The sequence below is a fragment of the Sarcophilus harrisii genome, chromosome 1 (assembly GCF_902635505.1).
Source record: "Sarcophilus harrisii chromosome 1, mSarHar1.11, whole genome shotgun sequence".
Lineage (NCBI taxonomy): Eukaryota > Metazoa > Chordata > Mammalia > Dasyuromorphia > Dasyuridae > Sarcophilus > Sarcophilus harrisii.
The window spans coordinates 654,588,323-654,707,083 of NC_045426.1; the positions used below are offsets into that span (position 1 = coordinate 654,588,323).

The 118,761-nt window shown below is 37.0% G+C and overlaps 2 protein-coding genes across 7 annotated transcripts; one reads left to right on the plus strand and one right to left on the minus strand.

Annotated features, from left to right (window-relative positions):
- Window positions 1-16,614: 16,614 nt before the first annotated feature.
- On the plus strand, window positions 16,615-32,204 carry UBXN6 (UBX domain protein 6). Of its 4 annotated transcripts, XM_031947822.1 has the most exons (12): window positions 16,616-16,930; window positions 17,219-17,283; window positions 21,196-21,359; window positions 24,547-24,608; window positions 26,445-26,573; window positions 27,641-27,738; window positions 28,730-28,805; window positions 29,337-29,421; window positions 29,557-29,776; window positions 29,880-30,010; window positions 30,218-30,363; window positions 31,414-32,204. In XM_031947822.1, exons 1-12 carry the CDS (start codon window positions 16,922-16,924, stop codon window positions 31,540-31,542), a joined length of 1,314 nt encoding a protein of 437 aa, XP_031803682.1. In that variant the 5' UTR covers window positions 16,616-16,921; the 3' UTR covers window positions 31,543-32,204. The 4 variants fall into 4 exon arrangements, with proteins under 4 accessions (XP_031803683.1, XP_031803682.1, XP_031803681.1 ...); XM_031947823.1 differs by lacking the exon at window positions 17,219-17,283 and having other exon boundaries at window positions 16,615-16,930; XM_031947821.1 differs by lacking the exon at window positions 16,616-16,930 and having other exon boundaries at window positions 16,951-17,283.
- Window positions 32,205-44,531: 12,327 nt separating this feature from the next.
- Window positions 44,532-93,989, minus strand: CHAF1A (chromatin assembly factor 1 subunit A). Of its 3 annotated transcripts, none has more exons than XM_031947826.1 (15): window positions 93,006-93,989; window positions 90,248-90,298; window positions 86,657-87,480; window positions 61,183-61,239; window positions 57,912-58,141; window positions 57,469-57,529; window positions 56,343-56,411; window positions 55,450-55,676; window positions 53,977-54,148; window positions 53,566-53,646; window positions 53,272-53,364; window positions 51,925-52,183; window positions 49,934-50,424; window positions 47,941-48,037; window positions 44,532-45,221 (listed from the first exon to the last, which is right to left on the minus strand). In XM_031947826.1, exons 1-15 carry the CDS (start codon window positions 93,244-93,246, stop codon window positions 45,118-45,120), a joined length of 3,057 nt encoding a protein of 1,018 aa, XP_031803686.1. In that variant the 5' UTR covers window positions 93,247-93,989; the 3' UTR covers window positions 44,532-45,117. The 3 variants fall into 3 exon arrangements, with proteins under 3 accessions (XP_031803686.1, XP_031803685.1, XP_031803687.1); XM_031947825.1 differs by having other exon boundaries at window positions 53,977-54,160; XM_031947827.1 differs by having other exon boundaries at window positions 53,977-54,145; window positions 93,006-93,988.
- Between the last annotated feature and the right edge of the window lie 24,772 nt (window positions 93,990-118,761).

Here is a 118,761-nt window from a genome sequence, read left to right on the forward strand (position 1 = left end):
ACTTTTTAGCATAATGTTTTCAGCCATGATGTAAAATGCCTTCAATGAGGACAAACAAGGAATCAAAATCAGCTACTGCACTGATGTTAAACTTTTCAATGTGAAAATGGAATGCTGGTGCATGATTTTTTTGTTTGCAGATGATTGTGTATTCAATGAAGCCTCCAAAACTGAGATCCCACAAAAGTATGGATCAATTTTCTGTTGCTTGTGCTAATTTTGGCCTAACAATTAACACCAAAAAAAACTCCACAGGTGTTCCATCAGCCAGCACGACATCATCCATATGTGGAACCATCAGTTATAGCAAATGAAGTTTGGAATACTGTGGATAAGTTCATTTACTGCATTAACATACCTTGATGATGATGTTGATACACACATTGCCAGAGCTAACTCAGTGTTTGGGAGATTCCAAAGGAAAGTATAAGTGAGAAAATAAATTAAACTGACTCCCAAACTAAAGGACCACAGAATTTTTGTGCTGACTTTATTGTTATGTGTCTGTGAAATCTGGACAGTGTACCAGTATCATGCCTGTTGCAAAACACAAAAACAAACTAAAAACTAAAAGCAAGGTGGTCAGAAAAAGCCATCCAAGGACTCTTAAGAATTTTATAAGTCTTGGCTGGGTTGATTTTGTTTGTTTAAAAACTTTTTAATTTACTGTAATCAAAGTTGTCCATTTTGCATTTCTTAATTTTCTCTAGTTTTTCTTTAGCCATACATTCCTCCCTTCTTTAGAAATCTAATAGGCAGACAATCCTTTGCTCTCATAATCTGCTTATAGTATCGCCCTTTTCTGATAAAGGCCTCATTTATAAAATATATAAAGAATGGAGTCAAATTTAGAAGAAGACAACTGATTCCCCAGTTGCTAAGTGGTCAAAGAATATGAACAGACAATTTTCAGATGAAGAAATTAAAGTCATCTATAGTCATAAGAAAAAATGCTCTAAATCACTATTGATTAGAGAAATACAAATTAAAACAATTTTGAAGTACCATCTCACACCTCTCAGATTGACTAAGATGACAGGAAAAAATAATCATAAATGTTGGAGGGGATATAGGAAAACTGGAACACTAATGCATATTGGTGGAGTTATAAACCGATCCAACCATTCTGGAGTACAATTTGGAACTGTGCCCAAAGGGCTATAAGGCTATGCATACCCTTTGATCCAGCAATATCTCTACTGGATCTGTATCCCAAAGAGATCATAAAAGAGGAAAAAAGGGAGTAGCTAGGTGGTGCAGAGGATAGAGCACCAGACCTGAAGTTCAAATCTGGTCTCAGACACTTAACACTTCCTGGCTGTGACCTTAGGCAAGTCACTTAAGCCCAATTGCTTGAGGGGGAATAAAGGGAAAAGGACCCACATGTGCAAAAATGTTTGTAGCAGCCCTTTTTGTGGTGGCAAAGAATTATAAAATTGGAAAATGTCCCATCAACTGGAGAATAGCTGAATGAGTTATGGTGTTAGGAAGTAAGTTTGGAAGGTTATTCAATAAAAAATGATAAACAAGCTGATTTTAGAAAAGCCTTAAAAAATGATCTAATGCTGAGTGAAACCAGCAGAACCAGGAAAAACATTGTACATGAGCAAAGCAAGATTAAGGGATGATCAACTGTGACAAACTTGTTTCTTCTCAGTGGTTCTCAGCAAAGCAGAATTGAATTAGCTCAGAAGAAACATAAGACGCCCAAAGTTAGAGAGTCCACTCTAAATGTTCATAGGGACTATTTGTGTCTGATCTGTGTTAGAGCATTCTTAGTTGATCAGCCACAGTCAGACACACTATAACTCAATTCTAACATTGTGATGTCATTTTGGTCCTCTTCCAGAACAAAGCACACAACTAATCAACCTTTTGAGTCCAGTCATTTGACTAATTCTGATCCACTTGAATATGTAAATCTAGTTCACATCCTTCCATCTTATTCATAAGAACAAAAGACATTGTCAAATGATTTGCTCAAATCTAGCTAAAGGAAGTGCTGATCTACCAGTGTACTGACAGGGTAGGAATGGAGTCACATCAGTCCCTTCTAGGCATTCACATATTATTGCAATGGCAATTATTGCAATTATTCCAAATTGTTGCAATGGCCTCTCTCTCTCCTTTTTTAATGTTTTTGTTTTGTTTTTGTTTAAGGAAATCAGGGTTAAGTGACTTCCCCAGGATCACACATCAGGTGTCTGAGGTCATACTTGAACTCAGGTGCTCCTGACTCCAGGGCAGCACCACTGCTATCCCACAATGACCTCTTAATTGATTTCTTGCTTCTACTCTCTTTTCTTCATTCCATACTACACACAGCCGTCAAATTGATATTCCTAAAATAGAGATCTGATCATGTCACTCCCTTACTCAAAAATCCCTTACGCAAAAATCTTTTGCCTTTAGAATAAAATATAAACTCCTCAGTCTAGCATTGAGACTCCCAACAATCTGCCTCTTACCTATCTTTTTAGTTTTGTTTCATGTTACTCCTCTACTCTGTATACTAGTCAAATCTGACCTTTTAACTGTTCCCCCTTCAGAACATTTTATCCTACCTCTTTGTGATTTGTGTTCCCCAGGGCATTTCTTTTCTCAAAAGGCATTTTTTTCTCATTTTTTTTCCTTTTGATCTGATTTTTCTTGTGCAGCATGATAAATGTGGAAATATGTTTAGAGGAATTGCACACATTTAACCTATTTTGAATTACTTGTTGTCTAGGGAAGAAGGGTAGAAGGGAAAAAAATTGGAACACAAGATTTTGCAAGGATGAATGTTAAAAACTTTTTTGAAAAAAAAAAGCTATTAAAATTTTTTCAAAAACATACACAAAAAGAGAAAAAAAAAAAAAAAAAAGAAGTGGGAGCATACCTTTAGCAGGCAGACTAAATCCTTTTTTTTTTTTTTTTGTGATGAATCTCCGATTTGTATTTTTTTTTTTTTTTGTTTTTTTTTTTATTTAATAGCCTTTAATTTACAGGATATATACATGGGTAACTTTACAGCATTAACAATTGCCAAACCTCTTGTTCAATTTTCACCTCTTACCCCCACCCCTCCCTAAATGGCAGGATGACCAGTAGATGTTAAATATATTAAATATAACTTAGATACACAATAAGTATACATGACCAAAACATTATTTTGCTATACAAAAAGAATCAGACTCTGAATTATTGTACAATTAGCTTGTGAAGGAAATCAAAGATGCAGGTGTGCATAAATATAGGGACTGGGAATTCAATGTAATGGTTTTTACAGACTAAATCCTGAAAGGGATTTAGTACCCTGTAAGAATTAGTTAGCTAGGAGGAGACAGACACCATAAGGTATAGGGAGGTTTGAAAGGAGAGACACCAGGAAGCATAGTGGAGGGAAGAAAGGAGAAACACCTCATGACACTGGGGAGGGAAAGGTAAAGACAGCACAAAGTAGAGTGTCCTGGCAGACTGATCCAAGGGAGTTCAGCAAAGGAGTCATGGGCCATAAACAGATTTCTAGGGGAAATTTAACTTCAGGGACATGACTAAGATTTCTTGGCTAGACACAGCAAGGTGGGAAGGGAGTGGAGGAAGGAGGAAACTTCACAGAAGGTGAACCTCAGGAATTTGACATGACATGGATTTCTTTATTGGACACAGCATGTAGCACTAAGATTAAATTGATAGCCATCAGTCCCCTTCCCTGTTTGCCTCAGGACAATAATTCAGTCTCTCTCTGCCAACTGCATCTCACCATCTAGGACCTCATCATAAACACTTATGATTCCTATCTTAGTCCTATCTCTCTTTTGAAATCACTTTATAATTATTTATCTGAGTATGTGTTTGTTTTCTCTATTATAAAATATAAGGATTTTGAGGAGAGAGACTATTTTGGCAGCTAGGTGGCACAATAGAGAGACCTAAATTCAAATTTGGCCTCAGTCATTTATGATATGTGATTTTGGGCAAGTCCCTTAATCTCTGTTTGCCTCAATTTCCTCATCTGTCAAATGGAGATAATAATAGCACCTGACTCACAGAATTGATAGGAAGACCAAATAAAATAATTGCAAAGTGTTTAGCATAGTGATATAATATACATAGTAAATAATATACAAATGCTAGCTATTTTTAAAATCTGCATTCCCAGTGCTTATTATAATAATCCCATTCTAATTAATCATTGAAAAAGAAATTAGGTTAGTCTGCTATGCCTATTTTTTTATTAAAACTTTTTATTTTCTACCCAGAAAAAGAACTCTGGGAGATGACTAAAAACCATTACATTGAATTCCCAATCCCTATATTTATGCACACCTGCATTTTTGATTTCCTTCACAAGCTAATTGTACAATAATTCAGAGTCTGATTCTTTTTGTACAGCAAAATAATGTTTTGGTCATGTATACTTATTATGTATCTAAGTTATATTTTAATATATTTAACATCTACTGGTCATCCTGCCATCTGGGGGGGGGGGTAAGAGGTGAAAAATTGGAACAAGAGGTTTGGCAATTGTTAATGCTGTAAAGTTACCCATGTATATATCCTGTAAATAAAAGGCTATTAAATTAAAAAAAAAAAACTTTTTATTTTCAAAACATATATGCATGGATAATTTTTCAACATTGGCCCTTGTAAAAGTTTTTGTTCCAAATTTCCCCCCTCTTCTCTTTATCCCTTCCTCTAGATGGCAAGTATTCCAATATATGTTAAACATGTGCAATTCTTCTATACAGATTTCTACAATTATTGTGCTGCATAAGAAAAACCAGATCAAAAAGGAAAAAAAATGAGAAAGAAAACAAAATGCAAACAAACAATAACAAAAAGACTGAAAATGTTATGTTGTGATCCACACTCAGTTCTCACAGGTCTCTCTCTGGGAGTAGATGGCTCTCTTCATTACAAGATCATTGGAACTGGTCTGAATCATCTCAGTGTTGAAAAGAGCCACCAAGTGAATATAATAAAAATGACAATACTACTTAAATTAATTTACTTATTCAGTGCCATGCCACTCAAACTCCCAAGAAATTATTTTACAGATCTAGAAAAAAATAACAAAGTTCATCTGGAAGAACAGAAGAAAAATTTCAAGGGAATTAATGAAAAAAAATGCAAATGAAGGTCTCCTAGCTATACTAGACCTAAAACTATATTATAAAGCATCAGTCATCAAAACCATTTGGTTTTGGCTAAGAAATAGAGTAGCTCATCAGTGGAATAAATTAAGTTCATAGGATAAAATAGTCAATGACTATAGCAATCTAGTGTTTGACAAACCCAAAAAACCCAGATTTTGAGGTAAGAATTCACTATTTGACAAAAATTGAAGGGAAAGTTGGAAACTAATATGGCAGAAACTAGGCATTGACCCACACCTAATACCATATACCAAGATAAGGTTGAAATGGGTTCATGATTTTGATACAGTGATATTATAAGCAAATTAGAAGAACAAAGGATAGTTTACTTCTCAGATCTGTAAAGAAGGAAGGAATTTGTGATCAAAGAAGAATTGGAGTACATTATTGAATACAAAATAGATAATTTTGATTATATTAGGTTAAAAAGTTTTTGTACAAACTTAAAAGGGAAGCAATAAACTGGGGGAAAATGTTTACATTCAAGGGTTCTGATAAAGGACTCATTTCTAAAATATGTAGAGAACTGACTCAAATTTATAAGAATTCAAGCCATTCTCCAATTGATAAATGGTCAAAGGATAGACAATTTTCAAATGAAGAAATTGAAATCATCTCTAGTCATATGAAAAGGTGCTCTAAATCACTATTGATCAGAGAAATGCAAATTAAGACAACTCTGAGATACCCTTACACACCTCTCAGATTGGCTAAGATGACAGGAAAAGATAATGACGAATTTTGGAGGGGATGTGGGAGAACTGGGACACTAATACATTGTGGGTAGAGTTGTGAACCAATTCATTCTGGACAGCAATTTGGAAGTTTGACCAAAGGGCTATCAAACTGTGCACACCCTTTGATCCAGCAGTGTCTCTTCTGAGTTTGTATCCCAAAGAGATCTTAAAGGGGAGAAAGGGATCCACATGTGCAAAAATGTTTGTGGCAGCCCTTTTTGTAGTGGTAAGAAACTGGAAATTGATTTACTTAATAAGTTATGGTATATGAATGTTATAGAATATTATTTTTCTATAAGAAACAAAATCTGCAGGATGATTTCAGAGAGTCCTAGAGAGACTTATAAGAACTGATGCTAAATGAAATGAGCAGAACCTGGAGATCATTATACAAGGCAACATCAATATTATACAAAGATCAGTTCTGATGGATGTGGGTCTTTTCAATAATGATATGATTATAAGGAATATAATGAAATGATTCAGGCCAGTTCCAATGATCTTGTGATGAAGAAAGCCATCTGTACATAGAAAGAGGACTGTGGGAACTGAGTGTAGTTTTTCACTCTTTTTGTTGTTGTTTGCTTGTATTTTGTTTTCTTATTTTTTTTCCTTTTTGATCTGATTTTTCTTGTGCAGCAAGAAATTGTGGAAATATGTATAGAAGAACTGCACATGTTTAACACATATTGGATTGCTTGCCATCTGGGGAAAGGGTGGGAGAAGAGGGGGAAAATTTGGAACAAAAGATTTTGTTCCCTTGGGTCAATATTGAAAAAGTGTCCATGCATATGTTTTGGGAAAAAAAAGCTTTAATAAAAAAAATCCCCCCATTACACTCATTTTCAGTGATTGAGCATTATCCCTAGTTTGAATAAAAAGAAGCTGAGTCACAGAGAAGGTAAGAACAATGTCCTGAGTCCTATTATTATAAGTAAAATATCTCTTACTCTGAAGCTGAATGACCTACTCCTACCCATCTCACTAGTCTGTCATATTTATTCATAAGATAAGTAAAATTATTCTGGTAACAATTAGGAAGGAGCCCAAAAAATAGAATAATTTGGAGAGTAATATATTGGCAAGCCCTTATAGACACCAAGTTGACTAGTAGTGGTAACAGGAAGAAGTTTCCCATGTATAAGATTGCAGTTGTAAGGTTGAAAGGACTCCACAGTTGATTGGATCTGAGAGGGAAAGGAAGGAATAAAAGATGATTCTTAGGACTCCAACCCTAATAATCAGGAAAGCAGTAGGATCATCCCATTAAAATAAGCACAGAAGTTGGGAAGAATTGGTTTTAGGGGAAAGACAGTAAGTTTATTTTAGGATATGTTAAGATAAAAATGTTAGGAAGATGTCCACGTGAAAGTGCCCATCAGGCAGATAGGAATATGGGAGCATAAAAAAAAGATCAAAGCTTTCAGATATAGATTTATGATGCCCCATACAAAAATACCCCACACTGGCCACACTTATTTATGTCATCTTCCAATAGCAGAATGTCCATTTCTTGAAGGTTTTACTTTTGTAAATATCCCCAGGACTTTGTAACCTAGCACAGTACTACACTCAGAGTAAGTGCTAACTAAATTTCCATTCATTCAATGTAAAAAAAAATTTTTTTTAAAGAAAAAACCACATCCATCAGAATTGATCTTTGTATAATCTAGTTGTTGCCATGTATAATGATATCCTGATTCTGCTTATTTCACTTAGCATCAGTTCATGTAAGTCTCTCCAGGCCTCTCCGAAATCATCCTTGATATACTTTTTCTTGAGGAAGACATGCTGGATATCTCTACTTCCTTTTCTAGATGTTCATTAGCCATCCCTTTATAATATATCTGATCCTGAGCACTGCACCCACAAAGGTCTATTTTCTTTTGTTCAGTCGTTTAATCATGTCCAACTCTTCATGACCCCATGGACTTGTCCATAAGGTTTTCTGGCAAACATACTGAAGTGGTTTTCGATTTCTATCTCCAATATCTCTATTTAACAGATGAAGAACTGAGGCAAATAGGAGTTAAGTGATTTGCCCCAAGTTACATAGCTAGTAAGTGTCTGAGGCCAGATTTAAATTCTTATCTTTCTAATTCCAAATCTGGTACCCAATGCACCCACCTACCTTCCCTTAGAATAGACCTATCTGCAGGAAATTCTCCAATTACAGCTTAACTATAGAACATGTCTAGGTTTCCTTAAATGTTAATTTTTTAAAAGTCTTTAGCTCCAATACAAACGACTCTTGGCAAAAAAAAAATGTTTATGGAATAGTAGGGCAACCTTTATTTCACTCTACAGAAAATGCAAAAAACAAAGGATATATAGGAGCCCATCAGAAATATATCTAACATTTACATTCATTTCAATATCTTGATGAATTCCTCTTTAACCAAAAAGAGACTTTCTGAGAACTTGGATTCCCCTGAATAGAAACACTTTTAGGAACTGCTAAGCAGCAACAACCCCAGAAGACATACACTATGTGTAACAGTGGAGAATAGTAAAGTTTAGGTCTCTTCCCAAATCATGTATCCCTTTCACTCTCCTCTGACTTTGAGGGCCACGTAAATGATCCTTTCCTCTCCCCAAGGATGACTCTGTTTAGGAATGATGTGTACAATCGCAGTCCTCTGTTTCTCCAAGAAAGACACTCTTCTGAATCGTTATCCATGAATTCACAACTCAAGCTTGATGGGCAATCACACAATAGTTTCTACCCTGTGCTATTATAAAAATATCAAATCTATGGCTTGCTCATTTGGAACTATGCCCAAAGTGCTATCAAATTGTGCATGTCATTTGACCCTGTAATGTCTCTACTGAGTCTGTATCCCAAAGAAATCTTAAAAGAGGGAAAAGAATCCATATGTGCAAAAATGTTTGTAGCAGCCCTTTTTGTGGTGGTAAGGAACTGGAAACAGTGGATGTCCACCAGTTGGGGAATGGCTGAATAAATTATGGTATATGAATGTTATGGAATATTATTGTTCTATAAGAAATGATCAGCAGGATGATTTCAGAAAGGCCTGGAAAGACTTATATGAACTGATAGTAAGTGAAATGAGTAGAACCAAGAGAATATTAACACAGCAACAAGATTGTGTGATGATCAACTCTGATGGACATGGCTCTTTTCAACAACAAGATGATTCAGGCTAGTTCCAATAGATTTGTGATGGCAAGAGCCACCTGCATCCAGAGAGAAGACTGTGGGGACTGAATGTGGAGCACAACATAGACGTTTCACCCTTTTTGTTGTTTTATTACTTTTTTTCTCATTTTTTTTCTTTTTGATCTGATTTTTCTTGTGCAGCATGGTAATTGTGCAAATAAGTATAGAAGACTTGCATGTGTTTAACATATATTGGATTACTTGCTATCTAGGGGAAAGGGGGGGGAAAGGAAGGAGAAAATTTGGGAACACAAGGTGTTACAAGGGAAATTCTTTGCATATATTTTGAAAATAAAGAGCTATAATTTTAAAAATATTTATATATGACTTGCTCTTATTCTGTTGCTGTTGGTCATGATTTGCCAAATCTCATCCTGGTTTATTCCCTTTATCTTTTCCTTCACTAGTACTCTCATGCTGCTGAAGGGAGCTCAAGGAAATCACTAAACCATGGTGCCTGAACCATCCTCCATTTCTATCATTCTACTTCATGACCAACTCAACTCTTTTATATGCATCCTTGATAGCAAGCTTTCCAGTGTTCTCCATTAGATTACCCTCTCATTCCTACTTCCTCTTTTCAGTCTCACCCTGTCTACTAGTTCAGCACCTCATCATCTCAAGCTTGATCTATTACAGTATGCTTTTAACTGGTTTCTCTGTCCCATCTCTCTGACTCCATTCCACCTTTCAGCTGTCAAAATGATTTTTCTGAAGCATAGAGTTACCCTCTCCCTTTTCAATAAACTGCAGTGGCTTCCTTTAACCACCAGGATAAAATATAGTCCTTAGTTTGACATGTAAAATTCTTTTATAATCTGGCCTCTTCCTCCCTTTCTTATTGGCCTACTTGCAAATTCCTTGCAAACACACCATTCCATTTCTGGTTCCCTTGCCTTTCCACCAGTCCTTTGCCTGGAACACTTTGCAGCTTCACTTCTGCTTCTTGGATTCTCCAGTTTCCTTCAAGATTCATTTCAAGTTGTCCTTATGTAGAAGGTCTTTCCTAGTTCCTCCCAACTGTGACAGAATCAATCCAAAATAATCTGGGGAAAAAAGGTTTGTTTCCAGGCATATCTATTTATTAAGCAACACATACCAGCTGTCTAACAAATTGAGACCAGGACTCTTCAATTTGGCCCTGGACCCGGAATATAGGGGAAAACTGATTTTTATGTATTTAAAGAAAACAATTAACAGGGTATAGATCAGGATAGGAGATCAGGTATTCTGACTTCTAATTCAAGATTAGGGCTTTCCAAATTGATAAGAAGAAAGCAAACAGGTATAATTCCCTGAAATTAGAAAAAGAGGTGTCCCTGTCCCACTCTCCACAAATGTCTGAATTCAATCAAAGGAATATGAAAACAAAAACTCATTGTACAGTATGGTGCAAATTTTCAAAGAAGACATATAGATTGCTTAAGATGGATAATTGTGACACAACTCCCTTGCATCAATCTTTGGATCTGACTGGGTTTCAGCATGACCTAGGTCTTTAGTTAAGGCACTCTTAAGCAACAAGTGGTCCAATTTCCCGCTATGAGAAGCTATTTCTCACAATTCCTATAATTGAAAAAAGATTTCTTATCTGACAGAAATTGGATTAGACCAGTAATTGAATAGAAAAGGAGCTAGATCTAGAACAACTGAATCACAAAATAGAATCAGTGTGGTTCACTCAATTTCCACAATTTCTTCACCCCCAAAATTGGCTTCCTCCTGTCTCTATCTTGTATACATCAAGTTATTTAAACTAACAAGTTTTTTCCCCACTGGAAAGTGAGCTCCTTGAGAGCAAGAATTGTTTTTGCCCCAGGGCTTAGCACAGTGCTTGTCACATAGTAAATGCTTAATAAATGCTTCCCACTTGACTATTAAGTTAGTCAGTCGCCTTGGAAGCAGCTTCAGTTAACTAAAAACTAACTAATCAATTGTCTGTGTCTCCCTAAACAGGTGAAATATGCTCAGATTAAGTAGGAGAACTCCCATGAAGTCTCTCCCAAACTCCCCCCCGCCCCCCACATGACCTTACTTATATGTGCTAGAATTTTGACTGGACCAGAAGTCAACCTCACTGCAGATGATAATCTCTTCTCTTTAGAAAATTGGGACCTTTACCTTCATTTCTGTGATATCTCCCATTCATTGCTATTTTTCATTTCCTTAACAGTAATTTCTAATATTGCCTGTTCAGTGGCTCTTGAATATTCCTTTGCCACAAAGAAAAATCATTAAGCCAACTGATAAGATCTCAATTTATTTAACATTCCACTCTCATTCTCCCCTACTTCTCCACTGAGAGATTTCACAGTCTGTTCTAGGACTCTGAGATTGGCCTTTGTTCAATTTCCTTTTAAAGTTATTTTAATTTGCAATATCATACTCATGTATTTTGTTCTAATGGTACTTCTTACTTCACTCAGCATCAGTTCATGCAAGTCTTCCCAAGTTTCTCTGAATTCTTCATAACTGTCATTCCTTAGGATTTTCCATGTCATTCATATGCCACAATTTATTCAGCCCTTTCCCAATTATAGTAGCCTTCTATAAAGCATATTACAGATAATATCTCATTTGATTCTTACAACAGCCCTATAAGGTAGGAGCTATTATTCTTCCCATTTTAAAGATATGGAAACTGAGGCATATAGCAATTAAGTGATTTGCTCAGTATCATACAGCCACTAAATGTCAAAGGCAAGATGTAAATTCATGTCTTCCTGACTTCAAGTTCTATTAAATGAACCAAGATGCAACCCCAAACTGCCCCAATTGATATATATTCACTTTATTTCCTATTTTTTGTTATCATGAAAAAGTGCTATGAACAGTTTGGTATTTTGGGGATGTTGCTTTCTCTGTTAAGTCCTTGGAGCATAGGATCTAAAGAAAGCATGACTTTTGGGTCAAAGGTTCATCATTAAAATGATTGAGCTAAAATGAAGGTGTGATTAAATCATCCCCTCTATTCAACAAACTCCAGTGGCTTTCTATTGTCTCCAGGAGCTAATAAAAAATGCTTTGTTTGGCTTTCAAAGTTCTTTAGAACCTAAGTCCCTCTTACTTTTCCAGTCTACTTACATATTATTCTTCTAAGTAGTGACACTGGCCTCCATTTCTCTGCTCTGGGGATTTTTCCTAATTGTCCCCTATGCTTGAAACACACTTTTTCCCCCACTCCAAATATTGGTCTCCCTGACTTCTTTTAATTCCCAATTAAAATCACACCTTCTACAGAAAGCTTTCCCAAACCTGTCTTAATTCCAGTGCTTTCCCTCTGTTAATTATTTTATATTTATCTTGCATATAGCTCGATTTGTACATATTTGTGATGGGGTTCAAAATATATTAGGATTTCAGGACTTTTCCCATATGGTCCACCAAATGTTGGGAAGCAGGGGGTTTGGTCCTTAAAAGTATATTGGGATTCTGGACCAGTGCCGTGAGTTGTCTCAAAAGAATTTGTAAGCTTAGACATTCTTCAGATTAAGAGGCAAAGGTTTTATTACGTTGTTCCAGAGGGGACTTTGATTAACAAAGGGAAAGACTCAGGTTCTTAAGTTCTCTAGTGGTACTCACAATTAATCAGGGGGAAGATGTCTTTAAGGAAGAAGATGCCGAAGTCATTGTGATGTTTGTTAGTGGGCCAAAAGGAGTTAGCTATAATAAGAAGAAAGACACTAAATGCCACTAACTGGCAGGCTAACCCAAAAAGGAGTTAGTAAGAAAGTGAGATACAGGTAGGTTCTTTTATAGGAGAAGACATTGAGGGGTTGATATAATAATTTGGCCTTCTGATTGGATGCAGTGACTGTGAGGGTCAACCAGAGCCTACTCCTACAATATTTGACGCCTACTTAGGATAACAAAATATCCATTTAAAGAGGAGATATTCCTATCATTTCTCCCAACTTGCCTTAGGAAATAGCAGTTGGAATTCTACTAGGTAGGACCCAGTTAAATTCAACAAAAACCTTTTCCTGTCAACTCCCTGCAGGGGTCCTCAAACTTTTTAAAAAGGGGGCCAGTTCACTGTCCCTCAGACTGTTGGAGGGCCGGACTATAGTAAAAACAAAAACTTTGTTTTGTGGGCCTTTAAATAAAGACATTTCATAGCCCTGGGTGAGGGGGATAATGATCCTCAGCTGCCGCATCTGCCCTGAGGACTGTAGTTTGAGGACCCCAGAGAGGATAGGTTGCTAACTTGGACTTTTGCTGGGATCTTATTTATCCCATCTTTTGTTTGTATATTGTCTCCCTAATTAGGGAGACAATTAGATTGTAATTGTAATCCTAATTAGATTGTAAGCTCCTTGACGATAGGGACAATTATCTTTTGCATTTTTTTGTATCTCCAGAATTTAGTACAATTCTTGGCACATATTAGGCACTTAATAAATATTTAGAAAATGAACAAATTTTTCTTGAATAATTCCAATTTTTTTCCATAATGGTTGGACTAATTCATAGTTCCCACAATGTGCAGCATTAGGGTGTCTATCTTCCCAAAACACTGACAATTTCTACAAGTTTTTCTTGAATAATTCCAATTTTTTCCCCCAGAATGGTTGGACTAATTCATAGCTCCAACGGTGTGCAATCATTAGTGTGTCTGTCTTCCCAAAACCTCTTTAACACTAATGATTTCTGTCTTTTGTGATCAATTTTTCCTGTGAGTAAGCTTGAAGTTGTAAATAGAGAGCCCGTTTTGGAATCAGAAAGTCCAGCAGTCAGGGTTTAAATGCTGCGTCTGATGCATAGGCAAGTCACTTAAATCTTCACTGGCCCCAGCAATTTTTTTTTTTTTTTTTTTTAGTATTTTCCCATTTCTTTTTCTTTTTTTTAAATAGTATTTTATTTTTCCAAAGACATGCAAAGATACTTTTCAACATTCACCTTTGTAAAACTTTGTATTCCAAATTTTTCTTCTTCTCTTTACCACTCCTGCCTCCCCAAGATAGCAAGCTATCTGATATGAGCTAACATGTACAATTCTTCTAAACATATTTCCATATTCACCATGCTATGCAAAAAAAAAAAAAAAAAAAAAAAAGATCAAAAGGGATTTAAAAAAAAAACAAGCAAACAACAACGGCAAAAAGGTGAAAATACCATATGTTGATCTCCATTTACTCTCCATAGTTCTCTTTCTGGATGTGGATGGACTTTCCATCCCAAGTCTTTTCAAATTGGCTTGAATCAACTCATCATTGAAAACAGCCAAGTCCATCACAGTTAATCATCACATAATCTTGTTAGTGTGTACAATGTTCACTTAGCATCAGTTCATGTAAGTCTTTCCAGGCTTTTCTGAAATCATCCTGATGGTCATTTCTTACAGAACAATAATATTCCATCACATTCATTTACCATAACTTATTCAGCCATTCCCCAACTGATGGGCATCCACTCGGTTTCCAGTTCCTTGCCACTACCAAAAAGATACTATAAACGTCTTTTCCCCTCTTTTATGATCTCTTTGAGATACAGACCCAATAGAAATACTGCTGAATCAAAGGGTGTGCACAGTTTGATTGATATCCCTCTGGACATAGTTCCAAATTGCTCTCCAGAATGATTGGATCAATTCACAACTCCACCAACAATGAATGTATTAGTGCCCCACTTTTCTTTCCCACAATCCTCTCCAACATTCATCATCTTTTCTGTCATCTTGGCCAATCAGAGTTGTGAAGTGGTCCTTCAGCATTGTTTTAATTTGCAGTTCTCTAATCAATAGTGATTTAGATCATTTTTTCATATGATTAGAAATGACTTGAATTTCTTCATCTGAAAATTATCTGTTCATATCCTTTGACCATTTATCCATTGGGGAATGGCTTGATTTCTTAAAAATTTGAGTCAGTTCTCTATATATTTTAGAAATTAGGCCTTTATCAGAAATACTGGATGTAAAAATTATTTCCTACCTTTCTGCTTCCCTTCTAATCTTGGTTCCGTTGGTTTTGTTTGTGCAAACCCTTTTTAATTCAATGTAAACAGAATTATTCATTTTGAATTTCATAATGTTCTCTAGTTCTTCTTTGACCATAAATTCCTCCCTTTTCCACGGATCTGAAAGACAGATTATCCCTTGTCCTCTTGATTTGCTTCATAGTATCACCCTTTATGTCTAAATCCTGATCTTCTCTTGGCATAGGATGTTAGATGTTGGTCAGCGCCCAGTTTCTGCCATACCATTTTCCAGCTTTCCCAGCAATTTTTGTCGAATAGTGGCTTCTTAAAAGCTGGAGTCTTGGGTTTATCAAAAACTACCTTACTATAATCACTGACTATTGTGTCTTGTGACTCTAACTAATACCTCTGATCCACTATCTTTCTTAGCTGCACCAAGTAGTTCTGAGGACCGCAGCTTTACAACATAATTTTAGATCTGGTCTCCTAGAATTTTTCAAGAGTTTGGGTTTAAAATCATTTCTAATGGAGCAGTAATGAACTGAACTAGCTATGCCCAGAAAAAGAACTCTGGGAGATGACTAAAAACCATTACATTGAATTCCCAATCCCTATATTTATGCCCACCTGCATTTTTGATTTCCTTCACAAGCTAATTGTACAATAATTCAGAGTCTGATTCTTTTTCTACAGCAAAATAACGTTTTGGTCAGGTATACTTATTGTGTATCTAATTTATATTTTAATATATTTAACATCTACTGGTCATCCTGCCATCTAGGGGAGGGGGTGGGGTAAGAGGTGAAAAATTGGAACAAGAGGTTTGGCAATTGTTAATGCTGTAAAGTTACCCATGCATATATCCTGTAAATAAAAGGCTATTAAATAAAAAAAAAAAAAAAGAGTTTGGGTTTACAGAGAAATGTCCAGCTACCGTCAGGAAAGGCAGTTTCCATAGCAGGATTTCCTCATAGTAGTGAAATTACAAGTCCATACCCAACCCAGAAAATTATTTTTTGCTCATTGGATGGATAGGAAGTGAAGCACAAGTTGCTTTAACTTGCATTTCTATTAACATTAACATTATAATCTTTTTTAAATACATAGAAACATAGATTTAGAAATGGAAAGGAACTTGGAGGTCTAGCCCAATTCCCTCGTTGTAATGATCATTTGACAGTCAAATATATTTATATGTAAATACATAATATAAAAATCACATTCCAATTTATGGAATGTATCTAGCACTTTAAAGTCGGCAAAGCCGTAAGTTATCTCGTTTGGTCCTCACGACTCCCCTGTGAGGTATACCGATGCTATTTTCTCTCCATTTTATAGATGAGGAAACTGAGGCACAGACATGCGGTGTCCAGGTCCCCTGACTCAACCCTCCTCCAGGCATCCTTTCCACTGTACTATGATGCATATAATTGGTAATAATGTGCATTTTCTCTTTTGAAAATTGTTCCCATCCCCTGACCACTTATTTTTTTCACAATAACCCTGTGAGGTAGGTACAACCGCTATCTTCATTTCACAAATGAGGAAACTGAGGCTCAGGGAGCCTAAATGACTCTTTCTACATCACACAGCTAGTAAGTGTCAGAAGTGGGATTGGAACCCGGGTCTCCCTGGCTCCCAGTTAAGTCCCGCATCCCTCTAGAGTCATAGTCTTGTCACCGCTCTTAATGTGATAAGTCACATTAAGCATCGGTGATACGTCTGAGATAAAGCCAGAGGACAGACGGGAGGGAGGGAAGAAGAGTAGTCAGTTGCCATCGAGCCCCACCCAAGAGCCGGGGCGCAGGCGCCGGCTATAGGAAGCCTGCGCGTTTGCCCCGCCCCTTGGCTTCTATCACCTATGGCAACAGGACCGGAAGATCAACGAGAGGAGGAAAGCGATTCCAGAGCGGCTCCTGCACCATAGAGAGGCACGACGAGCGGAGATGAAGGAGGTGGGACTTATGGAGCCAGAGCGCCGACAGGCGCTTCCGGTTCCCCCGGGGTAGCCCGCCTCAACCATAGAGCCGCGAAAGGGAAGGAGAGGCCGGGACGGCCGATTGTCACGTGGTCGGGTGGGGTAGGAGAGGGGGATAGGTGGGTGAGAGGGAAGGCGGGACTTCCTGGGTGGTATATTTTCCTTCCGGTTGTTGACCGGAGCTGCTCCGGCCCGGGCCTGTCCCAGCCCCCGCCGCCGCTGCCCCTTCCCCTTCCCCGCGGCCGCCATGAAAAAGTTCTTTCAGGAGATCAAGGCGGACATCAAGTTCAAGAGCGCGGGGCCTGGGCAGAAACTCACGGACACGGCGGGGTGAGCGAGCCTGGAGGAGGTGGGGCGGGCGAGGGGAGGGGGCGGCCTCAATTATTCCCTAAGCATGGGCTTGACTGTGACACTCGTTTGGCTCAAGGACCTGCCTCCCCGCTTGAAACACGGACTTGTGGGGCCTTCCACGCGCGGCAAGGGTCTGCGTGTGGGGGCAGCCCCCTCCCCCGCTCCTCACGCGTCCCGCCCCCGACGCCCTCGGCCAGCCCGAGGGCTGAGCACCAGCCGCCCCCTACGCCCCCTGCCGGGGGGCTTTATTCGGGCGCCGCTGCCTCCGGGATCCAGAACCCCGAGGCCTTCTCTCTCTCTCCCTCCCCCCGCTCACCTGAGGAGCTTGGGGATGTTCCAGGCCCGAGAAAACCAAGGCGCCCTTGTTCCCTCCTTGTTCCCCTTCTCTCCTTTGCTGTGATCTCTGACACAGAGATGACACTTTTCAAGGCGCACTCGTATTCTTGCGCCTACTCTATCTCCAGGAAGGAGCTTGCTCCCTTCATCATTTTTTTTTTTAATTTATTTTTCCCCAATTATATTTAAAATAATTTTTTATGTTTGTTTTAAAAACTTTGAGAAATAGAATCTCTCCCTTATTTCCCCCCCCCCTCCAGAAAGCACATGTGAAGTTATGAAAAACATTTCCATAAGTGTCACAATCATCATTTTTTTATAGCTCTCATCTTGATTCTCTTTTTGTCAGACTATAAGCTGCCTACAGATGTGAAGGATTTTCCATTCTTAAAAATACAACACATACTTTCATTTAGTTATTTTATAATCTCTTGCTTCCAAACTCTTAGTCATCTCCCCCCTTGCCTATATTTCTTCTACCTTCCCACTCATTCACATCCAGTCTAGTTTTTAATATTAATATTCAACCTAAATTGCCCTCTCCTTGATTAAGAATGATCTTTTAATTTTGATGAATTTTTGTTTTAATCCTCTGACTTCTTGTTACCTTCTTAATCCTCTTCTTCTAAGTGATACTTATTTTCTTCAGTATCTTCTGATTATTCCTTTCTCCTGTCCCCTAAAGTATTTTTCATTGTTCTATCTTGGGCCCTGTTCTGTGCCCTTAGTTAATCTCATCAGCTTCTTGGGGTCTGATTATCCTCTTGGTGCAGTTGACGCCTAAGTCTATATAATCCAATCTAGGATCTTTCTTGACCTCCATCAGAATCACCAGCTAACTCCTAGATATCTGGATGTTTCATTCTCCTTTTCTTTCCCTCCATACTTGTCCCACCTCCAAATTTCCCTGTTTCTCTTCAGGGCATCATTGTCTCCTTAGTTACTTGTTCTTCAGTTGTATTTGTTACAAAGATACTGGTTTGCTTAGTTCATTTGACAGATGAAGAGACAAACAGGGATTAAGTGACTTTCCCAGGGTCACCCAGCTTATAAGTGTCTGAGATCAGATTTGAACTCAGGAAGGTGAGCCTTCTGACTCCAAGCATGGCACTGTATTCACTGCTACCTTGCTGACCTCTTTCTTTGCAATTTCAAAGTTGAGTCTTCCTTCTCTTCTCCAACTTACCCACATCTATTCAGTTGCCAAGTCTCATCAGTTTGACCTGCACAACATTTCTCTGATTCATCACCACCTTCTCATTCATGTTAATATTAATCTCCTATTTGAGGTCTCCTCAATAAGTCACTGTCAAATTGTCAAAATAATATTTTCTGACAGGTTTGACCATACCCCTCTTCTCAGAAATCTTCAGTGGTTCCCTATTATTTTTGGCTGAGGCAATTGAGGTTAAATTGCTTGCCCAGGATCACAGCTAGGAAGTGTTAAGTGTCTGAGACCAGATTTGAACTCGGATCCTTTTGACTTCAGGACTGGTGGGTTCCCCATTATTATGTCTAGCATAAAATACAAAATCCTCAGGCTGGCATTTGAAGCCTTGCCCAGTTTAGTTCCAGCTTAGTTTTCTAGATTCATATCACATTGTTCCCCTTCACATACTCTACCACACCTATCCACATTAGCCTCCTTGCTAATGTTCAATTACCTGCTTTCAAATACCTGTCTCAACACTTTCCTGTAATTGGACCTGAAAATGTATTTTTTTCTCACCTCTAATTTTATGGAGGTACCTCCTTTTATGGAGAATTTTTCTTAATGGTTTCCCCTTTTTGTTAGATCTACTTACATGTTTACACACTGTTTTAGCCAGTCGAATATAAGCTTCTTGAGATCAGGGACTGATTTTTTTGTCATGTTTCCAATACCTAGTGTTGTGCCTTTCACATAGAAGGTATTTAATAAATTTGTGATGGTGATAGTTGTAGTCGTGGTTTTGGAGGTCAGGAAGACAAGTCTTTGAGAGGATGCCTGGCAGAAAGGCATTTTTGAGAAAAAGGGAGTTGGATCTGTGAGGGGGGGGTTGGTAGAGTAGTGGGTCTCCCCTGGCAGAGAGGCCACACAGCTGAGAGAAATGAAGGTGGTCTATGGGTGAAAAGGGGGAGGTCTTTTGAGGATGGAGAAACTATAGAGGTGAGGAAGGACATGCTGGGAGATAAACTGGGTTCTGTTGAGGACATTTAAGGCTGGCAGGTTTGTAAGAGAAATTTGGAAAGAAAAATTCCTGATAAATCCTTTAAAGGCAGAGATCCTAATTTTTCCAAGCACTCAGCATCATGCTTGCTGTATGGTACCCATTTTTGCAATCACAGCATCACTGTATGCAAAGACTCTTGAGAGTCAGAAGGACCTGGCTTTTAGACCTGACTCTGACACTGTATGTCACCATGGGCAAATCACTTCTCCCAGAGCTTTGGTTTCCTCATTTTTTGTCAAGTTGGGGAAATAACATCTGTACTGCTTCCCTTACAGGATGGTTGTAAACCAGACTTATAAAGTACTCTAGAATATGACTGTGATTATTGAATCAGTGAGATGGGAGTCAACAGCGAGAGTTGGTTCCTGTCCAGAATAGAAACAAGGCTCAGAAAGATTCGTGGTGTCTTCTAGCTACTCTGATGTGAAATAAGTCAGCCTCAGTGCTTAGGAGCATTTGCTAATTTGGCTTTTCTCAAACTATGTAGCTGCCAGGAAGATTTTAAAAGAGGTAGAGCTTGAGCTAATTCTTTCAGGATAGGAAGAATTGAGAGATAGGAGTAGAGAAAGCAGGAAACCAAGGTGGGAATACACTGGTGAGGAAGTTCCATTCTGGCTGCCTCAGGCGTTCATTTGTAATTATTTAGCCACTATTTTACTATGTGTTGAATATTGGGCACTGAAGTAAATACCCTAAGACAAACAGTCCCTGCCCTGCTGGAGCAGAGATTTATAGTAGCTGTAAAGTTGGATACAATAAGCTGAAAGCTAAAGATGATGTCTTGGAATTCCTACCACCTAGTTTTGAGTTTAGCCATGGGAAAGAGGGTTAAAAGGTAAGCCTTAGCATCTTTCATTTCCTCTATTTTGTGTTAATCCTTAATGATTACAGTGGTCATTAGAGGCAATGCAGTGAGGGGGCTGGCTAGGTGACACTGTGAATAGAGCTTTAAGTCAGGAAGACCCGAGTTCAATTTGGCCTCAAAGCTGGGTGACCCTGGGCAAGTCACTTAACCCTGTTTGTGTCAGTTTCCTCATCTATAAAATGAGCCGGAGAAGGAAATAGTAAACTACTCCAAAAGAGTTGGACACAACTGAATTGACTAGACAACAAAGAGCATAGTCCTAAGAGCACCATGTTTAGAATGCAAAGACTCACATTGCAGTTGCAGCCTTGCTATTTATTTCCTTATAGTCACAGTGATCTTGGGCAAGTCACTTTCCCCCTGGACAGAGCTCTCCCTGAATATGAGGTGAAGAGCTTGAAGCCCCCGTCTAGGCACAAATCTGCAGTTCTCCTGGAATTGGCCTCAGGCTCACCTGCCTCCTTGCCTCTTGTTCAGGGAAAAAGTCCCCAGGGAACGGCAGAGCCAGCAAGTAACCAAGCAGTCCCGCCAAGGACCAACCAATGAGGCCCAAATGGCAGCCGCGGCGGCCCTGGCCAGGCTGGAGCAGAAGCAACCACGATCCCGGGGACCCACATCCCAAGATTCTATCCGGAACCAAGGTGAGGGCTGGGCATTGCCACCTAACTTACAGCTCCACCCTCCCTGGGGAAGGGGGATGGGATTCTTTGATCATATCACCCCAAAAGGAAGGTCAGGGAATTATCTGCCACATGAAAAGGAGTTCCTTAGTGTTGTGCCAGTGACTGATGACCTCCCTCCATGGAGAAGAACTGTGTCCTCCGTCCAGTAGGGGTGACGTCCTCCCTCTACTCCCTCCCTCCAGGGAAGAGGGTCCTTAAAGAACATGTATGAAGCACTCTGTGGGGAAAGATGAAGGTGTGCAGATCTGGAGGACAGACCCAGTCCTGTTATTGTGGGCAAAGCACATGGCAGGTCTGGCTGGCCGCCGCCTCCCTGTTATTGCAGTATATGTGAGGGATCAGGGAAAGCTTCTCAGGGGGCGTGCTGGCCCTGAGAAAGGATGTCCTAGGCTGGGGCGCAGTGTATGGGGAAAGCCCCTTAGGAAGAAAGGAAGTCTGTCTGGTTTGACTGTTGGCTGTTGGCTAGGATGAGACTGATGGATGAGGCCAGATAAGACATGGGGCAGATACCAGTTGTGACAGAATATCAGCTGGGGCACCCGGGGAGGTGGGGTGGGAGGGAGTGTCATGGGACCAGAATTCTGCCCCTGTGATTCACATGACCTCTGACATGAGCTGTGTGATCGTGGTAGTGGGGGTGGGGGGAAAGGACTTGCCAAGTCACTCAGTTTCCTCCTTTGCAAAACAGGGATACTGCCCAGGAGTAATGTGTCAAAGGAGATATTAAAATACTGTTTAAATGGTAGCTAGGTTTATTAAAGGAATTTAACTTGGCAAGCAATAGAGTGACCAGATTTTTGAATAGAGGAATAAGATGACTAAATCTCTGCAAAGGAAGATTAACTTGAATACAATATGGATATGGGATTAGATGGAAAAAGGCAGATGGAGGCAGAAAACCTATCAGGAAATTTATCACCCTCTGTTGGGGTAGAAACAAAGAAAAGGACAGATGCAAGATATATGAAGACAGAGACCATAGTTAGGTATTAGTTTTTTAGAAAAAAATCATAAATGACCAAGGATGGCTGGGATTACTATCTCTGAGTTTGTTTTTGGACAAGTTGGATTTGAGGCTCCTTTGGGACACCTGGATGGAGATGTTCATACGCTGGTCTGGTGCCTCTCAGAGATTTGATCAGAACTGGTTATGTAGGTTTGAAAGTCATTTGTGTCAACACGAGGAGATAAAACCTGAATTCACTGACTTAGAGTGAGGAAAGAGAAAGCTAAGGACAGAACCTTGTAGAAGCCCTCAGATAAGAGAATGGGAAGGAGTCGGGACTGGAATGATGACCAGGACATGTGGTGTCATCAAAGCTAGGTGCAGAGAGAGTGTCTGTAGAGGGGAGTTGTCAGTGGGTTAAAGGGAGGGGAAGGAGATTGGGAAAAGACCATTGGTTTGGTAGGTAGGTGGTCATTGTTGACCTTTGAAAGATCAATTTCACTGGAATACTGGGAGCAGAAGATAATCTTACTAGCAACACAACACATGGTTTTTAATTTTTTTTCCCAGAAGTTTAGTAGTAAAGGGGAAAGAAAAAGAATGATCAGTAGATAGGTTTTTTTAGAACTGGGGAGACCAGTGCATGGGAAGGGACCAAAGGGCAAGGAAGAGCTTGAAGGTCCATGAGAAAGGACTGCCCGCTGAAGCAAGGTCTTAGAGGAGAGAAAGAAGGGGATTAAGGAGGCAGATCTCAGATTCCCAAAGAGAAAGGGAAGTTTTGCAGAATGGAGGAAAAATGCTTGTCAGAAACCCTGGTCTCCTTGGCAGTATACCTACAGGGTATATGCCTATATAAAAGGCCTATACCTACAGAGATGGAGAAGTGCAGAGGTTTGGCATGAGGTTTATAGAAAATGGAGTAGGGGATGGATAAAAGTAGAGTAGGCTTATGATGCAGGAACAAGGGTCCAGTGGCCAGAAAGGACCCTTTGCCAGGCAGAGAAAAAGGGGCAGAATGGATTGGCCGAGGTGGTAAAGACAAACTTCCCCAGGACCTGGAAAAGTGGAATTTTTTCTGCCTTCATCTTAGAGCTCTCTGATCCCTACTGTGATCAAGTTTGTGATCTGCTCAGGATCTCTTCTTGGTGGTTGTGGTGATGGTAGACATTCATAAAACATGTAATACTTTGTCAGAGTCTAGGGATAGACAGAAATGAAGCAGTCCATACCCTTAAGGAACTTACATTCTGCCAGGGAGACAATGTGCAAGCTTGTGCACCTGTGCGCAAACACAATTTAAAATAAAGTGCGATATCAAAGACAGCAAGAATAGAGGACAGGGGACCAGGACAGGCTTCACAGAGAAAGGGTCAGGAGCCGAGTCAAAGGAAATAAGATTTGAAGTAGCAGAAAGGATTCTAGACATAGGAAACGGCCCCTGTGGCAGCCCAGAGAATAGGATATGAGATGTCTGGACCTCGGGGTTCAGAAGGATAAAGGTGGGGGGCAGGTAAGATGAGGCCAGGCTGTGAAAGCCAAGCCAGCAAGTTGGATGGGTGTTGGGTGCTACTGGAGTGGGGGGGGGGGGTGTCCTGGCCTCAGATCCTGGGGATCCTGGAAGGCGGTGGGTAGGAGAGGGTGTTTAGTGCAGGAGACCTCAATCAGGCTCGGAGCTGTGGGAGTGGAGAGGAGGAGACAGGGGAGCAGTGACAGGAAAGTAGAAATGGCTGCTGGTCAGAGCTGCGGAGTGAGAGTGTAGAGAATCAAGATGACCAGGTTGGAAACCCAGAGGGCTCGAACAGGGGTGTCCTGGACCTAAAGGGCGACGGCAGGGAGCGGGGCAGGGGTGAGCATGAGCTCTGTAGGGTGGAGAGAAACTGGGATAAAGAGACACATCTTTGTTACTGTTGGATCCTTCAGCTCTGGGCACCAGGGGGACTGAAAGCCCTGAAGTTCCTCTGCGACATTGCCCCCTGCTGGTCTGGTAGGGCTCTAACAGGTGCCAAGAGTCAGGAATGATTGATTTTTGCATTCAACAGCTAGGACCCTGTTGTGCTTCCTGGGATAGCACAGCCTATTCAGGTGTCAGGGAGGCGTGACAGGTGTAGATGCGTCTGAAGGCAAGGACAGACACACCCCCAGAAGCAGGTGCATTTCTGGTCACACCTCTCCTTCCCTTTTTTGGTTTCTGTTTTTCAGTGAAGAAGGAATTACAAGCAGAAGCCACTGTTAGTGGGAATGCTGAGACTTCTGGAGCAAATGTAAGTTGGAGAAGGGGGTGATAAGTTTGGGCAAGGACCACATCAGTAGGGAGTCTACCTCCCTGGCTTCCTTTGGATTAATCAGTATTTTCATAGATATTTACTGTATTAGGCACTATAGAGAGGGGATTAAGTATGAATTATGAGATGTGGTTCCTACCCTCAGCTTTTAGGCCAGTTGATCTGTGAACTTGGTTAATTTAACCTTTGCAGGTCTCAGTTTCCCCCCAGCATAAATTGATTTCAGAGATCGCTCTCAGTTCTGAGATCTGCAAATCTATACTCTGATGAAACAACAGGTTATGTATGAGATGGGAATACTGCAGAAGACCTAGGTTGGCATGGGGGGTAGGGTGTTTCTAGGAGGCAAATTACGTTCCCTTACCCCCACATATCTCAGACTGAATGCAGGCCTCTGGCCCACTTCTCCAGACTTCTTCAAATGACAAGCAAATCCATCCCCATGCCTGTCCCTTGATATAAGAAGCTATAGGAGAAAGGGTTTATACAATGATAATAGCATAACTTAGTGCTGACCTGGCCATTAAGAAACCACAATTTGGGCAAATCGCTAACCACTGTGGGGCTTGTTTTCCTCATCTGTAAAAGGGAGAGGATAAAAATATTTAGACTTGGATTGTACATGTTTAACCTCTATCAAAATGATTGCTTTCTTGGGGAAGAGAAAGGGGAGGGAGAAAAATTTGGAATACAAGATCTTAAAAAAAATTAATGTTGGAAACTACTTGTGTATTTAAAAAAATAAAATATTGAGAAAGGAAAAAAAAAAAAAAATATTTAGACTCCAGACTCCACCAAGCTTTTGTAAGGAAAGTACTTGGTAAACTTTGGCACTCTCTGTTCACATAATCAAAAGAGCAAGGAAAAGTGCCTTTGAAGCCATCTGTGGATTGATTTGTACCTGAACCAAAATTATTGGTCCACCGTACCAACAATTGCCCATCTAGCTTCTTCCTGAAGATCCCCCTACCTCCTGGGGACAGGGGGCATCCTGTTTGCTGAGGCCACCTGCTCCACTGTTGCCTAGCTCTCTTAGTGACCAGATGAACCTTGATCTACTCTCACACATCTGCCTTGCTGCAGCTTCTAGTCATTGCCCTTCAACTTGTGTTCCAGAGCAAAACAGTAATGAGCCTCTTCACACTTGCATGTGAGAGCTTTTGACCTGTCTCAAGTCTCTTCTCCAAGCCAAGCTCAGCAGGCTAGATTTGCCTTCTCTTTCGTGGATGTGCTTCTGACTTTCTCAGAATGGAATGCCTAATGCTGCACACGAACATGTCATACCACTGACCACGGCAGGCTTCAGGCCATGCCTTCATGCAATCCCAGATCCTTTTAGCTCTTTTTTTGGCTGCCACATCCCACCTGCTTAAGTGAACTTTCTGGTCCACTGCCATCTTAAGATTTTTTTCACATTGTTGTCTAGCCACCCTTTACCTGTCCTCACTTGGTAAAGTAAGCATAAAATTTGCCCCTATTAAATTTTGTCCAGCCCATCGTTCTGGTTTGTGGAGAGCTTTCTGGATCCAGACAGCATGAAACATGTGAGTGGTTATCATAAAGGTACAAAACACTTTGTGAGTGGATCGGGCAGGGGACTAGCAGCTGAGTGCCTTTCCTGGGCTGTGTAACCAGTTAACAGCTGGTGGGAGGAAAGGTCTTCCTGTCTTCCCAAGGGAGTCCTCCCAGAGGAAGGACGGAGGCCTGGCAGTGTCCAGGAAGAGTGAGCAGACCTATCCCAGTGGGTCCCGAGAAGTATAATCTCAGCAGGAGGGGCAGGAGCGCTTGGCCCATAAACTCATTATTTTCCCCCAGGCACTTGCAGCTAAGGAGGAGGGGTCTTCAAATCTATCTGTGAGTGGGGTTTATTTTACTTGCCCATTCACTGGAGCCACCTTGAGAAAAGACCAACGGGATGCCCATATCAAAGAGGCCATTAACAAGGTGAGAAGCAGCTCAGGCGCTCAGCTGTACTTTGGGGCCCAATTTGCCTGTCCCTGTTGTTGGGAGGAAAGTGGTTGCTCCCCTGGACAAGAATCCACTCTACTGTATACAGAGATAAGTTGTCCTCTATGTGTGCTGTAGTCAACACTGAGTTCTGGGTTGCAGGTCCGCAGACCTGGATTCAGATTCTAGCTCTCTGGGTTCCTTCCAGCTCCCCATCTAGTATGTCTGTCACTTTGTCCCAAGTTGATTTTTCTTTTAACCCAATCATAAAACTTTACCTTTGTGCCTATTAAATTCCATTAGATTTGGACCCATGTTCTAACTTGTCAAGATCTTTTCAGTTCTTGATTGTAATTTTAGTTATACCTCTTGACTTTGTATCATCATTGATGAACATGCCATCTTTCCTTGTATCCAAGTTACTGGTAAAAAAAAATATTAAGTAACATAAGGCCAAAGGCAAGGCCTGGGGGGCATCCCACAAAAACCCACTGATCCCTGTGTTCCCATTTAGCCCTAAGATGACTGGTGGGGGCTTCAGGAAACGCTCTGCTAAAATACATCTAAGCTGTGTAGTCAGAGCACTCCTGCAGCCTGAGCCACTTGGTCCACAAAGGAAATGAGCATGTGGGCTGTGGGACCTCATCAGGTGGTGTCCATCCCCTCTCTGGGCCTCAGCCTTCATATGTAAAATGCTGGAGTTTCTGACCTAACTCTGGGATCTGGGGACCTTCTCAACAAAGCTGCCTCGGCTCTTTGTGCCTGCTGACTTGTTATTTATTTGTCCTTTTCCAAATCTGTTGTGCCCCGAGTTCTTTCAAAGCTTGTAACATAAATATTTCACCAGCCTAAGCAGCAGTGTAGCCTAATGGATAGAGATGACCTTAGTGCCAAGAGGACCTGGCCCCAAGTCTAGCCTCTCACATACTGGGCAGGTCATGTCTTCATGAAACCCTTGTTTCTTCCTTTGGAAAAAGGAACATATCAGAATTATGCCTCTTGTCCCCTTGGGTTTCTACAAATAAAGCCATAGCAAAGAGTTATTGTCTCTGTCTCTTCTTTAGCACTCGAAAAAAGACCCAGTGGCTGCTTCCATCATGAAGATCCATACGTTCAACAGGGACCGAGAAAAAGTGAAATTGGGGGTGGACACCATTGCCAAGTAAGACACTTTTGTGGAAAGAAGCCTTGGGGCATTTTCACAGTTGTCATGTCCAGTGTCTCTCATAGCAACAACAACAACAATAATATAAAAATAATTTACAGCACTTATATAGCACCTATTATGTGCTAGGCACTGTGCAAGTGATTCACAGGTATTTTCTTATTTGATCCTTGCAGCAACCCTGGGAAGGAGATCCTATTATTATCCCCATTTTACAGTTCAGGAAACGAAGGCAGACAGAGACCAGGTGCCTTGCCCAGGGTCACACAGCTAGTAAGTGTCTGAGGCCACATTTGAGTCCTTCCCGACTCCAGACCCAGTGTGTGGTGTCCCCTGTGTCTGAGGTGGAAAGCAGAGCACTGAGGATCGGAAAGAGAAAATGATTTGCTGAAAGTCACCCTGAGTCAGAACTGGAATTTGGCTCTTAGGACTATATACCCAGGGTCTTTCCCCCTGTGCCATTTGTTGGGGGTACCTGTAGCTCCAGGGAATCTGGGTTCTCTGGGTATGTTGGCAAAGAGAGACCCCGTGGATTCAGACAGGCAGAGGCATTGTGTGCTAATGCTTGTGATGAGTACAGGAGACAATTCTCTCGTGGCCTCAGCCCTGTCTCAGAGCAGGAGAAATGATGGATGGGGCTCCCAGCATGGAACCAGCCTCCTTGAGTACCTAGGCTCACTCTAGAAGGGACTAAAACCTCAGAATCCACCTAGCTTTTCTCGCATGTTTCATACTTGCTTCCATGTCGAGTCAGTGCACTTCCTACCTGGCTGTCAATGGACAGAGTCTGACCCTCTGGGTCCCTCTTCTGCCCTCTGAAAGGAGGAACGAGGACCCCACCTGCCCTGGCACCGTAGAGTGCAGGTGGCTTAGGATTGGAGCCTGGGGGATCATGTCTCTCACCATACTCAGCCCACCAGTCCCCAGGGAAGCGAAAGCCCAGTTGTCATTTATCTGAGAAACCTCATCTTCTCCTCTCTTGGAACAGGTATCTAGATAACATCCATCTTCACCCAGAAGAGGAGAAATATAGGAAAATCAAATTGCAAAACAAAGTGTTTCAGGTAACGTCCATGTCATCCCCTCCCTGTACACCATCTTCCATCTCCATCCTGTCCCATCCCCAATGTAGACACTCAGGGCTGATCACTTAAGACTCAGAGGAGCCTCCCCACAGATCATAGGGCCTTTCTTTTCTCCCTTCTCCCACCTACCCTTTCCATACTTGTAGCCTTCCATTGATTGATTCCCTTCTGCCCCTTCGGTGACGTGCAGGCTGCTTTGGCAGGCATCAGAAGCCCACCCTGTTTGGGGCTGCCCAACTCCTCGGATCCCCACCATGTGCTCTGTCCCCCCAGCCGAACTGAGCCGTTTCTACTCTGAGCCCCTGCCAAGTGCTATTCTTCAGAGCAGCCTCCCCTCTTGGTCTCATGCAGCAGTTTGTTGTATTGTATGCCCTGGAGTGCTTCAGGGGGTGTCTAAGCTTAGTGCTGAACCCAGGACAGGACCTGGCAAAGAGGCTCTGAAAATGTGCCTACCCTGAGTTCTTTGGGAGGGGGCCAGGCTGTGGCCCCACACTCCCACTTCTTTTATAGGAGCGGATCAACTGCCTAGAAGGGGCCAACGAGTTTTTTGAGGCCATTGGGTTTGAGAAGATGACTCTCCCTATTCCAGAACAAGGCAAGGGGCTGGGATGGGCCGTGGGCATTGAGGGAGAGCATCCCAAGGATCGGTGTGGTGGGCCAGGGCCCTGCTCCTTGTGAGGGTGGGGCAGGGGTTTGGCAGGCCCCATAAGGACCAGATGTTCCTCTGCAGATACCTCAGAGGATTACTATGTGCTGAGTAAGGAGGCCCTGGCCGAAGTGGAGAAGCTGGAGCAGCACAAAGTCACCCTGCAGACCTCAGAACCGGTGCGGGCTCAACTGAACCGGCAGCGACGAGTCTTCAAGCCCTCCCCTCTGGCTGCCCAGTTCGACCTACCTGGGGACTTCTTCAACCTCACAGCCGAGGAGCTCAAGCGGGAGCAGAAGCAAAGGTTGGGCCAGGCAGTTCGGGGGGGGGGGGGGGGGGGGGGTTCAGGGCGAGACCCTACCGGGTGGGGTTGAACTGGATCAGGCCAAGCCTTCTTTGTTCTCCAGGGCCGACGCAGTGGAGCGGCTGAGTGTGCTTCGGACCAAAGCCATGCGTGAGAAGGAAGAGCAGCGGGAAATGCGAAAGTACACCTACACCCTCTTACGGGTCCGCTTTCCGGATGGGCACATCCTCCAGGGTAAACTGGCCTTGTCGAACCCAGCATCCCTGGGACTTGTTGGGGGAGGGGAGGACAAGCTGCTCCTACTGGGCCGGAGCACAGGAGAGACACCAGGTCTAGGAGTGGAACAGGAGGGTGAGCAGAGGGCAGCCGGCCTATTCATGTTGCTATGGAGATGCAGAATGTAACATTTGTGCTTTGTTGTCCCATCCCCACCCTTCCCAGGTACCTTCTATGCTCGGGAGCGGCTGTCCACACTCTACACCTTTGTGAGGGAGGCACTGCAGGATGACTGGCTGCCCTTTGAACTGCTTCCTGCAGGCGGGCATAAACTGTTGGATGAAAACTTAGCCTTCAACGAATGTGGGCTGGTAAGTGTTGAGGGAACCCTGGCTGTCTTCCTCAATAGGGGACTCTTCTCCCAAGACCCTATCATTTGCCATACATCAGGATTCATAGTTCACATTTGTTGGGAGAAGGGAGGGTTTGTCCTTTAAAAGAAAAAATGGTATTGATAAAGTGCCCTGGGCTCATAGGAAATCTGAAGACTTGGGCTTGAGTCTTGAGTCATGGCCTGTTAATGACCCATGGATGGCCTTGGATATGTTGCCTATTTGCTCTGGACCATGTTAAAAAAAAATCCTAACATTCTGTAGTTCTGCATATACTATAGGGTTCTTTTTAACTAGTTAGCAACTTGGTACATTCCAAATAGAATTTTTTCAAATTAATAAAACCATAGAAGTACAAATTTGGGGAATCTCTTAGTCTGAGGCTGAGCTCTCCACCTGCCCTATTCTCTGCTAACATCCCAACTTTTGGATGGGAAAAGGCTTTCCTTCCAGCAAGTTTGTAAGGGAAATTGGGGGGAAATATTGTCATTCCCATTTCATAGATAAGGAAATTGAAGTTTAGAGATCGTAATTTATCCATGGTCGCACAGCTATTAAGCTGCAAAGCAAAGACAGAACTGTGACCAGAGATCTTTCCCATGACACCATGCTGCTGCCTTTAATGTCCAACTTCCTTTCTGAGCCCAGGACTACTCTAAAACATTCCTGTTAAATGGAGATGATACTAGGAGTGTTCCTAGAATAGTGATATTTATTTCCAGCTGCCCAAAAATACCTGATTCTCCACTACCCAGTTTGTAAATTATAAGTGTGCATTATGAAAGAACTAGATTAGAAATCTAAAGAATGCGAATCTTAGCTATTACATACACGTCCTGATTGTAACCTTTAGCTCAAGTAAAATGGGACAGAAAATTGGGCAGAAGAATGTTTTGTAAATGCTACAGAATCATATAGTGATAGTGCCATCAAATACTCTAGTGAAGTGGGAGAGCAGGACAAAGACTTCCCAACAATTCCTGCTTTCACTGGGGGACACCGAGTGTGAATGGATGGATTTGATTTCAGGTGCCTTCAGCTCTTCTGACTTTCACTTGGGACACAGGCGTCTTGGAAGACATCAAGGCATCAGGGGCCAAGCAGTCCCCGGGAATTCTGAAACCTGAACTTCTTGCAACTGTAGAAAATCTCGCATGAAATAAAACCAGGCTTGGCCTCGGCCCCATTGGTTCTGTCTCATGCTCCCTCCCCTCCTCTTACTCCTTCCCTTGTCCCCTCTGTCTCCCAGATTCTAAGCAGAAATCACCTGATTCTTGTGGCCTTTTGCTTGGGGAGACAGGTTACAATATGGAGGTGGAATGAATTGGTTTAAGAATGAGGAGAGTTGTCTTCTCAACATAGCCAGACCAGGATATATAGGTGGCCCTTTCCTTGCACCCTGCCACTTAGATTTTGGGACCAGGGTCATAAGAGCTTCCCCTGACCCCAGAGAACATGGTTGGATGGATATAACTTTGTGGAAGCCCCCCACCTATCTTGGAAAAGCTAAATTTGTGCTGCTTTTTGTATACATGATTTTAAAAATTTGCTCTAAAGTAGCTATTAATGTACAGTTTATTTAAGTTAAGAAATAGTATAAGTATAGAGAGATGCTGGTCATTTCATTGGTGGGGGGAGCAAGTCTAGGGTGTGAGGGAAGGATTCCTTTAGCTGATGGGATCTACTTCAGAACTGGATTTGACTACTCTCTTATGTTCTTGTTGTATAAAAAAATGGACAAAGAAGCAACTGGTATGTCACTACATGATACCTATAAACACTAAATTATGAACTTGATTAAATACAATATTTGAATACAACTTCCTGAACTCTTTATTCGAAAGCAACAGAGTCTAAAGATGAGACTTTTTTGACAAATTGCTTGCTTGGTGGGGATAGTGAGATATATAAAGTTTTCACAGGAAAAACATTTCTTAAAAGAATATTTGTAACTTTTTTTGTCTTGTAACTTTCCCTATTTAGTGAAATAGAGTAACATGGAATATTTATAAAGCTTTTGAAAGTTTGCAGATCACTTTTTCTCAACAACCTGGTGAAGTAGAAGAACATAGGCTAAAACCTCATTTCACTGTAGTGCTCAGTTTGTGATTTGACTCTGCTCATGTGGCAAGAGGGAGTATCAAAAGGACAGCCTGTCTCAAGCACCCTTCTATTCTTTTGGGGAATGAGGGAATGGATTTCACATAAATGAAAAATGCAAATTTCATCCCTTTAAAAAAAAAAAAAAAAAAAAGGTAAATCATTTGGGATTAAAATTCATTCTTTAATTGGATTATGCCCTGCTGTGCCTTACCAAATAGAATGCTAAACAGAATTGAAGCTTTTCTGGATGTGCCTTTGATGAGCTCAGCTGGGGCAGAGGGGCTACATTTTTGTTCAATTAAGAACAATTGAATATACCTATTAGGTAGATTTAAGGAAAAATTTCCTAACAATTAGAATTGTTTCAGAGTACAATGGATTTCTTCAATAGGTACTGGGTGTTCAGCAGCAGGAATTTTCAAGGATTTAGGATTGAGTACAAATTCTGGAAGATAACTACCAAATTGAAACGGTATGGGTCTAGCAACAAAATGAGCTATAATCAGAATGATTTAAGAACTGATTTGGAAGGGACTTCAAAGGTTGTCTAGTCCAACTTGCCTTGAACAATTATCTCTACAGCATTACTCACACTTGAACATAGTATTCTTATAGAACTAGCACAGCACAGTGGAGCAATCATCATTTTGCATACTGTGCTGCTTTTAATGCAAACTGGGATAACTGGGTTTGGGTTTTTAAAGGTGGGTTTGTTTTTTGTTTTTTTTTGGTTGACTCATCGCTGTTATCATACATTGAACTTGCAACCCACTAAAACGCCAGTTTTTTTTTGCTTTTGTTTTTCACCTGCTTAGTCATATCTCCCCTATTCTGTATTTCTGAAGTTAAGTGATGATTTAGCCCAATATTCTAGCCTGCCAGTAGCTTTGGATTTTGTCATTCATTGTCAATAATTTTGCATCATCTGCAAATGCTATCAGCATATTATCCAGGTCAAATTGAAAATTCAAGATGTGACAGATTGCCATGACTCTTTACATTTTCTTGTTAACATTAACCCAAAGACTAGTTTAATCATTGTTGAAATCTTAAGTATACTATTTCCATAGAATCTACCAGTTGTTTCTTTCTTTGGAAAAAAAAAGGAAAATGAGGTTAGTCTGGCACAACTTTTTGATGAAGCCATTCTTGTTTTTCCAATGATAAAATTAAGCTCACCTTTCCCAATTCTGCAGCACTTTGCCCTCTCTGAACCATTTTCAAAAATGGTTCAGCCATCTGCCAGTCAATTCAATTCTTTCTTTTGGGCCTGTTGACTTGAACTTGTCAAGACCTCATCGCACTCTTTTAGGTTTTTATTAACTATCTTTACAGGATTGTACCATTTACATGTATGTACCCTTCACTATCTACTGTTTGAAAAATTTTTTAAAAATCCAAGTTAAAATAATTTCCTATGCAGCCACATTGGTTTCTATTTTAGACAGGTCTCTTCCTCCTCCTCCAAATTATTTGTCTTCAGAATTTCCATGTTTGAAAGCTTTCCAACCCTATTGTGCTGACTCTCCTTATGGAGCCTGAATAGGTGTAGGCCACAAGAACCTATATGCCATTTCTCTGAACCCTATCAAATGTTCCATTCCTATTTATATGCTTCTGTGCAGTTGGAGCTTAAGGAAGTCACGTAACTGAAGCAACTAGGTTCACAACTGATCTGCCACCTCCTCTCAAATGAGCTCTCAGTAAAGCAAATATCTAATTGATTTAACTAATTTACTTCCCTAATTCTTCCAAATTATTTCTCTACTCAAGCTTTTCCCTATCTCCTATTCCAAAACCTAGTCAATTAGCATTAAGTATCTTACTATGCAACCAAGCATGATGCTAAGTGCTAGGAATATACCTTTTTAAAAAATGAGATTACCTGTCCTCAAGTCATTTAACCCAGTTTACTTCAGTTTTTCATCTACAAAATGAAGGGAAGAGGGGAACTCAACAGTGAATTGGTTTTCTCTCATTTTTATGAGATTTAGCCCATTATTCTAGCCTATCAGTAGCTTTGGATTTTGTCATTCATTGTGTTCAATAATTTTGCATCATATGCAAATGCTATCAACATATTATTCAAGTCGAATTAAAAAGTACGTACATATGAGGCAAGATCCAGCTGTGGGAAGGTGGCCATTCCTCTTTTCGGTGGGTCTTTTCACTAAATTAGATGCCTCTGACCCTGTCCTGGGTCCCCCTCTTCCCTTTATCTCAAAACCTGAATCATCTCTCATTCTCTTGTACTCCAATCTGATGGAGAGATGACCCTTCTCACCAAGGCCAGTTCCTTTATGTGCACCCTTGATTCCATCTTATTTTATAGATGAGGAACTGAAGTAAACTGGTTAAATGACTTGCCCAGTGTCACACTTCCAAGTGTCAGACACAAGTGTTTCCTCATCTGTAAAATGACCCAGAGAAGATAATGACAAACTACTTCAATATCTTTGCCAAGAAAACCCCAAATGGAGTCACAAAGAGTAGGTCACCATTGACTAAACAAGTAGCACTTAATAAATGCTGTTTGATTGGCAGCTTAAAAAAAAAGCTGACCACTCACTTCTACCTTTCTTTATACCACAGTTGAAATTCTTTCCTCCAAAGTCACCAATGAACTAAGCTGCCAAATTTCATGAAAGCCTTTTCTCAATCCTCATCCTTGATGAGCTCTTAGAAACTTTTTTTTGGCGGAGGGGGGAGAGGAAGGGGGGAAGGGCAAAGCAATCGGGATTAAATAACTTGCCTAGATCTCAGCTAGTGTCAAGTGTCTGAGGGCAAATTTAAATTCAGGTCCTCCTAATTCCAGGACTGGTGCCACCTAACCTCCCCCCTCTCTGCAACACTTGACTAGACTATTAACTATCCTCTCATGGATTTTCTCTCTTCTTTGCATCTTCATGATGTTGTAGGGTCTTGGTATCATTGCTCCCTAAGACTTCCTTCTAAATTTGTATCACAAGGCTCTATTCTCAGCCGTCTTCTCTTCTTTCATTTACTGGTCTAATCAACTTCCACGGATTTAATTATGATCTTTATGTTCCAATAACTCCCCAGTTTTTGTATCCAGCCCTAGTCTCTTGCCCTGTGTGCGTGCCACCCATTTCTACATGCCTGTAACTCAAACTCAGCATGTGCAAAACAGGACTCATCTTCCATGCAAAGTTCATCTGTCTTCCACACTTCTCTAGTCAGTCAAACATTATTTATTAAGCACCAATGTGCCAGGCACTGTGCAAAATGCACAAGGGAGATAAATATGCACAAATGAGTTATATGCAGGATAAATAGGAAATAAGTAACAGAGGGAAGTAAGGATTAAGAAAGGCTTCTGGTAGTCTTTAACATCCAATATTACTTTTCTACCTGCTCACCTTGATGTTTCTCACGGGACGCTCCTAGCTTTGGCCCTTTGGACTACCTATCCCCAGCTCTGGAAGGTATGTCTTCCTCACCTCCCCCTTTCAAAAGCCTTCATTTCTTTCAAAACTCCAGGGGCATCTGCTACATGAAGCCTTTCCGGATGCTCCCTGACCAATATTAATGCCTTCCTATGAAATTACTCTGCATTTATTTTATACGTCTCTGGTGGTATATGTAATTTCTTTGTGTGGGTAGTGGTAGAGGTGGAAGTAATTTTAACTTTTTATCACTAGCACAAAGCAGTTGGTTAGTAAAGACTGATTGATTGAAAGATATAGGCTCTCTATCACAGACCCTATGATGGAGTGGTCACTTGCCTCCAAGATGCCTTCTATTTCCACTTCAGCAACCACGTACTTCCTTGTTGCTCAGAACCAGATCCAAGATAGTTTCCTCGGCTTTTGAAAGCTAAAATTACCAAGACAGAGTAGAGTACACATTTATAAGTTGTGCTTTTGGCATAGGGAGTTCTAGCACATGCCTGGGAAAGTCAAGACCACTTATCACTAAAACTGTGCTTTCCTGTTATATTATGATCAGTAGTTTCTCCTATGCCTCATCTGCTTGTTCTTTAGGTCTAAACAACAGTCTGCTGAATACTACTGGCAGTACTACTCTCCCTACACTGATCCTCACCCAAAAGCTGCTAACACACTAAGCTCTAGCTCCTGGACTTCTTCACACAAGATAACACAACATTCAATACTACTTTGTCTGGGCAGCTGAGTGGCACTAGGAGTCAGGAAGAAACCTGTTTGGATTTGGCCTTGGGCACTTGGAACAAGTCATTTAATACTCTGTACCTCAGTTTCCCCATCTACAAAATGAAACTAAAGTGTTTTTCAAACCTTAAAATAATGTAAATACTATTACTATTTTTATCTAATCTCATTCAATAATAAGGCCAACACATGAAAGCCATATTTGATTCAGGAGACTCATTCCTTATCTTTTATTATTGACAAGATAGGAATATGAGTCTTCCTGGCTCCAGGCCAGGTACTCTATCCACAGTACCATCTAGTTACCCTATAAAATCAATGATCTAATTGGAAAAACTAATCAATTGAGGGTTACCAGGTAATGAACTAATCATCAGGTTACCAGTTAATGAATCTTGGTATTCACAAAATATCTCTGCAATTCACCAAAATAAATAAATAAATAAATAAATAAAATAAAATAAAAAACACTAGGGTACAAAGGAACTATGTGAGAATCAGCCGGAGGAAAAGAACTCACATTAATAAAAATCATAAATCCAATATTTTACTATAGGAAAGGCCTGAAATTTGTAGAGCCAGTTTGGTGCCATCCTAAAAGAACCCCAAACACTGTTTTTTTAAGTTCTTAATTTTGGTTCTCTCAATTTCTTCTGTCATTTTTTTAGTTGTTAATGTGATCTTTTGTATTACCTTATTTTCCACATAATTGTTAAGGGTGGTGAGGGAGCATCTCTAGTTGCTTCTTTTTAAGATTTCAGCTATAGTAGAGACCAGTTATCTCCAAACTTTCATCATGTATTCCTATCAGTAACATTGTTTTGTGCATGCACCATTTATATATACCAATAATATTTGTTATACTTTGTTAACTTACAAGATAAAAAAACTGAAAATTAAAAGGATGAGATGAAGATAAAATTGTATTTTGAAAATAAATTGTACCAAAAAATCCTTTTCTCTATTAATGATAGTCTGGAAAGAGTAATATAACTGATTGAATGTGCTTTATTTTTTAATTTTAAAAGTTTAACACTTTGATATAGCAATTCATAAGTGTAGTTCCAAACAGAGTGTAATAATTTTTAAAAGCTTGCCATTGCTGAAAAAAGACACTTTACAAACATATTTATTAAATCCAAATGGATTAAGTGCATTGTTGGCTGTATTTATTTATGCTCATTTTAAAATCTATTCATGAACTATCAGATTTTTGTTGAAATCTAGCAAGCAAATTTCTGTACTTCCTAATATCAATAAGTTATTCCAGCACACTAATTAGGTGTTCTACTTTTATTTTCCTAACAAATGGCTTAAAAACTCACTGAAACCAGTAAGAAATTTCAAAATAGCTTGACATTCTATTTCCAAGATTTTTAAGTGTACAGGTGTGAAAGTTTTCATAAGTGACATGCGCCAAAATCATTTTCAGCAATTCAAAGAGAGGAAAAGTGTGAACATCTGTGAAGGAGAGGATGGTCAATAGTATCAGATGCTGCAGAAGTCAAGAAGGCAAAAGATCAAGAACAGGCTGTCAGACTTTGACAATGAAAAGACTGATAATTTAATTGAGATTGTAAGGATGGTGCTTCCCCCAGAGAGAGAGAATTTCAGAAAAGGGGGGTAGGTTTGGGAGGAAGAAAAAGATAACGTAATGAGTTTGGTAAGAGAGAATCCATGGCTGCTCACCCTGGGCTACTTTTTACCATTAAAAAATGGTGTTTGGTGTAGAAACCTTGTCTTTCCAGCAACTTTCTAGTTCCTAACAGCAGATAAGGTGATCTGAAGAAAGACTTGGGACAAAGGATACTTTGCCAATCCAGCTGTTCTGGGTATCTGAATCACAGTGCAAACCACTTAAGCTGTAGAGTTGAGAAAGGTACAGCTTCAAAATAAAAAGGTATTCCCATTGTCCTACTACTTAGGAGGACCCTTTTCAAAAATCTAAGGTAATATTGATTACCTTAAAAATTGTCCTACTACTTAGGAGGACCCTTTACAAAAATCTAAGGTAATATTGATTACCTTAAAAACATATCCTTGGAATTTCAAGATAACTTCTTTTTGGACCCACGTGATACATGGATGATTGGATATATGCTTTCTTGATGATGCCATGGCTGAAGATGCTGAGTTCCAATGACTCTCTAGATGCTGATCCTCCTTTTTTTAATGAAAGGCCAAAGACTCTGTCAGAACTCCAGCAAGAATGAGCAGGTTAACAGCGATACTCTTAAAAGGAATGAAATTTTACCCAACATTCAGCTTCTAAAATCCTTGCCAGTTCTGACATTCTATAGTAAGGTCACATATATAGTTATAACTTTGAATATATCTATAATTTTATAAAGTTATGGGAATAGGTCAGTGCCACCTGGAAGCAAAGGAGGGATTTTTTTTTAAAGTACCAATTTAGCATTCTATCAAAATTTTTAAAAATGATTATTAGCCTTCCATGTAAACAGTCTATGTCAATAGGCAACAAGAGTTTGACAGAATCCTGGACCAGTTGTCAGGAGGTTTGGACTTTAATACCTGGACTAAAAGAGCTCTAAAATTACTTCTGGCTCTGACATTAAAAAAAGGGGCAGAAGATGCTGCAAACTCAATTTTCAGACTCTCTAAAACATTAAATATTGTCTTATAGTGTAAATGTAAGATTCTTATCAAGTGCATATACTACTAGAGAAACAATTATTTATCTTGGCATTCTCATTGTAAACTAAAAGACAAAAGGAGGATTTCAGCTAAATGGAAAGATGACTTAAGAAGCTCTCTCTAGAAAGGCAAATAAAGAGTTGGTTTTATCATGTATCATCTCATATTGAACACTTAGTGTCTTTAATGAAAAAAAAAAGAGCATGGAGAATTCATTAAAAATGCAATTCAGGAATCAGAAACAAGAGACAAAAAGCATCATATCTTTCTATAATGAATACTTTCTTTGAAGAGATTCAGACAAACAAATAACATCACAAAAAATGAAACTAATTATTTTAGCAGACAGGAAATAGCTGATTACTGATATAGAAAATCTTTGTCAGATCAACTGTCTGGATATACTCAGATTACTGATTAGAGGAAAAAATAGACATCAAAACAAACTAGAATAAAAATAAAAGGATGCTGCACACAATTTCAACAAGCTGTGAACTTTTGAAAAGATATGGGTTTAAAAAATAGACATCAAAACATGTTTTCATCATTTCCTAAAGAAATTCAACCAACATAAACCAGTCTCCATAATAATGAAATTAAGAGCCAAAAAATAAGCTTTGTAAACAAACATTTGATCTTTGTCACACAGATATATGATAGTCAAACACATATGAATTTAGAATATGATGTCATTTCAACAGGATGATTTCAGAAAGGCCTGGAGAGACTTACACGAACTGATGCTGAGTGAAATGAGCAGGACCAGGAGATCATTATATACTTCAACAACAATACTATATGATGACCAGTTCTGATGGATCAGGCCATCCTCAGCAACGAGATCAACCAAATCATTTCTAATGGAGCAGTAATAAACTGAACTAGCTATACCCAGAAAAAGAACTCTGGGAGATGACTAAAAACCATTACATTGAATTCCCAATCCCTATATTTATGCACACCTGCATTTTTGATTTCCTTCACAAGCTAATTGTACAATAATTCAGAGTCTGATTCTTTTTGTACAGCAAAATAACGTTTTGGTCATGTATACTTATTGTGTATCTAAGTTATATTTTAATATATTTAACATCTACTGGTCATCCTGCCATTTAGGGGAGGGGGTGGGGGGTGGGGTAAGAGGTGAAAAATTGGAACAAGAGGTTTGGCAATTGTTAATGCTGTAAAGTTACCCATGTATATATCCTGTAAATAAAAGGCTATTAAAAAAAAAAAAAAAGAATATGATGTCATTTGTAAAATGTTAATTAGGCATGATCTCCTCATTAAAAAAAAAGCAAGGAGCTGTGGAGGAAAACAATTTTAAGTTTGCAGAAGGCCGGGCAACAGAACCAAATAAAAGTTGTCTTAAGGGTATTCATGACTAAAATGGAAAGGAGATCAATAGACAGACAGACACACACACACACACACACCCCAAAACTGAAAAGGTCTGTAATTTCTATAACGTATTTTACATCATTGACAGTGGGGGTACCACATTTTGAAACGAATGTTACAGTCCCAGATACATGGCACAAGGAAGTATAGAAATGGATATTGAAGAAAGCAAAAACTAGAACACAGTACACAGAAGATCCATGCTGGAGAAGAAAGGGTTTTGAGAATATTAAATGTTTCTCAAGGTATCTAAAATGGAGGATAAATTGACTTGTAAAAAATAATTACATTGTCAAAAAAGGCAACCAGGAAAATATCAATAAACTAGTATATTTCATATGTATCAATGAATTTATAAGAATAATATCCATATGAAGACTTGAGAAACAAACATTAGTAGACTTTTGCAAATAGTAATCTATAACAAACCACATCTTCATAGTGACAATATTGACTTAAAATGTAGACAATGGAAGATCTGTGAAGGCTATCCATTATTAATATTAAGCAAGGTAACCAAAGGTGTTTGCAATTGTTTTGGAGATATCTGGGGAAAAAACCGAATAGAAAAAGGTTCCCCTTATACGAGATGCTCCAGATGCTATTATTTGTGAATTACACTGAGAAGATTGTACCTAGCCCCAAAACATTAAAGGGCTTCTCATCTGAGAGCTGTGATATCACTAAAGGTATCCCTTTACTATCCCCAAGTAAAAAAAAAAAACATGTGGATAAAGAATGCTATTGCCCAGACCAAGATATGCAGGTGCTTGAATAACCCCATAGAGATGTACCAAGATTATCTTGTACAATGACCACTATAATGGACTCCCAATTGAACTGAAGATCAAGCTGGAACACTTATGGGAAACCAGTGTTTTCAATGATTCCAAGATCCCAAGCTTTTACCTGAAAAAAAGGTTCCTTAAGAATATCCCTTCTGAATGTTTGTGGCAGCCCTGTTTGTAGTGGCTAGAAACTGGAAAATGAATGGATGCCCATCAATTGGAGAATGGTTGGGTAAATTGTGGTATATGAATGTTATGGAATATTATTGTTCTGTAAGAAATGACCAGCAGGATGAATACAGAGAGGCTTGGAGAGACTTACATGAACTGATGCTGAGTGAAATGAGCAGAACCAAGAGATCATTATATACGTCAACAATGATACTGTATGAAGATGTAATCTGATGGAAGTGGATTTCTTTGACAAAGAGACCTAATTCAGTTTCAATTGATCAATGATGGACAGAAGCAGCTACACCCAAAGAAAAAAACACTGGGAAATGAATATAAACTGTTTGCATTTTTTGTTTTTCTTCCCGGGTTATTTTTACCTTCTGAATCCAATTCTCCCTGTGCAATCCAAAACTGTTTGGATCTGCACACATACATTGTATCTAGGATATACTAGGACATATTCAACATATATAGGACTGCTTGCCATCTAGGGGAGGGGGTGGAGGGTGGGAGGGAAAAATCGGAACAGAAGTGAATGCAGGGGATAATGTTGTAAAAAAAATTACCCTGGCATGGATTCTGTCAATAAAAAGTTACTATAATAAAAAAATAAATAAATAAAAATTAAAAAAAAAGAAAAAAAAAAAAAAAGAACATCCCTTCTGGTGATATTGGATGGTGCTGGTTATGGAGTACCAGAGTCTCTGAAGAAGTAAACCTGAGGGTGAGTCAAAGGTACATAGCAGATTACATTACATCACCAAACAGAAATAGCATAAAGGATGTCAGATGTATGCGTGGAAAAAGAAATGGGTCAATCACATAGTGAAAACAAAGAGGGATGACAAATGGACAACTTGCATACTCCATTAATATTCACATACTTCTATCCAGATATTCAGGAAAAAAATCCTTTTGTACATTAGGGACCTCTATGTAGATCTATAGGAAAACAGTGACAAGTAAATGAAAAAGCACAAATAGATACAGGATTTAGATTTAGAGCTGGAAGGGCTCTTAGAAGCCAACTAGTCTGACCCCCTTATTTACAGATGAGTCAACTAAGAACCAGGGAGGGTCAGTGACTTTTCAAGCTCACCCAGGCAGTAAGAGAACTGGGATAGTTTTTGATATGTTGGAATTACACTACACTACTGGGATCATAAATCAATCAAAGTATGGAAGTACATGTTTCTCAATGCCTCTTGTCTCATCTATAAAAAGCAGATACTCTTATTGTTTGCCCTATTTACTTCATGGAGTTATTCATGAATGCTTGAAGTTTAACAAACATTCCAGAAATACAGCAAAAACCTCAGCTAACACCAAGCTGATTTATTGTTGGTAAAATGCTTTGCATATTTTTTTTCATCCCCTCCCCTCACATATGACTATCTACATTTCACAGATGATGAAAGTGAGAGAATAAAGTGATTTACATAAGATCACACACTCCTCCCACTGATAACCCATGGTCCATCTACCATTCGAATGTTGCATTTTTATTGCTACTCATTGTATCAATGCCACTGAAATATGTAGCCTCACTGAGAATCCTAACAGAGATGATTAAATTCTTGGGTGAACTGTTATGTTCTTTCCAAGCTTCTCACTATTAAATATAAGTGCCACAGACAAACTGAGAATTTATCCGAATGTTAGATGAGGGAAGTTTCCCAAAGATAATGCTTCAATGAACAGTCTCCATATGTATTTTCTTTTGTAAGCAACACTAGGGCAAGTGGGAACATTCTTTCCCCTCAAAGAGTCTAGTCACCAGCTTTTCTGGCTCAGTAGAAAGGAATCACAGTAATGCCCATTTCCATAGGACTTGGTTGTTTCCTAAGCACTTTCCTTACCATCATTCTTAAGGTAAGCAATAAAATTACTATTAGCCTCATTTTATAGATGAGAAAATTGAATTTCAGAGAGATGAAATGATTTGTCTTGGATCACACAACTGATAAGGGTGAGTTCTATTCAGGAAACTGGAGGGTTAAGAAGAGGAAGGATCCTCTTGGTAATTTCCACCCATCTTTTAAAAACAGGGCAGATTGCTTTCCCTACCACTATGACTGACATATAACAAATAAGAAACAGTGTGGTCTAATGCAGGGATTCTTAAACTTTTTCCACTCACAACTCCTTTTTGCCCAAGAAATTTTACATAATCCTGGGTATATAAGTATATAAAATAGGCATACAAATCAACTATAATTCCACAACCCTCACATTCAGTCAGGAGATTCCATATAGGATTCACAATCCAGTTTAAGAAGCTGGATTCTAGCAGATCCTGGAGCCAGGAAGGTCTGAGCTCAAGTATATGCCATATTACCAGCTGCATCAACCTGGGCACACTGCTTAATCTCCCAGTGATGGAGACAAATGTTCTAAGGCTACAAGGTACAGAAGGAAGTGCAATTACAGAGCCAGTCCATAATGTTCAGAGGGTCACAGAGGTGGTCAACTAGCCAGGACCTACCCCCCAGTATCCTGGCTAAATCCACGGTTATTTTTATTGCCTACCCCATAGCTGTGGCTTCCAGTTCTGTCTCACACTTCTCACAAAGCTTAATCATGCCTTTACAACAACACTGCACATTTCTTGATTATATGTTAGCATCATGTCTTCACCAGTGTTGGGTAGAAAAAAGAACCAGATGTTGAGTCCCAGTTTCCTACTAATCAGCTACTAACTCACCTGAGATCCCTTCCTGGCCAGACTCCCAGCCTATTCCAAAGTACAATGAGAGATTCATGAGTGAATACCTGACACCTGTGCAACACATAAATTTTCCCCAAAGTTGCCAAATTATTCTTCAGAGGTCCCAGAACATCTTGAACAAAGCTGGGACGACAATAAATATTCAAGAATTTTTAATTAATTGATTGGAAAGAATTTTAAGTTGACGTGCTAAATCAAAGACAAAATAGGGAGTAGCATATATTTTTGTTAATGCCTATTTAGCTTCTAATTTTAAAAAATTAAATAAAAAAAAGAGACCATAGAATAGAATAAACATTTATACATTTCCACCTTTATATCCAAAAGCCCACATTATACAAATTATAAAAAATCCTTGACAAAGGGCTTTAAGCTACTAGGGTTTTCAGAACATGTACAATCCAGTAACACAGGCTGCCTTCTGTGCCTGGAGAAGAAAACAAGTTATTTCTCATACAAAATATCAAATTTCAATAATGCTTTATTAAAGACAGATGAATATGCAGTTTGTTTTGCGTGTGGTTTTTTTGTTTTTGTTTTTACAATTATCAAAGAACTAATCAGTCATTCTATATAAACTTTCAAACCTCCAAAGGGGTTGTGAAGCAGGACAAAGTGCTGTCTTCTCTTTACAAAAGAAATGGAAAGATTTTCAAGTATCTGATACACATTTTAAAATAGTCTAAAGAATTCTACATACATACATTATGGGATTAGTAAGTTTATGGTCTTAAGTTCTGTTAGATGGGCTGCCTGGCTGGGGGTCCTCATTGGGTTCTGTTTCCATTGCACCATCATCAAACTTAGAATCAAGTCCACATGGGGATTTATCCTCTGGAAAAGAAAAATAAGATCTCTTTAAGCTGTGTTTCTGTCACTTTGAGATGTCAAAGCAGTTGCCAACATTCTCTTCCCTTCTGTTATCTGGATGAACACCAAAAAGACAACCCACTATTCTTATAATACAGTGAATAAATCCTTTGAAAAATATTAGTATACTCTAGCTTTAATTATCTCCTTATTAAAATCTGATAATTACTGATACGCAGGTAAGGGGCTGTCTATACCTCTTGTAATATTGGTTCCTTTTTTAAGAATGGTAACTGTATTGTTCTGTCTCCTATTTCTGCCTCATATTAGTTTCTACTTTGTCCTCCTGGTCATGAAGAAAATTTTAAAAGAATCAGCTGAGTTGCTGGGGTTTTGGGGTCATGTCTACACTGAAAATCATACCACAACATGGAAATGTTGAAATGTTTGAGCTCCTCACAACAATACCACAGATCTATTTAATAAGCTTGTATGGTATTAAATGGTAAAACTAGATAAATGTGTTACGCCAGATCAGAGCCCTGACTATTGGCTTAGTATTGATCAAGCTCTAATCTATATAGCACAATACCACAAACAACTCGGGACAGCCAGGCAAGCCTTTTGCACATACGAGTGTAATTCAAATGAGATCAAACTTGTAAAGTACTTAGCACAGTGCTTGGCACGTAACAGGTGCTATGTAAATATTTCTTTCCCTTTCCCTTCCTTTATGCAGGCATTATGTGGAGCCATTTATTTTTCAGAGACTACTGATTATGTTAGAGTTTAACATGAAAAAAAAAATAATCAAGTCTAAATAAGTGAATATGGAAAGAAAGCCTCTAAGTGTTCTTTTAAACATCTAATGCTATCAGTATTAAATATTATTGTTAGGTTCTACAACTAAATAATTACTCCTCTTATCACTCGTTCCTTAACATCTCATCTGACATGAAAATTTTCAAAGGCTCTGATGTAGATCATGAACTCAAGTTGTTTGTACCAAACTAGAGAAGCTTTGAATAGGTACTACTAGTGGAGCAGGTCTGCTGCTCTAGGTCCAACCTAGAGGTAGACATTAGGTGATGAATTCCCTTGTCAAGATAACCCATAAAACAAACAAAAAACAACAAACAAAAAAAAAACCAGAGGAGCCCTCCTTTCTATTCTGCCCCTTTCCACCTCTGTAGTGACAATGACAGTGATGGAAAAGGAGACAGAATCAGTTTTTAGACACTTAAGACATTAAATTTTAACTCCTGGCCCTTTTTTTGGTCAGAATTACCCATAAGAAAGTACAATCAATGCAGATCAGCAACTGTTCTGCAAAACATGTAGGGTTAAAGTTGACTGGATGCTGATTTCACCTTGTCACACTGTCAAGATATCTCACAGGTAGGATTTAAACCCAGGTCTTCCTAACTACAAACGCAGAAATTAAAGTTATCTAGTCACATGAAAGTGGTTGAATAACCAGATCCAAAGAGTAGCAATTAATGACTGATTAATGTATTTGTGTCATCCCTGATGAAGTCCCTAGAAGAATGTTACACAGAGTATGCATTTAAAGAAATGCAAATTAAAGCAACTCTGAAGCATTACTCCATACCTATTAGATTGGCTAATAAGACAGAAAAAGGAAAATGATAAATGTTAGATGTGGGAAAATACCAGCATTGCTGGTGGAGTTGTGAACTGATACAACCATTCTGGAAAGCAATTAGGAACAGAGGGAAAGGGCCCCACATGCAAAAATGTTTGTGGCAGCCCTTTTCATAGTGGCAAGAAACTGAAACTGAGTGGATGCCTAATAATTGGAGAATGGACGAATAAATTATGGTATATGAAAGCAATTAGGAACTATGCCCCAAGGATAATCAAACCATGCATGGCTTTTGATCTAATAATAGCACTACCAGGTCTGTATTCCAAATAGATCATAAAAAAGGTAAAAGGACCTACTTGTACAAAAATATAGCAGCTTTTTCTGTGTTGGTAAAAGAACTGGAAATTGAGGGAATGCCCATCAATTGGGGAATGTCTGAACAATTTGTGATATATGAAAGCAATTGAATTTTATTATGCTATAAGAAATGATAAGGATAATTTCAGAAAAACCTGGAAAGACTTATGTGAACTGGTGCTGAGTGAAATGAGCAGAATCAGAACATTATAAACAATATGGCAACACTGCACAATGATCAACTATGACTAACTTAACTCTTCTCAGCAATACGATCCAAGATAATTCTAAAAGACACATGACAGAAAATGTTATTCACATCCAGAGAAAGAACTGAATGCAGATCAAAGTATATAATTTTCACTTTTTTTGTTTTGTTTTTTGTGTGTGGCTTTGACTAATGTGGAAAAATGTTTTAATGATTACACATGCATAATCAATATCAAAATGCTTGCTATCTTGAAGAGGGGAAATGGAAGGGAGAAAAAATTTGGAAATCAAAATTTTATTTAAAAAAGGAAAACTAGAGTAGCTAGGTAGATAGAGCACCAAACCTGAAGTCAGGAGGACCTCAGTTCAAATTTGACCTCAGACACTTAACACTTCCTAGCTGTGTGACCCTGGGCAAATCACCTAACCCCAACCGCATCACCCCCCCTTCGCCCCCCAAAAAGGAAAACTATCTTTACATATAATTGGAAAAAATAAAATAGTATTTACAACAACAACAACAAAAGACAAACACAAACAATAGCTTAAAGTTCTAATTCTTCTCACCTCTGATGACTGGGATATCTATAATCATGCAATCAGTGTCATCTTCCTCCTCTTCTTCAGTGTCTGCTTGGAATCCATCCATTTCCAGAGTTTCAACCTAAAGCATCCAATGAGATTTATTTTATAACAAATAGCAAAACTGATATGGTAATCATTTTATTTAAATGCTGGGTGAGCACATTTCCTTGCCAATGGAGACAGTAGCTAGAGAAAAGGAATTGCTAAACATGACAGGAAAATATTATGTTATTTATAAAAATTACAATTTTAGTAAAGTGTGGCAGAATAAGCAGTAGGTTTCTCATCAAAAAACTAGGGTTTGAATCTTAGCTTTATCTACATATTAGCTGTATGACTATGGACAGATTTGTTTCTTCATCTATAAAATAAGAAGGATGGATTGGATGACCTTTAAAGACCCAGCTCTCTCTACCCTCCTTTGACCTCATTTACCCATTATTATCTTGAGACACTCATGGTTCTTTCCATTCTATACCATATCACTGAATTAGAATTATAACTGCCTTCTTCAAGGAAATAGTATTATAAATAGTGGTCACAAGATACTAATTTAATTGTCCAAAGCACAATAATTGTGTTCTACCTTTATTTTTATTTTTTTAATCTTAACCAAGTTTTGACAGTGGTTATGGCTTTTTCATCAGCTCTAGCCTTTATAACTACTAAGAATTCAGTGCTTAACTGGATAGAGGATACAGGATCATAGGTTTATTACAAAGCCATGTTGTTGATAATTCAGTTTTTAGACAAACTGATTATGTTTTTCTACTTCCCATCTTTACTACATAGTTTTTGTTTTTGAATTACAGGATGTCCTTTTCCGATTACCATACTTTGATCAGTTCTACAAAGGAATATTAAAATTGACAAAATCAGAGAAAAAAGACAAATAAAAACCAAAATCATCTTATTATATTTATGAATCTTTCCTCTGCTCCCTTCCCCCCACAGAAAAACACATGTATATATAAAATTATTTATATGTAAACTGTTTTTGTTTATATTTATGTGTTGTACACGTGTACGACACACACACATACATACAATCATTTTTAGACTGATTTAACAAAGAAATTTTAAGTACAAACTGAATTCACACCTCTTATGCTACCTAGTCTAAAAATATTGCCATTGTCCAAAACATTTTAGAACTCCTCTTCTAGAATTGCCTTTGTAGTTGCAAGACATGTTTTGAGTCTTCTTAATGATGTTAACTCTCCAGTTTTGAGGGCAGAGTTAATTTCTAAAAACAGCCTAAAATCATTTAGACCTAAGTATTATGTTGAGAAAAGTGTTTGGTTTAGCTTTAAGAAAATTTGGGTAGGGAAGATAAAGATTGTTTTCTTGGACAATTATAAGTAAGGAAGAATTCAAGTTAACTATATGAAAAAACTCCTATAAACTACATCTGCTCATAAGTACAATGAACTGTTCTGTAAGGGAATAATGAGTTCTCCATCACTAGGGTATTACCATTTGTAGGGAATGCTGAAGAATAGATACCCATTCAGATATGGGTTGAATTAGATGATCTCTAAGGTCAATTCAGTATTGAAGCACTTCAATTCTGAAAAACTTAATTCATGTTTATTAATTTATTAATATTCAGTTCAATTAGTTTTCAGTGAAATAAGAACACCTAAGAATGGACAATCAGAAAATGAGTCCAAAAACACACAAAAAAACAGAGCTTTCACAGATATCTAGAATCTTTAACCTTCCAATTAATAATGTGACAATAATGTCCTTATATGGATTAATTTCTGAAAATTCAAGCTATGGATCTTTTTCCCTTTTTATTTTCCCTTCATAAAACATCAAGAGGCTAGCCTTACTTGCCTTTTCAAATCCTGCTTCCAATGTCAATACGCAAAATTTATTCAGAACCCACATAGGACGTATATATTTCTAGTTGTTGCTCTCTCCTTCTTTTGGGGGAAAAGATTATCAGGATGTTTCCAAGGAAACTTACCTGTTCGTCAAGCCTAGGTTTCTTCATGAAATGAGTGATGGACATACTGCCTGTGTTTTTTCTCTTTTGTGAGACTGGGGTAGTCTGTGTGGGCCCCAGATTTAGCCCACTGCCATTGTCCTCTTTAGTAGTAGATGGAACCTGAGTGATGTAGTTCCACTGGCAAGGCACAGGTAAGTGCTCTTGGTCAAAGCTCTTGAGCACTTCCAAATGAACATACCAACACATCCTGAAATCTGGTCTCTTTTCATACACTGAGTTCTCAGAAATAATCCGCTTTAGTCTAGCTTTGGAAGGTATAGCAGCATCCTCATTAGTAGTTGGAGTCTGTGGTCGTGAAGTACTTGGGCTTGTAGGGCTAGCTGTGTCACTATCAGGACTGCCAGTGCCCTTACTAAACAATCCTTGACGGCAGTACTCCTGGAATTCTTGAATGATCACTTTACTTCCATTCACATTCCCATGCAATAATGGGAGTAACTTTTCCAAGACTGTAAGGAGAAAAAAATCCCGTAATTTATAATGAATGTCAGTAAAACATATAATGTGCATTAACTGGGGGGCCCTGTTTGTAAGACTGTAATGGATAATTACATTTTAGCTTGAGATCTTGTGCATAGTAAAAAGAATACCATGCTTAGAATCTGGAGACTTGGATCCGAATCATGGATTAGTTGTGCATTCAAGAACAACTTAATCTCTCTAGGTCTCACTTTCTTCAAAAAATGAGGATATCATTTGCCTTATTTACCTTTACAGTGTTACTATGAGGCAAATACTTTGTAAATAGTTCAAGATTTTATAAATGTAAATTATAATTACTTGTTATTGTGTAGGTCAAAGACCTAGATACAAAAACCAAAGAACTTCATTGCTAAAAAATTTAAGAGTGAAATCATAAATTTATAAAATTCAAACATCTCTTATACAAATGTCCAAGATAAACCAGAGACCCTATATATGAAATTGTAGGGAATGCTGAAGAATAGATACCCTTTGTGCTTTGGTATAGTAGAAAGGGGCTAGACATTGGGTCCTAGGTGTCTGGGGTTTAAATCCTTTTTCTGACATTTAGTAGCATATATGATTATACACAAGTTTGACTTCTTGGACCCTCCACTGCCAGAGTCTTCCCTTTGGAATTATCTCTCATTTACAATGTATTATCTTCTTATTAAGACAATGAGTTCCTTAAAGGCAGAGATTGTGTTTTTGCTTTTCTTTCTATCCTCAGGTCTCAGCACGGTGCTTGGCCATAGCAAGCTCTAAATAAATGCTTGTTGAATTGACATGTCTCTCCCATAGAATTTTAAGCTCCTTGAGAGCCCTGACAATTTCATTTTCATTCCCAGTGTTCATCACTTGACAATGTTTGGTTCAATACATGATTGTTTGCTGAGTGCCTGTCACCTTTCACCTTTCACCAGCCCTTGGTTATTTCTGCAGCCCCTTCCAATGAGTTACATATCAATGTAAAAAGAAAACTAAATTTGGTGTCAGAGCACTTAGGTTGAAGTCTACTCTCACTACCAATATGATTTTGGATAAGTCACTTTCGGTTTCTGGGCCTCAGTTTCCTCATCAATACAATATGGCTCCATACATCTGCAAAGTGTATATATGCTTGACATATTCTCTCAACTCCACCTCAAGTTTTCCTCTTCCTTAAGGCTCAAGTGCTATCCTCTCTGTGAAGCTTGCTATAATTTCATGATTTTAGTTAATATTCATTCTCCACTCAAATTACTTTTGTTTTTTGACATAACATTTGTGTCTATGCTGTATTTTCCCAATAGAATATAAGCTCCCTGAAGGCAGAGATTTGTATGCCAGCACATGGCAGAATGGATAACAAAAAGTAGGCACTGAATAAATGTTTTGAACTGAATTGCACTTAACAATCCTAACATTCCTATTATAGGATTCTGGGAAAGGAGAAGATCTTGCCCTTTGGTTTTTCACGCCATTCCCATCCTAAAGTCAGAGCTTACTCTGTCGGTCCCTCTTCTCTCTTTTGTTGACCTTCGGTGTATGTTCCTCCTCTGGAACAACTGTGTCCAGAATACAAGCTGTAAATTGCTGCAACACCTTTAGCTCTGAATTGGCATTATTGTTCTTGTCGCTTTCCCAGATGCAACCAATCTTCACTGGTTGGAGCACACGGAACCTCTTCCCCTTGGCTAACAACTCATCCCATTCCTTGGCTTTTAGCTTTTGACGAACCTTGTGATTCTCTGGATCTGCGCCTTCCTGCAAACCAAAAGAAAGGGATATAATCAAAATATTCCAGCCTTAACTACAGCTCTTTTAATTAAAAGGATTGCTTGTTATATTATTTGTGGTTATATTATTTTATATTTATTCTTAATTTTAGGCCTTTGTTGGGTCTTCTGGGAAATTTACTTCTTTCAAAATTAAAGAGAGGCAGTGTCAAGATGATAGAGTAGCAGGAAGAAATACATCCTAGTTCTCTCGCCACACCACAAAGATTTTAAAAATATGCCAGACTGAATTATGAATAAGAAATTCTTCCCCTCCCAACCACAATCATGGTGAAAAGTTTTTCCAGCCCAGACTGGCTTAGGGAAAGAGACAGAGATCTATGAATGCAGAAGACTGGGTCTGACTTGAAATGTGACATACATAGAGTACTTCTGTGCCCTAGAACTGAAAGAAAGCTGAGAATGGGTACTACGTAAGAAATTCCCAAGCAGGAAGACATGCCAAAGGATCACTAAACTAGCACAAGGTGCAGTAATGAGTGACACCTGACAACTCTCATTAACTAATTCCAATTCACAGATCCAGAACAGACTGAGAAGTGGACCTATACCTACCCCTGGGTAGGAATGGGATATAAGTGAGAAATAATCATGGTAGGGGATCCTACCTGTGGGCAGAGTAAGGAACATGTTTGGCATCAGCCACTCTGAACCTGCAAAGCCTCCTTCCAAGTTAATAATGGCTGGGTCCAGCAGTAGTCTCTTGAAACTTCTAATCAAGGACAAGCTGACAGATCCAAACCTGGGTCAGAAACTTGCAGAGTTCAGACCTGAAGGACTACTCTAGATCACATTACTCTGGAGCATTGAAAGCTTACAGCTCCCCAACCTGAATTGTGAAAAGCAGTAGAAGATCATAAAGGACAGAAACTCAGCCCACATAATTCCCCAGAAGTGCAGAGAGCCCAATCTTAAATATTAATATTTGCTAGAGAGTTTATTTTTATTTCTCTTTCAATGGGGGAAGTAGAAGAGAAAATATTTTTTAACTACAGAAAAAACAATTTTTAAAATTTCAAATCCCATGATTATCACTAATTATTATTACAAACTTACTTCAGTTACTCCTTCATCTTCAGATAGATACCCATGAGGTACAAAAAAGCCATCATCATCATCTTCATCCTCACCCCCCTCATCTTCATCATCCTACAGAGGAAAAAATAATTAAGTTCATTTTTTTTTTTTCTATTTATTAGACCTTTGCCAAAACTACAGGAAGAAACATTATTTGCTGTTTTATACACACAGGACAGACAGACAGGAATCTATCTCATCACAGCAGTTTAGATTGATTTTGAACCTGTTTCTTGAAAGCCAACTTTTCTAACTTTTCAGAGCTGTTCTTACCCCTTCACTATGAGATAGGGACTCTCCTGGCTCCTCTTCTTCCCATTCCTCATCACTATCTATTTCATAGTCCAACAGCTTCTAAAAGAAAAATGAATCAATGTTAATAAACTAATTCAGATTCTCCCTAATAATCTTAGATAACTAGCACTTTGTTTAGTAATTAAAACACTTTCTATGTAATATTATGTATTATACTTATTCATGTTGGTATCTTATCTTCATATTAGACTTTAAACAATCTAAAAATAGGGATCATAGGTAATAGATTTAAAGCTATAAGGAATCATATCTAAATTTTAAAAATTATTCAGCATGAGAATAGCACTCTGTGAATACTAGGTGATAAACATTTGTTTTGTTGTAGAGACAGATAAGAATAAAAAAAAGAAAATACAACATCTTGCTTACACTGTCTTTGGACCAGGGGTTACGTGGACGGATGGCTGAGGTTTTCTTGTTCCAGGTACCCCAGTATGCAGGCCGATGGTTCTCAGAGAACTGCAAGAGCTTCATCCTACCAAATTTCTTCCTTTCAGGAACATCGCTGACTTTGCCACTTTCCACTATTACTACATCACTGCTGAGTGAAAGACTGAATTGAGAAATTCATCATATATAAAACTGGTGCTGTAGAAAGGCCTTGACCATCACTTAAGAGGCAAGAACCTACTTTCTATTAAACTATAATTATTAATTAAACTATAATAATTCTAAAAAGATTTGCCCCAATTATAAAGTCAAACACCTACAATTACAGACAAACCTTCTATATGACACAACACCCTAAATGACACAGAGATACGTATGTAGTATAGGGAAAACAAAAAGGGGAAAGAGGGAGTTACTGCAGAGGAATGACCTGGATTTTTCAGTAAGTTGAGTTAAATGCAAGCAAATTGATAAACAAACTATTTTTTCTCTAAGAGATTGTGAAATAAGCTGTTTGCTACGACAGACTAGGAAACTTTTTAAAATTTTTCAATAGCATTTTATTTTTCAAAATCCATATAAAGATAGTTTTCATCATTTACTTTTCTAAGACTTTAGATCTTCCAAACCCAAATCTAAATGTTCCAATTTTTTTCCCTCCCTCCCTTATTTTCCCCCCTCCCCAAAATAGCATACAATCTGATATAGGCTAAATATGTATAATTCTTTTAAACGTATTTCCATATTTGTCATGTTGTGCAAGAAAAATCAAATCAAAAGAAAAAAAACAACACATGCGAAACAAACAAAAAAGTGAAAATACTATTCTTCAATCTACATTGTCTCCATAGTTCTCTCTCTGGACATAGATGGCATTTTTCATTCCAAGTCTATGAGAATTGCTTTGAATCATCACATTGTTGAGAATCATAGAGAGTATTTTTATAAAATCACAAAATATCAGAACTAGAAGAGCTGAATCATTAAGTTCAAACCCTGAGGTTCAGATGAGGAAACTAAGGTTCAGAAAGATTAAATTTCTTGTTACAACACTGTGAAGGAGATGCTATTATTGTACTCATTTTATAGGTGAGGAATTGTGTCTAAGGTGGGATTTGAAGCCTAGGGTTTCCTGATTTGAAATACAGTACCTCCCTACTATGATGCCCTGGCTTCTCTAGACCACCTACATCAACACCCTCTTAATGAGGGTCAAAGCAGTAAAACTAAGCCCCCTGCAAATTCTATTACATTACATTGTCTCTGGGCTGACTCACATATTTACAGAGACAGATACTGAACCCAAGAAGAGAAGGCCCAGTCCAATACAGTACTTACCTATCAGCAGCAGAGCTTTGATCAGAACCTTAGGTTCTTGACTTCCAGTTCAATACCATATTACACTGAATTCATAAATAATAAAAGAAAATAAATAACTCTCTAGATACTAACCTGTTAATAGTGTTAAGACTTCGGACATAAGGCAAAGTAGGTCCAGATCTGTGAGGTTTACGGCACTTGAGATCTTTCAGAAAGTTTAATTCAGAATTTTGGTCCTTAAAAAGTTGGTCAAACTGATCAGAGAGCTCTTGGTCAAAAACCACTCGAAAGAGAGGGGCAAGGACCATGTTCTCTTTAATTTCAAAGGGAGCAAACTTCCCACAAGAACCAGCAAGAGTCTGAAATTAAGAATGAATCTAAAATTGAAATAACTGATACAAGACATCATACCATATCAAATATCTTTTTTTTTTTTTTAAAACACCTTTTTAAAAAAAGATTTTAGCTGAAGATATTTGGAATGCTAAAGCCTAACAAAGTGGCTCCTGAACGAACTCTTCATATAAATTATTAATGTGTACATTTCTTCAGAACTATTCTTTCAGCATCAATCTGATTGCAATTTTTAGTAGTAATTTAAATAAAAGCATGGATGATGCTCTTCTGCTGGGAATTTCAATAACATTTAAACACCTGAAAGTTTAAAGATATTGTTTCATATTGTTTATTTTTCTGTCACGTTAGTTTTGTCTCCCCAGTAATATGCCCCTAAATGCAGAAATTATTTTTCTGTCTTTAAAGGCATCTATTATAATTCTGTGAATTTAGTAATCAATTAAGATTCTAAATATTTGTTAAGTGACAAGCATGTCATTTTTTGCCTGTTTGAGCAGACAAATGAATAAGATCTTCTAAACTTGGAAAAATAAAATATCTATACTCAGAGATCACATAATGATGAAATAAAACCTGGTTGTTCAGAAAATATCATTCATACCAAAAACAAAAACAATAAAAGTTAATGAAACAAAATAAAGTTGAAGCCTAAGGAACAAGTTTCTCACCTTGGGGGCTTGTGGCGTCTTTGGTTTCTGAAAGAACCTGGTGATTTCTGCCTTCTCTGCTTTAATGCGCTGTAGTTAATAACAGATGAAATAAGGTAAGTTGGTATGTCTCTTCGTATCCATTCTATCATTCACACAGGGGCTAAAATAATTTTCCTAATGAAAAGGCCTGACCATATTATATTCCCCTGCTCAAAAAACTTCAGTGATTCTCTGTTGCTTACAGAAGTAGTTCTCAATCTTTGAATACAGGGACCACAGACCTAACAAGAAACAAGATAGTTATGCTGTTTGCATCTATTGACTAAAAAATATGTTATTCAGCAAATATTTGTTAAGAACCTACTATATGCCAAGCACTGAGGTTACAACAAAAAGCAAAAACAATCCCTGCTTTCAAAGAGGTTGGTCTAACGGGAGACTGGGAAAGACTTCTTGGAGAAGTGGGATTTCAGCAGGAATTTAAAGGAAACTTAGGAATCCAAGAGTTTGAGATGAGGAGAGAAAATAATGTCAGATATGGGAACAACCAAAGAAAATGTCTGAAGTTAAGAAACAGAGTGCTGTGTGTGAGAAAAAAGCAAGGAGGCCATTGTCACTGGGAGTAAGAAAGACGTACTTACAGAGTCAAGAGGAGGTGGTAGACAGAGGTTATGAAGAGCTTTAAATGCAGGGAATTTTATATTTGGTGGTGGAGGTGACAGAGAACCAATAAAGTTTGGGGGGAAGGAAAAAAGAAGGGTGCATGGTTCACAAGCAAGAAGTGCGACACAGTAAGATCTTTAAAAAGATCCTGCTTGGGAGGAAGGACTGCAGAGAGGAAAAACTTGTGGCAGGGAGACCCCTTAGCAACAGTTGAGGTGTGAAGTATGAGATGAAGAGAGGAACCAAAGGTGATAGCTAGATTATGAAAGGGAAGATTGTAATAGAGACTTTAAAAGAGGATTATTTCAGGGAAATTAGTTAAAGAGGAGTATTTCAGGGAAAAGATAAGTTGTTTTACACATGTTGGGCTTATGATGCTTATATCCTATTCAAGGAATCCAATAAGCAGCTGGAGTTATAAGAGCAGATATCAATAGAGAAGTTAGGGCTGTATAAGTAGATAAGTAATAACAACACTTACCTTTTCCTCCTCTTTTAACCGTTTCTCCTCTTCCTTCTTTCTTTTTTCTTCAAGTTTAGCCCTATGAGAAAAAGGTGACTTTTTTTTTTTTTTTTTTTTAAAGACACACAATTTGTTTAGGCAACACTGTAATCCTGGTACAGAGTACTTTACAAGCAAAGTAGTCAAAGACATTTCCCAGGAAGCCAAAGACATCAGCCTTAGCTTGATAGAGGGGAGCAGAGTCCTAAGCCACTTTCTTTTCAGCCCTTTCACAAAAGGAAAGTCAATTTATAACTCAAAGGAAAGAAGAGGAAAACCTGTAAGCAAAACTAATCTAGTTCTGCCTTCCTAATCCTAAAGTAATGGATATACTCAAATAGTAGACATCATAGAATTTAAATACAAAGAATATGGAAATTGGCTCCTGTCAGTCTAATATCAGAGGAAAGACTACTACATACTCCAGTGCTTCCTGTCTCTCCTTCCGTTTTTCTTCTTTGAGTCTCAGCTTTTCTGCCTTCTCTTTTTCATCTTTTTCCTTCTTCTCTCGCCTTTCCTTCTCCTTCAGTTCTTTCTCTTCCTCTTTCTTCTTCTTGGCTTCCTCCTTGGCTCGCTTAGCCTCCTCTTTCAGCTTCTCCTTTTCTTCCTTTTCTGCCTGTAACTTTAGCTGTTTATCCAAACGTTCCTTATCCTGCAGCCAAATGACAATTTGACAGATGAGCTTCAGACATCAGACAAAAAGATCTGAAGTGAAAAGCCAAAGGAATAACATGTTTTAATAGAAGTAAGTTAAAGTTAACAAGTGTCTGAAGAAAAAGATTCCTCTTCCCACTGATATCCTGACAATATGGAGCCTCACAGATTTCCATACTACTGACCACCAATTTTCTATTTTGAAAACAGATTTAAAATAATATTGATTATGGTTCTGTTTCTCACTCCAATTTTCAAGTAGTACACATTAGTAAAATGGAAGGTACTTTAAAAAATTAGGTCATCAACCCTTTTCTTGTCTCAGGGCATCCTATTAAGGAAGTACCAAGAAGTACCCCATGTCCTTAGATTTGGGGTTAAAGAACTAAAAGTATCTTCATAGACAAATAACTTCCCTTTTATGTGCCTCAACTTTTTCATCTATAAAATGAACATAACGATCTGAATTATTGTGTCAAGAGTATTAAAGGGCAGAGAGTTAAGAATTATTAATACATTAGTAAGGTTTATGAAAACCTTGTCTCTGCTGCTGGGTACCTTTCCACAGTCTGGAGAGCAATATTTACTGTACTTTCTTGAGAGAACAGTGAAGATAAGTCCCTGGTGGGATTTTTTTTTTAATGCTTTAAAACATCAGAAATAAGTTTTAAAATGTATAAAAAGAAACTGATGACTAATACCACAATGTGAAAAACCTTTTCTTGGATTGTGAAAAATGTTAACTTAAGGAAAAAAGTAAGAGAGAAAACTACCAAGTTTTTGAGAGTACAGTAAGTTCTATGATAAATAGGTAACATGTTTACTTTATTTCTATATTAATGGAAAGTGTACTAGATCAGGACTCAGAAAACTAAGATTTGCTTTACTGATTACAAGTCATGCCATTGTGAATAAATAATTTTGCAATTTAGTTTTTTCATTTAAAAAACTGGAGAAACAATTTTTTCTCCTAACTACTTAACTTTGGTTATCAGAAACACATTTAATTGGAAACTAAAATTGAGTGGTCCATATGCTAACAGGATCAAATTAAAGAGACAGATATTGTCTTAGAAGAGATCATTTCATCCATTTTACAAATAAGAAAACTAAAGTCCAGAGAAGTTAAAGACAGATTTGCCCAAAATTATATAGTTACATGGTTGGAATTTAAGCCCTGGTCTTCTATCTCTAAATCTAATGTTTTTTCTTAAACCACATTGTTTTTAATTATGTTAAATTGTTTTTAATTATGTTAACAATCAACAGCTAGAAATATCCCAGGGGAGCTCTTAATACTGTGTTATAGATTCCCCCCAATTTGACATTCTATAAATTGGTGAAGCCTATAAGATGCCCTTCTTATGTTTTTAAATGCATAAAATAAAGACTTATGATTACAAGGGAAAATAATTATAATGAATAGTTATCAAAAACAAATTCATGGATCCCAGATTAAGAACCCCTAAAGATGAAGAAATTGCTTAACTAAAACCAAGCTAATACTCTGAATAGGGGCAACTAGGTGGCACAGTGGAGAGAGCACCAGCCCTGAAGTCATGAGAACCCGAGTTCAAATCTGGTTTCAGACACTTAACACTTCCTAGCTGTGTGACCCTGGGCAAGTCACTTAACCCCAATTAACCCCAAAGAATACTCTACTTCTGAAAAAAGTACCTACATTATCTCCTACACAGCACAGCTTCTATTCAAAGCCTCCCTTCCCTGACAGAAATTCCAAACAATGGAACTCAAGACTATTTTCCTTGGTTATGATATGTGTGGATAATCTAAAAAGTCATGCCATATCTAATTTCTGCATTAAACATCCAGCCTGTAACAGTTACTACCTGGGTGTCCTAAGAGTATTGAAATGTTTTTCTGTCTTATGTAATTAAAATTAGGAACCCTTTTAGCACATGAGGTCTCTTTTACATAACTGGCATAAGACATGATCTAGTGGGCTATCAGGCATTCTGATTGAAAGAGATTGAAAATTATTTTGAGCCTGTGCCTAATTCTCATTGAACTAGCCCATACCAAATATTAACAATCTAGATTTAGCAGCAGATTAGTGAGAAAAAGCCTTTGTAGTTATCTAAGGAAACAAAAAAGTGTGCTGGAGGTTTAAAAAAAAAAAAAAAAAAAAGACTAGAGTTAGAAAGTTCAATTGGCTCTGCTGTTACTTGTGTGACCATAAGGCAAGTCATAATTTCTTTAAGCCTCAGTTTTATTAGCAGCAAAACAAAGGATTGGACCAGATTATTTCTAAGATCTCTCCTAGGTTTAAAACATCTTCTATTCAGGAGATTGTAGATTACAGACAGTGTACAGAACAGCAGTCTTATGTTTAATTTTTTCAAGTGTGCTAAATTTCAAAATCCAAATGGATCTAACTGAAGCCTGATACACAAAAATCAAAATCAGTTCAGATAGGCATAGAAAACACATGAAATTGACAACACAAGGACACTTTTCACCTATAGCAAATGTTACAGAATCCCAACATAACAATGGTAGCAGAAATCATGGATAACATCTGCCTTAGCTACAACCCTCCATGCAAGTGAGAATGTAGGACAATCTACCCCCACGTAATCAGGCAACAGAACCTGTAGGATAAATGAATTAGGGCTCTTTAAAATGAAGTTTTGCTATAATAATCAGTAAAAAATATTTTTATGTAAGTTATTTACCAAATTTATTTTTACTAACTAGTAGGCACAACAGTAAAATGACATGCTCTGAGGGGGTAAAAAGGAGCTGTCACTATTAGGAGGAATATAAAGCTTTGTATATGTGTTTGAGAAGAAAAACTTGGCAAAAATGCAGGATTTAGCAAAGCAAAAATGACAACTCACAAGTCACAAAAGCCCAGTTATTTATACAGATATAGGATTTGAGAAGCACAAACAAATTAGAAAACCAGAAAATAAGCAAGTAAAAACTGGGCCAATGGGAATGCAAGGAAGAGCTTTGCTTACTATTTAATGCAAAAGCACAGCAGGCTAATTTTCTATTTCAGTGAAAATGTCTTACTCTTTGTAATTTCATCTTTCCCTTCTCTGTTGAACTTTTGATCAGCTTCCGAGGTACCTAAAATAAAAGAGATATCTTTTAAATGAAAGAATTATACTCTAATATGCACAAAAATATTACTTTGAAGATTTTTTTAAAATTGGATTTATCTTAATTTACAAATATCCCGCCAATGATAACCCTCCTTTTTATTTATTTATTTATTCTTGTTATGGCCTTTTATTTACAAGACATATGCATGGGTAATTTTTCAACACTGACCCTTGCAAAAACTTCTGTTCCAACTTTTCCTCTCTCCCCACTCCCCTCCCCTAGATGGCAGGTAGACCAATATGTTAAATATGTTAAAGTATATGTTAAATACAATATATGTATACATATTTATATAGTTATCTTGCTGCACAAGAAAAATCAGATTTAGAAATAAGGTAAAAATAACCTGAGAAGGAAAACAAAAATGCAAGCGGACAAAAACAGGAGTGGAAATGCTATGTTGTGGTCCACATTCATTTCTCATAGTTCTTTCACTGGGTGTAGCTGGTTCTTCATTATTGAACAATTGAAACTGATTTGGTTCATCTTTTTGTTGAAGAGACCCACATCCATCAGAATTGATCATCTTATACTATTGTTGTTGAAGTGTATAATGATCTCCTTGTTCTGCTCATTTCACTTAGCATCAATTCATATAAGTCTCTCCAGGCCTTTTTGAAATCATCCTGCTGGTCATTTCTTACAGAACAATAATATTCCATAACATTCATATACTACAACTTATTCAGCCACTCTCCAATTGATGGGCATCCACTCAGTTTCCAGTTTCTGGCCACTACAAAGAGGGCTGTCACAAACATTCTTGCACATACAGATCCCTTTTCCTTTTTTGGGAGATAAGTCCAGTAGAAACACTGATGGATCAAAGGGTATGCACAGTTTGATAACTTTCTGAGCATAGTTCCAAATTGCTCTCCAGAATGGTTGGATGCATTTACAATTCTAACAATGTGTCAGTGGATGATCCTTCTTAACAAAAAACAAAATAAATAGAAACATATAAAAAGAATGAAAGAAAAAAATAGCTCCAGTGGAGGTAATGAACACATCAATAGACTCTAATATTGTATTCAATATTCCACATTCATAGTCTCCCACCTCTGCAAAGAAGAAGGAGATAAACTTGCTCACTTCTTTTTGGGACCAAGCTTGATCACTGTAATTATATTGTTCAGTTTCTTTTTCTGTTTTCTTTCCAACCTCATTGGGCATTATTTCTCCTTCTCCCATACTCTGTGATCTAATCAAACTGGCCTTATTTCTGTTCTTCACACAGGATACTCCACCTCCTGTCTCCCTATTTTTGCTTTGGCTATCTATACCATGCCTGTAATGTACTACCTTCTCATTTCCACCTCAAGAAATCCTTCTCTTCAAGATGAAGCTTAAGTACCAACTTTAGCTGAACAGCCTTTCCTGATCCCCTTAGCTACTAATGCCATCTCTCTAAAATTTATGCTCTGTGACTACAAATTTAATCCTTTATCCTATTATACTAAACTGCCTTTTCTTACTTAATTGACTACAAAATGTCTTTTCAACATCCTACCATTTTCTTTCTTTCCTTATTTGTATTCCCAGAGTCTATAATAGTGTTTAGAACATAAAAGGCACTTAATAAATGTTGAATTTTTATGATTGCAGTCATTGTGTACATTGCTGTAGTTCTCACTTCATTTTGCATTAGAACATATAATACAGATTTCTCTATTCATCATATACACTGGTTTTTTTTTTTAATTTAGTTTATTTTTAGTTTATGAAATAAAACAAGCACTTGCATAACATAATACAATAAACAATGACTGCCCATGAAACTACAAATCTAATATGCATAACTTGCTATTCCTTTTAAATATACAACAAAATTGTCATGTAAATTTTTTCTCATTCCCTCCAAAGAAATGGCTACCATTAGACACAAATTGGTACACATGTAAAATTATTTTATAAACTTTTGTTTATCAGTTCTTTCTCTGTATACCGACAGCAACTTTCTTCATATGTCCTTTGTAACTAATTTGAGTATTTTTAATATTCAAAATAACTTATTCACTCAAAGCTATTGTTAAAAAAAATTGCTGTTACTGTTTATACAGTGTTCTCTTACTTCTACTCATTTTGTTCCTCATTATTTTGTGCAAGTCTTTACATATTTTTCTAAAATCACTAAGTTCATCATTTCTTATAGCATAGTAGTATTCTATCACAATCATATATTACAATTTGTTCAGTCATTTCCCAGCTGATGGGTATCCCTGCAATTTGCAGTTCTTTGCAGTTCTCTAGTACAAAGAGAGCTACTATATTTGAGAATGTATAGTTTCTTTTTCTTTTTTTCTAATCTTCTTTTATATCTTCCAATACTCTTATCTCATTTATTCATAAACTGCCTATCCATAAGTCTGATAAGTTACATATTCCATGTTCTCCTAAAAACTCTCTTTATAACTAGGTCATGTATATATTTTGACCTTAAAGCTAGATCAATGGAATAGAGTAGACATAAAATTTATAGTGGCAAAGAAACATAATATTCTGGTACTTGACAAGTATAAAGACTTAAAATTTTGGCACAAGAATTCATTATTTGGTTAAAAAAAAAAACTGTTGAGAAAACTGGAAAGCAGTATGGAAGCCTCTGGGCCTAGACCAGTATTTTACATCACCTATCAAGATATTGTTTCTTATGGCAAAATACCATCCTATTACCTTCAGGTATCACAATTCATTTATTAATTTTCCAACTGATAAACATCTAGTACGTTTCTAGTTCACTGCTATTACAAAAAAGAGATCAGCTTTATTCTTAATGCAAAAAAAAAAAAAAAAAAGGAAGGACGGAAAGGAAGGAAAGAAAAGATGGAAGGACGGACGGACGGAAGGAAAGAAGGAAGGAAGGAAGGAAGGAAGGATCCCTCTGTTCAATGATTGTGGCCTGGCTGAATAAACTTAAAATACATTAGAAAACAGATGTATCATGAGCAACTATTAAGATATTAGAAAATTTAGAGTATCCAGGACAGCAACCAGGATGAAGTACCTGAAATGTATGTCATATGAGAACTGTTCTGAAAAAAACTGGGTAGCCTGGAGAATAGGGACTTCAATATTTGAGGTACTATCATGTACTTGTACTATTTGGCCACAAAAAGCAGCCTCAGGTGCAACTAGTAGAATGCATATTTAAGCTTAATATCAGGAAGTTTCATAAAAATTAGAAATGTTTCAAAGTGGGATGGGCTGTCTAGAAAAGTAATGAGTTCTTCTTTAGAGGGCTTTAAAAAAAAGGCTATGGATGATTACTTGATGAGTATATTATTATAGTGGGGATTTCTTTCATGTATGGACTGAACTAGATAGACACTAAGACCCCTTCTAATCTTTAATTCTGCGATTCTATACACAATTCAAAAGGGAAATAGGTAGAGGCCGAGGGAATGGTATTTAAAGGAGAAGAAAAGTCAGAGAGGGAATAGTCACAAAAAATAGAGAAAAAAGGGATCCTAGCAAAATCTATTTATAATATAAGATCCTGACACCTAAATCAGGGAAAAACAAATCAGAAAAAGAAAGATATAGACAAAACTCATTAATGAAAATTAATGGAAAAAAATGTTGAATTTTATTAATTATAAATATTGAAATTTTTATTAATAAAATGGCTATAATAACATATTTAAAATATAACAACACAATAACAGATTAGAATTAGACCAGAAATGCAGGCATGGTCCAATAGGCATATTAACAAAAATCAATTTTTCAAAAACATGCCATGTAAGGGCAGCTAGAGGGCACAGTAGATAAGAGTACTGGACCTGAATTCAGGAGGACCTAAGTTCAATGCTAACCACAGATACTTAATATTTCCTAGTTGTATGGGAAAGTTACTTAACCCCTATTGCCTCAAAACAAACAAACAAAAACAAACACCACTCTATGTATAACCTATATAAAATTGCTTGCCTTTTCAAAAGAGAGAGGAGAGACAGAATATGAACTCAAAATTTTTACACTCTTACAATTTAATATTTTCCCCAGTTACATTCAAAACAATTTTTAACCTCATTTTTAGAAAAAACTTTTGAATTCTAGGTTCTTTCCCTTATCCCCACCCATAATTAAGAAACCATATATGAAGTTGTGCAAAACACTTTCATAAAAGTCAAGTTGAGGGAAAAAACTTCAAAAAAAGTCAAGCTAAAAAGAGAGAATGTTTCCATTTGTATTCATTCAGACATAATCAGTTCCTTCTCTGCATATGGATAGAATTTTTTATCATAAGTCCTTCAGGGAAGTTGTAGATGATTGTACAACTGAGAATAGCAAAGTCATTTACAGCTGATCATCCCAAAACATTGCTATTATTTTGTATATAGTATATTTCACTTTAGAATTCAAAATTTTAAAAAAGTGTTAAAAGACTGTTTTTATATGTAATTAGAAAAAAATGTTTAAGAAAAACCATAGCAATAGATAATATTATGTTACTGTAAGAGAGTGAAGATAATAAAGGGGCCTATCTATTCCCAATCTACTGAAGAAGTTGGGAAGGAATGGGAGCAAAGCTACATTCAAAAGGGTTTTTATGTTTACAAGGAGAAAAGCATTCATTCATTCATTCATTCATTCATATGAGAAAAGGATGAAGGAAGAGATAGTAGGGGAATAAGTCTCAATGAAACGAGATGAAGAGGAAGGGAAAAGGGAGAATTCTGAAAATAACTTAATTTTTTTTTTTAGCAAAGTAAAAGATGAACTCTCAACTGAGAGGGCTGAGAGAAGGTGTGGTGATGGGAAACTTGAGGAGGAATAAAATGGTTTGGAATAGCTGCCATGTGTAGAAAAAGAAACTGGGAAATATAAAATGATTACTTTTAGTAGGGGCCCAATCCACAGTATAATTTTGCAGTTGACTTGGAGACCGTGATTTTGTGATTTTTCTCCAGTTCTGTTCATCAGCATGTGAGTGGGAATAAAGGCAGAGGATGGTGGGAATGATTCAAAGTTGGATTTCACAAGGTACAATTTTAACTGAGCAAGAAGTTCATGTAGAAAATTATACAGGATTAAAATAATTATAATAATGAGATAATTTTTGTAAAACAATTAGCAGTGTCTGGGACAGAATACATACTATATAAATATTTATTCTCTCTACTTCCCCCAGTTAACCAATGGATGAAGAGAGGGAAGGAGAGTGTAGTCAGTGCAAGGTTGATGCCTTGAAAGAAAACTGTAGGATAGAGAGATTAGATGTCATTGTGAGGATGAAGAACAAGGGCAGGGAGTTATAAGGCAGAAAAAAAAAAATGAAATGAAAAAGTATTATGATTGGTGGTAATTTTTGTTTCTTCTCTGACCATCCTTATTTCCCCAGTTTCTTCCTTTGTGTTATTTCCACAGCTAACATTCTAGAAGTATCTATGAATTGTGTCAAATAATAGTTATAATGTTGGACATACTTGCTTTTATCTCAATCTGCACTAGCCCATCACCTCAGTTAGTAAGTAGGGAAGATATTTCTTCATGGGTCCTCTGGAAGGCTAATCAATGAATGATCAGCATTCTTATAAATTTCAAAGTTGTTTGGAAAGGACCACTAAACTCAATGTTGATGGAACTGGGAACTGATCTAACTACTCTAGAAAGCAATTTGGAACTATATTTTAAAAATTCATTGAACATATACTCTTTGACTCAATGACACTACTACATAGTATATATCCAAAGAAATCAAAATCAGATGAAAAAAATCCACATCTACAAAAATATTTATAGCAGCATTTTTTTATTGTAGCAAAGAACTGGAAACAAAGTAGGTGTCCATCAACTGGGAAAAGACTAAACAAATCATGGAACATGAATGTAATACAATATTGTTACCACATGATATAAAAATGACAAAAAGGACAAATTCAGAGAAACTGGCAGAATTTTGTATCAACTGATGAAAATAAAGTGATTGTAAACAAGAGAAGAATCTACAAAATGTTTATAACATTGTAAAGGAAAAGAGTGGTGAGAGATTTAGGTATAAGTTCCATTTATAGCAGGATGATAACACATCAAAATTAGATTTTTATGGAGATAGTTCATGTATACTGAATAAAATATAGAAATCGAAGTACTCTACTATCCAAGAGCATATGAGATATAATATGAAGCTATAGGAGAAGCTTCCCTTGTAAAATATAGATATCAATATTTGTACCATCCTCCTTCACAGGGTTACTATAAAGAAAGCATTTTGTTAAAGTTAGATCTAAACAAATGAAAGAGTATCAATTGCTCATGGATAGAATGAGCTAATATAATAAAAATGACAATTCTATCTAAAGTAATATACTTATTCAGTGCCATGCCAATCAAACTACCAAGAAATAACTTTATGGAGCTAGAAAAAATAATAACAAAATTCATCTGAAATATTCAAAAGGTCAAGAATTTCAAGGGAATTAATTCCAGCTTTTGGGATACGAACTCACTATTCGACAAAAATTGCTGGGAAAACTGGAAAATAGTATGGCAAAAATTAGGCACTGACCAGTATTTAACACTCTATACCAAGATATGGTCAAAATGAGTACATGTTTTGTTTTGTTTTTTAAATTTTATTTATTTTAATGCACATTGCTTTACTGATCATGTTGGGAGGGAAAAAAAATCAGAACAAAAGGAAAAAACTATGGAAGAGAAAAAAAACAAAAAAGAAGTAAACATATCATGTCTTGATTTACATTCAATCTCCATAGTTCTTTTTCTGGATGCACATGGCATTTTCTGTCCAAAGTCTACTGAGATTGCTTTGGATCTCTAAACCACTGAAAAGAACCAAATCTTTCATAGTTGATCATTGCACATTCTTACTATTATTGTCTACAATTGGATTTATGATTTAGACACAAAGAGTGATACTATAAGCAAATTAGGAGAACAAAGAAATTAATCTACCTCTTAGATCTATGGAGAAGAGAGGAATTTATGGCGAAAGAAGAACTGGAGGTTATTATGAAATACAAAATGGCTAATTTTCATCATATTCAACTAAAAACGTTTTGCATAAACAAATGCAGCCAAGATTAGAAGAGAAGCAGAAAGCTGAGGAAAAATTGTTATAGCTAATGTTTCTGATAAAGGCTTCATATTTCTAAAATATAGAGAGAATTGGCTCAAATTTATAAGAATATAAACCATTCCCCAATAGATAAATGGCCAAAGGATATGAAGAATTTTCAGACTAAGAAACTAAAGCCACTTCTAGTCATATTAAGAAATGTTCTACATGTATTGGTCAACTTGCCATCTGGGGGAGAGAGTGGGGGGAAGGAGGGGAAAAGTTGGAACAAAAGGTTTTGCAATTGTCAATGCTGAAAAATTACCCATGCATATATCTTGTAAATAAAAAGCTATTAAAAAAAATGTTCTAAATCACTGATGAGAAATGCAAATTAAGACAACTCTAAGGTAGCATGTCACATCTTTAAGATTGGCTAAGATGACAAGAAAAGTTAATGATAAATATTGGAGGGGATGTGGGAAAACCAAGACACTAAAACATTATTGATGAGTTTGTGAATGATCCAACCATTCTAAAAAGCAATTTGAAATTATGTCCAAAGAGCTAACTAACTATGTGTGCTCTTTGATCCTGCAGTGTCTCTACTGGGTCTGTATACCAAAGAGATGAAAAGGAAGAACAGGAACCCCACATTTGCAAAAATATTTGTAGCAACTTTTTTTGTGGTAACAAAGAATCAGAAAATGAGCAGATGCCCATGAATTGAGGAATGGCTAAACACGTTGTGGTAAAAAAAAAAAAAACAAACAAAAAAAAAACACGTTGTGGTATATGATGGTAACTGTTCTATAAAAAATGATGAAGAAGCTGATTTTAGAAAGGCCTGTAAAGATTTACACAAACTGATGCTGAGTAAAACAAGCAGAAACACATCGTACAAAATAACAGCAAGAATGTGCAACTGTCAATGAGGAAAGGCTTAGTTCTTCTCAGGGGTTCAGTGATCCAAAACAATTCCAATAGCCTTTGGACAGAAAATGCCATCTGCATCCAGAAAAAGAACTATGGAGACTGAGTGTAAATCAACATATGCTATGTTTACTTCTTTTTTGTTTTTTGTTTTTCTCTCCCATGGTTTTTCCCTTTTGTTCCGATTTTTCCCTCCCAGTATGATTCATAAATAAATAAACAAATTTGAAAGAAAATAAAAGAAAAAGAAATGATGACAGGCGATTTCAGAAAAGCCCAGAAAGACTTACACAAACTGATATGAGTAAAATGAGTTCAAGAGAACACTTTACATAGAAACAAGATTATGTGTTGATCAACTATAATGAACTTGCCTCTTTTCAACAATAAGGTGATCCAAGATAATTCCAATAATCTTGTGATGGAAAAAGCCATCTGAATCCAGAGAGACAATAATGGAGAGTGAATGTAGATAAAAGCATAGTATTTTCACCTTTTGGTGTTTGCTCTGATTTTCATTCTTTTGTTTTTTTCCTTTTGCTCTGCTTTTTTTGTCTGCAGCATGACAAATACTGAAAAGAAGAACTGTACATGATTCATCTATACTGAATTGCTTGCTGTTTTGCGGGGAGGGAAGAAGAAAAATTTGGAACACAAAGTTGTACAAAGGTAAATGTTGAAAACTGCATTTATTTGAAAAAATAAAATACTATTTAAAAAAAAGAAAGCATTTTGTAAATTTAAATGTTTTGTAAATGTAAGCTATTGTCCATCTGACCACCACAGAGCTGTATACCAAATGGTCTTTAATGTTTTGTGATTCAGAATTAGAATGGGAAACTTACAGGATTCAGCTTTTAAAGTTAGCTCAGATGATCTTAGGAGAAACTATATATATATATGAAAATATTGTAAATTTTATTAAAATCTTGAGCCTAAATTTAGTTCCCTCAATTTATTTAACATTATAAAATCAGCAGAAATTAGCAGGAATGATAGTGTGGTAAAATGGACAGGGTTAAATAGCCCCTGCCATGGGAAGAACTTGTGTGTGTGTGTGTGTGTGTGTGTGTGTGTGTGTGTGTGTGTCTAGGTATACACAAAATAGAAATAAGATATTTTTAGGAAAGGCACTAGCAACAAGAAGAATCAGGAAGAACTTCAAGAAGAAGTTAGCGCCTAAGCTAAGTCTTGAAGGAAACTGTTTAAATTCTAAGAGATGGAGAGTGAGGAAGAAATGTATATTCTAGACATGGGTGACAGTCAATGCAAATGCACAATTATCATACCATGAGGAAAACAGGCATTTGGGCCAGATCACAGTAAAGATAAGCAATAATGCATAAAATAACTAATAATGCAGAATGAGGCAAGACTATTGGGAGAGATGACCAGTTCTGATGGATCAGGCCATCCTCAGCAACGAGATCAACCAAATCATTTCTAATGGAGCAGTAATGAACTGAACTAGCTATGCCCAGAAAAAGAACTCTGGGAGATGACTAAAAACCATTACATTGAATTCCCAATCCCTATATTTATGCACACCTGCATTTATGATTTCCTTCACAAGCTAATTGTACAATAATTCAGAATCTGATTCTCTTTGTACAGCAAAATAATGTTTTGGTCATGTATACTTATTGTGTATCTAAGTTATATTTTAATATATTTAACATCTACTGGTCATCCTGCCATCTAGGGGAGGGGGGGGGGGGGTAAGAGGTGAAAAATTGGAACAAGAGGTTTGGGAATTGTTAATCCTGTAAAGTTACCCATGTATATATCCTGTAAATAAAAGGCTATTAAATTAAAAAAAAAAAAAAAAAAAGACTATTGGGAGAGAAAGAAGTGTATATTTGATTCTAATAGTAAGTAAGGCATTGTCCAAATTTACAGAGTTCTGATGTGGTCAGACCAGAGCTTTTAAAAAAATCACTGATAGGTATGTGGAAGACAGAATAGTGTAAGTAGAGAACTAAGGCAGAAAGCTACTTGCAATGCTCCAAGCAAAGAGTGATAAGATCCTGAAATAGAGTACTAGTTATGCAAGTGAAGATGAGGGAATGATGTGAGATATATTGTTGAGGTAAAAGTCACAACTTTTCCATTGACTAGAATATGTGAGGTGAGAAAGAGGAATTAAAGACACCAAAGTTTTGAACATAGTAACTGAAGGATAATGGTAGCCTCAACAAAGTAGATTAGTTTAGAAGGCTGGATTCATGGAGACTGATAATAAGGAAATCAAAACATAAATCTTGGAAAGAAAGGAAAAAAAGAACTAGGAAAACAACATACATACTGGCCATATCAGTATACAGGCAGCTGATCTCATATTAAAAGCAATGACCAAGCTTGATCCCAAGAGACAGCTGATGAAATAAATACCTATTTTCAGTAGAGGTGAAAGAGTATAAGAACTTAATATTACAAACATAAGTCATATATAGTCTCTGTGTATAGGTTTTGCTTGACTTTTTCTTTATCCTATATGTAGGGAATGTGTGTGTGTGTGTGTGTGTGTGTGTGTGTGTGTGTTATGTTTTGTAGGAGGAAAGGGGAATGATTAGCAGGGAAAAAAGGCATCAAAATACTTAACACGTTTTAATTATGTTTAGAATCTATTTTAATGAGCAGGACCAGGAGATCATTATATACTTCAACAACAATACTATATGATGACCAGTTCTGATGGACCTGGCCATCCTCAGCAACGAGATCAACCAAATCATTTCCAATGGAGCAGTAATGAACTGAACCAGCTATGCCCAGAGAAAGAACTCTGGGAGATGACTAAAAACCATTACATTGAATTCCCAATCCCTATATTTATGCTCACCTGCATTTTTGATTTCCTTCACAAGCTAATTGTACAAAATTTCAGAGTCTGATTCTTTTTGTACAGCAAAATAACGGTTTGGTCATGTATACTTATTGTGTATCTAATTTATATTTTAATATATTTAACATCTACTGGTCATCCTGCCATCTGGGGGTGGGGGGGGGTAAGAGATGAAAAATTGGAACAAGAGGTTTGGCAATTGTCAATGCTGTAAAGTTACCCATACATATAACCTATAAATAAAAGGCTATTAAAAAAAAAAAAAAAAGAATCTATTTTAAGATGATTGAATATTCTGGAAAACTGAAGTGAGACCAAGGATGATCCAAACACTACACAACTTTGAGAAAAGGCTGTAGAAATTATTCTACTCTTCTCAGAAAGAATTAGGTTTGAATCCTAATTGTGATATCTTCTAGCCAACTGATCACAGGTGTCAAATTTCCTCTACTTTTTTTTATTCCCTAAAATGGCAATGGTAATATTTGTATCACCTACCTCAGTCCTCTTGTGGAAAACATTAAATTTAAAGCACTATGAAAATGTGAGCTATTATTATCATCTCTGGGGCAAAGAAGCTATTTTGTTGGGAATATATAGATTGGTCATTTATCCAGCACCAAGGATCAATCAACAAGCATTGATTAAGCTCTTAGTATGTGCCAGACTTCATACTAAATGCTAGAAAGGAAGAAAAAAAGAAGGTAAGGATAAGAGATGAACAATACAGATGCTACATTAATACTGACATTTTTTAAAAATAAATTTTGCTGGCATCTCGTTATTTTGCTTTTTTGTATTAGTTTTTCCTAGTACAATCTCCACACTAAAGAGCACAATCTTCTAACAAAGAAAAACAGCTAAATTAATTTAGTGCATACAGTCCACCACTTCTTGAAAGTGATTAGGGACACACTAATACACACTTTATGTTAAAAAAAAAACTTAGAAGAAAGCCTCTAATACTTTGAATTAATTTTCCATGAAGGAATTATGGTTAAGACAGAGATTAAAAAAATAAAATCACAAAGATGGAAAATGTCATTTATTATCCAGAGAAAACTATGGATACTGAATACAAAGCAAAACATATTATTTCCAATTTTAAATAAAATTTGTGGTTTTTCTCATGACTTTTTGATTTTTCTGATTCTTCTTCCACAATATGACTAATCTGGTTTAACATGACTATACATATGTAACCTATATCAGATTATTTACTTTCTGAAAGAGGGAGAAGAGGAGAAAAATTTGGAATTCCAAAATCTTATAAAAATGAATGTTGAAAACCATCTTTATATGTAATTTGACAAAAATATCATTGAGTTTTTTAAAAAGCCACAGCATGAAAAAACATGTTTGTGTTACAATTTATAAGTACGCCCTGATTGATGAATGAATGAAAAGCACTTATTATTTACTATCTGTCAGGAACTGTGCTAAGCACTAAGACTACAACCAAGTAAGACTTTCTAACCTCAAGTTTATATTCTAATAAGGAAAGACAATACATAAAGGGGAACAAGAAGAAAGAAGGATGTCTAAGGCAAGCAGAAATACTATTTGGAAATGGAGGTCTGGTTTCTAGTAAGACAAATTGAAAGCTCACCTATTAGAGTCCAAGATCCAACGTGCAAAACCAGGATCTGGTGGGAGAGAGATGAGGAGGGATAGTCACAGTACCCAGACCCAGTGAAGTTCATAAAGCCAAAAAATTTATTAACAAAATGGCAAAAAAAAAAAAAAAAAAAAAAAAAAAAAAAAAAAAAAAAAAAAAAAGTCTTAAAAACAAAATCTATTCTATTTTAGCCACTTCTCTTACTTTACAGGGAAAGAAAGCTGGGGCTCAGAAAAGAAGAGATTGTACTATGTGCAATACAGTACTTGGCAGTAAAGATTAAAAAAAAAATTTAACATGGTCCTGGCCTTCTTAGATTTTACAATCTAGCAGAGACTGGAATGGATCCCCTATCCAGCGAATTTTCTATACTATAGTACAATCATTCAAATTAATGGCATGATAAATATGATTATTTGAAGCCAGACTCATCTTTATTAGTTCAAATCTGACCTCAGACACTTAATAATTATATGACCCTGAATGAGTCATGTAATTCTGTTTGCTTCAGTTTCCTTGTCTATAAAATAAGCTGAAAAAGGAAATGGCAAACCACGCCAGTATTTTTGTCAAAAATTCTCCAAGTGGAAAGCCAGACATAACTAAAATGATATAGCAATAATGAATGTGGTTCTACTGGATGAGATCTCAAATAAAAGGGATTTACAGATCTGGAATTGGAAAACACTGAATCTGGAATAAGAAGCTCCACACTGGAATCTGGACTTACTTAATACTGAAGTAACACAAACTAAACTTTTCTGGTCTTTAGTTTCCTTACATGTAAAGACGAGAAATTAACCTAAATAGCTTCTAACCTCCTATACAACCCTAAATCTGTAATTCTTCAATACTACTAACTTAAGGTCACCCAGTCATAACCATTCATCTTCTATTCATTCTGTGAGCAGACCAACAATTGGCCAGAGCAGTTCTTAACTTTTTGTGTGTCTTGGGTTTCTATTAAAGTCAGTCTGATAAAAGCCATGGACCCCTTCTCATTATGTGTCTGAATTCACAAAATGTTTAAAATTATTGTACATGTATAATCTGTACCAGATTGTTTGCTGTCTTGGGAAGAAGGAAAGTAAGGGAGAGAAGAAGAAAAAAAAATTTGTAACTCAAAAATCAAATAGTATTAGGTAAAAAAAATTTCACAAGAGGCAGCTAGGTGGCGCAGTGGATAGTGCAACAGCCCTGAAGTCAGGAGGACCTGAGATCAAATTTGAACTCAGACATTTAACACTTCCTAGCTGTGTGACCCTGGGCAAGTCACTTAACCCAAATTGTCTCAGCAAAATATTTAAAAAAAAAAAAAAGACAACAAAAAACAATTACACTGAAATACAGTTAAAATATTTTTAAAACGTCAAGGATCCCGGATTAAAAACTCTTGGTCTGGCTGAAAAAAAAAAAAATCCTCCAATTCTGAAGAAGCAACAGTACAACCAATTAATAAATTATTTATTAAGTGATTACTATATGTCAGTGCACATAGGAAAGCAAATATTTAGGAATAGCAGCTATGTAAAGATAAAACTAATAAAACATGGAGAAACTGCAAAGACATCACTATCTTGACTTTTTATTCATTTATAAAAGTAACACCAAGTTGCATGAATTTTTAGGCAACTCCATTTATAGTCACAACTTGAAGAAAGAAAGTCATGAATAAAAGATAAATTTAAATAGGAAAGTCAAAGGGAGAATTCTCATCCTATAAAGAATTTCTTACACCAAAAAAAATACAAAATAGAATGACTAAAGAGGCAATCAGGTGTACTGAACAGATGGCTGGACTTAGAATCAGTTAGACTTGGATTCAAGTCCTGTTTCACATACTAGCTTTGGGATCATGGAAAAATCATCCAACATCTGAATGACTTTCAAAGCAACCTTTTAACTCTACAAAAGAATTATTAATTCTAACTCCTCCCACAAGGCCCAAGTACTCTGTGGCAGGGATTGTGTATGACAGGCAAAAGGACTATCAAGACAAATGGAATAATCCCTCAAGGAATTTATACTTTGCTGAGACAAATAGCATGTACAAATAGGAGATAGATAATAAATGTACAAAATAAACACAAGGTAAGAAGGCAGGGAGAGCTCTAGAAGTCAGAAGGAATCATGAAATGTGGGTAAGCTGAATATTGAAGTTACTGAAGGATTTTGTGAGAGAGAAGTGAAGTGTACATTTCAAGGATCAGAACAGTGAGAGCAAAGATATGGAGACATGAGAAAAGTTTAATTGCCTGGACCATAAGTATTTGGCAAGGGAAATAATGTATAACGAAGTGGGACAGACAAGTTAGGGCAAGTTGTAAAAGATTTAAAAACCAAAAAATAAGAGTTTATCTATTTATCATATAAACAAGAGAGAGCCACTGAAGTTTACTGAGTTCCTTTAAGGAAATCACTATGACAAGCTTTGTGGATAATGGATTGAAGTAGTTTTGAGAAAGGAAGATCAATTAAGAAATCACTGCATAAGTTTAAATGAGAAATGATGGCCTTCACTAAAGTGGTGGCTACATGAATAATTAGAAGGGGGTAGTTTAGATGTTGTTAAGGGAAAAAAAGGCAAAAATTTAACAAAATTGAATATGTCAAGGGAATGCAAGTGAGGAATCAAACATAACAGGGTTATGAACTTGGGAGTTGGATTTTGAGGGAAAAGATGAATTCTGCTCTAGATTCTTCTTTCACAACATGACTAATGTGAAAATTTGTTTAACATGATTGTACAAGTATATTCTATGTAAGATTGCTTGCTGCCTTGGGATAGAGGTGGAAAGGAGAAAAATTTGGAACTCAAAATCTTACAAAAATGAATGTTGAAAACTATCTCTAATTGAAATTTGAAAAAAAAAATACTATTCAGTTGGAAAAAAATTCTCATCACAACAGCAAATTTAAAACAGAATATTTTTGCCCTACCCTACTGGTTCTGCTCATAAGATTGGGAGAGAGTAACCAAATGAATGGTTAGGGCAAACAATCTACCCAGTCCAGTTATTGGTTAGGGAACTGTGGAATCCTTATCTTTAGGACAGAAGGTTCATGCTCCCAGATCTTGTTTTCTGTTCCCAAATATGAATATTGCTGGGAGGGCGGGGGGTGTGGGTGTTAGACACTTGTCTAGGGTTTATAAGTTTATGGCATGCTGATGCACTGACAAAGATGGAACATGTCAAGGAGAGTAACCATGAGATGCTTAAGAAATGGGTCTAGGTAAGCATCATCAAAAACCATGAAGATCAGAGAATGGCCAGAAAATAGATAAGATATTACTTGAGCTCTCCCCAGATTCTCTCAGAATCAATGCTAGGTCAAGCTTGTAAATGGATTTTGGAGTGACGGAACCCACCAACACTCAAAGTGTAATAATTTTCTAGCTTAAGATATTTTGGAAGGACTTCAGGAAAGGTCTGGGCACTTAAGATAGGGGAAGGGAAAAGAAAGATGTGGTCCAGCACAGGCACAAAATGGAGAGAACCGGCACAGGGAGACACAGTTACTAGCAGGTCTGGCACAGGGAATCTAGTGGGAGACTCTTAACTAAAATACAAAAATAACAAGTTACTCTGTCCTGATTCAGAAAGTCAATGGATCAGCAGACCATCTGTTAGTCCTCCAACACAACTATAGAAAGCAAATTGTGAGCCTCTGAACCCCAGCATAACAGGGAGGATATGGCCAAGCCCACCCAGCAAAACAGAAAAATTTCTAACATAACTACCTCCAACCCCAGTCCAGCACTATCAGTGAGAGATCCCTGTCCCACTACAAAAGAGCTTGAGACAATTTCCCCTGTGCTCTAAAAGCACAGCTCAACTTTTAAAAATGAGCAAAAAAGAAAAAAGAGCTCTGATTATAAAAAGCTCCTGTAGAGACAGGGAAGATCAGAACACAAAATCAGAGAATAGTAAAGGCGAAATGCCTTCAAGTGAAGCCTCAAAGAGGGATATGAACTGTCTCCAGCTCAAAAGGCTCTCTTAGAAGAGTTCAAAAAGAACCTTAAAAGAGAGATGGGAGAAAAATGAGAAAAAGAAATGAGAACTAAGCAGGAAAAGTATGAAAAAGAAACATAGAAAGTGAAGAAAACAACTCCTTAAAAATAAATTTGACAAAATGGAAAAAGAAAACTGCTTGAAAAACAGAATTGGTGAAATGGGAAAAAATATCTACTAGAAAAGCAACTCCTTTAAAAGTACAATTGGCCAATTGCAAAAGGAGGCAAAAAAGCTAACTAAAGAAAATAATTTGCTAAGAATTAGAAATGGGCAAATGAAAGTGAATGATTCAACGAGACATCAAGAATCAGTCAAACAAAACAAAAAATTTAAAAATAGAAGAAAATTTAAAATACCTCATTGAAAAAATAACAGACCTAGAAAATAAATCTAGGAGAGACAATCTAAGAATTATTGGACTATCTGAAAGTAATGATAAAAAAAAAAAAAAAGGGATGAACCCTCCCATAAAACAGAAATGGATAGCATAGTGAATTAAAAGCAACAATCCTATAATATATTGTTTACCAAAAACATATCTGAGGCAGAGAGCTACATACAGAGTAAAGGTAAAAGGTTGCAGCAGACTCTTTATGCTTCAGCTGAAGTAAAAATAAAAACACAGGTAACAATCCTGATCTCAGATAAAGCAAAAGCAAAAATAGATCTAATTAAAAGAGATCAGGAAATTACATCCTGCTAAAGGGTACCATGGATAATGAAGTAACACAATAGTAAACATACACACACACACACACACACACACACACACACCATACACCAAATGGTATAGGACAAATTCTTACAGAAGTACCTTGCAAGAAGAAATGGCAAAACTATACTAGTGGGGGATCTCAACTTCCCTCAATTAGAACTAGAAAAATCTAACCACAAAATAAACAAGAAAGAAACTAAGGAAGTAAGTAGAATTTTAAAAAAGTAAGGTATGTAAAGTCCTTTGGAAAAAATTAGGGACAGAAAGGAATACACCTTTTTCTCAGCAGTACATGGCACCTACACAAAAACTGACCATGTATTAGGGCATAAAAACCTCAATCAAATAAGAAAAGCAGAAATAATAAGTGCATTCTTTTCGGATCATAATACAATAAAAATTACATATAAATAAATAATCAAGGAAAAAAAACCAAAAAAAAAAAAAAATCAATTGAAAACTAAATAATCTAATCCTAAAGAATAAGCAGGTGAAACAACAAATCATAGAAATCGATAATTTCATCCAAGAGAATGACAATAATTAAACATACCAAAACATATGAGATACAGCCAAAGCAGTTCTTAGGGAAAATTTTATATCTCTAGATGCTTACTTGAATAAAATAGAGTAAGAGATCAATGAAAGTAATTCGCAAAGCTAGAAAAAGAACAAACTAAAAACACCCAATTAAATACCAATTAGAAATTCTGAAAAATCAAAGGAAAGATTAATAAAACTGAACGTAAGAAAACTATTGAACTAGTAAACAAAAGTGAATTCTACCAAATATTTAAAAAAACAATTATTTTCAATACTATATAAAGTATTTGGAAAAATAAGTGAAGAAGAAGGCCTACCAAATTCCTTTTATGACACAAATATAATGCTGATAACCTAAACCAAGAAGGGCCGAAACAGAGAAAAAATTAAAGACAAATTTCCCTAATGTATACTGATGCAAAAATCTTAAATATCAGCAAAGATATTACAGCAACATCTCACCAAGATAACACATTATGACCAAGTAGAATTATTTTTACCAGGAATCAGGGCTGGTTCAATATCAGGAAAATCATCAGTACAATTGACCATGTCAATAACCAAACTTTAAAAAATCTATGATCATATCAATAGATGCAGAAAAAGCATTTGACAAACTACAATACCCATTCTTGTTAAAAAACCAAAAAACACTAGAGAGCATAGGAATAAATGGAGTTTTCCTTAAAATGATAAGTAGCATCTATCTAAAATCATCAGCAAACATTATATACAATGAGAATAAACTGGATTCCTAATAAGATCAGTAGTGAAACAATGTTTCCCATTATCACCACTACTATTCAATATTGTACTAGAAATGTTAGCTTTAACAATAAGAAAAAGAAATGGAAGGAATTAGAGGTAAAGAGGAAACAAAATTATCACTTTGCAGATGATATGATGGCATACTTAGATAATCCTAGAAAGACTACTAAAAACCACCAGAAACAACCAACAACTTTAGCAAAGTTGCAGGATATAAAATAAACCCAAATAAATCCTCCACATTTCTATGTTACCAACAAAGTCCAGCAGCAAGAGGTAAAAGGAGAAATCCCATTTAAAATAACTGTAGATAATATAAAATATTTGGGAATCTACCAGCCAAAAGACAGAAACTATATGAACACAATTACAGAACACTTTTCACACAAAGTTAGATCTAAACAACTGGACGAATAGCAAGTGCTCATGGAGAGGCTGTTAATATAATAAAAATGACAATTCTACCTAAATCAATCTACTTATTTGGTGTAATATCAATCAAATTACCAAGAAATTACTTTATAAGGCTAGAAAATAATAATAAAACTTCACTGGAAGAACAAAAGGTCAACAATTTCAAGAGAATAAGTGGGAAAAAAAATTCAAAGGAAGATGGCCTAGTTGTACCAGACTGAACACTCTATTAAAAGCAGCAGACATCATAACCATTTGGAACTGGGTAAAAATTAGGGTAGTGGATCAGTGGAATAGGTTAGATTCACAAGACAATAGTTAATGACTACAGTAATCTAGTGTTTGATAAACCCAAAGACTCCAGCTTTTAAAATAAGCACTCACTATTTTTCAAATTGCTAGGAAAACTGTAAAACAGTATGGCAGGAGGACAGCTAAGTGGTGCAGTGAATAGAGTACCAGCCCTGAAGTCAGGAGGACCAGAATTCAAATCTGATCTCAAACACTTAACACTTACTAGCTGTGTGACCTTGGACAAGTCACTTAACCCCAATTGCCTCAGTAAAAAAAAAAACAAACAAAAAAAAACAGTATGGCATTAACTAAACATTGACCAATACCTAATACCGTGTATCAAAATAAGGTCAAAATGGTCATGATTTTGACATAAAGAGTGATACTATAAGCAAATTAGGAGAACAAGGGATAATATACCTCAAAAATCTATGGAGAACAGAGGAATTTGTGACCAAAGAAGCAGCAGAGAATATTATCATATGCAAAATGGATAATTCTGATTATATTAAATTAAAAAGGGTTTGCACAAACAAAACCAATGCAGCCAAGATTAGAAAGGAAGCAGAAGGCTGGGAAAAAAATTTTACACTCAAGTGTTTTGATGTAGGCCATTCATATCTCAAATATATAGAGAACTGACACAAATTTATAAGAATACAAGTCATTCCCCAATTGCTAGTCAAAGGATATGAATAAGAGAAATGCAAATTAAGACAACTCTGAGGTACCACTTCACACTTCTCAAATTGGCTAAGATGACAGGAAAAGACAATTATAAATGTTAGAAATGATATGGGAAAACTGGGACACTAATGGTTGCTGGAGGTGTGAACTGATTCAACATTCTGGAGAGCAATTTGGAACTATGCCCAAAAGGCATTGATCTAGCAGTCTCTCTGCTAAAGAGATCATTTAAAAAAAAAAAAAAAAAAAAAAAAGGGAAAAGGATCCATTTGTAAAAAAATCTTTGTAGGAGCCCCTTTGGCAGTAGCAAGGAACTAGAAATTGAATGAATACTCATCAGTTAGGGAATGGCTAATGGAATATTATTATTCTATAAGAGATGAAGAACAGACTAATTTCAGAAAAGCCCGCAAAGACTTACATGAACTGATGCTAAGTGAAGTGAGCAAAACCAAGAGAACACTACACATAGCAACAAGAACATGACCAATTGTGATGGACTTAGCTCTTTTTAACAATGAGGTGATTCAAGGCAACTCCAATAGACTTGTGATGGAAAGAACCATCTGCATCCAGAAAGAGGACTATGGGGACTGAATGTGGATCACAAAATGGTATTTTCACCTTTTTTGTTGTTGTTTGCTTGCTTGCTTGTTTTTTTCTCTCATTTTTTTTCCTTGTTGATGTGATCTTTATTATTCAGCATGATAAATGTGGAAATATGTTTAGAAAAACTGCACATATTTAACCTATATGGGATTTCTTGCTGTCTTGGGAAGGAAGAAGGGGGAGAGAGGAAGAAAAATTTGGAACACAAGGTTTTGCAAAGGTGAATATCAAAAACTATCTTTGCATGTATTTGGGAAAATAAAAAGCTATCATTAAAAAAAATAAATTGGAGGTCAAAAACATAAAATAAGTAGGTTTATTCAACAAATATTCAGGTTTTGAAATTGCTTTGAAATAAGAAACAATGCTAGAAAATCAGAATTAGTCATCACTGGGTGGAGAATGGTGCCAGATATTTGGGGATATGGGAAAACTTATAAAATTCGTTGATAAGGGGACACTAGATTCAGTGGGATCCTGATTATGAAGGGGCTGTGCCATTATATCCATTGTGCATGGTGCACAATGTGGGTACCTTAGTATAGGTGAGCAAAAGGTCACTATAGTTTTCAATAGGTTTCAGCCTAAAATTAAGATATAGAATGTCTGGTCAGGGAGAAAAACAAAGAGGGAAACTGAAGGGAGGAACACAGCTAATTCTTAAATATTCTTAGTGTGACTTAGTGGGAAGTACAGTCTTACTTCTGGGAAGGTAACTGGCTCCCTCACCAATTGCTAAGTCAAAATACTCATTGCTTCTAAGAGTGAAATTCAATTTAATTCAATAACCATTTGGATATTACTTCATTATTGCCATGTTCCACTTACCTAGGTACTAAGGACGCAAAGACCAAAACAAACTAACCCACCAGAAAAGGTCTCTGCCCTCAAGGGGCTTACATTCTACTAGTGAGAAATAAGTTATACACAAATAAGTATATATAAATCTATACTAAATCAATAAGTCTCTACTAAATCTATACGGAGTCTTCATGACAATCAACACAAAGCAAGAGAAGGTTTTATCCATTAGGCCAAATTATATTTAGTAAACCCCCCCCCCCCCCCCCCCCCACCCCGCACCAAAAAAAAAAAAAAAAAAATTCCCTCGATTTAAGTTGCTTTAATGGATGTTTTTCTCACAATTGTCCCTAAAGATCCAAACTAAGGGAAAATGAAACCTAATTCTCTTTGTTTAGTTGTTTAAGGAAATGAGTAAATTGAGAAGAAGGTGTGGAATATGGGGGAAATCAGCATATTTAAATCCATTAGGTCCCTAGGAAGATAGATATGATCAAGATATCCAGGCACAAGGGGAGATACATTTAAGTGGATAACAGCCAGGAACATATTAATCAATGAAGCCTTCTTGCTCTTTATCTATCTACCCTTTTCAGACTCAACCACAAGGTTAGAACTTAGATGTTTTTCCAAACTTCCTACTTCTAAACAAAATTCTTCTTTTTCAGTGTCTAGAGCTGTACTTTCTAGGAAGGGTCTACTCATTACTTTAAGAGGACTGTTTTAATTAAATAAAAACAAAATAAGAGAAGCAAAGGAAGACCTCTAGACACTGAGTAGATCTAAGAAAAATTTACAAAAAAAAAATATGGTTGAGAATAGTAGAGAATGAGAAGACATGAATTAATTGCAATCTGCAATGGTGGTAAGAGAATTCACAATAATAAAAGTATAAAAGTACAGCATAAAAAGTATAATGGAAGTATAAAATGGAAGTATCAAAACATTATTTATTAGTACTAGAATTTTTTAGTAGTGCACATCACAAAAAAATTAACAATTCAAAGGTGAAATGAAACTCCAAAACTGTGCTCCATGAAAAAGAAATTAATTTCCAGTACTTAAACCTTGTAAGAGATAACATATTTACTCCTAAATCCATATTGATTTCATTCAAAAAATTGTGAATGTATTAAAAGTATGTATGCGTTTGACAAGATTTATTGATTTCATTAATCTATAATTATCTACATTAAGCTACAATTTGTTTTCATTAATCTACAATAGTCATTTTTAGAATTCTTAATGTCAAAAAGAATCTTAGCTATAGGGGAAATGGAAATCAAAAATAGGTATGACATTTCTTTTTCTCAATGCTGACTGGCTGCAATGCATCATATAATAAATTAGTTCTGTACAGTAGCCTAGAAAAAAATCCAAGCAACTATGTTTGTGGCAGCCCTTTTTATAGTGGCTAAGAAACTGGAAACTGAATGGATACCCATCAATTGGAGAATGGCTGAATAAATTATGTATGTGAATGCTATGGAATATTACTGTTCTGTAAAACAGCCAGCAGGATGATTTCAGAGAGGCCTGGGGAGACTTACATGAACTGATGCTAAGTGAAATGAGCAGAACCAGGAGATCATTATACAAGGCAACAACAAAACTATACAATGATCAATTCTGATGGACATGGCTCTCTTTAACAATGAGATGATTCAAACCAGTTCCAATTGTTCAATAATGAATAGAGTCATCTAAACCCAGAGAGAGGACTATGAGAAATGAGTGTGGACCACATCATAGCATTTTCATTCTTTCTGTTCTTTGCTTGCATTTTTTGTTTTCTTTCTCATTTTTCTTTCTTTCTAGATCCGATTTTTCTTGACAGCAAGATAACTGTATAAATATATATATATATACACATATATTGGATTTAACATGTATTTTAACATGTACTGGATTACCTGCCATTTAGAAGAAGAGTTTGGGGGAAGGAGGAGGAAATTTGGAATAGAAGTTTTTGCAAGGGTCAGTGTTGAAAAATTATCCATCCATGTTTTGTAAATAAAATACTATAATTAAAAAAAAAAAAAAATCCAAGCAATTGATAAATCTACAAATGAATTGACTGTGCTTTACAAAACAAAATCACTGAAATCACACTTAATTTGAAACATCAGATATTTATGAATTACATCTGTGGCGGGAATTTAATATAAATTCCAGGGCTTTTTTCTTTTTTTTTTTTTTTAAACATTTAAATGTCAATGTTCCTTTATCCCTTCTTTTGAAATAAACTGATATCTGTTCATTGTCCCCTGAAAAGGAGAGGTTCTTTGGGTAATGTTTACACTTTGAGTTATGACATTGATTTTCTAAAATTACATTAAAACCTCTAAGTTCATTTGGACATGAGGAAATATTCTATCATTCCTGATTAATGTCTGGGGAACCTTTTTTATTTATTTTTAAGGAAAAGCACTCTTAGAAACATAAATTGAAATATTCATTTGAAAAAATGAAAAAAAAAAAAAAAAAAAGAAAAACTTAACTTGATCAATAGGAAAAGAAATCCAAGTTAAATTAGGCTAGATGATATTTAAAATCTCGTCTACATCTATGATTGAGAAACAGCTTTGGGTGCTATCTCACTCAGCAAGTTAGCAAAAATAATAAAAAATAATGTAACAACACTAATAGAGAAACAGGTGCAGTTGTTATTTGCAAACTATAATATTTTTGGATAGCAATTGGGGGATATGTGGAACATATCAGAGAATTTTTAGTCAAAGGCAATTTTTGCAGTGTTTTGAAATCGTTATCCAACAGAAAAAAAGGTATCTATCTAAAGACACTTAATAAGCAGTATTATTTGAAACTGCAAAAAAAAGGGGGATATATGAATGTCCTACAATTGGAGAATGCCTGATAAATGATACATTAACATAATATTATGATTAAGTATGATGACTATAAGAACTAGATGAAATTTATGAAATAATAATTGAAGAAGTAGAATTATAGGATTAGAGAGGCAGAAAAAACCTCTGAGGTCAGTAAGTCCAAAATCCTCGTTTTATAATAAGCTGAGGCCCAGAGAAAGGAAGTGAAATGCCCAAGAACACATAGGTATACCAGAGCTAAGATGTAAATATAGGGCTCCTTCTACTACTTAACACTGCCTCAAAAAGAATCCGTGTTATAACATAAAACAGGAAAGTAAAAAAAAGTGATATAAATTAAAAGAAAATTCCTCCAAATGAGGAAAATAACACTGCTACAAATATTTTATGGGTTGAGATCCATGTTATTACTTAAATATAAATATTTACAAAGTAAATTTAATTGATTTTGTTTTTTAAGGTTAAATTTAAAAGGCTTTGGTATTTTTTAAGGAAGAAAAAAATGTATTCCTTCCTTACTCTTATATCATTTGGAAAGGTGTAGAAGGAAAGAAACCACAACTATACAAGTTGCACAAAAGGCAACAGACTGTAATAATTTTGGGAAGAAATTAAGAAAATAAAACCATCAAATATAACTAGGTTTCAAGAACATAAACTGTTTGTTTAAACAAACATCATGGTATGAATATCCAATTTGTGGTCTAAATCATTATATAAAAAAGTGGTTGTTAGTAATTTTCACTTTACCTAAAACACAATAAAAGAAAGCTATCAACAAGACAACTAAATGCACTGACAAGCCCATCATCAATATAAGTACTAGACATATAAAATTACATTACAGAGGTAGTACTCTTGAGGCCTTCAAAAACCAATCTGAAATGGCTGAGAAAAAATAAGAAATGTGCCAGAACCTCCAAAATAACTGAAATTGATGCTACAAAATTCATAGGGCTGACAAAGGAATTAAGTTTTGTGTTCTTCTTTCTCCCTACCTCTGCCAGCTTCAAGTCATTTCTGTTGCTGCCAGCAAATCCCAAACAAACAAAATCAGGTGAAGGAAAGGGACAAGAACTGAATTGTTTATAATTGCTACTCTGGTGAAGTAGATTGGAGCCAGTATCTGAGACTTCTGAAGAATCTGCTCACTGCAATTAACCACTGCTAATTGAGTTGGCGATAACTACATGCAAATCAGGCACTTACAACAAAGTCTGTTAACTGCCATGATTAGTACTCCACATATATATATCAAGACTTACCTTATGTACAGGTGTGACTGAAGGTAAAGGACTAATATTGATGCTCTTTTTCTCAGCTATAGATGGTCCTTCAGGGGAGCTAGTGGAAGAGGGAGAACTCAGTGAGGAGTGGCTAAGTACAGAATCATCTTCAGGGCATAATTCTAGGACTTCACTCTCAGAGGTAATGCTCTTATCCAAAGATGCCACTGGAAGTGGTTTAACAGTCAGGATATCCTGCAAGACCACCACAGGAACCTTCCCTTTACAAAGGATACCCTCAACTTCACTCCAATTGTCCTGCTTGTTTTCTGAGCACATTTTTGAAAGATGTATCAACTCAGGGAAAGATTTTAAAGATTTCTTTGAGTCTTCATCCTTAAATGTTGCAGAGGAATCTTCTGAACTGAGCTCCTCTGATATTGCTACTTTGTGATTTTGAATGGCATCTGATGGCCCCATCAGACCTTTGTCTTTTTCTGTGATCCCATTTATAGTCTCTCTAGATGAAAAAGCTTCAGAATTTAATTTACTGTGGTCCATAGAACTGCCCAGTCTGTCATTAGAGTCTTCTGTCAAATCAATTATGACCAGAGGTTGGCCAATTTGGCTCTTCACCTTCCTTGTTAAAAAGTTATCTAACGGACCCTTCCCATTCACAAGTTTTGAAGTGTGCTCCACTCCAGAGTTCAACTGACAGTCAGTTTCCAAGTTCTCCAAAGACGTTTCTAAATCAGAGACTTTACTTTCAACAGAAACATTTTGAGAATCTGATTTCTTGCTATCTGAGTGTCCATCAGTTTTCTCCTTTGGTACAGGAATCAATCTCTTGAAAGGCAACCGAGCTAAAATAGTAAAGAAACAATACCATTTAGTGAATAATAATAGCCAATCCCTATATTATTTTAAAATTTTCAAAGTACTTTATATTATTTCACTTGATCCACACAACTACCTGAAAAGTGCTATTGTTATTTTCTTTTTACACATAAGGAAAACAAGGCTGAAAGAGGTTACGGGATACCTAGGATAACAGTCAATTTTTAGAGCGGGATTTAAATTCAGTCTCTCTGACGTCAAGTTCTACACTGTTGTCTATATGCCATTTTGCTCTGTCTAAGGGCCTAGATCTTGAATCAAAAGATCAAATCCATGATTATAGTTCTATTTGATTCCTAGCAAATGAATTTTGGAAAATTGTTTCATCCCTCCAAGCCTTGATTTCAATAAAATAGCAATAATCCCTATTCTACTTACCTCACAAATTTGTGAGGAAAACACTTTATAACCCTTAATGTTCTATGGAATGTGAGTTCATGGTGAAGACATGAGAAGAGTTCAAAAAGGCAAGATTTAACAAACACTTCTCAAGCGTCTACTGTGGCAGACACTAAAAACACTCAGAATACAAAGACAAAAACAAAACAGTCCTCAATTCCAGAAAGACAGAGATAGGAAAGGAAGAAGGACAGAGGAAGATAGGAGAAAGAGAGAGAGGGAGAGAATGAGAAAGAGTTTATGTTGTGTTGGAGACAGACAATTGAGAAACAAATGCAAGGCAATCTCTAAAGAGGAAAAGTACAACACTCTTAAAGAAGGTGGTACCTAAACCGAGCCTTGAAACTAAAAAGGCAGAAGTGAAGGGAGTGGGCCTTCTAGGCCACAGGCAGTAAATCAATATGGAGAAATCATAGAATATATGGAGCAGTATTGACCATATCAAGTTAAGGAAAAGCAACATTTTTCTTACTAGTTGGCCATCAAAGATTATCCTGAACAAGAATGCTGACAATCCTTAATAAGGTTATGGCAGAGATATTTCAGAGTCTGATTCTTTTTGTACAGCAAAATAACGGTTTGGTCATGTATACTTAATGTGTATCTAATTTATATTTTAATATATTTAACATCTACTGGTCATCCTGCCATCTGGGGGAGGGGGTGAGGGGGTAAGAAGTGAAAAATTGGAACAAGAGGTTTGGCAATTGTTAATGCTGTAACGTTACCCATGCATATAACCTGTAAATAAAAGGCTATTAAATTATAAAAAAAAAAAAAAAAAAAAAAAAGGTTATTGCAGAGTTCAAAAAAAGTTTGAGTCTCCAGATCAATTCAAGACATGTGTAAGAGTATAATTTTCATTCCTTTATAAATGAGCCCTTGAACATAATCTGGCTGCTAAAAAAGTAAATTTAGTCTTGAGGAGTGAGGCCCAAGGGAAACTGTATTGGGCTCAGAATGCCAGGATCTGAGGCTCAACCTTACACTTATTAGCTATGATTGTGGGCAAGTCACTTAATCTGCTCAACTCTCAGTTTCCCCATTGGTAAAAGTAAGAATAACATTGGAACAATCTACCTCACAAGGTAATGAATAATATGCCTTGTAAATTTCAAGTATTATAAACAAATGAACTTTTAAAAAATCTAGCATTCTCAAGAAGTGAACTTTTGTTTAGAAAACAACAGACATTTTTAAGGCTTTTTAAAAAATTTTAACCATCTTTGGGGAATCATTCTCAAATACACTACTGACTTAAATGTCTCAATATGGTATATTCAAAACAATTTGACTTTGATAACACTGAATCTTCAATAGATAATCAATTATTGTTCTTAAACCAACAGAAATTTATTAAGTACTTACTATGATCTTGGCACGCTACAAAAATCTGAGAATATAAAGAAAGAACAAATATACTATCCCTACCCTCAAGAAGCCCACAGTTTAATGAGGGAGACAACATGCAAATATCCATAGTAGATGGAAAGTTACCTGATCAGGGAATGTTTTAGTAGTTGAGGGAACTAGGAAGGCTAAGAGACAGAGGTGAGGATGAAAAGTATTCCAAGCATAAATAAGAAAATAGATTATTGTTTGTCCTTATTCTCAAAGAGGAACATATCATCAGGGAGGTGATGCCATGACATGCAAGTGAATTAGATTTAAGTGAGGAAGGGCTAGAAGTATCATGGACAAGGAACAATCAGTTGGCCAGGGTAGCTGGTTAATACAGTCCATGGAAGGGAATCAAGTGTACCATTTATCTCTACAGGACAGAATACCAGATAACTGGCTTTCTTTATTAGGAGCACTTCTGTCTCCCTCAACACAAAGATTTAATATCTTATTGCTGTCAGTGTGTTTCCTTCTAATATCAGTATCCTTTCAATGTAGAATTATCTACGAATCTCTGAAGAACTACAATTATTAGGAGGATAATAATAATAAAATAATAAAACATAAAACTTAGTAATCAGAAACATTAATTTTACATACAACATTGAATCTGATGAGAAAATGTTTCTGGTCTTCTCTTAAAGAATAAAGTGTATATTGCTCTGTGAACTTTTTTGGGTCATTTTTTCAGGTAATAAAAATTGCCTGAAATATGACTACTGGAAGTAAAACATTCTGTATAAGACAAGAGATATTCTTTAACTGAATTTTGTGTTTGAAACATTCAAAATCTCATCAAGAAGCCCCATTCTACAAGAAGCCCTTATGTTTATAATTAAACAGTTAAACAATGTTACAGTGACTTACATTAAAAAGATACTGATCAGGAAAAAAGTTTCAAACTTGATATCTCATCCTATCCCAATAATTTACCTTGTACTAATTTCTTGGCTGGGAAAGCTGGTCTATCTTTGCATTCCATGGCTGTAAACAAAGGCAACAAAAAAAAAGTTACTAAACATTTAAATCTATCCGCAAATATTTATTAAGCATCTGATGTATGCAAGGTATGGTTCAGGCACAACCACCAAGTGATACAAAGTACAAAACTAAATTCACATCCTCAATGCAAAAAACCTAAGTAGCAAATTAGCAGTACAGAAAATATATGCTTCAAAAATTCAGAAGGGAGTAAGATTACTATGGAATGAATTCAGGAAAGCTTCAAGGAGAAACTGGAATTTGATTTGAACTCCATCTCAAAGACCTGGTAGAAATTAGACAAGGAGATATGAATATACAAACTTAAGATGACATAATACTTTGATAATAAAATATGTTAATGTGATATATCGAGACTAGAAAAAGAAAAAAGAACATATTTTATACAACCATTAATTTTTCTGAGAACAAGAAAATTCCCTAAACCTCATTCTCAAGCCTTCACATCTATTTAAAAAAAAAAAAAAAAAAAAGATGAAGGCATCCAATTTCACAGAATGTTATGAGAATAACAAATATCTATAACATACTAAGTTCCTTGTTAAGGAGGGAAACTGATTATGATTAAAGAATACACTGAACTAAATATGAAAACATTCACTATCAAATGCTAAATAAATAATTCCAAACTGGATTGTCAATCTCCTCTGACAAAATCTTCAAAGTCTATTCTTTATTGTTTAAAGGTACATAATTATGTGGTTTCCTAAGAATTTTAGAATAAAATGCTAATGGACAAATGACATCACATTTTCACCACAAAAAAACAGAGGAAAAAATGCACTTTTGCTAAAACAAAAAACTAGATAATCTTTTATGATATTCAGTAAGTATCACTCGGCTATCCATGGAATCAAAACAAAAATCTCTTTCCAAGGTTATGTTAAAAAAGGGGTGCATGATAAAAGGGAACCCAGATGTAACATCTCTTTCTGGGTATCCAAAGGAAATGAAGGAGGTTTCAATGTATAATGAATGAAGCCCAATCTAACAAGATATCAATACCATCAAAAGAAGAACAGTTTTTTTCCACTTTGCTATTCTCTTCAGCTCCAGGATATGAAATGTTCAGTCATCTCATTGTTCAACTTGTCTTCTGTCACAATACTCATGAACAAGAGAATTGTACCATCTGACTTCCATAGGCTATTAATAGTTCCATTGAAGGCCAAAGATGTAATGGTGAAGAGTGCTGGGTTCAAATAAAGCTTCACTTAACCTCTCAGCCTATTTCCTCATCTGTAAAATGGGAATATCCATAGTACCTCTCCCACTGGGTTGCTGTAGAAAATTTACCCAAATTGCTATTTAAATGCTGACTCTCTGAGGATCAAGTATGTAAGTGAACTAAGGAGTTCTGACTACTAGCTCTTCAGTATCCCCTAGACCCACCAACAACCCTAACAAATGCAGCTTATCAAAATTTATTCAATTGAAAATATTAGGCATTTACTTCTTAAAGAGGCAGCCACTACTGGACCTGCCTTACAAAAAGGAAGATGAATTCAAGACATGCCACTAAATACAAATTAGTTGTATGGTACTGAGTAAGTCACTTAACTTCTGAGAGCCTCCCAGCCACTCTCTAAGACTAAGTTACAAAGGACTTGCCACATCCATAGCTGCTGGTGAAATCAGAGCCTTTCTCCATCCTTACCCCATAGGTAAGAGGAAGTATAGGACCTTGTTTTCAAAGAGTTCATAGTCCAGTAGTGATTTAAGACACATGTTCTGGAAACTATGATACACACTATCACTGGATTTGTCTCCTCAGTAAAACAAAGCTATTGGACAAGATTGGTAGTTCTCAAATTTTTTGGTCTCTTTGTAACCCACTTTACTCTCTCAAAAATCATTCATGACTGTCCATGACTTATTTACGTTGATTATGTCGACTGATATTTGCCAGAAATTAAAATAATGTTTATGGCGAAAAGTTTTTTACTTCCCAGACTCTCTGAAAGGGTACCGGGGATCCGGATCCCTCCAGTGTCCCCAGGTCACTCTCTGAGAATTGAACTAAATAATCTCTAAGGTCCCTCGCTCCTCTATATTCTACCTTCAGCCTTCTGGGTCTAATTTCTGCCTCTGTAAAATCTAGAGATTGAACAAGTTTATTTCTCGCGTTCCTCTAAGAACTTCAGTTTATGTCTTTGTAAAATGAGGGGCTTGGATTAAATGGTCTCCCAGGACTGACCTCCTAGGATGGTGTGGCCTAATGGAGAGATGCTGAACCTGGAGTCAATAAGCCTGGGCTGGAATCCCACCTGGGACCCTCATTAGTTGGGCGACCCTACCGGTCACTCTGCCTTTTAAACCTCAGTAGTCTCATCTGTAAAATGGAGATTATAACTGCCAAGAGAGTCATCCCGAAGCTCAAGTGAGAATAAATAATGTATGTAAATCTTAGGGCGCTAGATGTCAGCTCCCATTATTAACATCCTGTTTTTCCCGCTTCTACTTTCTGGGACTCAGTTTCCCCCCCTTGTAAATCTAGAAGGAATTGACCCAGGAAATCGCTACCGTCCCCCAGCTCTGCCTCCTGAGCTGCTCGCGGGGGACTTCGGCCTCCAGCTGCCTCGGGGCCCAGTCCCCTCCCCCAATGGCCCAGCGCAACGCTCCGGGCCCGCGCCCCGCTCCCCCACCGCCCGCGTCCCGGGCCCGAGAGGCGCCGCCGCCGCTCCCGTACCTGTCACCACCCCCCTCAGGCCGAGCGCCGGGCTCTCAGGTTCCTCCAGCATCGCCGCGGCGCGCGGGCGCGGGTTCCCCTCAGGCGGCGGCGGCAGCGGCGGCGGCAGCAGCAACCACAGCGGCGGTGAAGCGGGACCCGCGCGGCGGCAGCTCCTCGCCCTCCCTCCCGCCCGCCCACCGGCGCCGCCGCTCCAGCCGCCGCGGCTCGTATTTGGCGGGAACCTCGGCGACCCCACCATGCGACCCGCTGATAGGGTGAAAGACCTCCACGTGACCCGCTCGGGGGCCCCTGGGGAGGGAACAAGGAGGCGGGACGTGGAAGAGGCAACCTCGCGAGATCGAGTTCTTCCTCCGGCCTATTGACATTCCTGAAGGGAGGGCGAGGGGCTCTTTCTTCTACCGCTAGATAAATCATCCGACAGCTGGCTCGAAGCCCAGGAGGAGGTGCCCAGTGATTGGGTAACGGAAGCGTCAACATGAGAGCTTGGCTTCGGGATTGGGTAGCCTAAAGAAGGGGCGGGCGTTCCCCCGGTGAAACAGAACCTTCCTAGACGTCACGAGGCCACAAACGCGGTGTGCGGCGTCGGCTGCGGCACCACGTCGCTAGCGTCACAGAAGTCACAGGAGGCTTCTGAAGCTCGTTCGGGCGTTCCTTTCCTCTATTGCTCTTTTAACAGCGCAGTTCTTCAAAGGACTCCCGGTTAATAGCACTAGGTAGCGTTTGTCTACGGCTTTAAGCTTCGCAAAACGCTTCACCTCCGTTGGCTCCTCTTGTCCTTACGTCCCCCCTGGGAAGTGGGTGTATTTTATGGATGGGGAAACTGAGGCAGGCGGCGGTTACGCCCCATCCCCAAGCTTAAACAGCCAAGGTCCGAGGGTGGATTCGAAGGCAAGTCATCTAGACTCCTCGGACAGTTAATTAGGCGTCCGAATAGGGAGCGCACAGAGCCTAGATGACTCATCTTCCTGAGTTCAAACGTGGCCTCTCTTAAAAACTTAAAAGCTATGTGACCCTTCCCCCCCAACCCCCGCAAGCCATTTAATCCTGTTTGCCTCGGTTTCCTCGTCCGCAAAATGACCCGGAGAAGCAAATGGCAAACCTCCGTCCGCAGCCGGGGGAGCCGGACTTGTCTTAGCTTCCTGGCGCGTCTGTGTCCTGCTCACTGCGCCACCTGGGCAGCTCGTGCCCCCGAGGTAAATAAAGCCTCTGGTGGGGCCTTTAAAACGCCGCGGCATCCAGCGCCAAGCTGTCTTCCCGGATGCGTTTCTCCTTCCTCCTTTCTGATGTTCAGAATGACGCCGTGCCGTTTCCCGCCTCCATACTTCGCTATAGATATTCTCTCCCTTAGCCTTGAAATCATCTACATTATTTCTGCCTTTCCTGTGTACTTGTAGACAACCGCTCGCATCTCGCCCCAAACTCATCCAGAGCGCATAACGCTCCGGAAAGGCAGGCTTGTTTTCTTCGCGTTTGTTTTTCTCCTAGCACCATGCTCGACGCTTAGTAGGTGATTAATGCTTAATGAATAGGCTCCATAGGATGTCGGTATTCCAGGCCAAGAACTCAAAAGCTATCATTGAATCTCTTCGAGACGGGTTTTCAGGGAACTAATAAGTGTTTGGGACTGAATTTGAACTCCAAGCTTAATTCGCTGTCCACTGTGCCACCTAGTTGTCCTTAAAAAAAAAAAAAATCATGCACAACACTGTAATACCTGAAAATATAAGCCTCACTCTTCACTTACAGTCTAGCAATTAACTCCCTGCTGAGAGGTGAAATACCCTATGAAGTTAGTTACACTGGGTCATTTCTTTGATCAGAGTTTAGAAGGCTTTCCATGTCATTTTTCCTTACATTTTAATATTCATCATTTGAACTGTTGTGCTGGTTCTCCTTTCTTGATTTTATATCTGTTCATCTAAGACTGCCCACTTTGCTCTGAATTTTTCTTTTTTTTTTTTCTTTTTCTTTTTTTTTTTTTAATAGCCTTTTATTTACAGGTTATATGCATGGGTAACTTTACAACATTAACAATTGCCAAACCTCTTGTTCCAATTTTCCACCTCTTTCCCCCATCCCCTCCCCCAGATGGCAAGATGACCAGTAGATGTTAAATATATTAAAATATAAATTAGATACACATTAAGTATACATGACCAAACCGTTATTTTGCTGTACAAAAAGAATCAGACTCTGAAATATTGTACAATTAGCTTGTGAAGGAAATCAAAAATTCATGTGTGCCTAAATATAGGGATTGGGAATTCAATGTAATGGTTTTTAGTCATCTCCCAGAGTTCTTTTTCTGGGTATAGCTAGTTCAGTTCATTACTGCTCCATTGGAAATGATTTGGTTGATCTCATTGCTGAGGATGGCCAGGTCCATCAGAATTGATCATCATCTAGTATTGTTATTGAAGTATATAATGATCTCCTGGTCCTGCTCATTTCACTCAGCATCAGTTCGTGTAAGTCTCTCCAGGCCTTTCTGAAATCATCCTGTTGGTCATTTCTTACAGAACAGTAATATTCCATAATATTCATATACCACAATTTATTCAGCCATTCTCCAACTGATGGGCACCCACTCATTTTCCAGTTTCTAGCCACTACAAAAAGGGCTGCCACAAACATTCGTGCACATACAGGTCCCTTTCCCTTCTTTAAGCTCTCTTTGGGATATAAGCCCAGTAGTAAGTAACACTTCTAGATCAAAGGGTATGCACAGTTTGATAACTTTTTGTTTGCTCTGAATTTTTCATCTTCATCACTGGTTTTAATTAAAGTTTTTTTTTATTTATAAAACCTATGTACGGATAATTTTTCAGCATTGATCCTTGCATAGTCTTGTGTTCCAAATTTTCCCCTCCTTCTCCCAGCCCCCTCCCCTGTCTTCATTTCTTACAGCACAATAATATTCCATGAAATTGTTATAAAAAATGGAGACCCTGTTGGAGAAATAGGGATATGGTCCTTGGCCCCTTTTTGAACTTTGGCCTCTTGCTGAAGGATGTGTTCTGGAATTATGTTGTCATCCCTTATCCATCTCGATATCAGAGAAGATAGATCACTGGGCCAAGAAGAATCCAGGATTTAAGAAGAGATGTCAAAAATCTCCATCTTTGTCTACTTTCTGAACATATCCTCTGGGAATGTCGTAGCTTTCCTTTGGATTTCCCATCTATGGCAGCCAAATGCACAAAGCAAGAAGTATCTATGCTTCCCTAGGTGAACCTGTGATTGGATCACAAACCCCTGGCTGCATCTTTTGGGTTTTTCTTTCCCTGAGCATTGGTCACTGGCCATGGATCCTGAGTGTTGGAAGTTTTAAACTGTGATGGTAGCTGCTTGTGAGTTTTAAAAGTCTGAAATCCTTGGCTGCTAGTCAGCAGGTACCCTCTGCAAGTACATCCTTTTCTGATAGCCATCAATAAGTAGCAGCATTTATCTGAATAGATCTTGAGTGGATTGCTCAGATGGTGAAAAATCCCAAGGTGAAAGTGAAATGCCTACTTAGTAGTCTCATAAAACATTTAATTATCAACCTCCTAGGAGAGAACAATAGGAATTTATGCTGTCTGCTTCAAGTTTTAAGTATTTGTCAATAAACACTTATGTTATTTGTTTTAAGCATTTCTGTTGCAGTTACAATAGAATGTATAACTGTCCTTACTTTGTACTTTGAGTATCTTTCTAGAGAAATTCCCAGTAAAATCTAAGGCTAAATCATAACAACGTTATTTAAGAGATTATCCTCTGGGACTCTGGGATGGGGCATAATGAGCCAGAGAAGCACCTGAATTCCTCCAGCCCCTCTTGGGTCAGGTTCTCCTAGAAAGAATCCAGATCCTATTTGAACCCAAATTCAGGATCCCTTTGTGTGTGTTGGGGCCCTCCTACCCCAGGTCATGGATCACACTACAATTTGTTCAGCCATTTTCTATTTGATGAGTGTCCTTTGCTGGAAAAAAAAATGTTATAAATTTTATAACTCTGTATATTTAGGCCATTTCCCTTTGTCTTTGGCCTCCTTGAAGATATGTGTCTTGAAGCAGTATCACTGGATTAAGATGTACATAAAATGTACTCATTTGGGGGAATATAATTCCAAATTAAATGGAAACCAATTCACAGCTCTACCAATAGTACAATTAGTATACTTTTCATTTCATAACCTGTAGTTTTTGGCCCCAACACATGACTGAAATTGCTCCCAGAGGTTGTCAGTGGTTTTGTCATAGTTCAATCCCGTTGCCTTTTCTAAGTCTTCTTTCTATTTGATCTCTGTAACAATAAAACACTGTAAATTTTATTTTTATTTCTATTTGCAAATTTGTTATTTTGAATCATTTTAGTCATGCCTAACTCTTTTCATGTCTCCAGTTGAGGTTTTCTTGGCTAAGATACTAGAGTTGTTTGCCATTTCCTTCTCCAGCACATTTTTACAGATGAGGACACGGAGGCAAACAGGATTAAGTGACTTGACCAGGGTCACACAGCAGGTCTGACTCTCCATCCATGCACCACTTAGCTGCTCTCCATTAACAAAATGCAGATATTTAAAAATAGAAGTTTCCATTATCCCATATTTTTGACTACTAATAAGACACCTATAATACCTGGGAAAATGCATGCATCTACTACTCAAATAAATGGAAAAGCATAAGGAAATAAAATAAAAAATTCAATCATGTAAGCTCAAAGCCACATTGCATTTGACTCAACAATGACAAACTCCTTAATGGAAACAAAAATGCAATTCACTTTTTTTTAATTAAAGTTTTTTATTTTCAAAACATATGCATATATAATTTTCAACATTCACCTTTGCAAAACCTTATGTTCCAAATTTTTTCCTTCCCTCTTCCCTACTCCCTCCCCTAGATGGCAAGTAATCGAATTTGTTGAGCATGTGCAATTCTTCTATATATATCTCCATGCTGCACAAGAAAAATCAGATCACCTCATTTCCAAAATATATAGAGAATTAACTCTAATTTATTAAAAATCAAGCCATTCTCCAATTGAAAAATGGTCAAAGGATATGAACAGACAATTCTCAGATGAAGAAACTGAAACTATTTCTAGTCATATGAAAAGATGCTCCAAGTCATTACTAATCAGAGAAATGCAAATTAAGACAACTCTAAGATACCACTACACACCTGTCAGATTGGCTAAAATGACAGGAAAAAATAATGATGATTGTTGGAGGGGATGCGGGAAAACTGGGACATTGATGCCTTGTTGGTGGAGTTGTGAACGAATCCAACCATTTTGGAGAGTAGTTTGGAACTATGCTCAAAAAGTTATCAAACTGTGCATACCCTTTGATCCAGCAGTGTTACTACTGGGATTATATCCCAAAGAGATTATAAAGAAGGGAAAGGGACCTGTATGTGCACGAATGTTTGTGGCAGCCCTTTTTGTAGTGGCTAGAAACTGGAAACTGAATGGATGTCCATCAGTTGGAGAATGGCTGAATAAATTGTGGTATATGAATATTATGGAATATTACTGTTCTGTAAGAAATGACCAACAGGATGATTTCAGAAAGGCCTGGAGAGACTTACACGAACTGATGCTGAGTGAAATGAGCAGGACCAGGAGATCATTATATACTTCAACAACAATACTATATGATGACCAGTTCTGATGGGCCAGGCCATCCTCAGCAACGAGATCAACCAAATCATTTCCAATGGAACAGTAATGAACTGAACCAGCTATGCCCAGAAAAAGAACTCTGGGAGATGACTAAAAACCATTACATTGAATTCCCAATCCCTATATTTAGGCACACATGCATTTTTGATTTCCTTCACAAGCTAATTGTACAATATTTCAGAGTCTGATTCTTTTTGTACAGCAAAATAACGTTTTGGTCATGTATACTTATTGTGTATCTAATTTATATTTTAATGTATTTAACATCTACTGGTCATCCTGTCATCTGGGGGAGGGGGTGGGGGGGTAAGAGGTAAAAAATTGGAACAAGAGGTTTGACAATTGTTAATGCTGTAAAGTTACCCATGCATATATCCTGTAAATAAAAGGCTATTAAAAAAAAAACCCAAAGATGCTGGGATGTCTTTCTTAAATGCTATAAACTTGAACTCCATTCCAGTATGTTGTTCCCCTAAAATCATTACTAGTGATTAGTGCTTTAGTTTCAATTCAACCAGTAAACATTAATTAGATTCTCTGTAGATTACAGAGAAAATAGAGCAAGGGCAGAAGTACAAACATTTTATTCAACACCTCAGAGCATACTCTGCCCTATATCACCTTATTCCCTGGGGAGAGTGGGCTCAAACTTAAAATATATAGCATTTTCCCACCAAATTTACTTCTACATGCAACATATCTGACGTTGAATAGGTATGCACCTCTGTTACTATTGAGCTGCATCAAGCAAGTCATTCTTCAGGTGCTTGTCTTCCACTTCACCTGTGCTCAACCTCCTGGTAATCTTTGACTAGATCCCAGTATGGCACTCATTATTCCGATCTTTTAAAGCTCACAAGGTTGAAATCTCCAATATTCCTTCACTTAGAAATAGGAAGAATAGATAAAATAGAGACCGAAGCAAACACATCCTGTGCCACCTGTAGTGGTCCCTATGAGTTCACCATAGACTTACAATCCTCACCTTCTTACTGGAAAAAAAACTAGGCCGGAAATTGGAAGAGACTGATTCCCTTTAGCCCGTTAATTGAATTTTGAATGCTCTATCATTCTGGCTAGATACCTATCACTCATCTAGTTCTTTACAAAGTATCTAGCAGACCAGAAATAATTACAGGATATTTGTTCATGCTCCAAACTGGGGAACAGAGATCGCTTCCTTTATAAGTTTTCATGCCTGTATGGAAGCAGGCTCCTCAGCCTCATCATTTGTGCAAGGAAAGATGTTCTGAGAATGTAATTCTATCAGCCAAATCTTGCTTTACCTGCATTTTATAGTCAAGGAACCAAAGGTAGAGATAGAGATTTGCTTAGGTCACACACCACAAGTGGAACAACTCTTTCTACTCCACTACATTTTCTGAGTGTGCCATTTTTAGGAAGATAATGTGGTCTGGTGTTTGTGGCATATGCCACCAACCCTTTCACTGATAAGATGTCAGTGGTGGTTATGGCCTTAATGATAAAGCAGGAATTCAACTTAACACAGTTAACAGTTTTCAGACCTACACCCTGCAAGACACTGGGGAAGGAAAACCAGCCAGACCTCAAAGAGCTAATTTTCTACTTGGGGCATACAACAAGTATAAAGATAAGGCAATAGAGAAAGAGATGGTTTGAAGGAAAGGTGGAAGTAGAGGGAGTAGAAGGAAGAAGAAATAAAGAAAGAATTCAAGTAGAAGATCATATCAGAGTTGAACCTTGAATATAAGAAGGATTCTAAGAGGCAGAGGTTAGGAGGGAGAGTGTTCCAAACATGTGGAATAGTCTATGCAAAAGCCTAGAGGTGGGAGATAGCAGATTCAGATCAAAGGAAAAGCTAGTCATCCTTTCTGGCTGGAATATAGAAAAGAAATAATATGGAATAAATTCAGGCAAATAGATTGGAGGCAGATTATGGAAAGTTTTATGTGCCAGGCTGATGAGTTTATATTTTATCCTAAAAGATTTCTGAGCAAGAGAGTAACATGGTCACATCTGTGATTTAGGTAGATTGCTTTGGCTGAATTGGAGAAAGAAAGACTGTTAGTGGTGATCATACAAAAAGTGACTTTAGTAAACTAGATAAGAACTGATGCGGCTTACCTCAAAATAATGTGTTCTGGAGTTTGTGAAGAGAGAAAGTCATGAAAGATTCCACAAAAACAAGTTTTTGTGAGACCTGAAAAAAATTTTGAGGAGACACAGGTTGAAGGAGAAAGATGAAAATTTTTGTTTTGGACATACTGAATATGAGATGCTAAGAGGATATTTAAATAAAAACATCCAGCTGATGGTGCCAGATTGGAGTCCTGCAGAGAAATCTAGAATGTGTAAAAACTAATGGGCTCACCAAAGGAGAGGGTAAAGAGAGAGAAAGGGGTCTTGGGGTCCCTTGGGAAACACCCACACCTGGGAGGTAGGAGATGTATGAAGATTCCCCAGACAATCATCAATCAGAGTGATAGGAAGACACCCAGTGAGGATAGTGTCATTTATCCTAAAGCAAGAAAGAGAGAATTCAAAAGGGGAAAGTGAAATGCAAATTAAGACAATTCTGAGGTACTACTATATACCTCTCAGATTGGCTTAAGAAGATAAGGAAAATAAAATGATGAATATTGAAGGGGATGTGGGAAAACGGGGACACCAATACATTGTTGGTGGAGTTGTGAACTGATCTAACCAATCTGGAGAGCAATATGGAACTATGCTCAAAGGGCTATCAAACTGTGTATACCTTTTGATCCAGCAGTGTTTTTAATGGACCTTATCCCAAAGAGATCATAAAAAAGGGGAAAGGACCCATGTGTACAAAAATGTTTGTAGCAGCCCTTTTTGTAGTGACAAGAAATTGGAAACTGAGTAGATGCCTGTCAGTTGGAGAATGACTAAATAAATTATGGTATATGAATGTTATGGAAAATTATTCTATAAGAAACAATCAGCAGGGTAATTTCAGAGAGGCCTGGAGAGGTTTACATGAATTGATGCCAAGGGAAGTGAGTAGAACCAAGAGAACATTGTACAGCAAACAGCAAGATTATAAGATGATCAACTCTGATGGATCCACGTGGCTCTTTTCAACAAGGAGATGATTCAGGCCAATTCCAATGGTCTTGTGATGAAGAGAGCCATTTGCAGCCAGAGAGAGGATGGTGAAGACTGAATGTGGATCACAATATAGTATTTTCATTTTTTTTTTATTTTTTTTAATTTTTTTTTTATTTAATAGCCTTTTATTTACAGGATATATGAATGGGTAACTTTACAGCATTAACAATTGCCAAACCTCTTGTTCCAATTTTTCACCTCTTACCCCCCCCCCTCCCCTAGATGGCAGGATGACCAGTAGATGTTAAATAACAATATAGTATTTTCACCTTTTTTATTGTTTGCTTGTATTTCATTTTCTTTCTCGTTTTTTCCCTTTTTGATCTGATTTTTCTTTTTTTTTTTTTTGCAATAAAATAAAATTTTAGTTTGTCATTTGATGATTAATGTCTTCAATTTACAATTAGCAAATTTCTAAACAATCATTTTATTTTACATACACTTTAATCACATTACATAAATATTAATTTTTTTGTCATTCAAGTTTACTGATGTTTACATAGACATTGTGATAGTGTTTTCAGAGGAATTTTATTTGAAAATGTTGACTAAACTTTTCTCTCTGATATGGGTTAAAGATGTATTGGAGTGAAGATCTGCAATTTAATAAGTCAGTTCATGGCAATTCCACAAATATTTATAAAAGTGCATTGCCTATTGTGGCCAAAGAAAGTTGTTTGACCCTTGGGCCTAAAAGGAAAAGATTAGATTTAAATATTTTAAATCCAAATTTAAAAAGGTTGGAACTTTAAAAAGTTGATTAACCTTGGAGTTGGATTTGATCCAAAAGGAATTTTGGGAGGAATTGAAACAAGGTTACTAATTAACCTTTGAATTTTAGGAACCAAAGGCCTTGGGATTTAACCCTTTAAGGAGGAAGGTTTTAAGTTATTAGGGACTTTAATTTGGTTTAGTTCCTTTGGGCAGGAGGATGAAGGGCCTTAAAGTAGGGCAAAAGTTCTGAATTTTCAACCTTTGGTTTTAGGCCAAAGAGGCAAACTGGGAATGGCCCAAATCCCTCTCCCCCAGGAAGGGAAGAGGTTAAACCTTTTGAAGGAAGTAAATGTTTGGAATTTTTAAGTTTGGTTTTAGTTTTTGGCGGAAACTTAAGGGGGAAACCTTTCCAACCTTGCTTTCCCAAGGGAAAACAATTTGGGCACAGAAAAAATACAAACAAAGGAAAAAACAAAACTAAAAGTAATTTAGGGGCAATCAAATTCGTTTTAAATTCCTATAACCATACAGCAGTATCGGTAAATGCTTGATGTTTAAAAATGGTCCTTTAAAACTGGATATTTTGAATCATTAGAAAACTTACAACTTCTGAAAATTTAGCTCATCTGTCTCCCTCTTGGTCAACTCCAGGTCCAACTCATCATTATTTGTGTCAGCTATATATACTGTTAAGCTGTCTTTATGTACTGTCAGTCCTAATTCATATCATAAAGTGGTTAATATACTTTTTGCCTATTTGGTATTTCTTTTTTTTTTTTTTTTTTTTTTTTTTTTGTTTTCCTTTTTATTTACAGGATATACGGTAACTTTACAAGCATTAAACAATTTGAAACCTCGTTCCAATTTTTTACCTCACCCCTCCCCCCTCCCCAGATTAACGGATGACCAGTAGATGTTTAAATAAACATTAAAATAAAATTAGATACACAATAAGGTATACATGACCAAAACGTTATTTGCTGTACAAAAGAAACGACTTCTGAAATATTGTACAATTAATTTGTGAAAAATCAAAAAATGTGTGCCTAAATATAGGGATTGGGAATTCAATGTAATTTTTAGTCATCTCCCAGGAGTTCTTTTTCCTCATGGGTTGGTTCAGTTCATTACTGTTCCATTGGAAATGATTTGGGATCCTTGCCTGAGGATGGCCTGGTCCATCAGAACTGGTCATCATATAAAATTGTTTTAAGTATAATGATCTCCCTGGTCCTGCCATTTCCACTCAGCATCAGTTCTGTAAGTCTCCAGGCCTTTCTGAAATCATCCTGTTGGTCATTTCTTACCAGAACATAATATTCCATAATTTCATAAACAATTTAATTCAGCCATTCTCCAAACCGATGGACATCCATTCCTTTCCAGTTTTTAGCCACTCCAAAAGGGCTGCCACAAACATTGGTGACAAAGGTCCCTTTCCCTTCTTTTAATCTCTTTGGGATATAATCCCGTAATAACCTTTTTGGATCAAAGGGTATGCAAGTTTGATAACTTTTGAGCATAAGTTCCAAAACTACTTCTCCAAAATGGTTGGGATTCGTTCCCTCCAAAAACAACATCAGTGTATTTTCCCTCCCTCCAACAATCAATATTATTTTTTCCTGTCATCTTAGCCAACTGGACAGGTGGTAGTTTATCTTAAAGTTGTCTTAATTTGCATTTCTCTTTTAGTAAGCTTGGAGCATCTTTTCATATGACTAGAAATAGTTTCCAATTTCTTCATCTGAGAATTGTCTGTTCATATCCTTTACCATTTTCAATTGGAGAATTTGATTTTTTATAAATTAGGTTAATTTTAATATTTTGGAAAATGAGGCCTTTTACCAGCCTTTGACCCAAAAAATATTTTCCCAGTTTATTGCCCTTCAATCTTGTCCGCTTAGTTTTGTTTGTACAAAAACTTTTCAATTTTTATAACGAAATTTTTCATTTTGTGGATCAGTAATATTCTAGTTCTTTGGTCATAAAGGCCTTCCCCTTCCCAAGGTCTGAGAGGTAAACTATCCTGTGTTCCTCTAATTTATTAATAATTTCCATTTTTGTCAGGTTCCCGAAACCCATTTTGACCTTATCTTGGTGTACGGTTGGTTAAGTATGGATCAATGCCCAGTTTCTGCCATATTAGTTTCCAATTTTAATTTTACCAAACAGAAGTTGTTATCCCAAAAGCGGGTCTTTGGGTTTAAAAGGTTTTTTTTTTTTTTTTTTTTTTTTTTTCCTTCCAAACCAAAGGTTTTTGGTAAGCTGCTCTATAATAAATTTTTAAAATTTTTTAAACCCCCATTTTTTTTTTTTTTTTTTTTTTTTTTTTAATTTTTTTTTTTTTTTAAAAAAAATTTTTTTTTGGTTTTAAAAAAAATTAGGAAAATTTTTTTTAATTTTTTTTTTTTTAAAAAAAATTTTAATTTTTTTGGAAATTTTTTTTTTTTTTTTTTTGGGATTTTTTTAATAATTTCAAAATTTTTTTAAAAAAACTTTAAAATTTTTTTAACCGAAAATTTTTTAAAAATTTTTTTTTTTTTTAAAAAAAAAGGGTTTTTCTTTTTTTTAAATTTTTTTTTGGGGGAAAATTAAACCCCCTTTTTTTTCCCATTTAAATTTTTTTTTTTTTTTTTAAAAAGGGTTTTTTTTCCCCAATTTAAATAAAACGGGGTTTTTGTTTTTTTAAAAAAAATTTCCGGCCCCCCCAAATTTTTCCCCCTTTTTAAAAATTTTTATTTTTAAAAAATTTTTTCCCCCTTTTGTTTTAATTTAAAAGGTTTTTTAAAAACCTTTCCAAATTTTAAAAAAAATTTTTTTTTTCCCAAAAAATTAATAGGTTTTTAAATTAACCCAAACCTTTAAAACCCAATAAAGTTTTTTTGGAATTTTTTTTTTTTTGAAAATTTTTTAAATTTTTTTCCCCCTTTTTGGGAAAAGGTTTTTTTTTTTTTAAACCTTTCCTGGTTTTAATCCCAAAACCCTTTAAAAGGAATTTGGGGAAATTTTTTAAAAAAAAATTTTAATTAAAAAAAAAATTTTTTTGGGAAAATTAAATTAAAAAAAAATTTTTTTTTTTTTGGGGTTTTTAAAACCCCTTTTCCCTTTTTTAAAGGGGAATTTTAAAAAACCCTCCCCCCAAAAATTTTTTTTTTGGGGCCCAATTTCCTTTAAAATTAAATTTTTTTAAAAAGGGCCCCCTTTTTTATTTTCCCCCCCCTTTGGGGTTTTTCCCTTTTTAAATTTTTAAAAAATTTTTTTTCCCTTTTTTTTTAAAATTTCCCCTTTTTTTTTTTTTTTAAACCCCTTTAATTTAAATTTTAAAATTTTTTTTCTTTCCCAAAGGAAAATTTTTTAAACCTAAAAACCCCCGGGGTTTTAAAAAACCTTTTTTATAAACCCTTTTAAGTTTTAAATAAGGGGTTTTTCCCCCCCTTTCCCCCAAAATTTTTAAATTTTTTAAATTTTGTTTTCCCCCGGTGGTTTTTCCTTTAATTTTTTTCCCTTTCCCCGGGGGGGTTTTTTTTTTAAAAAGATATTTCCCCTTTTTTTCCCCCCCAAAAAAGTTTAACCCCAAATTTTTTGAAAATTTTTTAAAATTTTAAATTATATTTTAGTTGAATGAACCTGAATGAATGGTTATTCCTTTGATTCTCACTTTCCTCTCCTCCTGTATTAAATGAAAGTGTTTAATTGGGTGAACCCTAAGATCATTTCTAGCTTTATGATCCTATGGACAACCCAATAAGTCAAGATTAGTGCCCCAAGTACTTTTCTAGAAGAACTCTTCTCCAAAAATCCTAGATATTAAGTTTATTAAAAAAGATTTTTCCTGGGATTCTAGGGTGAAGACATAATGAATGGCTGTTGTCATTCAGAAGATGAGTTCGTCTCTATTCACAAGCAGTCCCATTCCCTTTTATCTACTGCTGGAGATTGTCTAATCAGTCATCCCCACTCTCTCATCATTAATCTGTTCCTGTCTACCCAATGCTTCCTAGATGCCTACAAACATGCCTATATCTCCTCTATTCTCAAAACGCCCTCATTTCATTTATCCATCCATTCTTGACAGCTACCTTCCTAGGTCTCTTCTCCTTTTTGTGACTAAGTTGCCCGAGAAAGCTGTCTACAATCACTGTTTTTATGTCCTTTACCTTCACTCTCTTCTTAACCGTCTATAATCTGGCTTCTGACTTCTTCATTCAACTGAAGCTATTCTCTCCAAACTTATCAATGATCTGATTGCCAAAATGAGTATTTTTTTCAATCCTCATCCTTCTTTATCCCTCAGGAGTCTTTGACAATATCAATCACTTTCTTCTTGATATTCCCTTTCTCTAGATTTTGATCACACGGCTAGTTTCCTCCTCCCTGTCTCAGTCTCCTTTGCTGGATCTTCATCTAAATCAAGCCTCTTAAGCATATGTTTCCCTCCCAAAGCTGTGTCCTCTTCTCTTCTCCCTCAATATTATTTCACTTGATCAACTCATCAGCTTCCATGGATTCTACTATTATCTCTATGCAGATGATCTCAAACCTATTTGTTTTCTCTCATGATCTCTAAGTTTCACACTTCCAACTGTCTATTGAATTGGATATTTATCAGACATTTTACACTCAACATGTAGAAAACTGTACCCATTGTCCTTCCCCCAAAAGCCCTCTTCCAATTTCCTTGTAATTGTCAAGAATACCACCATCCTCCCCGTCAGGCAAGTTTGTGATCCAGGTGTAAACCATGAGTGCTCACTTTCTCCCTCTAACCCCATATCTAATCAATTGGAAAACCCTGTTGTTTCTCTTTTTATAATATCTTTCTCTCCTCTGATACTGCTGCTTTGTTGGTGGAGGGTTTCAATTGCTTCATTGCCTGGGCTATTATATTAAGAACCTGATGATTTGGTCTCCCTTTTTCAAGTCTCTCCCTACTTCAGTCCATCCTTGACATATATGTCAAATTTATCTTCCTACAACATAAAAATGATCATATCACCCCTCATCCACTCAAGTCCAGTGGCTCCAAATGACCTCCAAAATAAAATATAAAATCCTCTGTTGGGCTCTTAAACTCTAACTTTTCTTACTCTCTTCCACGTGTTCTGTAACTTAAGTAACTCCAGTCTCCTTGATGCTCCTTGAACTATTAACACTTTATTTCCCAGTTCTAAGCATTTTCACTAATTGTCCTGCAGTTTTCTTCTTCCTCATCTCTAACTCCTGCCTTTCCTATATTATGGTCAAAATTAGGTAAACTGAGGCATAAAGTTCTGTGAATAATTTATTAGTAAAATGTGAATACCAGATTTGAATTCAGGGCTTTCTGACTATAGGCCCAGTGTTCTATCCATTTTGCCATTTAGCTGCCTCAACTTATCTCCAATTTAATATCTGTATGTATATCTGTAATATGTATGTACATGGATATATATGCATTGTGTATGTATATGTATGTACATGTTTACATACATATATGGATACACATGTATATGTAACAGATTACACTATAGTCATAGTAATAACATACCATACACATATATATCAGGGCAACTAGGTGGCCCAGTGAGTACCTGGCACTCTACTCACTGGGCCACCTAGTTGCCCTGATATATATGTGAAATCTGAAATCAGGAAAAATCTTCCTAAATTCAAAATCCAGTCCCTGAAACTTGCAAATTGCATGACCCTAGGCAAGTCACTTAACCCTCTTTGCTTCAATTCCTCATCTGCAAAATGATTTGAAGAAGGAAATGGAAAACCACTCTAGTATCTTTGCCAGAATAACCCCAAATGGGGTCACAGTCAGACATGAAACAATTGAACAATAATACATATACTATGCAAGTGTTATATATGTACACATTTACACATACATATGTATATACATATAGATATAAATGTAGATTTACAAACACACATATTTAGAGATAACTTACCTGAATGCTTGAGTAAGAGAGTACAATAACTGATATAAAGGGTATTTTAGGAACATTAGTCTGAAACTGGTGTGAAGCTCAGAATAGAGGGGAAAAGAGACTGGAGAAAAACCAGCTAGGAGGCCATTTTGAAGTCGCAGGGTTTTTGTTGTTGTTGTTGTTTTCAGTAGGAAAAAAGGAGAATTTGAAGTCAGAAGGCCTGAGTTGAAATCCCATGTCTACTGCTTACATGAATTAGGACAAGTGAAGTCACCTTTCTGGCCTTGGGTTCCCCATTCCAAAAAGACTTCGAAGAGAATTTGCAAGGTCCTTACTTCATAATCTCATATTGCTGTGTCTCTTCTACACCATAATATTAATTTTTTTGTTATTATAGTAACTTTTTATTGACAGAACCTGCTTTTTTTCAAATTTCCCTTGCACTCACTTCTGCCGATTTTTCCCTCCCACCCTCCACCCTCCCTAGATGGCAAGAGTCCTATATTTGAATATGTCCTAGTATATATCCAGATAAATGTATGTGGCAGAACCAAACAGTTTTCTTGTTGCACAGGGAGAATTGATTCAGAAGGTAAAATAACGAAGAAAAACAAAATGCAAACAGTTTACATTCATTTCCCAGTGTTTTTTCTTTTTGGGTGTAGCTGTTTCGTCCATTTGATCAATTGAAACTGAATTAGGTCTTTTGTCAAAAAACACTTCATCAGATTAATCTTCATATAGTATCGTTGTTGACGATATGATGATCTCTTTTGTTCTGTTTTCCTTAGCATCAGTTCAGTAATTTTCCAAGCCTCTGTATTCATCCCTTGGTATTTCTTACAAAAATAATAATATTCTATAACATTCATATACCACAATTTACCCAACCATTCCCAATTGATGGGTCCACCAGTTTCCAGCTTCAGCCACTACAAACAGGGCTGCCACAAACATTTTGGCACATACTGGCCTTTCCTTCTTTAGTATTTCCTTTAAAGCCCAGTAGAAACACTCGGATCAAAAGGTATGCAAGTTTGATAACTTTGGGGCATAATTCCAGATTGTTTCCAGAATGGTTGAATCCCAAAGCTCCACCAACAATGTATCGGTGTCCCAGTTTTCCCGCATCCCCTCCAACAATCATCATTATTTTTCCTGTCATCTTAGCCAATCTGACAGGTATGTGTGGTATCTCAGAGGTCTTAATTTGCTTCTTGATTAATAATGATTTGGAACACTCTCCATATGAGGGTAATAATTTCAATTTCATCATCTGAAAATTGTCTGTTCATATCCTTTTGACCATTTATCCATTGGAGAATGGTTGGTTTCTTATAAATTAGAGTCAGTTCTCTTGTATTTTGAAATGAGGCCTTTATCAGAACCTTTAACTGTGGATGTTTTCCCAGTTTGTTGCTTCCTTCTAACTTGTTTAATTAGTTTTGTTTGTTAAGAAGTTTTTAATTTGATGTAATCAAAATTTTCTATTTTGGGATCAATAATGGTCTCTAGTTCGTCTTTAGTCACAAATTTCTTCCTCCTCCACAAGTCTAAGATAAACTTCCATGTTCCTCCAATTTGTTTATAACTGTTTTTTAGTTAAATTGGACCCATTTTGATCTTATCTTGGTATATGGTGTTAAGTGGGCCATGCCAATTTCGCCATACATTTCAGTTATCCCAGCAGTTTTGTCAAATAATTAATTTTTATCCCAAAAGTTAGGATCTTTTGGGTTTGTCAAACACTAAATTGCTATAGTTGACTATTCTGTCTTGTGAACCTAACCTGTTCCACTGATCAACTAATCTATTTCTTAGCCAATACCAAATGGTCACCATAATATTAATTTAAATGAAATGATCAAACTTGCATGTGGGTTTTTAGACGAAGAGGAGGGGTGCAAATCTGACAAATGAAAAGAAGCAACAATAAGACGCGATGACAAACTGGTTATAGTGAGGTGAGCAAGAGGGCAGGGTCAAAAATGATAAAAAGTTTTCATCCTGTGAAACAAAGCCAGAAAATAATCAGAAGCTAGTTTGGAGAAGGAAAAGAATAAATGGACTCTAGACATATTAACTTTGAAGTAGATACTAGAATAAAGAAGTTATGGCATTTAATCAGGTTTTAAAAAACAAACAAACAAAAAAAAGAATCAGTATTCAGCACTAATTATCTACATTGCTGAGGCTTTGAGTGGCCTTGCTCAGCCCTAGAAATGGAGTTTTGCCTATCCCATGGATGCTCAGTGTTTGGCTGAGGAGCATTTGTAGTTCAGAAAAGTTTGGCTGAGGAGCATTTGTTTACCTCTTTCCTTTTGGGAGAATTCACTTTGGTGGGCTCTGGGTGTGAGCTCTGGAAATCCCTATTCCTTTCCCCGCCCATTGATCGTCCCCTTCTCCTCTGCCTTCCACTTCTCTCCTTTTCCTCTCCCTCCCCTGCCTCTCTTCCCTCTCCCAAGGAAAACTCCAAGGATCCCTGGAGCAAAACAACCTGTTTACTTGGAAACAATGAGGTTAATTCTTCAGATTGTTTTTAAATGCATAAAATACAAGAGATTTACAAGGAAACCAAATTTACTGGGGAGGTGGGGGTGGAGATGTCATTTATTTTTCCATCCAAGTTCACATACCACTGAAATACATCTAAGATTAAGAACCTCGGGTATAGGTCAGAGATCCCAAATCCATGGTTTCCTTTCTCTGAAAAACTAAAGGGGTGAAAATATTGATTGTTAGTAAAATTCAGAAAAAGCTTCAAGACCCAACCACCATCTCCCCCTCCCCCCAACATCTTTTGATTTTCAAGCCAGGAGGGTGGTCCTCAGCCTGTTGAATTTGGCATAATCAATTATCCACAGGTCATTCTATAACAAAATTTAAATTTAGGATACATTTAAAATTATCTTTATCTAATAAACCATTTATTATTTAAAATGCAAACAACCAATACCCAAAATTTAAATTAGCAAAGAAAAAATAACAAATTGTGTTGTCCATTGGGCAAGAAAAAACAAAAGGGTTTGAATGTTGACCATTGTTCCAGCAGTTTCTCTGAGCAGCTATAATTCAATCACCCCTCTGCAGGATTCTCTTAAGCCAAGCAGTGAACCAGGGAAAGCGAAAGGCTCCAGCTCTTACAAGCTTTAGAATCAGTCTACTGGAAAGCATCCTCCATCTGCTGCTGCTGGCAGTGGTGGTCCCATTTCTGCTCTCTTAGCGCTCCTCCTTTATGTCTTTCTTCAGACAGTTTCAAAATTACCATTGTAGAGGAAAAGCTCTACTCTCCAGTTCTGGTCCCATAACATCTTCCTCTCTTTTCCTAGCTAGAGAGGGGGAAAAATACGTCTCTAGGAATCTTTACAACTTAAGGCCTTTTCCAAGGCAGCTGGTCCAGACCATATTTCCTCTTCCAAACTGAAAAAACAAAGCCTTAGATTCTGAATAAATGAAAAACCAACAATTCATGCATAATTCTGGAAAGCAGATAATGAAACACACATGTCATCCCACCGGAGATACAAGGATTACCAGGGTATAATGCTGTATACATTATTGGATTGTTCATTTTATTTTTTTTGTTTTAGCTTAATTAATTTTCTACGTTATAAAGAAGGGTTCAATCTGGGAGGTATGGAGGAGTAGGCATTTTTAGAAATGACCTTTAGATGACTTTAGAAAGTCATCAATAAAACTTTTTTTTTTTTTTTTTTTTTTTTTTTTAAACTAAGGAGGGCTAGTTTCATGAAACTATGTGAGAAGCTTAGGGAGAGGTAAAGATCCAGCATTTCTGTCTACTGAGATAAGTACTGAACAACTGGACAAGTAGGATTGGAGAAGACAAGAAGACCTTGCAGACATAATCACTGGCTAATTAAAGAAGTTATAGAATATTAGATCAGGAAGGGCCCTTGGAGATCATCTTGCCCTGTTCTACTTTACAGATGAGATAGCTTTCAGATCTTTAAAAAATATATAATTCTATTATTTCTAGACACTAGGATGGAAATGGGGAGATAGGTCTAAATCTGAGGCTCTATCAATTTGAAAAATTCCACAAGTCAATCAATAGATATTGAAGAAGTTTCTACTTTGTGTCACCTGTAGTGCTAAGCACTGGGGATATAAAGGCAGGCAAAATATAATCCCTTCTGTCAAGGACTTCCCTGTCTAAGAGAAGAAACTACTCACAGACAATTATGTACAAACAAGCTATATCCAGGAGAAATTGAAATTATAAAAAAAAAAAAGAAAGAAAGAAAAAAAGAAAGAACTAAGCAGCACAAAATTAAGTGAAACTGGGAAAGACTTTCTGAAGAAAGTGGAATTTTAGTTGGGACTCGAAGCAAGAGAGAGACCAGGTGATAGAGGAGAAAGAACTTGGGGGATGGCCAGAAAAATGCTCAGAGTTGAGAGAACGACTAGTTTGAGAAATAAAAAAAGAGGCAAATATCATTGAATCACAGAGTACAGAGATGGGGGAAGGGGGGAAGGGGATGGTTTATATATAAGGTGTAAGAAAACTAGAAAAGAGGGGGATGGGCAAGCAATGAAGGCCTCTGGTATCCAGTGTTCACTTCCTCTTGTCAGCAAGTACATTAGGCTCTTATAGGGTGCAAAGCAAAGACCTGAGTGAGCCCTGTGAGAGACACAGAGATATAACATACATTGTTCTTGTTCATGTTTCCAGTGTTCCACTAAAGTCCCAAGCAGGGAGAGGCTGGTGTAATAGAAAGGGCACTGAACTCAGAGTCAAGAGACTGACAAGACACATGATTGTCCCTCCACACTTAAATATCCTACATGTGGGCCTTTTATATAGAGTATCTATTCATTTTTACTGTCTCCAATAGCAGTGTGTTTTATTAATGGAAAGGTATATCCTATTGGGGGGAAAGGGAGGATAGGAAGATGCTCTATTGCAAATCTTCTTACTCTACTATTTTATTGAATGTCTTTGCTTTGAAATGAATAAATGATCACTTATTAGGTGTTTACTATGAGTCAAGTATCTATTGTCCTGACTGCTCTGAAGGTGCTGCAGAGGATGTTTTCAAAAAGCCTGCAGAAGATGATTTGAATCAAATAAAACCCCAGATTATTTAGCTATTTGTTCAATAATCCATAAAACATTAAATATGAAAAATGGCAGAATAGCAATTTATCCCAAGACAGTTTCTGTCTTAATCCCATAAAAAAGATGAAATTGAGATAACAGCAATAATCCCTTATCTACTTCATCATGCAGGGGTGAAGACAGGTAAAATATGCAAGGTAAAGGAATGTGATTTATACAGATATTTGCCCTGAAATTACTGTGATCGCTGAGGAGGATGGATAGGAATCCCAAAACACTAGCTAATTAGGCTCTGGAAAAGTCACTTAATTAAGTTTGTACTCTACTCATAATGTTGCCTCTGCTCCGGAGTCAAAGAAATAGATGAAGTACACAGGCTTCTTCTTGTTCTCATTCAGCTGTGTCTGACTCTTCATGACCCAGTGGACCATTTAATACTGTCCATGAGGTTTTCTTGGCAAAGATACTAGAGTGATTTTCCATTTCCTTCTCTAGTGGATCATGTTTTTTCCAGAACTCTCCCTTATGACCTGTTCATTTTAGGTAATTTCATTGAGCTATTCAAGCCCTTCTTCCATGAAAAGGCAATGATGCAGGAAGCTAGCAATTATGATCATCAACTTGGCATGGAGAATAGCAGAGAGCTGAGTTCTTTCATTTTTTGGTTCCTCATGAAAGCAAGATATGTTTAAACAAATGATAAATACTAAATCCCTACCTATCAGAAATGTTTCCACACAGATGGCACTAATCTCTGATGGAGCAAACTATGAAGATACATAAAATGGGCTGAAGATATGAATATGTTCAGGATGTACCAGTACTATATCATAACAAAATTAGAAATAGATTTTAATAGTTACAGACAAGAGGCTCATTCTTCTTTTTGTAACAACGTGCTTAGCTCCAAGACAAACAGCATATTGTAAACAAAGACAGGGCAACTATCACGTAATTGGGATTTGGCACTCTCTATATGGAGATGTACAAAGGACCGAAACATGTTTGGACATTCTGTAACTGGTTCTGAGCCATTCACCCACCATGTGGTGTAGAAGAGGCTCTCTGATAGGTTTTGATGTCATTCAGAAAGGCTACTTCAACTTCAGCAACTCCCTTTCTGCCATTATTTGCTTTATTTGTCCTTAGCAGCATTTTAGCCATATGATAGAATCTGATAAGGGATGACACTATAAAGGAAAGGGCCTTGAGGACTGAACAGTCTCTGAACAACAAATCATTGTCCTTTATGTTCTTTCTTTAGCCTTCTCAGAGTAGGGAGTTTCATAGGCCAGTAGCATAGGCCAGTTTTTCATGTTTGACCTTTAAGACTGATATTAGGGACCCCAGCCCACTGGAAGGACTTCTGATTTTTAAGCATTTAACACTATTTTTTGGAAAGGAATAGTTACTGCAAAGGCTTTGCTAAAACAAACATACAAACATTTGCCCTCAGTGGGTGGATGGAGAATAGAGTCCTTCCAAGCACCACCTAGATTTTTAGGGTTTGGGGAGCTTAGACTTAAAATTTACATCAGTTCCTATATAATACTGCTCCCATAAAGTTCATATACAAAGACACTACTGATTTCTACTTCACTGGAATGCTGAAAGTCACTTCTGACTTGTAGTTTTGTTTTGTTTTGTTTTATTTTTTTTAATAGCCCTGTATTTACAGGTTATATGTATGGGTAACTTTATAGCATTGACAATTGCCAAACCTCGTTTCAATTTTTCCCCTCGTTCCCCCCATTCCCTCCTCCAGATGGCAGGATGACCAGTAGATGTTAAATATATTAAAATATAAATTAAATACATAATAAGTATATGTGACCAAACCATTATTTTGCTGTACAAAAAGAATCGGACTCTGAAATATTGTACAATTAGCCTGTGAAGGAAATCAAAAATGCAGGTGGGCAAAAATATAGGGATTGGAAATTCAATGCAATGGTTTTTAGTCATCTCCCAGAATTCTTTTGCTGGGCGTAGCTGGTTCAGTTCATTACTGCTCCATTGGAACTGATTTGGTTCATCTCATTGCTGAGGATCGCCAGGTCCATCAGAATTGGTCATCATATAGTATTGTTGTTGAAGTATATAATGATCTCTTGGCCCTGCTCATTTCATTCAGCATCAGTTCGTATAAGTCTCTCCAGGCCTTTCTAAAATCTTCCTGTTGGTCATTTCTTACAGAACAATAATATTACATAATATTCATATACCACAATTTATTCAGCCATTCTCCAATTGATGGGCATCCACTCAGTTTCCAGTTTCTGGCCACTACAAAGAGGGCTGCCACAAACATTTTAGCACATACAGGTCCCTTTCCCTTCTTTAATATCTCTTTGGGATATAAGCCCAGTAGTAACACTGCTGGATCAAAGGTATGCACAGTTTGATAGCTTTTTGAGCATAGTTCCAAATTGCTCTCCAGAATGGTTGGATGTATTCACAATTCCATCAACAATGTATCAGTGTCTCTGTTTTCCCACATCCCCTCCAGCATTCCACATTATCTTTCCCTGTCATTCTAGCCAGTCTGACAGGTGTATAGTAGTATCTCAGAGTTGTCTTAATTTGCATTTCTCTGATTAATAATGACTTTGAGCATCTTTTCATATGGCTTCTTCATCTGAGAATTGTCTGTTCATATCCTTTGACCATTTATCAATTGGAGAATGGCTTGATTTCTTATAAATTAGAGTCTGACTTATAGTTTTAATGTGTTATCTGGCTTATGAGGAGTTTGTGAGAGTCAGAACAATTTTCATAATGTATTATTTTAATTTTTAATATGGTAAATAGTGCTAGACATGACCCACATCATTGAAAGGTCTTTGGGAGGATGATCAATTTTGTTTTTTCTTGGTGAGGTAATTGAGGTTAACTGATTTGCTCAGGGTCACACAGGTAAGAAGTATTAAGTGTCTGAATCCATGTTTGAACTCAGATCCTCCTGACTCCAGGGCCAGTGTTTTTATCCACTGAATGGTCTAGCTGCCCCCTGATCAATTATTTTTGACAATGTCAAGAGATCCTGAGGCCAAAAAGTTTGAGAATTGTTTCTGGTGTTCCTCAGGGCATTGATGTTGGTATGACTGAAAACTTAGCCTGAATTCTTGGAATCCAAAATTACTTTGGTTTGAAATCATGGCCCAGGGTCTCTCCCTGGGTCAGCAACTCACTCTGTGTGCATAGGACAAAAAAAAAAACAAAAGTGAAAAGGCCAAGGAGGTCTCATTTCTCTAAGGTCATATGGCCTTAGGGAAAGAATTGGTCAATCCATGAACTAGCATTTATTAAATGCCTAGTATGTGATAGTCACTGTACTAATAGAGATTCAAAGAGAAGCCAAAAAAACAGCCTTAGCTCTCAAGGAACACAATCTAATGGGAGAGACAATATACAAAGAACTATCTGTATACAAGATACATACAAGATAAATTGGAAGTAGTTTCAGAGAGAAAATAATAAGACTTCAGTCTACTGTGAAAAGCTTCTTGTAGAAAGTGGGACTTTCATGTATACTTATTTTGTATTTAATTTATACTTTAATATATTTGACATGTATTGGTCATCCTGCCATCTAGGGAAGGGGGTGGAGGGAAGGAGGGGAAAAACTGGAACAAAAGGTTTGGCAGTTGTCAATGCTGTAAAATTACCCATGTATATAACTTGTAAATAAAAAGCTATTAAAAAAATAAACAAGTTAATAATTAAAAAAAAAGAAAGTAGGACTTAAAAGTGATCATCAAAACTATCTGGTACTGTCTAAGAATCAGAGTAGTGGATCAGTGGAATAAATTAGGTACACAACACACAATAATCAATGACTATAGTAATTTAGTGTTTGATAAACCCATAGAGCTCAGTTTCTGAGATAAGAACCCAGTATTTGACAAAAATTAATGAGGAAATTAGAAAACAGTATGGCAGAAAGTACACATTGACCCACATATAATATACTATACCAAGATAATGATCAAAAATGGGTTCATGATTTAGACATAAAGGGGATACTCTAAGCAAATGAAGGGAGCAAGGGACAGTTTATCTCTCAGATGAGTGGAAAAGGGAGAAATTTATGGCCAAAGAAGAACTAGAGAATATTATGAAATGTGAAATGGATAATTTTGATTATATTAAATCACTTGCCCACTACAACAAACAAAACCAATACAGCCCAGTTTGGAAGAGAAGCAGAAAGCAGGGGGAAAAAATTTCACATTCAATGTTCCTGGTAAAGGCCTTCTTTCTAAAATATATAGAGAATTCACTCAAATTTATAAGAATACAAGCTATTCCCCAATTGATAAATGATCAAAGGATATGAACAGTTTATTTTCAGATGAAGAAATTAAAGCCATTTCTAGTCACATGAAAAAATGCTCTAAATCACTTGCAAATTAAGACCACTCTGAAGTACGGCTTCATACCTCTCAGATTGGCTAAAATGACAGGAAAAGATAATGATAAATGTTGGAGGGGGTGTGGGACACTAACACATTGTAGGTAGAGCTGTAAATTGATCTAAACCATTCTGGGGAGCAATTTGGAACCATGCCCAAAGGGCTATCAAACTGTGCATACCCTTTGATCCAGAAGAGTTTTCTACTGGAGCTATATCCTAATGAGATCTATTTAAAAAAAAAAAAAAAAAAAAAAAAGGAAAGGACTCACAGATGGAACATTGTTTTGTAGCAGTCCTTTTTGTAGTGACAAAGAACTGGAAATTGAATGTCCATCAGCTGAGGAATGGTTGAATAAGTGATGGTATGTGAATGTAATGGATTATTACTATTATATAAGAAATGATGAGTAGGTTGATTTCAGAAAAGCTTGGAAAAACTTGATTGATTGATTGAAAAACTTGATTGATTGAACTGATGATAAGGGAAGTGAGCAGAACCAAGAGAACACTGTACATAGGAACAAGAAGATTATGTGATGATCAACTGTGCTGGACTTGTCTCTTTTTCAACAATGAGGGTTATTCAAGGCAATTCCAATAGACTTGTGAAGAGAGCCATTTGTATCCAGAAGGAGAGAACTATGGAGACTGAATGTGGATCAAAGCATAGTATTTCACCTTTTTGTTGTTGCTGCTTTTTTTCTTTCTTGTATTTTTTTCCTTTTGATCTGATTTTTCTTGTGCATCATGACAAATATGTTTAGAAGAATGGCACGTTTAACCTATAGTAGATTGCTTGCTGTCTTGGGAAGGGAAGAGAAGGGGAGAGAGGGAGAAAAATTTGGA

Bases quoted from the DNA above. Each gene is read 5' to 3' on its own strand.
- UBXN6 (XM_031947821.1), top strand. From the start codon at position 17,201: ATGAAAAAGTTCTTTCAGGAGATCAAGGCGGACATCAAGTTCAAGAGC. The intron at 21,360-24,546 runs GTGAGGGCTGGG...TCTGTTTTTCAG, and splicing joins AGATTCTATCCGGAACCAAG to TGAAGAAGGAATTACAAGCA. The intron at 27,739-28,729 runs GTAAGACACTTT...CTCTTGGAACAG, and splicing joins GGGGTGGACACCATTGCCAA to GTATCTAGATAACATCCATC.
- CHAF1A (XM_031947825.1), bottom strand. From the start codon at position 93,246: ATGGTGGGGTCGCCGAGGTTCCCGCCAAATACGAGCCGCGGCGGCTGG. The intron at 53,365-53,565 runs GTAAGAACAGCT...TTTCCTCTGTAG, and splicing joins CCCTATCTCATAGTGAAGGG to GATGATGAAGATGAGGGGGG. The intron at 48,038-49,933 runs GTAAGTTTCCTT...TGGATGCTTTAG, and splicing joins AACCTAGGCTTGACGAACAG to GTTGAAACTCTGGAAATGGA.